At 35.2% G+C, this 115058-nt stretch overlaps 15 protein-coding genes across 15 annotated transcripts in view; 9 read left to right on the top strand and 6 right to left on the bottom strand.

The window, feature by feature from the left end:
* Positions 1-2575: 2575 nt before the first annotated feature.
* Positions 2576-3670, top strand: LOC136824199 (uncharacterized). Its single transcript, XM_067080375.1, has one exon. The coding sequence runs from the start codon at positions 2576-2578 to the stop codon at positions 3668-3670; it is 1095 nt and encodes a 364-aa protein (XP_066936476.1).
* An 8071-nt stretch (positions 3671-11741) lies between these two features.
* On the top strand, positions 11742-14032 carry LOC136824170 (uncharacterized). Its single transcript, XM_067080345.1, has 5 exons — positions 11742-11797; positions 12371-12517; positions 12741-12996; positions 13198-13347; positions 13655-14032. Exons 2-5 carry the CDS (start codon positions 12401-12403, stop codon positions 13921-13923), a joined length of 792 nt encoding a protein of 263 aa, XP_066936446.1. The 5' UTR covers positions 11742-11797; positions 12371-12400; the 3' UTR covers positions 13924-14032.
* A 15716-nt stretch (positions 14033-29748) lies between these two features.
* On the bottom strand, positions 29749-30479 carry LOC136824184 (uncharacterized). Its single transcript, XM_067080361.1, has 2 exons — positions 30417-30479; positions 29749-30268 (listed from the first exon to the last, which is right to left on the bottom strand). The coding sequence occupies exons 1-2, from the start codon at positions 30448-30450 to the stop codon at positions 29781-29783; spliced, it is 522 nt and encodes a 173-aa protein (XP_066936462.1). The 5' UTR covers positions 30451-30479; the 3' UTR covers positions 29749-29780.
* A 4420-nt stretch (positions 30480-34899) lies between these two features.
* Positions 34900-35608, bottom strand: LOC136824219 (uncharacterized). Its single transcript, XM_067080395.1, has 2 exons — positions 35546-35608; positions 34900-35381 (listed from the first exon to the last, which is right to left on the bottom strand). Exons 1-2 carry the CDS (start codon positions 35577-35579, stop codon positions 34936-34938), a joined length of 480 nt encoding a protein of 159 aa, XP_066936496.1. The 5' UTR covers positions 35580-35608; the 3' UTR covers positions 34900-34935.
* A 2320-nt stretch (positions 35609-37928) lies between these two features.
* Positions 37929-38870, top strand: LOC136824181 (uncharacterized). The gene is made up of 2 exons (XM_067080357.1): positions 37929-37996; positions 38196-38870. The coding sequence occupies exons 1-2, from the start codon at positions 37963-37965 to the stop codon at positions 38681-38683; spliced, it is 522 nt and encodes a 173-aa protein (XP_066936458.1). The 5' UTR covers positions 37929-37962; the 3' UTR covers positions 38684-38870.
* Positions 38871-41183: 2313 nt separating this feature from the next.
* On the bottom strand, positions 41184-42114 carry LOC136824175 (uncharacterized). Its single transcript, XM_067080350.1, has 2 exons — positions 42037-42114; positions 41184-41859 (listed from the first exon to the last, which is right to left on the bottom strand). The coding sequence occupies exons 1-2, from the start codon at positions 42068-42070 to the stop codon at positions 41372-41374; spliced, it is 522 nt and encodes a 173-aa protein (XP_066936451.1). The 5' UTR covers positions 42071-42114; the 3' UTR covers positions 41184-41371.
* A 3443-nt stretch (positions 42115-45557) lies between these two features.
* On the top strand, positions 45558-46317 carry LOC136824190 (uncharacterized). The gene is made up of 2 exons (XM_067080367.1): positions 45558-45614; positions 45792-46317. Exons 1-2 carry the CDS (start codon positions 45581-45583, stop codon positions 46277-46279), a joined length of 522 nt encoding a protein of 173 aa, XP_066936468.1. The 5' UTR covers positions 45558-45580; the 3' UTR covers positions 46280-46317.
* Positions 46318-50448: 4131 nt separating this feature from the next.
* On the bottom strand, positions 50449-51303 carry LOC136824178 (uncharacterized). Its single transcript, XM_067080354.1, has 2 exons — positions 51226-51303; positions 50449-51049 (listed from the first exon to the last, which is right to left on the bottom strand). Exons 1-2 carry the CDS (start codon positions 51257-51259, stop codon positions 50562-50564), a joined length of 522 nt encoding a protein of 173 aa, XP_066936455.1. The 5' UTR covers positions 51260-51303; the 3' UTR covers positions 50449-50561.
* A 2576-nt stretch (positions 51304-53879) lies between these two features.
* On the top strand, positions 53880-54674 carry LOC136824180 (uncharacterized). Its single transcript, XM_067080356.1, has 2 exons — positions 53880-53951; positions 54100-54674. The coding sequence occupies exons 1-2, from the start codon at positions 53918-53920 to the stop codon at positions 54585-54587; spliced, it is 522 nt and encodes a 173-aa protein (XP_066936457.1). The 5' UTR covers positions 53880-53917; the 3' UTR covers positions 54588-54674.
* A 1779-nt stretch (positions 54675-56453) lies between these two features.
* On the top strand, positions 56454-62935 carry LOC136824179 (glutamate receptor ionotropic, NMDA 3A-like). Its single transcript, XM_067080355.1, has 4 exons — positions 56454-56832; positions 58969-60384; positions 61351-61514; positions 62238-62935. The coding sequence occupies exons 1-4, from the start codon at positions 56620-56622 to the stop codon at positions 62854-62856; spliced, it is 2412 nt and encodes an 803-aa protein (XP_066936456.1). The 5' UTR covers positions 56454-56619; the 3' UTR covers positions 62857-62935.
* A 395-nt stretch (positions 62936-63330) lies between these two features.
* On the top strand, positions 63331-72626 carry LOC136824198 (rho GTPase-activating protein gacU-like). Its single transcript, XM_067080374.1, has 8 exons — positions 63331-63461; positions 64578-64633; positions 65660-65810; positions 66753-66939; positions 67458-67624; positions 68684-68916; positions 70164-70398; positions 71160-72626. The coding sequence occupies exons 1-8, from the start codon at positions 63444-63446 to the stop codon at positions 72624-72626; spliced, it is 2514 nt and encodes an 837-aa protein (XP_066936475.1). The 5' UTR covers positions 63331-63443.
* Positions 72627-74720: 2094 nt separating this feature from the next.
* Positions 74721-76753, top strand: LOC136824197 (uncharacterized). Its single transcript, XM_067080373.1, has 3 exons — positions 74721-75132; positions 75729-76296; positions 76609-76753. Exons 1-3 carry the CDS (start codon positions 74742-74744, stop codon positions 76751-76753), a joined length of 1104 nt encoding a protein of 367 aa, XP_066936474.1. The 5' UTR covers positions 74721-74741.
* A 2092-nt stretch (positions 76754-78845) lies between these two features.
* On the bottom strand, positions 78846-83610 carry LOC136824167 (uncharacterized). Its single transcript, XM_067080340.1, has 9 exons — positions 83547-83610; positions 82165-83226; positions 81240-81871; positions 80802-81020; positions 80476-80634; positions 80137-80337; positions 79885-80017; positions 79517-79618; positions 78846-79324 (listed from the first exon to the last, which is right to left on the bottom strand). The coding sequence occupies exons 2-9, from the start codon at positions 83081-83083 to the stop codon at positions 79065-79067; spliced, it is 2625 nt and encodes an 874-aa protein (XP_066936441.1). The 5' UTR covers positions 83084-83226; positions 83547-83610; the 3' UTR covers positions 78846-79064.
* Positions 83611-94145: 10535 nt separating this feature from the next.
* On the top strand, positions 94146-108640 carry LOC136824149 (zinc metalloproteinase nas-15-like). The gene is made up of 15 exons (XM_067080315.1): positions 94146-94232; positions 94887-94961; positions 96358-96402; positions 97466-97549; positions 98099-98131; positions 98592-98714; positions 99881-100016; positions 101281-101378; positions 101996-102100; positions 102903-102958; positions 103382-103533; positions 104542-104681; positions 106365-106427; positions 106872-107170; positions 108266-108640. The coding sequence occupies exons 1-15, from the start codon at positions 94154-94156 to the stop codon at positions 108359-108361; spliced, it is 1584 nt and encodes a 527-aa protein (XP_066936416.1). The 5' UTR covers positions 94146-94153; the 3' UTR covers positions 108362-108640.
* A 2088-nt stretch (positions 108641-110728) lies between these two features.
* Positions 110729-115058, bottom strand: part of LOC136824195 (zinc metalloproteinase nas-14-like) — a 10740-nt gene continuing 6410 nt past the window's right edge. The window contains exons 12-16 of the mRNA XM_067080372.1: positions 113555-113610; positions 112547-112707; positions 112006-112412; positions 111567-111638; positions 110729-111108 (exon numbers count right to left, since the gene is read on the bottom strand). Coding sequence (XP_066936473.1) covers positions 110729-111108; positions 111567-111638; positions 112006-112412; positions 112547-112707; positions 113555-113610 — 1076 coding nt within the window. The remainder of the gene's footprint in view (positions 111109-111566; positions 111639-112005; positions 112413-112546; positions 112708-113554; positions 113611-115058) is intronic.

The raw sequence follows: 115058 nt of genomic DNA, 5'->3' as shown, positions 1-115058 counted from the left end.
ATATGTAAAGATTAGATAAACGTTGAACGTTGAAACGACGTTGTGTGCCAGAGCTGGGAAAAAACGCTTCGGGAAGGGCTCATGAATAGAGCCCAGTATGAGCTCTGTATGGTAGCAATTAATAACCAAGTTAAATAGGGGGAGACATTATATTGTTTCCTGATTTTCAATTAGTTTTCTAAAAAAATATTGGAAAAAAAATAATTTTCTTGACCCTGGACCGGATAAGCCCCATGTAATTAACTGTGTATAAAAAATCCATGGGAAATATGTAAAAAAAAAATTGAAATATAGAAATTGTTTTAAAGTTTCAAAAAATGTACAAAATGGGCTTGGTTTAAAAATCGTATATATATAAAGATATGTATAAATGTTCAATATCAGATCAAAAATGAGTGGGGGTTTGCAAGTGAATGAAAGAATTTGAAAAAGGAAGGAGTCTTTCAAATTAAAAATCAATCGAAAAAAAAATCTAAATCTCACAGCTTCTTGAGATTAGGGGTAAAAAAAACAGTTTTTTCCCTTTTTTTCATTGTTAAGAAGTTATTTTTGATGTACTTTTCTTTTAAATGAATGAAGTATGTGATAAGTCATTCAAAGTTCAAAGGACTCTGTGGTTTGGTCATGGTAACTTTAACACAAAGTTAAATATAGGTGGTTATTCTTGATGTTTGAGGATAGAAAAAATACTTTTGCGGAACCGCAAATTGAAAAACCTGTCTCGCTATTGTTATAAGATATTCGCCGAAGATTTTGACCGAAAAAAAAACATCCTAAATCAAGATTCAGTTTTCAATCGATCGCTCATGGATCAAGTGTTAATTGACTTTATCTCTTTTTCGATTCACATCATTTTGGATGTGTACCCTATTGGGTTGTTAAATATTTCTGGGGACCGCAATTTATATTCTCTCTTTTCTTGTATTTAACGTATCAATTATCAGTTCTTTTTTGAACTATTTTTTTCAGCACAAAAGTACAATACAGGGTTGTCCCTTTGTTCAATAAGGTTTTTGCTTACCCGCTGTGTTATGAGACATATTCAAAAAGGGAGAGAATGTAGATGATTGGAAAACGAGTAAAATTTCTTCTAGTTTTATGTAAAGTACTTTTGATTAATTTTGCATTTCTATGGCCTTCCTTTTTTCGTCTGGATTTGCTTTAATTGGAACAATATGAAAAGTTCAAAAAGTGTTAGTTTTAATCCTGTTCATGGGGCAGATAGATTTTTCTTTTCTGTTGTTATTTGTAATGTATATAGAGAAGATTCCATGTAGAGATAATTCGGCTGGACTTACTAGGGTTTAAAGGTCCTGGTTTTATATCCTTGTTTGCATGAAGCATTTTGATCTAGGTCCCGTCACGCTCAAATCGATTTGTAACGTTTGCCAGGTTTGATAGTGCTCCTCGTTGTAGTTTAAAGTTGTTTTATTCCACAACGGGACATGACGTTGTTTCAACGTTAATCTAATGTTCACAGAGTCCATTATTACGTCAGATGAACATGAAGATGACGAAGACCTCAAAGAGAATGATATACACGCTTTATTTTTATAAGAATGGTGTAAATCCATTTCATCATGGATATTCTTAACTTTTTTGGGAAAATCATCCTAAAATATTCTTACAGCATATTCTTAGGTTAGGGTCCTAATTCAGACTAGATTTAACATTGAGTACATACGTCTCAAACATAAGATGGCATTTTAGTGAAAGGAGTGAGCCTTACTTGGGGGTAATTGACAATTTATAATTGAAAATGCTCTAAAAATGGCATTCTTAGCTTGAGAAACAAAATTCTATGATGGTGATATTCTTGACATCTTCTAATTTTTTGGCCATTTTCATCATGGACATTCTTATAAAGTGTATTCTTATTAAAAAAAAAGCTTGTATCGCAACAGAGTTGGTTTTACTTTTTGTCGGTATTTTGCAACTTATTTCTTTTGGTTTATCTATCGTTAAATGAATGTTGAAACAACCCTGGTTTTTATCCCTACTTGCACGGAAACATTGCTTATCTAGGTCTCATCGCGCTCATAACGTTTCGTAACGGTTGCCCGCTTTGATAGTGCGTTATTTACAGACATTTATAGAGCTGGTATAATTGAGGTTAATATGAGGATATTTCGTCTCCGTCGTTGGTAACTCGGTTGATAGTAAGGCAATAAGGAATCTCCTTAACTCGAATAAGTTTATGGTTCATTCACATCTTTGAGGTAAGCCCAACATGTGGTACTCACTGTACAGTTTGCGACACACCCCTGTGTCACAGACCCACTCGAACCCCAGCCCCACTGGAAAATTTGGCAAAACTTCCATTCCCGGTGGGAGAATACCCTGAAATTTCAGCCCCACGCATCCCCACTTGAAATTCAATATCTAAAATTTGCACTCCAAAACCACAACGTCACTGATTTTTTAACCTTTGAATTGCTATCCGCATTGGAATTTATATAGGGATTTTTATCCCCACTGAGGAAAAAAGTTCCAATGGGGTTGTGAGACAGGGATGTCTTGTTTGACCTGAAGTTTTACCAATGTTATTTTGCATTTCTTTTTGACAGAACTAAACATGAATTTAACATCAATGGATTTACACAACAAATCAGTTTCATCAATGTTATCATTTTCTCCACAAATGAAGACAATGAAGACCTCGTGGAATTCATCTACCACATCCATGACACTCACAACTTTCCAACCAATCAACAACAATGAATGCTATCGTATATTCAACGAAGATAGTTTCAATAATTTGAATAGAAAACTGTTACTATCATTCTTGATTTTTGCATTTTGTTTTATAAACGCATCGAATATTATGCTGATTCATGGTTTAAGACGGACTAACCGGACATTCAGCACGACAACAAAATTGTTCATCTTCTTATCCAGCAGTGATTTAGTAACAGGGCTTATTACTTGTCCAATGCAAGTTATAATGCTTTCTTTAGGTGTACAATCAACATGTCTCCAAGTTGGTATCCAAGCTTTCTTTAACGCCTTCACACCACTACTATCAATGTTCACTTTATTAACAATGTCTATACTAAGATGTATTTCAATGCAGAGACCATTAAAACGAACTAAAGAGCAACATGTCTGGATGTGGCTAATGTGTCAAGTTGTTATTGCATTGATTTTAACAATATGGTATGTGGATATCTCACAAAAGTCAAACACTACTCAAAGTCTTGGTATATTTCTAATAGTGGTAACAGCTTTATGTGTCTTGGTGAATGGAGCTTCAGTAGTCATCAATACATTCTTACACTTCAGTCTTTCAAAGAATAAACCGATACGCAAGAACTCGACAGTAACCAGAGCTAAACAACAAAAAGGTGCAACAAATACTCTATTGATATTGTCTATTATTTTGGTGTTATGTTATTTCCCTAACGGTGTAGCGTTTGGGGTAATAGGTTATCACATTCTTGGCCGTAACACTGTAAAGACTGTTTATCGGGATTACGTACCTTGGGCCCATATTCCAATGGTATTAAACGCTGGCATCAACTCCTTTGTTTACATTATAAGGAATAGAAGAATAAAACAGTATTATAAAGATGTGTTTCTTTGTCGACTTCAAACGAGTAGATATCGACGAGAATCGATGTTCTCGATGCAATCGCTGAACAACAATAATAATAACAACAATGACATTTGATGAGCTGGACACCCCCTTCTCACAGACCCACTGGAAATCCTTCCCACTGGAAAGTTTAGCCAAAAATATCGTCCCCAGTGGAAAATTATCCTCCAATATCCTCGATATTTTTCCCATTCCCACTGGATTTTCTGTCTTGAAAACAAAATAATTTAAATCCCCGGTCATAAAGAATATGGGAATATGAACCTCCCCATCGAGTTTCGGTCCGTTATTTTTACCCGCACTGGTTGAAAAGATCCTACCTGTCTGTGAGAAGAGGATGAGTTGTTTTTTTCTATTTTTTCTCGCTGTTTGTTTTTATCCTAAATTAGTTGCTTTGAAAAAAGAATTTTAGATGATAATTGATTTTAAAAGAGTGCGATTTTTAGGGTGTTATAAGTGGTATTTAAGGACTGGATCTTTAGAGAGACAAATATGGTACTATAACAATCGATTTCTGATTGAGAATTTACTAAAATCTATCTGTATTTGAATTGCCACATATTCAGTAGTGCTAGTGTTCCCCTAGACATCGTCAAGGACGACTTTTCTTACAATCCAAAAGATGCGTGAAAAGTGCTAAGGGAAGGACGCGGTTAAGATATATCTTTTCGACCGTAACCACCAATTGCCGACCGGGCATTTCCCCCTAAATTCAATACAATCCTTTTTTGGCACCTTTTTCTATTGTCATATATGTGAAAAAAAGACTGGGATGGTTTTAGGGTGGTAAAACGGACAAAAAATGCCCACTTGGCAATTGGCGGCTATGCTCGCCGAAAAGGTGTATTTCAATTTTCACAAATTTCTAAATAAAAACATTGAATACTTATATCGTGGATAGTTTTAATGGTAAAATTTCAATAGGATCTAAATAATAGTAAAATTTTATTAGAAAAAAATATTAGTCATGGCTAATCATTTCCCCCTTATCCTTACAATAAACACAGAAGAAAGCTTTTTGACTCACAGGCAATTCCCAAGGGAAAGCTTCTATTATATCCTTTATCTATCAATGAATGATGCGTTTATAGAATCATAAAAGTATCAATTTTTCGATCACCGTCTGGGAAAAACCACAGGTAAATTTTTTAGGCAAAAGTGAAATTATGGCTTCAAGACGCTATACTTGAATGTGTTTTCGTTCATCCTGTAAGACAATACAAACGGCGAGGCGTCCCTTAGGGCGGTCCTCATCGAGCAAAGTGTTACCATGTCGAAAGGGAAGATAGTGGTCGATGTAAACAAAAGTGACCACACTACTTGCATGAGCTGATCAAACATTTATTGATCCCTCAAAGTATTACGTTCACACGCTATGATCAATTAAGAGCCATCGAGCCAATGCTTGCGAAAAGAATGATCACAAATTAATACACCTTTTCGACCGTAGCCGCCAATTACTGCACGGGCATTTTTCTGTCCGTTTTATCACCCTTAAACCGTCCCAGTCTTTTTTCGCACCTAAGGACAATAGAAATAAAGTGTAAAAAGGATTGGATCGAGTTTAGGGTGGTAAATTAAATAATACAGTCGCACGCGCCTAACCGCGCGACTATGGTCGAAAAGGTGTATTCCGTGAAGAGTTTTCATAACCCAACAAAACATAAATGATTTATGTTTGTAAAAATGTAAGAACCACTCAAAGGTTGGGCTATGAGGAATGCTATTGATTTCAATCCTTTATTGTTCTTTTCCAAGTTAATCAGGGTGAATTGATTTAGAAATGTTTCACGAAAATGTTTTAAATAAAACATTATACCCATGGAAAAAAATTGACGGCAGGTCAAAATCGCTAGCCAAAAATGAAAAACGCTGCAGAGAAGGCTGCACAAATTTACGGTTATTATTATATAGATAAGTACACTCCCTTCTTACAGACCCACTGGGACCCCTTCCCACTGGAAAATTTTTCCAAAACATCGTCCCCGGTGGAAAGTTATCCTCCAATTTTTGTCCTCACTAAAAATAATCAAATAAATCAATTTTCTTAAAGTCTAGATTTTTGGGTAAAAGATACCTCTTTTTATAATAATAATAATAATAATAATAATGTTTTACAGATTTCCAGGCCACCGTGCATGCACATGGGCCTCTATAAATCGCTCATACATTGGTTTGGTCATAGTATAAGAAAGCCGCGGCTGGAATATGTACCGCATTGTCTTTTCAGTTAATTGCTGTTCCATCTCTGTCTCCGAGCTTTATAAGAACATCAAGATGCTCAGTTTTTTATTGGTAGATAGTTTTTGAAATTTTTCTCTTATTTTCCTTCACAAAAAATTTTTTTGTTGCTAGATATCTTTGAATCTGTACCCAATAGAACACTTGAACTAATTTTGGACATATTTTAGGGGTATTTTGTAGAAACAATAGTTTTTCGCCAAAATTGAAATTATAAGAACTATATTCAAGATGACAACTTTCCTGTCAGTTTAAATGATAAATTTTGAAGGTGATGGCTTTAAATTTTCACAGTATTATCTTGATTTACTTTTTCATTGATTTCTAAAAAGATTTCACTAAAATATTGTGAAGGCATTTCGAGGCACCTCATTAATTTTTGAGTTCTTTCAGCCCAGTCATTTTGTGCTTGTTTAAATTTCTTAGTGTTGATTTTTACTTTACAATGATTTTATAATACAAGTGTATTATCAAGAGGCATATCATTAATGTCTAAAACGCACTGAAAAGTAAGTATTAACGAAAAACTAATAAAATTTACCATTAAAGATGCTACATTACTGTTCTTGATCAACAAATAGTCATCAAATACGACAGAGATAGAACAACAGAAATTCAGATGTTATCATTCCAGCCGCGGCTTTCTTATACTTTGGTTTGGTTTATTACAAAGGTTACTAAACCGATCTTGTTTTACAAAATATCTTTTTTAAATACAATCCTCCTTGAGGACTTCCTCGCACTCTCCATTTGTAATCGCTCTGCGGCATTGCTCGATTTCTCTCGTTTGCTTTACTTCTCCATTCTTTTACTTGGTCTCTTTCCATTATTGTTAAATCGTCTGTGATGCTCATGTTGGCGTACTTGTCGTACTGCTTCAATTCCCTTAAGTTTCTCATAAATTTGTATTTTACATGCCCGCCATTAAATACAACTTTGATTGGTCGTGTACGATTTGATTCTTTACCGATACGGGAGACGTAAGTTGGCTCTGTGTTTATTTTAACGTCGTTTAGGAGTTCGTTTACGAAATCATTTTCATCTCTATTGCCATTCTCTTCCACTCCATGGATGATGATGTTAGCTTCCCTTGATTGCTTCCTCTGTTCTTCCATTTGTTCTTCGACCTTTTCGCTGCGAAGTATTTGTTTCATGCTGGATATATTTAACTCGTCATTGGTTTTCGTGATTTCGGCAAAACTTTTCTTTGAATTTGTTTTCGTTTTGTTATCTGTAGGTTTCGCATTCATTGTATCTTCGATTTTAGTGGTAAGTTTAGTTTCCAGCGCTAAAAATCGAGCTTGAATTGTATCGGCAACATGGTTCCTTTCTTTAACGTATCCCTGACATCTAGCTTGTAATTCTTTAACCGCAACATTCAACTTCCTTTCATTCTCGTTTTTCACCATTATAATATTTTCACACGCTTCAATTTCTTTACGGCTATGTGTGCAGCTTTTGATTTTCTCTGATTGGTCCAAGATTTTTCGGTGTAGCTCTTGATCGGGCTCTTGATCGATGGAACAGCAGTCCTGTGCATGCATAATGCAGTGTTCGTTGACATTTATGACATTCTAATCTCATTTTGTCGTCATCTTTTATGCAATTTTGTTCTGTACATCGATTTGCAACATTTTCGATTTCATCTCTTGTTGAAATTCTGCTAGGCGATACCGTTTTTTGTTGAAATTTGGTCGTTTTTTTCATGTTTTTGTTTATGGGAACGAGTTGAGCTGTTCATCGGATTTATCTTTCTGAGAAAAGATTGACCATTAGATACTTGTTGAATCAATCAAACAAAGAATAGGAATAGTAAATTGAATGAATATTTTACTGAATAGATAAACCAATCAATCGTTTTTAAGATATTTACTAAAATCTTTAACTCTATGAAGAGAAATTGTTACATAAATCTTAAATTTTGTAAAGATAATTTTGGTTACACTTATAAACTTTTTTTATAGAGTGGAATTTTTGCTTAGGCAGAACGTAAAACAGTCTGCCAGTTCTAAGTACTTTTGGGGGTATGGGATAATCTTTTATTTAGAATAGGCTATTGGAATCTGTTTTTCACCTTAGTGTAATTTTCGACTCCAAGTAGCTTTTTCGTCATTTGAATATTTTGTGTTTTTCTTTTAAAACGGTGAACTCGCCAAGTGTTCAAAGTCTACATCATTGGACATATAAAAAAATCAGAAAACAAAGTCAGAAGTAGACTCTATTGACTATATGTCTTCACCCTTATACGGTTCATACGTAGTAGAGATACGTAGTCACTCTTACACACCCTTCTCACAGACCAGGTGTGATTTTTTCAGCGAGTGGGGATAGAAATATCGGACTGAAACTCGATGGTGATTGATATTCCGATATTTTTTATGCCTGGGGATTTTAAGCCATATTGTTTAAAAGTCAAAAAAATCAATTGGGGTGGAAAAAATAGCATAATATTTTGCAGTGAGGATCGGTTTATTTGATCATTTCTATTGGTGACAAAAATTAGTGGATAATTTTCCACTGGGGACGATATTTTGGACATTTATTCCAGTGGGAAGGGGTCCCAGTGGGTCTGTGAGAAGGGAATGTGCTCTTTAATTCGAACGTTTGCAGATTACAGAAAGCTGCTCGAGTTATGAAGAGCAAATAAGGAATATCCTACGAAATAGGCTAATAGAATTCCGTCATATTTCAAACCCATTTTAACCCCCCCTCCCTTAGAACAGAGAAGGGCCTCCACGAACAGGGATGTACCATTTTTCTATCTGGAAAAGCCCAATCGTTGCTTGATTGAACTTTATCACATTTTCCCTATAAATATTGCCAACGAGGGTTTTTACTGATAAGGTATTGAATATTATCGGGTATTCGGAGAGTTAAGTATTCGGAGGGCATTTTTTTACCGTTTTACTCGGTTTTACCACCCTAAAACCGTAACAGTCTTTTTTCGCACCTATAGATAATAGAAAAAGGTATAAAAAAGGATTGGATCGGGGAATAATTAAATAATAAAGTGGCACGCACCTGACCGCGTGACTACGGTCGAAAAGGTGTATACTGTAAACACATAAAAACATTCAAAAATTGGAAATCAATTAAATTCCATTTATTTTCTGTTGGGTACTACTTTTCTTGGAAAAATTAGATTTTAAGCAGTATTTCAGTTTTGAACATTCAAAAACAACATAAGATAACGTGTTGAAAAGTTATGTTGATAAAATCAAGAAAAGCTCTTGTTAAATTTCTCTCCTTTGATTAGTCTACCATCTTGGACCTTTATCTTTCTGGCGCCTTTATGAAGTCCCATTAAATGTTGATGACTCTTTATGGTTGCAAGCTGACGGGTTTGTACTACCCGATCCTTAGTGGGAAAAATAGAGAAAAAGGTTTAAATTTTTTCTATGTTTCTCACCCTTTGTTAGTCCTTTGTTAGACTGAGAATTGATTTTCTAAATTTTCCAACCTTTAGGGAAACCAAGGTTCCTAGTCGAGGAGAAATTTTTTACTTTTTTCATAAGAATTTACTCTATGAAAACATTCATGATGAAATTGACAAAAGAAATTGAGAAATTGATACGAATCACCGTCATAGAATTTTGCAACTAACTAAAACTTCCTTTGTTAGGGACTACCTTTAAATTGCCATTAATCTCCAACAATGCTCAAGGCTTCCATATATTTGGTTTTGGACACTAACCTAGGAATGTTGAATTTCTGAAAAAGTCGAGAATATCCATGATGAAAATGTATGTTTTATTCTTTCAGGGGACGAAGATTGGAAAGGGTGGTTCTTACTGTTCCTCTAGGTGTGTGTAACCTATCACACTGCTACTTATCTGGTCTTTATTATAGCAGGAATTCAATAATATATACATGTTAAAAATGCTAAAATGGAGGATATCCATGCAACAACGACAACAACTACATCAATCTGTTACCGGTTATTTGACCAAACAACTTTCCAGCATTGGCCACAGCTGATGCTTTTTCTCAGCATGATCATTGCCTTCTTCTTCATCAATATAACCAGTATCCTCCTCATAATTGCACTTCTAAAAACAAACAAAACATTCAACATAGCTACTAAACTATTCATCTATCTACCTTGTTGTGATTTGATAACCGGATTCTTAACTGTACCCTTACAAATTACAATGTTAATGCATGGCCAGAGCTCTTCTTGTTTGTTGATTGGAATCAACTCATTTTTTAATTGCTTCCCACCGACGCTGTCTATGTCAACAATCTCCACAATGTCCATGGTAAGATACATTGCTATTAAGAAACCGCTGATGAAAATCAGTAATAAGACTGTCTACTTAATATTGTGCATACACGGAGGAATTGCAATCGCTATTGCAGTTTGGTATGTTGAAATATCTCTTGTTGGTCGACTTGATGAAGGACTTGGCATTTTTCTTTTCTTTACAACTGCATATATATCAATAGTTATCGGCAGTGCTGTTGTGATCAATGTCTTTTTATTTACAACAATACGAGGGAGTCGAAAAAGCAGCGCCAAAAGAGGCATCGTCTGCAAACAGCAAAGACATCGCGAAGCGATCGGGACTTTACTGTTGCTAACCGTTATCTTAGTCATCTGTTATATTCCTGAAGGAGTTGCATTTTCAATCATTGGGTATAATATTTTCAAAGCCGACGACAGTGGGTCACGTGACCTAAGCTATAGACGATATTCACCTTGGGCTCATTACGTAATGCTTTTGAATTCCGGATTTAATTCATTAGCCTATATATTGAGAACGAGAAAGATCCGAAAGTATTTGACTAATTTATTGAAAAATGGGGTAGCTCAAGATACTTCATATTTCAGACACCATCAAAGTTGTAGTGGATCTGTAAGAAGTAACATTGGCGAAGAGAAATTACCAATGGAAAATAATCCTTGTCAATTAGTGAAATTTCTCAACCTTGATTAAGAACATATGAAGATATCTGAATAAAGAATTTTACTTTAAATAAATCAAATAGTACAAAAAATCATTTGTTTGTTTTGTACGATACACGAGCCCCCCCCCCAAAGCGGTAACTCTGATCACAATATCACGCAATTTTTTGTCTTCAATCACGATCACGCAAATCAGCAAAAAATGGACAATTACGCTTCCCTTTGAGAAAGTCCAAATCACGCATCACGGCTCAAAAATCTTTCAAATCACGATCATATTTTAACCTCTCATCACGCAATCACGAAGAAAATATTTCCAAATTACATAATCACGAGAACCGCTTGGGGGGTCTCATAAAGCACCATCCCATTAACTGTTAGTAGTACCCCTTTGTTGCGCAGTCACAAAATCGTCTTCTAGAGATAGATGCTAGAGATAAAACTTGAGACAGTGATTTCAAAGCCTCTTTTTTTATGTGCTAGATACGAAATTCCTGGATGTGAAGTGAAGCCACTTATTTCCCATTTTTAAACAAGAGACGCGTGTGGTTTTCACATAAAATTCTATATGTGGGGCAAATAGGTCAAATCTTTCACTTCTTCTTGGTTGAGAAAGGTTGAAGATTCGTCTCTAGCCCCTTCAGGCTTTCAAACATAATGCCTTAAGACGGTCACACCTTTTGTTTTGTTTGCAGCCCTACCCTACGGAAAATTTGGCAATTCTTAATAGCGTTTTTAAAGTACTTTTTCTTTTTCTTTTTTGTCTCCTAAACATTTTATCTTTGATATGGGAATAAGAGAAAACAATTGTGTACAAAAACTGCGCTAAACAAAAAAAAAAGACTATCAAAACAATTCCTTTGCAGCCAATTATTATATTTATCAAATGCCACAATTCCCATAGTGGGTTCTTTAGTGCAAGGTTATTCAATTGATTCCAAATGCCCCTGGGAAATTAAATTTTAAGATCATCAGTCTATAAATACGCCAAAATTCAATCGAAGGTCAGAACATTTACATTTCACAACATCAGTAGACGATCGCAAAGACATAAGGTAAAGCTCAATTTCTTATATTTCCATGCCGCGTATGAAATTAACTTAAATGGTCGCTTTCTTTACTCAAACTAGTATTTTCCATTTACCATCACGAATAATGTATATTTTAACCTTCTATAAACTAACCTGATAACAGCTGTTCATAATTTTCTTACGGGCACAGTATACCTCTGAAGGCCCTTGAAAATTAATCATCTGAGGAAAATAGTTCTCCTGTGGAAAATTCTACTGTACAACAAGAATCTTGTTGTGCGCTGGAAAGTCAAAAACTAAATTTTCCTGATACATCGCCCTATTTTTAAACACAATTTAAGCAGTTTTGTTGTCATTCCTAGTCCTTTAAGACTAGTGTGGTCCTTACGATTCTGAGATTAGCATATTCGTCAGGTTTTCACCCATCCTTTTAGAGCTTTAGCGTGGTGGGCAGAAAACAATCACGATCTGATCTCAGGTTACTGTAAACAAATTCAAGGCAATTGGCGTCAAATTTATTCAAAACAGTATCTCGTTTAACCAGGAATGATTTTGTAGTAAAAGTTTCATTTACACCTTCTCCTTAATTTCACACAGGCTAACAATTAATTGAAAACCTGGTACAATATGGGAGGCTATTTATCTTTCGAACAAGACAAAACTACTGCTTCTGTTGAAGAAGTTAAGAAATATTGCGAATCTGTTGTGTTTGTACGTTTCAATGGTCAAACTAACAAATTCAAGGTGAGTTTTTAAAAACTAAAGGTACACGTTTTTTTACAAGAACAAACTATATAAGAACATAAGGCTTCGATAGGCTATTTTAGCCATATTTTCCAGTGGTTAGGGGTTTCCATCGGGCCTGTGTGTAACTATCAATCAGATATTTGACACTATTCTGTAAGGAAATTATGTCTTTGAAACCTCTTACGATGATTTTGTAAACTTTTTTCCACATCTTTTTCAGTGCACTGATCATGAAGCAGCAGATGGCCCTGGTCAGCCCGAATCAGAACTTGGTCACATCCTTCACCAACTAGATCAAATCATCCGTATGGCACCCACAGTGACTGAATTCGAAATTACAGAACCAATCAAGAAAATTTTGAAAATGATAGCTGAAATAAGAGTCTGTACTGAGGATTGTGAGAGCGTAGATAAATGTTATGAACGACTTTTGGAAGATGCTGAGAAATTTGCAAAAATCTACCAAGAAAGAGGGTGTAAGTATATTGCAAATTTTTGGATTAGAAACACAGTGTCTGCGATATTGTCATTTCCATCACGTTACCAAATACTCCTCTAGTTATTAATTAAAAAATTTATGTCTTAAACAATTAAAGGGAACGGAAAATTTTATAGACCGTTTTTACGAATTTATTACATGATATTAAAGTTGAAGATGTTTCATAAATGTTTTACAGGTAAATCAGAAGTTTTGGAAAATGACCATTCATTTTACTGGGGAACTCGTCAACAAATGTTATTCGGTAAAGTCATTTGTGATTGGCTAGCTGAACACAAAAATGCACCAATGGATCCAATCTTTGGAACGCTCTTGAACCCAACTGGAGGTTAGTAACTTGTTAATTTCTCAAAGGAAGAGAATCTTATCAATGATTTTAATTATTTCTGGGGAAGTTTTTTAGTCGAGTTCGGAATTTTTGAAATATTGATAGATTATGAAAGCGTTGGATAGCCTAGTCTTCTCCATTCTTGTGTACTTATGAAGTTCTTTATTTCTATAGTGTATTGAATATTTTGTGGGATATCTTGATATATAAATTGACGCACCAAATATTTCTGCTACCGCTTAAAGAAATGCCTTTTGAAAAAACTCAAAACTTAAGACTATACGTAATGACTAATTTCTTTATTCAGGAAGAGTTGGTCCTGGTGATACTGGCTTTTTCCACGACTCCTTGTTTGACAACATGGGACCTTTTGCTTATCACTCTGCAGTCCATGATGGTTTTGGTTATTTGAAAACCAACCACAAGACTGGACCAGGGTACAACTACCTCAATAAGGGTATCTTTGGTGATTGGAGTCCATTGGGAGGACAATACAGTGGATTAGAGTTTTGGAATGAAACATGCGAGAAATTGGAGCCAGAAAAAGCTGACGAAAGTGTTTTTGTTATGAAATGATATTTGTGTTTTCAATTTAAGTTTTATTTATTGTATTTTAAATGTAAATTCTAAAAATTGTAAAAAATAATTAATTTGAAAACAAACTGCAATGAGAAAGATAAACGAATCTTTGGTTATCATACCGTATCAGTCCATATTGCTGATTTAAAAACCCTCAACCACTGATCAGAAGTCTTACTTACTCACCGTGCTATCTTCATTCTAACACAGTCATTATAATAGCTATGATTTTGACTCTCGCCGATAGACGTCGTAGATTCTTTTAGATCAGCCACTTTTTTTGTGTTAACTCAACACAAAGTATTTTGAAATACTCGATTCCAATCTTACGTAAGACTTATTATAACTTATACATACAAAATACAGTTGACTCTCTCTAATTCAATCTTCAACGGATCGAGAATTTTCTTCTAATCAGAGAAAAATTCGAATTACCATGAAGGTAATAAAGATAGATGGAGAGTCAATGCCTTTTGTTCTATTCTGATCTATCATCGGAAGCAAACAGCTGTTTGGTTGCTTTGGGAATAAGATGATTAATTTTTTTTTTTTTTTTTTTTTTTTTCTTTATTGAAACAAAAACACGTGTACACTACGAACATATATTACAAAACATTACTTAAACATAAAATATAGTCCCTCCCCCCGCTAGGAACTAACGTTATATCGCCAGAGGTACTAGACTATGTAAAAAATAAATAAGTAAATAAAGGAAAAAAAAAAATCTTGGAGAAGGAAGCTACAGTTGTTAGGTAAAAGCCTAAAATAAAGCACCGCTAAACCTTCCAGTTTCGTTAAGAAATTCAACAACAGAACAAAGAATAGATTTATTTAGATTTGAACTCAAACTTTCATCCCCATATAATAAAAGCCGACAGAAAAAAGGAGGGTTAAGCGGCGGATGAAAAATAATGCCTAGGGTCTGAAGTTTGTCGAACAAAGATTGTCTTGCATGGGAATATATAGAGCAGTGCAGAAGAAAGTGCTGAGTGTTTTCAACAGAGTTAGTTCGGCAACCACAGAAAGGGTCTAAAGTGTCGCGGAAGCCATGTCTAAATTTATGCTCGTTGAGATGGCTGAAACCGACCCGAAGTCGATTAAGAAAAATCACTCCTTGAATGTCAGGAACATCAAAAACATGAGATTGCTTGGGTCTCAAAAATTCATAGATTGCTTTTTTGAAAGTTTTAATTGAAGGTAGATCTCGTATATTACCTCCCAGAACATTCCACTGAGATATGCAGTACGGAAAAAAAGTGTTACGGAAACGCTCAGTTCGTATATTAAGAGGATAAATAGGATTTCTTGTTCTAAGGCCACCTGGTGCTGTAAGTCTTACCGGCAGGTAGTTACGTAAATACGAAGGGGCTAAATTATTAATAATTCCATAGAAGAATGTCATTCTTCTAGCAAAGCGCCTGTCAGCAAGACTTTCAAGACCAAGTTCTGAATATAGTTTTTCTTGAGACGTTCCACGAAAACAGCCTGTTATAGCTAAGCAGGCATTATATTGAATAGATTCAAGCTTCTGCACAAAGGTAGCATTTCCTGGGCGGTCATATACGATATCACCATAATCAAGATGAGGCCTAATGAAAGATTTATAAATGGTTAGTAGAGATCTCCTAGGCACATGCTTGCGAAGTCGATTAATAAGACCAATTCCTTTATTGGCCTTTTTTATCTTCTCGTCTAGATGGCGATCAAAAGAAAGTTTTGAATCTAAGATTAGACCAAGATGTTTCTGGTACTCACTGGTCGCGATATTAGAATTATTAAAGGAGATTGCTGGAACATTAGGAGGAGTGAGTCTACAGGTAAAATAGACTTCAATGGCTTGCTTAGATGGGTCAGGGTTAAAAGACATCTTCCATTGATGAGCCCAGTCAGTTATCCTGGAGAGATCTCTGTTAATTTTGGGTAAACTCGTGTGAATATTTAAGATGAATGAAAAGACATTCCATATTTAACAAGTATATTGAAATATAATAGCCTTATCATGAAAAATTGAAAAAAACTTCACACAATAAGCACAAAACTCTAAACTTCTAGGGTTGTCTGTTACGAAACTAGTTTTTATGTCGGACGGACAAATCGATACTTTGCCAACCTATTAAAAGTGAACTCAAAGGACCTAGGACCTGTAACTAAGGCCAAAGTTTTGCCTTGTGCTATATTTTATGAAAGTAAAAAGAAAACAGAAATATCAGCACATGAATATTTTTTTTTTGCAAAAATGTTTTTCATGTCGGACGGACACGATAGAAACACTGATTTTCTACTTTTTGATGAAATCTTGCATTGCTGTCTCAAAAATAGATGCACCGACTCAATTTTTGGGATTTATCAAGATTCGTATATTGTTTAGAGGATTGAAGAAATTAGGTTATTATCGCCATGGATTAATCAAAGTTATTGGATTGGACAGGCAAGTCATTTTTTTATGTCGGACGGACATGTCGGACGGACATTTTGCTACAAAAAAATCGATGTTCTTAAAATATTGCCTTTAGAGTTTTTAACCAATCTTCCTAATATTCGAAAACTGTCTTCAAAATTCCAAATTGTGAAAGTGAACAGACCTTTTTTAAATTCAAATCAAAGAATAATGTCCGTCCGACATAAAAACTATCAGTATCAGAGAAGTTGGTGTTATTCTCACTAAATATTTTTGCAGGCTAAACAAAACACACCGGAACTTTGAGACATGAATTGAAACTATTTGCTTGTGTTTTTTTATATTATGAACTACCCAAATTCTATATGAAACGAATTACAAAATGTCTGTCCGGCATAAAAATTAAAAGCTATTTTCATAATCATAGAAATACAGAAAGAACTCTAAATGAATGTCAAATAAGGTATTTAAGAGGACAGAAAGCATCCTTCGTGGTACCACTGGTTACAACTTGGGCATCTCAACCAGCCGTCACCATTTTCCCCCATGATGCATTTGGCGCACGTGGTTTCGATCTCCTCTTGATCAACGGTATCGAAATGGCCACAAGGAGTGGTACCATCCTCTCGTTCATACCATTGAACATAAAAGGGTTCCTTGTCTGACGCGATCCGATAAAGCTTCATACAATGGAACTCAGCCCATGTAATCTGCAATTTCGCCATATGCACTTTGAGAATTTGCATGTCCGCCGTGTACAGTGCTCTTTCGATGTTTTCAGGTTCTGCCATAACCTCTTCGATTGGCATGTACACGCAGTTGACATTTTTTGACAGCTTTTGAGCGCAGTTTGCGAATTCTTCTGGGGTTTTGATGATTTCTTTTCCAGTCATCACTGCTCGGTAGACGAGGTTCTTGATGCATCCGCCAAGGCCATCCATTGGTCCTTTGCCATGGTGCCTTTCGTTATAATATCTGGTTACGTTAAAACGCTTGGGAAACAGTGAGGTGAGTGCAAAGACAAATTTTGAGCGGAATTGGCTGCTGCACCCGTCACTCCATATATGGAGGTCGATTGAATCGTAATGATTAAAATGAGGGTGTTTCGCTATCACGACATCGACAACTTTGACAATACAGCTATGGGCAGCAATTCTGGAATGATCATTTGCTTCTAAAATAACAACAACATTTTCGTGGATCAACTCATTGTTTCGCCTTATGTACAAGACGGCTGTGAAAATGCTGAAAGTAGTGTGTCCGAAATAAGCCGATTGGCACTCGTCTTGTTGTTTGTTTTCGTAACTCTCAGCATAATCCACATGCACGAGAATTGCATTCCCAGGCATATTCTCCTTTAGTTTGCTATAAACAATGTATTGTTCATTTCGGATGTGAATATGAAGCTTCAGTTCTTCAATTCTGGAGACCATGACTTCTCTGATTTCGTCAAAAGTGACGAACTTCTGTGTTTTGGCAGCTTTTCCATCTACGTTCAGCCACTGATAAAACGTGATATCATCATCTTCCTCCGTCTCACTGTCTGAGTTGTCGTCATTGGTTGATTTTGCCGATGCGGAGTCTTGATCCAAGAAATCTTCTCCGTTGATTTTGACTGTTGGACAGTCTTCACAAAGACTTTTCATGCAATTTTCACCGGCGTTTTGGCATGTGAATTCAGCTATCAGGTCGTTTACGGTTGATGGTAATCATGCGTCGATGTTTTTCATTTTCCTATTAACAGCCGTTACGAGGAGGCGAATGTTTTCACAAATTTCACACGTACAGGATTCGTGAGGAGTTTGATTCGAAAACTTGTACTGTTTGCGCTTTTTCAGGAAATCGTACAGCTGTCTAAATGTCAAATCCCTTTGGAAATCTTCCTGAAACGTCGGGCTTCCTTCAACTTCGCTATTCCCATTCACGATGTCAAGTAGCTCCCTTATTGTCCACTGAAGGTATCTTTTTTGCGCATACTCCCTTTTACCATTAACCTTCCCAATGTAAACATTGTCCTTTCGGCCTGGCGTTTGGCGGGAGATGTCCGGACGGTCCAAGAAGGTTAATAGCCACTCCTCTTCAGCCTTCAGCAATGTTTGTTTCATGCGACCTCCTTTTTTGTTAAACTTGATTTTCAAATGCTTTGAGGCCATCAGCTGTACAATCTCGTTTCTTTTTCGTGGGCTATGCGGCAGGCTCTTTTCAGCTTGTGATAAAGAACGATATTTTGTGCTACGGTGCTTAAATGCCGAATTAATGGAAGAAGATGAGGTCGATGGCTGGTTGGCTGGAGTTTCAGGGTCTACTGTATTATTGTTGGTGGATGGCGGCGGTGAAGATGGCGGTGGCGGTGGTTGAGTCGTGTGTCGGTTGTGTCGTTGACGTTGCTGGCACTTGATTGTTCTAAATGTACAAGATAGTTAAGTTTATTTTGTATCCGAGATGGAAAAAAAGATTCTTGCTTCCTGAGGAATCTTCATTTTCAATTTTGATTTCGAATTGGTTTTTGCTAGCCTGGTATCCAAGGGGGAGACTCTTATTGCATTCAGTTATTTACTTAAAAAAGATAAAACAAAGAATTTGAGAATAAAGAAAGAATTTACCGTTTTGTTCAAGTAATAATTTTTTTTGTAGTCTTCTCTCCCTTTTGGCTGCAGCTTCTTTTTTAAGCGTCGCCTTACGTTTTTCAAGATCTTGTTTTGCTCTCAGCCTTGCCAATCTTTTCCTCAATGCATCGTTCGCTCTGGAAGCTTCTAGATCTTTTCCTCAATGCATCGTTCAGCATTTGTTGTCGGATTAGCTTTTCTTGGACGCCCCATTTTTGTGACCGATTTCCGTTGCAGTTTGTCTTCAAATGATCATGTATGCTATCATTCTTGCGAATAAATCACTCGAAAAGTTTATTCGCATTGTATCTGATTTGATAAGTAGCATACATACAAAAGAGGTTTTTATGTCGGACGGACACAGAAATTTTTTGTTGAATTTAAGGGCAGGATTAGTTTAAAGAGTTACGCGGGCCTACACTTATACATATTTTTTAACATAAGGATTTACAAAAGTGCGACATACTAATATCAAAAGTAATACTTGCAGCACCAGAAGTAAATTTCAGTGTGTAATTATTCTTTTTTCAGTGTCGGACAGACACTTTTACACAGAGGAAAAGCTGATAAAATCTTTACTAAGGACGAAATGAAGTAAAAAGGGTTAAGGGTTAATACTCGATATGAATAAAAGAGCTTAAGTGATACCTGAATCGAGCTATTGACCGTCAGAGGACTAACATACATGGCATTTTGATATTTATGTCGGACAGACATTATAAATTTAATCGAAAATAGCATTGATTTGAGTTTCCTTTAGAAAAATTGATGTTTGAAGACGTATTTTAAGCCCTATTAGTTGATAGCTCAGAGTAGTGGTAAGACATGCACATGTTTATTTCGTTCTATAAAAAATATTGTAGGTGTCTTTTATTATGTCGGACGGACATTGTAATAAGAAGCAGCAGCAGCATTTCGGCGAAATCTTGATTGCGACAGAAGTAACCATTGAACAATTCGAAACTGTTAGTGATGTTAACTTATGATCTAATGCAGTTACAGGTATTTGAAGTTTCCATCAGAACCCATCTATGATTTACCAAATGTCCGTCCGACATAAAAACTTTCCAGAGCACACCATAAGAATTGAAAATTTTAAAAAAATTTTCAACTATTTGGATTATTGTAGTGGAAAATAGTTTTCCAAAAGGTAATGAAAGCAGGAGAAAAAAAAAATTTGTGGAAATTAAGAAGAAATAAAATTTGTGAAAATGCACCACGTTTTGTAATACACCCGGGAAGCTGCCATAAGGCTTATCGATAGATTTAAAAAAGAATCTAAATTACGTGTTACGATTAGGAAACTATTTCGAGTTTTCTCGCAAAATTAAGTTCTTCAATATATAAAAACATAAGGCTCCGTTGGCCAAAATGTTAGGAAAAAGTTACGAACATTTTAACTTTTAGGCTCTAAGATGGCCAATTTCTAAAGAAAATTGACAAAAATGCTCACAAAATGGTGAAAATAAGAACTTGTTAAGAACATTATCAGGCTTAAAACTCAAAAAGTTAGGAACATCCCATGGCTTCAAAATTTTTGGATGTTCTTCATTTTCCTTTGAAAATACAAAGGTAACATTTTTTTTTTCTTTACGAAAATACAAAGAATGAACTAAATTATAAGGGCTTTTGATTGCTGATAATAAATTCATGATTGATGTTTATGTTGATTTAAAGAGGTCTTAAGTTGTCTCTATGACAACGAATATCATAATTCAATCAAAACAAACACGTTTCATATTTCTCATCTTAAGTTTATGAGGGGAATTCCAACCTAACTTTGAACAAACCACAAGCTACAAAAATACTAAAATGTTTTAGCCTATACGTTATGGAACACTAGTCATCAAATGTGTGGTCCGTTGAGGGTTGGTTATTCAGAATTTCTCCCGTAGAACGCGTACGGCCTTCGGTTACACGTTTTTTTTTTTATTAGAACCCAGTTAATAAGAACATTTAGGCTGAAATTAGTCGAAAAATTAAGAACATCGTAAGAACATGCCCAGCCTCAGTTTGGAAAAAAATGACAAGAAACTACAATTTTTCTTCTTTTCAAGCAGTTTTAACCCAACTTAGGCATGGATTTTCTAAAAATCGATAGTCAAATATTGTCCAAATTGTACTAATTTTATATGCTCTTTATTTTGCATGATATTGTCGATTTAGAGTAAAAATTATTAGGAAAATTAAGAACGCATTTAAGAACATTTAAGGCTGAAAATTGCTAAAAAAATAAGCACATCCAGGCTCAGCCAAATTTTAAGTGTTCTAATAAAAAAAAAAACGTGTAGTCGTACAGGGTTCGGTGTGACCCAAATACACTGTCCGACTCTAAGCTTTCATAGGATTGACCATACACCTTTCTTTTCCACTCATCTTTTCATGTGAAGCCGTCTTTTAGCACTTTTAACTCGTTCCATCTGATTTTGTTGATTTTGAATTTGTTTCCTTTTTTGATTTTGCTTCAAATTCAAAGGCTTTAATAATATTAAAATCAAAGCCTTCTCGATGCGCAGAGCTTTCGTGGCGCAATTGGTTAGCGCGTTGCTCTGAAGCTGGGGCATGATCGACGACCTGGCCGGGGGAAAAGAGAAAATAGGAAAAAGGAGGGAAAAGTGGGAAAGGAGAAATAAAATGTCCACGTGTACGTCAGCACGTGATCACGCTTCATCAGAAACGTGGTGTAAACCATGTGATATTACCGTACAACCGAGAGATTTATTTCTTTTAAGTGACGGAAATTAAGCAGTCAATGGTCGCAGAATTTAATTTATTACACTCATTGAAATAAATAGAAAGGTAGAAATTTCGTGCATACAAATCTTCAGTGTTGAAGAAGCCAAATTCCTTACGATTTCAGGAGAAAAAAGGATGAGCAGAATTTATTGAAATAAAAGTCCTCAGTTTAAGAGACTTTTATGATGATGTAATATCTCGATTTTCCGATTGAAATACCGATAAAATTTCCATTCGGATTGAAAATCGTGAAACTATCGCTGAAAAATGAAAGTTCTGAATAATTTGAGAAAGGAACCAGACTGGCTGTGCAGATGTAATTTAAAATTAATGTTTTACATGGAAACATCCAAGTTTTTGCCACGAGTGACAATTTAAGCATTTTTGCTACTACCGGCAAAAACCGGTGTGTTTAAAATCTTTTCCCTACGAATATGGACAAGACCAAAGTCTATCCCCCACTAAATGAGAATTTTTAGATATTTTCAAAACGGGAAAATTTAGTTTCGACAAAAGCGGTTTGCTCAAAATTTTATTTACGTAGAACAGAACATAACCACAAATTTATCATCTCGAGAGTAGTATCACCGTCATAGAATAAATGTGATGTCTGGAAAGAATGGAACCAAAGAAATGAAACTTAGTTCTTTTGTTTAAAATAGTACAGCATGTTTTAAAAATATTATTCCTACAAAAATAAAATACAATCGGAAAGATATCACGTTTTACCTCCAAAATATATAACGGGGTATAAACAGCTCTGTTAACCGAAAGGTTGGTGGTTCAAGCCCACCCGGGAATGATGCCAACTTTTAATGTATGAATTATGTATGGAAGTGTAACATTATAACCATCATTTTTTGGTGATGAAAAAGACAACAACAACAAAAAGGAAGGTCTGATAACGATAACGCGATAATTACAGAATTTACACAAGGTGAGCAAAAAGGGTGACGACAAGAATTTTTTACTGGAAAAACGGCATGGCCCGAACATGTTTGGGCATGTTCGGGCCATGTTCGGACCACAAAAAAATAAAACCACATCGGCCCAAACATGTTACACATAGGATCGTCAGTCAGGCAAATTCTTGTATTTGCACGGGGTCCGCTACGTTGCATTTCCAACGGTCGAAATCGAAGATAGCGTGAAAACGTGGTGCAAATACACTGGGTTTTTGGAACTCTGTGCCTAATGCACAGGGGTGAAAAATTAGAAAATTTAAGATTTTTCAATGGTTTTACAATCAATTAACACCATTCTTTTTGTTTAGAATCAATATTAAGAAGATGAATCAAATTCAGTAAGATATACCAGGTAATCCTTTTTTATTATTTTTGTATTTTGATTTGGAAAACAAGAATCGTTTTTCTTATGCTGGGATGTAGCAGCCGTAAGGCTGTGACGAAGGAATTTATCCGCGCGGCCATACTTTCGATTTTCGGATGCGGAACATACGAAACTTAGAATACGGGCATTGTGAGATAACGGTGTTTCAGAATTTCTGTTCTCCAGCGGTCTAGATTGGATGAATTACAACAATCCTTCTCGCTATTTCTTCGTTTTCTTTTTCATTTCAGTTTTCATTTTTTATGGGAACACAATTGTGATCATATCCAGGTGAGACGTATATTTTTCACATTTTCCACCGTCGTAATATCATAATGATACACATTCATTGGCGAGGGCAAGAATCTGGAAACCCTCTGGAGAATATACCCTCGTGTCAGAGATTCGGTGGAGCCCCCCCCCCTGTCCCACTGGGAAACTTGGCCAAAAAATTGTCTGACGGTGGAAAAAATAACCACTTTAAACCACTTTAAAAGAACCAAATGACTTGATACCCTCAGTATGTTGGAAAGATTGCACTGCAAACCATTCTCACTGTAAGCCTCGAGCTGGAATATAGATTTTCTATCCCAATCAGGACACTACAATTAGATAGAAATTTTCATCCACACTGAAGGAAAAAACTCCACCGGGGGGCGGCACTGAAAAGGTGGTGTGTGTGAGTGAGAAAATGACAACGCCCAGAATTAAAAGAAAGACCAACGAAGTCACATTCTATACTCTATTTATTTGATTGCAATGATCAATGGCCTCATTTTTGTTTTTGGCCACTTTTTTTAATGTATGTATTCATATATATATATATATATGTATAACGTATATTACCTTATCGGGGAAAAAAATGTCGGAGTTTATTTCGTCGGGGTTTTTTTTCGTCGGGGAAAAATTTCGTCACCCCCTCAAAGTTTTCGTCATTTTCCCCCGACATTTTTTTCCCTGATAAGGTATTCTGTAAATTGTTAAATTTAATACAAAAGGTGGTTCCTATTTTCTTCTTTACGACTCTCGAGCAACACGCTCTCCCCGAACAGCTCATAATGGTAACAATCGGTAACATTGGTGGTGGCACACTAAATAAAGAATGAAAATTAAAGCTATTATCATACCTTATCGGGGAAAAAAATGTCGGGGGAAAGTGACGAAAACTTTGAGGGGGTGACGAAATTTCCCCCGACGAATTTTTTCCCCGATATTTTATCACCCGACCAAAACTTTTACCCGATTTTTTTATCCCCGACCAAAACTTTTACCCGATTTTTCACACCCCAACCAAAATTAAAATCCAAATCTTTTAGACCTTTATTAACCGAAATTGGTGCTTTAAACGTCGAGTTACAAGATCTTTTAAGGAAACCATTTCATTAGGACAATTTAGTTGGGTGAAAGTGACTAAATTGTAAATTTCGTCGGGGAAAAATGACGAATTTGAAATTTTGGTCGGGGAAAAGTGACGAAAATGCCTCTAGGTGACAAAATTTTTCCCTGACGAAAAAAAACCCCCACCAAATAAAACTCCCTTCCCGATAAGGTATGCGACTTCTCAAGCGATTTAAAGTACCTGAAAATCAGACCAGTTATAGTCCGGTATTACGAGTGGTCTAGTAGGGTGTCCGGACAATTCCCCCCTGGTGAATTCCCCCCCGGTGAATTCCCCCCAGTAAATTCCCCCCTGGTGAATTCCCTCCCCGGAAAATTCCCACCCGGTGAATTCCCCCCTGGTGAATTCCCACCCACATATTTTCATACAGTTGACGCTCTCTAATTCGACGTTCTACTATTCGATAGGCTCCCTTATTCGATGAAATTTAAAGTCCCCGTCAACAAGAAACTCTCATAAACGACGTCCCCTTATTCGATAAGCTACCTTATTCGATGAAAATCCAATCCCCCTTGAAGATCGAATTAGAGAGCGTCAACTGTATGTGTTTTTAAGTTTCGAAATCATGGACTGTAACCCCGGAGGGTACTAGGGTTGGCGAATGAGAGGTATGTGCGGACGGGACCTCCGAAAACCGACCCTTAGAGAGACTTTTTGAATTTTTTTTTTCGATTTTTGAAAGAAGTCATACCCTTAGAGAGACTTTATTACAATTTTTTCTCTGGAAATCAAAAAATTTCCTAAAAATCCTGGATTTTCCGACCCTTAGAGAGACTAATTTAAAACTTTCAATCGAAACAAACCTCCAATTTTAGGGTCAAGGATTTTTACATGATAGTCTACAAAGTTTTAAGAATCACAACGCCCATTTTTTTTAATTCTGAGAAAAGAACTGAAAGATTTTTATATGATAGTCGTCTACACAGATAGAAGATAAATAGTAAAATCGCTTATTTCAAATTACATGATTTTTTAGTTCACCAGGGTGGAATTCACCGGGGGGGAATTCACCAGGGGGGGATTATCCGGGAATCGTCTAGTAGCGGTCATATTTTTATTTTAATAATTTAAATCGGCCTCTAGACCTTCTAGAAATGGTTAGAGAACGGTCTTGGCCGCTTCTAGACGCTCGTGGCCGCTCGTTAGACAGGTAGGTCCTGACTCTGCTTGTTAGTGATTTTTAGAACCGGTTACATCAAAAAAATTTTGTAAAAGGATGTCGATCGGGCGATTGGGGCTGTCTAGGACCGGACGCTTCGCAGCAGGAACTAAATTAACTAGACTCGTAGCGGTCAAAAGACCATCTAAATACCAGTCCCATTTTCAGGTACTTTAAATTGCTTGGGGAGTCACATATGACTGTAGAAGATCCGTGGTACGGTAGATTTTGTTAAGCTTGAAACTAGACAAATTGACCGTCGCTCAAAGGTCGGTAGATAAATTGCCGAAGTTACAGTGACAAGTAAGGCACACTAATGGGAAGCACAAAAATCGATTTAGATTTCAACATAGATGAGGTAATTGCTTCATAAATATAACAATGTAACATACGTCTCTGGCGCTTCTTGAGTTTTAGTGAAAGCAGTCCGTAATGATTGTGATATTGACAAATCGTCTCCGCTTCGGTTGATCCATTTTTCCTGAATAAAAAGAAAGTAAAAACGATATTTGAACTTGAGCTTTCAAAGTATTGAAATCATCGGATCAGTCGTTTTTGTTAGCAGTGAAGCTAAAAAGTCTAATCTTTGGGAAGATAATAAGGATATTAATTTGATGCAGGGGTGTATCTAGGATTATCAGGTATCGCTGAATTAGTATTCTATAATAGACCTAACGCAAATAGGAAAATCGCATTTTAACGATCCTAAGGCTGTTCGCATAAAGAAAGCGGTAGTAAGGGCGGGTTCCGTATGCAAATTTATCGAGTAGTGAAATCGCGCGATCTAGACGCGGGCGTTTAGAAATACTCAAATTTATCAAAAATATTTTGCTTGATTAGAAAAGATTGAATGGGTGGAATTTTTTTCTATGGACACAATCCTTTATTAACGAATGAAGAACATCGTAAAGAAAAAATGAAAGCCCCGTTCATCTTCATTTTCCCACTTTTTCACTTTAAAGTTGAAATTGGCGTATTTGCCTGACGAGAACACTTAAAAACATTTACTTAATAGGTGGAACCGCATGCGGCCCTCGAGGAGTGTCTTAGGTAACCCGAAATGTATCGGCATTTATCATCAACATGAAAAATATGAGCAATCTTATTGGCTAAAAACGCGTACATAAATGTAGACTATGCTATAGTCTAAGACGAATCACTATCTAAGAAAAAAGCCCAAAGCCGAATAAAATTCTATTCGCAAACGGGTTTTTTGCCCTCGAAACTCTCCCGCTGATTTTTTCCCGTATACCGCCATAACGCCATACCACCATATTTTCCCGCCTTTCCCGAAACTTTCAGAGTGTCAAAAATTTTTTTCAGTGAGCTATTAGCAAAAGAGTGCCAGCCTGGTGGAAAACACCCCCCCTGATAAAAATAGGGCTAACACTTTAATTGCCACGGTCACATTTTTCTAAGTTTTTTAAAGAAAATCGCTAGTTCAAACTTTAAAGGCTTATATCTCCGGATCTAGAAGGAGTTAGAAGCTTGTTCATAGCTCGTTGAATAGCTTAGAGTCTCCTCTTTCTTTTAGGCGCCTTCGGTGCCGCCCAAATGACCTGCCTGAATGATAGAAAGGTGCCCAGTAGTAAAACTCCAAACTAATTTGCTGGAAGACAGAATCAAGTAAAGCAGGGCTAAATTTGGAGGTTCTTGGATCACTCGTTGACCAAAAATGGTGAAAAAACGGTGAAAATCTTAAAAAAGTGGATTTTTGTCAAATTTTTGCATTTTTTTTTTGACTTTTTTGCTTAAAATTCCGCTAGAAAGACTCACTTCTGCAATTCCTACGAGTTAGACCAAAAATGACGATTTCTAACTCAAAGTGGGCATTACAGGAGGGCTTTGCTCTGTGTGGCCGGGTAGCTCAGTCGGTAGAGCATTCGCCTTACAATCTAAGGTTTGTGGGTTCGATCCCCGGTCACCGCCAATTCAGCGAATGAGTAGCTTAAATTGGGTAATCTGATCTAGGCGGTAAGGTACTGGGAGCTGAGAGTAGGTGTGGCGCACCACCTCAGCATTCGATCTCCCAGGTCTAGCGCAAATAGAAAAGGGGATAGACTCCCTCACTCCCGGCTCCGCCGACAGCCACCAGATGAATATACTTACTTTTACTTTTAATTCGCTCTGATATATACGACATTGGCACTTAAAGGGTTAATACTTATTTTTTTCTAAATCATAGAGAGAAGACTAGAATAATCATCCCAACCAACAGAAGTAAGTGAGCAGAGAGTCAAAGGATTTTCATCATGTCAATGTCAGATGTCATTGTGACTTCGCCTGAAGCTGAAGGTAAAAAATTAATCCTACAATTGACTTATTTGATTTCTGTCAAATGTTGAATACACCCCTGTCTCAGTTGTCTGTACACAGACCCAGTATCTACGGCTAATTTCAGAATCCATTGCCCGGTCTGTTGTCATTGTCTTTTCTCATATTTGAGATTTTTAAACCGAATGTTGCGATGGAGTGTTGGTGAGAGAGGGGATACGATGAGAGGAAGTGTTGCTATTTATGAATCATACTTCATCGAAGAGGTCTCCGTACGGGAATTTTTTTATCAACAGACAATATGCGCACAGAGTTTTTTTTTATCGTCTCTTTTATCACCAAACATTATGGTATATAATAATAAAATAGTATTTACATTTAAAAAAATAATAAAGAGCCCTAATATATATAAGACTAAGTTTTCGTTTTTCAAATATATACAAGTGGAGTGACCGGTATATATCACAGGGACAAAAGCGGTCACTAGGGGGAAACAACACTCATCTGTTACGGGGCCTATCCGCAGGTGAGGATAGCTTCTCCCTAGATTACGCTCGGTCCGGACTGTGGGAATCTGTACTACGAAGCGATAAACGTGAGATACACTCTGGTACAGAGTACCGTCTCTGTGATCCGGTGACGTTTTAATACAAAAATCAGTGACCCATCAGTGAACACCACCAATTTTAGCCTCCCTGATTTTCTAAAACTAGTATTTTTTCAAGGTTTTGAAGCTGTATTCTACTTAATTAGTAAATTCCTGCATTGTTCTGAGAAATAATGGATTGGCTAAGACCCCCCTCGCTATCCTGATGGAGGGTCCATTTGAAGGTTTTGAGGGGTTGTTTGCTATATGAATATGAATTATTTTCAATTGTTTTTGTTTTTAGGAAGAGTTTAGGAGCAGTAGACAAAAAAATTGAGCTAGACTTCACTTGACTCACGATAACAAATAAAAAATTTTGGGCTGGGTCGATGTGAAAAAATGACCAAGATAGGACCATAAAGTTCTAAAATTTGCTAACTTTAATATATGTACAGTCTCTGAAAGGTTTTCGAATTGGTTTTCGAATTAGTTTTTGCTTTAATCTCATGTAAATTTGCACGAAATAAATCAAGTAAACAAAACAGAAAGTGGCCGGACAACAAGTAACTCTAGCACATTTTCCAATTTTGACATACACGATGGGTCATTGTAACAACCAAAAACTTTAAAATTGTAGGTATTTCCGCTTGTTACTTGTTTTATCTACTTGATATTTTTTCACGTGTGAGATTTAATTCGAAACCCGTGTATTATATGTATGTGGGTGCAGTGCCGTAGGAGGCATTTAAATATTGGGGGGATGAAGTTTAGTAACACCGCGAGGGCCAATCATGGTTTGGCCCGAAGGCGGGAATTTTAAAAATTTGAGCTCTACATTGCTTGAAAATGCACTCAAAACAAAATGCTTGACAATTATGACAAATTAAAATAGAAAAACTTTGCATTTTGAAAATAACCATTTTTGAAAAAATTATTGCCCTCCACCCCAGTTGCTACGGCACTGGGGTGGAAAATTTCATTTAGTTTTCACCAGGTTCTGATGGCCTGATGAGATTTTTATAAATTACCCGTAAAAGCTTGAATACAAGTAAAATCAGAGATGACATTGTATACACAGCCCGATACCTTCGGAAATTTCAAAATACATTGCCAATTCTAAGACTACAACTTTGAAGAAAAACAACAAAAATACAAATAATGGCGAGTTTTTTATGTGTAAGTATTATGTAAAATTTATTTCGTAAAATATAAATATAGTTCCATAATTTATACAAATTACAAAATTTAGACATAAAGAAAGTAAAAAGTTTAGGAAAAGTGTTTAGAAATTAGACGTGAGGATAAAAGGATGGAAAAAAGACAAAGACAAAGATTTTCGCTTTTCATGAAAAAAAAAATGAAATAATTTAGTGTTTTGGTGGGGATTCTGGTTCTGTCTTGTATTTTCCTTGGTACAAACAGGCGTTCCATTTCTCATTGAATTGTAATCCTTTTGGGCAAGCGATGCATCCGACAGTTTGTCCGTGGAAGCAAGCGACGTATTGGTGTGGGTTGTGATCGTCTTCAATGTTTCCGCTGAAGTGTGGTCCACGAGCTGGGCATTTGTCTGGGCATTCGAAGGTAGTTGCTGGTTCCCAGGGTTGTGTGGTGACACATTCGTCTTTTCGGTTGTACAAACATTGGTTGCATGGTTCGCTGAATTCCAAGGACAATGGCCAGCAAGCTTGACAGTAAGCTAATCCGTTGGAGCATTGGAGGAAGTAGTGCGGGTTGTATCGGCTGTAGTAGTAGTATTCGTAGTTTCCATCAGCTCTTCCTTTGCAGAGAGAGTCTGGGCATGGGACAGCTGGTGGTGTGGTACCAGTTTGGGTTCCAACCTCAAGGGCGGCGGCAACTGAAAGATGAAGATTATTGCAATGAATTTAAACCTTCAAAATTCAGTGATCTGCGAAATTAGTTAATAAATTCAGTAATGGTTGCTCTTAAAAATCAATACTTTTATACAACGACATTATTTTCTTAAAGTTGTTTGAAGTACTTACCAGCCAAGAAAGCGGTGAAAATGATGACCTTCATGTTTGTTTGTTCTTCTGAGATTACTTGAGATCTGAGATGATGATTTTTACCACCTTTTCACGTCTATTTATACGAAAGAAAATCTTTGAAAAGTGTTATGAAATATTCAATTTCCTTTATCAATAAACAAATCTCGAGTAATTTGTTTGTAAACCAATTATCTGGCGTTTTATGGGAAGAACTCTAATTGCAATTGGTTTTGTTTATTAATTGAAATTAGCTTTATGTAACTGCCTGAGGAATTTCTTTACTTCCTGATCAGGAATATACATCAAAACAGTTTATAAAAAAAACATGAAGATTTTTAGATAATGCAAAATCAAGAACAAAGGCTTCATAGAAGACAAAAACAATTCAAATATATACGAGGCTCAATTTTGGGTTGTCTTCAAAAAGATTCAGCTCAAAGGGTCATCAAAAACTCAAACTTGAACCTTCGGGTCGAACGCATTTCCATCAAACAAAACCTCATACTTCGACCATGTTTGTATTTGAAACAGCGAAATAAATACACGTCTTTTATTAGAACAAACTGTATCAGAATATAAAGCTTCGATGGCCGAAATGTTATAAGAACAAGAGCTAAGAACATTCTAAGGCTTAAAACCTAAAAAGTGAAGAACATCCGAAGGCTTCAAAAATTTTGGATGTTCTTATAAAAAAACCTCGTGTAGCACTACCACTATGTAGCATTGTCCTCATTGACAGCGGTCATGATTACAACTTAGCCTATTGTTATCACACGGTATCGAAAGTAGTCTCTTGGTAGCATTTAAGCTGATGATGCCATCACACCTAAAACATTTCTAATCACGCCATCATGCCCAAAATAATTCTTTAGCACGCTTTTTGAAATCTTAAATCACGCCAACACGCCAAAGAAATCCCCAATCACGCCATCATGCAAACCGCTAGGGTCCTGATTTCTCATTTTTGATTTTAGTCACAATATTGATGAGGTATATGATTTCTCGTTGGGTTTATCTTTTTACAAAGTGATGTATAAGCTAGCCTGGATATCCAGACTGTAAACTATTTCACAGTCTAGTTTTTGATATTTTATGTTCTGGTTTACAGCCTGGTCTCCTTTGAGCAATTTGCCTTCTCAGATCAGAATGCAGTCCACTTGCTTGCGCTAACTTATTCGCTAAAGTCGTAAGGGTCGATCTACATGGCGTGGAGAAATTCTGCTACAAAAATTGGGTAACCCACTATTTGCCAGTGAACATACAGCTTTCTGTTACATGAAAACACGAAAAAGAAGAAACAGAGGCGAGTTCATTTTTCAAGAAAACATGGTTGGTCATATGGTGATACATGCAAACTTGTTTATGGACTTTGGTGTAATCTTTGGATGTTTTTAATGGCTTTAGATCTTGTAAGGCTCCTTGTTATTAATTTCTATTGTGCTGCCCTGGGTTAGCTAGGAAAGTTTTGGAAAACATGGGTTTGCACTTTAATTCTCTAGGGAGATCAAGCTCTGTAATTTTAGAACTTTGCATGTTGAGGTAAATTTTTTTTAATTTTGAGCTTGGATATTCTCATAGCGTTAAAGAAGTGAACAATTAACCATATTAAAAAATACGAATCTTGCTGTTAATAAAAATTCATACAGGGACTGACAATTAAAAACAATACACGTTTTTTATAAGAAAAAGTTAAAGATTATGATCAAAATATATATACGGCTAAAGACATATTTAGCTGGCGAGTGTCTACAAATATAACATTACGTAATGTTTAAATTTTCTATGAGGAACCAAATCAATCAAAGATTGGAAAATATATTTGGATTTCGAAAAAAAGTAGGCAGAAGGAAGTTTGCTTGTTTTCTTCCTCCTTTCTTGTTTAATGTGGAGATTTTGTAAAAGATGAGAAATTAGATTTATTGAATTTAAGTGCCCTGATGTATCTTCTGTGTGCACCAACAAAATTTTGCTTCATAAAACTACATTTTGATGCTTGAATGTGGACTTGTATGAGTGTATAATGTTTCACCACACTGGATTCGTTGATCACTTTGGCTCCAGATAATTGTTTTGTCAGTTCTACAGATATGTTGCAAATTATTTCAAGGTATTCTAGTTATGTATTACATTTTCGGGGTCCTCATATTGAATATTTCTGACATTACTTCTTTATGATTCTACAAAAGGGAGTTTTGTTGTTCCTTCAATAAGGGCCTTTAAATGTTAAAACAAACAAACAAAGAACTTTTCTTCAGCTTTGGCACTTTCACTTTTTAATACTGTGTGGCCTTTGTATCTTTTCATTTTCAGGTACTTAGCTTCAATTCTTTGATAAGATTGGAGTGTTTCTGGTTGTTTTCTTTCACTTTTGTGTTCATATTTGTATTTTTTGAGCTTCGACCAAAGAGCTGATGGAAAATTTTTGATAAATTTACCAGATATCTTATAAAAGCAAAAGTCAAAAATAAATCTACAGACTGTACGGGGACTGTACATAATGCGCGCATCAGATTATTTTTTATCTTTTTATTTTTTCGGGTCTGGGATTCGAATTTCGAATGTAAACATTCCATTGAATAAAACGTTCGAAACGATCGTTTTTGCGTACACATCAATGTCAATCAAATTATTAACTCGCCAAGATTTCCTTTGCGAACCGGAAAGCGGTTGGTAGATCATTAAGCAGACCTCTACTACCTGGGGTTTTGTAGAGGTCTGCGATTCAGACTAAATTCCTACGAGTTCTAACTCAATTACAGCTTCGCCCTCCTACATAGCCTATTTCGATATACACGACATTGGCACTTGAAAGGTTAAGAATACCCATGATGAAATGAAAAAAAAAAACACCATTTTTACAAAAGGAAAGCGTGCATTCGATTCCTCTCCTCTCAAAAGGTTGTTTCTTTTGTCGTTTTTTTACTACTTCATAGAGTCAACCAGCAATAGACTTTGTTTGATATCTTTTGATTGAATGAATATTTTTGAAAGATTTTTTGACAGTGATGATGATCTAAGATTGAAAAATCACTCCTGTGAAAATGGTAATTATACCACATTTATACAAGAAGTTGATTTTTTTCTTCTTCATTTTTCTTTTTCATTTTCCTTTTTTTTCCAAATTTTTGAATTGATAATATTCTACTCATGAATATCTTTTTAACGAGCACAAAATCGCAACTTGATTCGAATTCTATCAAGAGTTACAGCCATTTTTGTCTCCAGCTGCAAATTATTTTGAGACAGATTTCATTTTTATAAGAACATCCAAAATTTTTGAAACCTTCAGATGCTCTTAACATGAATCTTATTTTGTTTTCCCAAATTCGAATAAATCCCTGCATGGTCCCTTGAAGATCGGGATAAAGCAGGGATTGTATATGAAAATGTTGGTTTTTCTAAACGCCTTGGGATTGCTGTTTCTGAGAAGGACTTGGATCTTCCTAGTATCTATTAGACTTCAAAGAAACACAAAAATTCAACAGGAAAACATCTACTAAAATACTATCGACTAGACATTCGATCCGGTGCTGGGTATTTTAATAACATTTTTTCAATAGACTTTAGTATGGGAGCATCTTATAATTTCGTGATTTCATACATACCGAGTTAAAATCAAAGCTCAGTGTTTGGTGAAGCAAAAGCTGGGTGTCCACTGAAAAAAAAAAAGTTCGTCGCAAATACCTGTTGACAAAATTTAAATCCAGACATACGTCTGAATATAAACTTTTTCATTTTTATCCCTTATTTTTTCGGCTTATCGCAATAACAAAATTCGCGACGAACCTATTTTTTCCAGTGGACACGCAACTTTAAAATGCTCTAAGTGTTTACCATTTAAATTCTATATTTGAATTTTGTCTCAGCATTTTGAAAATGGTGATTTTTGACGAATTTTTCGTCCCACTTTTCTTACAAAATAGTCGTAACGTTTGATACACAAATTTGAAAAACTTTTTTCGAATAGATCAATTTTTTGTGGAAAACTAAAAAAAAAAACAATAAGGTCGATTCTAAATTAAAACTTTTTTATTGACGTCTTTTTAAAGTTCATAACGTCATTTTTGTAATTAATTTCTTAATTACCCTTAACAGATTTGATTTAAAAACTATTAGTGAAAAAAGTATTTTTTTAAAAGTGTCAAGGAACCCTTAATAACAGTTTCATTTTAAAATCCCAAAACCAATTTAACCACGATTTGTCGATTTTATGAAATATGTTACAGATCCTACTGGCTCTCTGTCTATCTGTTACCGAAAAAAATCAGAGACAAGCAATAATCAACCAAAACTACGGGTATATATTTCGTAAAATTAAAATAGTTCCAAAATTCTATAGATTACAATATTTAGACTTAAAGAAAGTAGGAAGATTAGGCGTAGGTAGAGTTAAAAAAGTCAAAGCTGATGATGAAAGAGTGGAAAAAAGACAAAGACAAAGATTTTCGCTTTCAATAAAAAAAATGAAAATAATTTAGTGTTTCGGTGGGGATTCTGGTTCGGTCTTGTATTTTCCTTAGTACAAACAGGCGTTCCAATTCTCGTTGAATTGTAATCCTTTTGGGCAAGCGATGCATCCGACAGTTTGTCCGTGGAAGCAAGCGACGTATTGATGTGGGTTGTGGTCATCTTCAATGTTTCCGCTGAAGTGTGGTCCACGGGCTGGGCATTTGTCTGGGCATTCGAAGGTGGTTGCTGGTTCCCATGGTTGTGTGGTGAAACATTCGTCTTTTCGGTTGTACAAACATTGGTTGCATGGTTCACTGAATTCCAAGAACAATGGCCAGCAAGCTTCACAGTAAGCTATTCCGTTGGAGCATTGGAGGAAGTAGTGTGGGTTGTATCGGCTGTAGTAATAGTATTCGTAGTTTCCGTCAGCTCTTCCTCTACAGAGAGAGCCTGGACATGGGACAGCTGGTGGTGTGGTACCAGTTTGGGTTCCAACCTTGAGGGTGGCGGCAACTAAAAAATTTAGATGAATTAAATATATAGATGAATTATACAATTCAATTTAGAAAATTTCAACCTTCAAAAATCAGTGATCTGCGAAATGAGTTAATCAATTCAGTAATGGCTACTTTTGAAAATCAATTACTTTTTACTTTAAAGTTGCTAGAGGTACTTACCAGCCAAGAAAGCGGTGAAAATGATGACCTTCATGTTTGTTTGTTCTTCTGAGATTACTTGAGATCTGAGATGATGATTTCCACCAGATTTTTCAAGTCTATTTATACGAAAATCTTTGAACTTGTTAAATCCTTTATCAATAAACAAATCCTCTATATAATGTTTGCCGATCAATTATCTTGTGTTACTTGGGGAGAGCTGCCATTTCATAAATTCGTTCTAATCAATGTTTAGATATTTTTATGGCAGAAGCATCCTTCTGAAGTATTTTCCTTCTTCCCCACTATATATTTTTTTCGTTTATAAAGTAAGGCGTAAAGTTGATTCGTTTTTTTGTTCCAACATAGCTACAACAAGTAATTATTTGATTCAAATTACAGATACAGAATAAAATCATCGAATCTATCACGAGTAAAGCTGGCAATTTAGTTTTTGTGTGGTTGTAACTATAACGAGAAATAACAAGAAATAACGAGAATTAACAAGAACTAACGAGAATTGACGACTAGGTAACAAGAAGTAACCAGCACCAAAACTGACAGAAACTAATTAGGTTAATATCAAGAAATTATTGTCAATATTGCCAAATTTGAAAGTAAAAACGAGATAAAGGTGCCCGAAAAGTAAATCTAGCAATGAAATCATAAACCTTAAAACAATTGACTGGTGACAAAATCAAAACAATGGAACATTAATTCCGCAACTGCAGTACTCGTTACTAAGGTCTAGAACTCGTCATTTCCATTAAAGCACTCGTTACTTCTCGTTACTCCTCGTTACTTCTTGTTACTTCTTGTTACTTCTTTTTCCTCTTAATTAGTAACAACCTTTTTGTACTTTTAAAGAAAATCAAATTCAAAATTAAACTTTAATTCGAGATGCTAATAAACGAGACCACCAAGTCAAAAATTGGATTATTTGATGAAGAAATCCAATATAATGCTATAAAAATAGCAATTAAAATAGCTAAAGATTCATTATTAAGCTGAAAAACGTTTTTAGGGGAATCTGCTTCAATGGCCTATATGATACACTCTATATCTTGCTAAAATGGGACTAAAGTCTATTCACGATAAGTGTGCACTCTTTTTTCTTTTACCTATAACTTTTGAAGGAATTCTTCAATCTTTATAAATTTGGTATCATCGGAAAGATATTAGTGAGTGGAACAATTTGAAATAAAAAAATATTTAAAAAAATTCTAAAAATGAAGATGAAAATAAAAAAGAAAAAAATGAAGATCTAGTAGAAAAGTGCTATAACTATCATTTTCATTATCACCAACTCAGCAAGACAAGGACAATAAACTCAACAAAAATGAAAAAGATACTTAGAGATTCATATAGTTTTTATTGAAGGGCAGTATGTTATTACCAAATTCTATCAACTCTGAAACGTGTAAGACATACTCAACCTGGTTAAAGTTACAGTTCTTTTCCTTCACTATATGCTCAGTGAGAACGCCTTTCCATAATTTGGGAAGGCTAGAACCTAGGTATAAAGAAGGAAAGGGCTTCTAATAGTGATTAAGGAGGTGTAATCATGGTTTGCAATATATTTTTTTACAAACACCCATGTCACGGACCCGGTGGGATCCACAATCAAATTGGACAAGTCGGTTAGGCGAGGCCAATTTAATTTGTTGTTTTAAGCTACCCAAAAAAGAAGGTCGGTCGGCGAAAAAATGAAAATAAAACTAGGATTTCACCTATAAAATCTCATAAATAGGCAGCGAAAACTACTACATCTTGACGAAAATGCGAAATAGAAAATAAAAAGACACAAAAAGGTCGAATTTATGAATGAAACGAAAAACAGAACATGAAATTCTCAAAAGCTTAGAAAAATATTAAAATTGCGAAAATTTAAATTCAGTAGTAGAAAATGGAGAAAACTGCATCGAGATGATTTTTGGATAGCCATTGAAGCTTTCTGGTTTAGTCGTACTTGTGCGATATGTTTATTTTGATGTGTCAATTTATGATTTCAAATTTATGAAATTTTTTTAAAAAACTACAATTTTTTTTGACGTTTTAATGTCAATTTTGAATCCGGTTGCATATCTTTAAGCGATTTGAAGATATGGACCAAAAAACATAATGTTGCATTTTTGTTTTTGGCCCACCCGGTTTTAAATAGACTCTATATCAAGATAATAAACATTTCCTGATCAGGAAGCAGGAATATTCCTCAGGCAGTTACATAATCCAATAAAAATGCAATTTAAATCAACAAACAAAAGCAAATTGAGTTCTTCCCATGTAGTAAGACAAGCAAATTACTCGAGATTTGTTTATTGATAAAGGAAATTGAATATTTCAAAACACTTTTCAAAGATTTTCGTATAAATAGTCGTGAAAAAGGTGGTGAAGATCATCATCTCAGATCTCAAGTAATCTCAGAAGAACAAACAAACATGAAGGTCATCATTTTCACCGCTTTCTTAGCTGGTAAGTACTCTTAAAATTTCAAGAAAATAATTTCGCCGTATAAAAACATAACATCGACGGATGAAAGTATTAACTTTGAAAAGGAACCAATTACTGAAGTTATTAATCTATTTCACAAATCACTGAATTTTGAAGGTTTAGTTTTTCAAAATTTTTATGGTATAATTCAACTAAATATTTAATTATCTAAATCTTTCAGTTGCCGCCGCCCTCGAGGTTGGAACCCAAACTGGTACCACACCACCAGCTGTCCCATGCCCAGACTCTCTCTGCAAAGGAAGAGCTGACGGAAACTACGAATACTACTACTACAGCCGATACAACCCACACTACTTCCTCCAATGCTCCAACGGATTAGCTTACTGTCAAGCTTGCTGGCCATTGTCCTTGGAATTCAGTGAACCATGCAATCAATGTTTGTACAACCGAAAAGACGAATGTGTCACCACACAGCCATGGGAACCAGCAACCACCTTCGAATGTCTAGACAAATGCCCAGCCCGTGGACCACACTTCAGCGGAAACATTGAAGACGATCACAACCCACACCAATACGTCGCTTGCTTCCACGGGCAAACTGTCGGATGCATCGCTTGCCCAAAAGGATTACAATTCAACGAGAAATGGAATGCCTGTCTGTACCAAGGAAAATACAAGACCGAACCAGAATCCCCACCAAAACACTAAATTATTTTCAGTTTTTTTTAACTAAAAGCGAAAATCTTTCTTTGTCTTTTTTCCATCCTTTCATCTACACTCACTATACTTTCAACACTTTTCCTAAACTTCCTATTTTCTTTACGTCTACATTTTGTAATTTATATCATTGATGAAATTATTTATACTTTACGAAATATCTTGAATACTACCTTAATTCGAGTATACTTGGTTATATAGGGGGGATATATTGTTTCCAGATTTTCAAAGAACTAAAACCATCTTCTCAATCGTACAAAGTAGAAAGATTGAGTTTTTTTGAGAGGGGCTTCCAGTCGGAACCGATGGAACTTCAGTACACCCTCCTCTCACAAACCCACTGAAGAAATTGGCCAAAACATCCTCCCCAGTGGAAAATTGTACTGCAATATTTTTTCCTCGTTGAAAATTGATAATTAAATATTGTGCTATTTTTCCATCGCCACGAAGTTTTAACCCTATTTTTATCAGGGGGGGGGGTGTTTTCCACCAGGCTGGCACTCTTTTGCTAATAGCTCACTGAAAAATTTTTTTAACACTCTGAAAGTTTTTGACTTTTAATATAATCCTATTAACAGCATGTATACCAAATTTTACAACTATACACCGACCAGATCAGGTTTTATGACTTTTTTGTGCAGGCATATCATAAAATCCAGCTAAAACCCTGTAAAATCCCAAAATCTTAAATTTAGCATAACTTTTGATCTAGCCATCCAACTGACTTCAAATTTTGACAGGTTATAGGTATTAATGATAAATTCTAAAAAATATTTAAAAAATTTTCAAAAACTGCTGACGTCATCAAAAATGACGTAATTGTTTTTTGAAAAAATTTACTCATTTTCTGCATGGATTCTAAACCTTGATTTTATTAGTATGGTAAAAACCGGCAAATATGTTAAAGATATTATTTTTGGCTTTTAGAAATTTAAAACAGAATTGAAAAATCTCCATTCGTTCAACTTTAATTGCTATTTTATTGAACAGTACTTTTTCATTGGTTAGCGATAATTGTTAAACTTTGTGATGACGTCATCACCTTTATGATGACGTCATCAACTCAAATTTTTTTCTATGAACTCCTTTTATGATAGAAAACATTTGTGCCAAATTTCAAGTCCATACCTTTTCTAGATCAAAAGTTATGCAAGGCTGGTGGAAAACACCCCCCCCCCCCTTGAGAATACAAAATCCGAAAAAGCCTGATAATAATAGGGTTAAAACTTGAAAACAATGGAATTCAAATCCCAGCAATAAAAAACATGGGTATATCATTCCTCATCGAGTTTTAGTTCGTTATTTTTACGAAACTTTTTGAAAACAGCCTACCAGGTCGGTGAGAAGTAGGTTCTTCAATCTTTGAATACAAACCACATAATTCAATATAAAATTCGATTGATTAGAAGTCAAAAACCACTCATTCCTGAAGCAATAGTTGCTATGATTGGAAATATACAGTAAATTCTTTATAACTCGAGCGCACACTGGGAACAGAAAACTTTTTCCTTCTTTGCAATACATTTCTTTCTTTCTAGATAATCCTTACAGAACCGGTAGATTTTTTTCAAAAAAATAACGAACTGAAACTCGATGGGGATTGATATTTCCATATTTTTGTATAACAGGAGATTTAAGTTCCATTGTTTATATGCCATTAAATTTTGTGGGGATTGGGAAAAACAGCATAATATTTTGCAGCGAGGATTGGTTTATTTGATTAAATACAGTGAAGAGGAAATTGGAGTATAATTTTCAGCTTATTAACTTATTCAACTTAATTAATGACAGGAAGTCTGTGGTCAACAAATTAGTACCTTGAAGACAGGTCTGCAAAATACACATTGATCATCATCCAGAGTTCAGCAAGTTTTAAAGTTCTTCTGTACCCAAAACGAAACTTATAGCACAAAAGGATTTTTTTTCTTGATCTTACAGCACTTTTTTGCTTAATTTTAGTCATTTTTAGTCATTTTTTATCCATTGAAGGTATTGAAAACCTGAACACATAATTGAAAAAAGAGTTTTGAAATCTTTTATGTAAATTATGCTTTTGATATGTAGTGTTTTATACGAGCCCTTGATAATTTATAATGGATTTCGACTTTTGAACAGTTGAATTCTTCATTGAAGACGTCACCCTTTGCCATACATTAAAGTTGTCTTAGGTCTAATTTGTTTGTGTACCACTCTACCAATTCTACAATCGAATTGAAAATAGGTTGTTGAGTTCATAAAAGATGTTGCAATACTTGTTGGCCCTACACAAGTATAACCGAAAAATCTAGAAACAAGCAAAAATCTATCAAAATTTAAATGTAATTTTCGACGGTGAATATTATAAAGAATTGAAAAATACAGTTTTTTACTTTCAAAATAACCACGGATGGCCACAAATTTTTCGAAAGATGCTGTAGATCAGTCCGACCTGGCCTAACAAAGGAGCTAAAAATCCGCAGCCAGACAACAAAAATAATCAGTCAAAATCGTATCGAGTTGGGATCACAGGTATTTCATAAGATATAAATAGTTCAACGATTTATATACATTACAAAATATATATATTAAGAAAATAGGAAGTTTAGGAAAAGTGTTGAAAATCTAGCGAGTGTAGATGAAAGGATGGAAAAAAGATGAAGAGAAAGAATTTCGCTTTTACTTAAAAAAACTGAAAATAATTTAGTGTTTTGGTGGGGATTCTGGTTCGGTCTTGTATTTTCCTTGGTACAAACAAGCGTTCCATTTCTCGTTGAATTGTAATCCTTTTGGGCAGGCGATACATCCGACAGTTTGTCCGTGGAAGCAAGCGACGTATTGGTGTGGGTTGTGGTCATCTTCAATGTTTCCGCTGAAGTGTGGTCCACGGGCTGGGCATTTGTCTGGGCATTCGAAGGTGGTTGCTGGTTCCCATGGTTGTGTGGTGACACATTCGTCTTTTCGGTTGTATAAACATTGGTTACATGGTTCGCTGAATTCCAAGGACAATGGCCAGCAAGCTTGACAGTAAGCTAATCCGTTGGAGCATTGGAGGAAGTAGTGTGGGTTGTATCGGCTGTAGTAGTAGTATTCGTAGTTTCCGTCAGCTCTTCCTTTGCAGAGGGAGTCTGGGCATGGGACAGCTGGTGGTGTGGTACCAGTTTGGGTTCCAACCTCGAGGGCGGCGGCAACTGAAAGATTTAGATGAATTAAATATTTAGATGAATTATACCATTAAATTTAGAAAATATCAACCTTGGAAATTCAGTTATGTGAGAAATTAATTAATAAATTAAGGATGGTTGCTCTTAAAAATCAATACTTCTATACAGCGAATTTCTTTTCTTGAAGTAGTTAGAAGTACTTACCAGCCAAGAAAGCGGTGAAAATGATGACCTTCATGTTTGTTTGTTCTTCTGAGATTACTTTAAGATCTGAGATGATGATTTTCACCACCTTTCTACGTCTATTTATTCGAAAATCTTTGAAAAGTGTTATGAAATATTCAATTTCCTTTATCAATAAACAAATATTAGGTTATTAGTTTTCAGCCGATTATCTGTCGTTACATGGGAAGAAGTCTAATCGCAACTGCCTTTGTTTGTTGATTAAAATTAGTTTTTTATTGGATTATGTAACTGCCTCAAAAATATTTCTGCTTCCTGATCAGGAAATGCCTCTTATCTTGATGTAGAAACTATTTTCATATACAGTCTGTCTCAAAATAATCAGCAACGGAAACATAAAGATGGTAACCGTTTTATGAATCGATAAGATAGTAAGGAGTACTAACTGTATTGTGTAAGGGTTGCAAAGAGATGTAGACTCCAACTTAAATCGCAAGTTGCTAGCAAAATAAGAGACACTCTGAAAAATCTCTAAGCTTAAGAGACAGTGTCGTAAGCCTTAATGCCCCAAACACACCACACAAACAACACAGGTGGCACAACACCTGCGCTCCGCTCTTTTCTTTCCTTCTAGTTCTTCTAGTGATAAAATAGTTGTCGAATGATCATTTTTATTCCAATCGTCTGCTCGAAATCAAAACATAACAAAATAAAAATCTTCAAAGATGACTTTTTGGTTCTTGGCCAGTTTTGATTTGTTTTCTTGACAAATTTGACAAATTTGATTACCTCCGTACGTCTTTATCATTGAACATGAAATTGGTTTTACAAGGTTAGTTTAGTTCACTAAAACAGCACTACTCTAACCCGTGCGACTTCCAAAAACTTCTCATTTATTGACCTTATTTGATACTTGATACTTACTTTTAAAAGTCAAGGAAGATGGAGACCTTTTCTGTCACCGGTCGAACTAAATTTCTTTTTGATTAACAACAAAATAAACATTAAAAACCGAAGAGCAACGGTTTAGATGCATACCTGCTCGGTAATTTGATCAATTTCTAGGTCCGTGTTTCGGCTTCCGGCAACTATTTTGCCGTTCACTCCTAGGGTACAATTTTAAAACGGCATTTTTTGCAGTCCTAGCTACCAGACTGAGAAAGATTTTGTGACTTCAAGCAAAACTATTCAAGGTCATTTCAACAAAATCGCCGTTTTGAAGATGTGATTTAGATAAAAAAAATTTCACTTTGGGATAGAAGTTAGAGGTAAATGCACACAATGTAGCAAAACTTCGCTCATAAATTCTCTTCGCAAAAATACTATCAAATAGAAAAGCTGCAATGCTGTCAGCTAAAAGATGAAATTTCGCTCAAAATCAAAATGTTTCAATTTAATATATTGTCAATACCTAACCCCCCCGACTATTTTAGTCAGCAACAGAGAATCATAACATGTCTATTATTTCGACTCCATTGAAGTAAACATTACCAAAATTAATAGTTTTGTCTAATTACTGTTATACATTTGGGAATCTATTAGAAGATTTCTTTTGAAGGGAACTCATTTCAATTACATCCGAAGGTTTCTTGGGAATTCGTCAGTAGCATTCTGGTGCGGTCTCCTAGACCTTAATACGGTAATATTTGCTCTTCATCTTTGATTCTTTCTACTTACAGTGATTAGATTGACACATGCACCATAAAATTTCTGTACTTGGTCGCGTCAGAGGTTTGTATACTCTTCGAAAACTCGGCCTATGATACTCAGGGTAGGGACGGGTGCTGTTGCGAATAAGCTCCAAAATTCAAGTGTCCTTTTCCAGTGAAAATGAGAATTCTGTGTAGCTAAGCTTATTTTCCAATTTGGCTGTGGATCCAATCGGGTCCATAAATAAATTATCAATTTTTCGAAAACAAAAGTGATTTTAACCAAACGAGAAGGGTATGAAAATGAGAATTTCCACCGTCGATGCAAACCATGGTTGCATCTTCTTAGTCACTATTCTGTGCCATTTTTTCTTTAAACCTAGGTTTTAGCCTCCTAAATTTATAGCTTTCTCACTGAGCAGACTCTGAAAAAACACACTTTAACATTAACCAGGTTGAGTAAGCCTTATGAACGTTTCAGAGTTGATAGAATTTGGTAATGACATACTGCCCCTCAATAAAACCCCTCTTTTCCAAAACTTCGCTACATCTCTGTCACACAGTGTAAGAATGAATTCATTAAACCAAACTAAACCACTAAATCAAAGGATACTGCAAACTGATGGAAAAAGTATTTAAGGTTTTTCTCACCCCAGTGAAAATTAACGTGCTCGGGTAAGTTATGGCATGTCTTAAAATTACCATAATTTTTAGATCGCATTAGTCGACAGAAAATGACCAAACAAATGACTGAACATGAAGGGTACTATGATCTAGTTTCTAACCTGATGTGTAACCTAATTGTTTTTTCGCTGATTTTCGCGAAGAAGCGCAAAAACTGATTATTACGTAATAATCGATGACGTCATCAAAACTAAAAATTGAATTTCCCAAGAATCGTTTATCCAATTGTTTTCAACCTTTCACCAAATATGTATCTTACTAAAGTCGATCATTTGAAGAAAAAATTTTTCGAAATTTTGATGACGTCAGCAGAAAATAGGATTTTTCGTTTTTCACTAATTTCTGCTGACGTCATCAAAATTTAGAAATTTTTTTTTTCAAATGATCGCCTTAGTAGTAAGTAATAGTACCCTTCATGTTCAGTCAATTGTTTAGTCATTTTCTGTCGACTAATAAGATCTAAAAATTATGATAATTTTCAGTTTTTGAGATATTCCATGTTCCATAACTTACCCGAATGATTATTACCACCCCACATAATGTTTTAAAGAATAATTTGCGCCCTATTGAATTTAGGATTTTTTTTAAATTCCCACTCCACTGGGTGCTCAATGCCCACCAGGGCATAAAAAGTATCTTGCGCCGTAGTGAATTTCAGATTTTTAAGCAGGTCCGGCGAAACCGGGGGGACTGGGGAGACTCCAGCCTCCCCACTTTTAAACAAACGAAGTTTTTTCAAATTCCTAGCGAATTTGATCAGTCAAGGTCCCACTCCACTGAATGCTCAAGACTGAGCACGGAGACAGGAATATTTTAAATTAGAGAAATTATAGTTATAGGGTAACATTTCGGAAAGTAGAAAAAAATGACGCAGCGCTTCAGAGAATGTATATCAGGTAGAGTTGCCTCAAAAAATAATAAAAATTATTCAACTTTACGCCTTACTTTGTAAACGAAAAAATTACAGCAGAGAGGAAGGAATATTCTTCAGGCGGATGCTTATGTCATAAGAGGTAATTCTAAACAACTATTAGAAGGAATTTATACATTTAGAATATTTCCAATTAACGCCAGATAATTGGTTGACAAACTAATTACTCGAGATTTGTTTAATTGATAAAGGAGATTGAATATTTCATAACACTTTTTAAAGATTTTCGTATAAATGGACGTGAAAAGGTGGTGAAAATCATCATCTCAGATCTTAAGTAATCTCCGAAGAACAAACAAACATGAAGGTCATCATTTTCACCGCTTTCTTAGCTGGTAAGTACTTCTTGCAGCCCTTTTTAAGAAAATAATGTCGTTGTGTAAAAGTATTGATTTTCAGAAGCATCCCTATACGAATAAATTTTTTCACAGCTTACTATTCAAGGTTTAATAATTTATCAAAATTTAATGGTATTAAATGTATCTAAACGTTCAATTATCTAAATCTTTCAGTTGCCGCAGCCCTCGAGGTTGGAACCCAAACTGGTACCACACCACCAGCTGTCCCATGCCCAGACTCCCTATGTAAAGGAAGAGCTGATGGAAACTACGAATACTACTACTACAGCCGATACAACCCACACTACTTCCTCCAATGCTCCAACGGATTAGCTTACTGTCAAGCTTGCTGGCCATTGTCCTTGGAATTCAGCGAACCATGCAACCAATGTTTGTACAACCGAAAAGACGAATGTGTCACCACACAGCCATGGGAACCAGCAACCACCTTCGAATGTCCAGACAAATGCCCAGCCCGTGGACCACACTTCAGTGGAAACATTAAAGACGACCACAACCCACATCAATACGTTGCTTGCTTCCACGGACAAACTGTTGGATGCATCGCTTGCCCAAAAGGATTACAATTCAACGAGAAATGGAACGCCTGTCTGTACCAAGGAAAATACAAGACCGAACCAGAATCCCCACCAAAACACTAAATTGTTTTCAGTTTTTTTAAGTAAAAGCGAAAATCCTTCTTTTTTTGTCTTTTTTCCATCCTTTTATCCACATTTCTAACTTCTGCAACAATTTTCCTAAACTTCTTACTTTCTTTATATGTCTAAATTTTGTAATTTTTATAAATTATTTATATTTTACGAAATAAATGCCTTTAATAATACATTAACTTGAATACGGCTGTTCATTTTCTGCTTCTAGATTTACATAGAACTAAAACCTTCTTTTTTTAATCGTAAGTACAAAAATTTAGTTTGTTTTTTTAGAGTTTAAACATTCGAGCTTCGAGTCGAACCCGATATAACTTTAATTTATAAAAATCGATCACATTATTCACTATAAGATTACTTTATGCTGCCCCTTGATTTAATTCGATCTAAATAATAAGTCTACTTGCTTTAGGTGTAGTGGAGTGGTGGTCATCGTTCTTGACATTCGTCTCGGAGGTTCGAGTTCGATTCCCACTGTAGGGCTACGCTAAACGTTCACTTGGCAAGTAAGCATACCTTCACCCGGGGGTCAACTCATACCATGTGAGGGAAATCGGGTAACACTTCTCCGATACAAGAGTATGGGTGATATTTCAGACATTGTGGTGTGTGGTGTCACTCATCCCGTTCTGCAGCTGTGTCGAGCTATATGCTCTTCCTCGTAATTCGAGTGTCGTCACTATGCCTTATGGTAATCTGTTTGTCACGTTCACAGAACAAGCAGTGTCTGGACAGTGCTAAGCGTTCCGACTTGAAAAAGGAGGAATTCCTACTTTGCAAGGAGTAGGACCTATTCCCCAATGGGGAGAGCTCATATCATCATATCACTTGCTTTAAGCGTAATGTTACTAATATTTGTTCACGATGCTCATCTCTCATATACAGTGAATTTTCTATAAGTCGAACACACATAGAGCACGCAAATTCAGTCAGGATTCAAAGGATTTGATGACTGAAGGAACCATATAACTTTCAGCTAAGAAGACATTTGAGTTATATAGGCTCAAAAGACTCATAAGACGCTGTAATTCCTTAAAAAGTATAATTTTCTCTATAAAGAAATTTTATAGGTCTTGGTGTCTTTGTTTCTGTTAACAGAAATCAGTGGTCTCCCCATAGCTATCTGGTACTTTGAAGAGTGGTATAGAATTTCCTGAACTTATGGAGCTTTCGACTTTTCACCAATGATTTAGATATTCACTATCTGAAACATAACCAGAGAGGTTCAAATATTCTAAAAAGATTATACACGCTTTTTTAAAAGGTGGTCGTTAACACTTCTGAGATAGGATCATCTTTTTCGGGTCGATTTTTTAATTTTTGGTTTAAATTAAAGTTTGAACCTTACTTAACAATATCCTGAAGTTTTATTTCATATAAAGAAGTAGACAGGAACCCGTCTGCGTATTTTTTTTAATCTGATGAATACTTGACGGGTCAGAGCTGTGGGTCCGATTTTGGCCTCAAAAAAGTTACAGTGGGAAATTCGAATTTAGCGCTGTCCTCGCTTACTAAAATAAAAATCAAATTTCGGAACTTGCGCTTTCTTTAAGAAAGTGTGACCAGTGAAACAATAACAGAATTTGATTGGCTGTGTTTTCAACCGTTATTAGGATATGGGAAATTCAAACTGTCAGCCCATACCATGCTATATATTTCGCCATCAGTATATAGAATAAGAAATCATAGCATGGATCTCCAGGCTAATAAAGAAGAGGAAAGTAGAAAACTTTAGGTCTTTAGACACGTACCTGAGCAGATCTTGCGGCCCGCCCCTAAACGCCCACCCCGCCGCCGATCACGAAAACCGGAATATTCGCTCTTCTGGTCTGGAGCGACTCCAAATTTTTACTGTCGCTACTTGGAGCCACAAAGAACATTTCCGGAAAGTTTTACACCGGTACTGTTAACAGTTCCGGATTTATGACGACCAAAACAAACCCGCCTGAATCTCGTCCAATTTCAAATGTGGTTTTTTGCTGGTTTTTGGTAAAGGGAATGACTGTTTCATGGCTTATTTTCTTGTAGTAAGTGATGGTTTATTGCTTCCATTTTATATAAAGAGCTTCTCAAAACTCCAAGGAACATTTTTACTTGATAATCTTTCAAATTTCCTTCCCATTGGGATCAAATTTCAGCGCCACAAATGTGTGACAGGTACGTGAAACGTTTCTTCTGTTTTCTCTCTCTTTTTAAGTTATTCAAATGATAATTTATTGTTATAAACGTCCATAACTTCTTCTTGGAACTATCCATATACCTTTAGTTGGGTTTTAATAGTGATATAGTTGATTTTGGTGCATTTCGGGGTTTTCTCAAAAGTGAAAGTGAAAGTGCTCTTTACTAGACTTAAGCGCAGCTTATATTTCAAGTAATGGGGATATAGAAATGTTCTTTTCTACAGTGAAATGGGTTACTTTAACCAATTAAAAGGTTAGGCAATACTATTTCATGAATTTTCACCAAATTTTAGCTTTTTCGCAGGCAAAAGTAAGGTTTACGCAACTTTTTTGTATGTTTGCGGTAATCTCAGGGTTCTATGCGAAGCCATGATTTTGCTGACACAAGCAAAAAAAATGGCTTTACTTTCTTTCTTAAATTGAAAATTGGATTAGTGCATCAAGTTCAACTGAAATCTGTCAAAAATCCCATATTTCCTCTTTTTACAGCAATAAATAGTTTTAAGGCCAGTTTACGCAAAACAGCAAAACCGGGGTTTTTTTATCTCTTGGCGGAAAAATCTCAGGATTGGATGGTTTGATTGACTTGAAATTTTCAACACAGCTTCCCCTCATAGAAAGGTGTGATCAAGGACACTTGTATAGCGTAGCTACGCTATACAAGTGTCCTTGGTGTGATCGGAATGAAACAGATTTTTGAAAAAATGTTTTGTTGATTTTTATAATTATAAAAAACAGTTTTTTTGGGTTTTTACCCCCTGATTTTATATTTTTCAAATTTTTTTTTCACTCAGATCACAGAAGGTCACTAGGGTAACATAACTGCCAAATATCAAAAGCTAACTCCTTCTGGTTGCTGAGATTTTTCTGCCAAGAGATTTTCGAATCTATTTTTAGAAGTGACGTCATGACCCCCGTCTTTGATATTTCAAATTATTTTTTCTATTTTTAGAACGACATAATAATGAAGTATCATCATGCTTACCATCAAGTTTCAACAATATATATCAAAAAGTTTTTGAGATATTCCATTTTGAAATTTTTTGGACTTTTTAAAAAAGTTTGTTAACGACCACCTTCTTAATCATAAGAACAATCAGATTTAGGCCCTCAGAACAATAGCTCTTTTGTTTGGAAGGATAAAATTTAATCTCGGCCAAAATTTACTGTAGAAATGAATCTTCTTAATTTTTCAATTTTTCTAAAATCTTATCATTTAGATTACGATCCCCGAAAATATCTTTCTAACGCAACGGTATACAACTTTTCAACATAGCATAACGTGGCTTTTGAGAAATGATTAGAGAAAGAAAAAAGCCCACATAATTTTTAGACAGACTGTATGACTATGAGTGTAAGATAATGTTACTGTATATATCGGGAGGTACAAAGAAGCTAAATATTTTTACTTTCGAATTATCTGATTCATGGTTGAGTTGAATTGATTGATTTGCATGGTTGAATTGCAAATCCTATTTGCTCGCCACAGTTATAGAACCGAAATATGAAAAACAAGCAAAAATCAATAAATATCATATTAAGGTAATGTTAATATTAACCCTTTGTGCGCTGTCTTTTTAAAAAAAGTTCTAATATTTCTTTTTGAAACTTAAAACTTTAAAGTGCCATAAAAGTTTGTAGCTTATGATTTAGAAGATGGTTTACTGGTAGGTACCATTGGAAAGGCTAATTTTATACTCTTTCTAAAAGCATTCGGTTTATGTCCATTTAAATCAAGTGGCCAGGAGCTATGGCCTAAGTCTGACACTCAGTATTTTGGCTTGTTTTGGACGCATATACGCGTCCCTTGTGATCTAAGGGTCAAGGTATAAGCTCCATCATTCATATAAGACCTACAGGCCAGGCTAACGAAAGAAATGTAAATCCAGAAACAATAATCAACCAAAATAAAGTTAAGAAGGTATTACTGGTATTTCGTAAAATATAAACAGTTTGATAATTTATATAAGTTACAAATTTAAAGAAAGTAAGGAGTTTAGGAAAAATGTTGAAGAAGTCAGAAGTGAGGATAAAAGGGTGGAAAAAAAGACAGAGAAAGATTTTCGCTTTTACTTAAAAAAACTGAAAATAATTTAGTGTTTTGGTGGGGATTCTGGTTCGGTCTTGTATTTTCCTTGGTACAAACAGGCGTTCCATTTCTCGTTGAATTGTAATCCTTTTGGGCAAGCGATACATCCAACAGTTTGTCCGTGGAAGCAAGCAACGTACTGGTGTGGGTTGTGGTCATCTTCAATGTTTCCGCTGAAGTGTGGTCCACGGGCTGGGCATTTGTCTGGGCACTCGAAGGTGGTTGCTGGTTCCCATGGTTGTGTGGTGACACATTCGTCTTTTCGGTTGTATAAACATTGGTTGCATGGTTCGCTGAATTCCAAGGACAATGGCCAGCAAGCTTGACAGTAAGCTAATCCGTTGGAGCATTGGAGGAAGTAGTGTGGGTTGTATCGGCTGTAGTAGTAGTATTCGTAGTTTCCGTCAGCTCTTCCTTTGCAGAGAGAGTCTGGGCATGGGACAGCTGGTGGTGTGGTACCAGTTTGGGTTCCAACCTCGAGGGCGGCGGCAACTGGAAATTAGATGTAAAAAATATTTAGATATACCAAGCTATTAGCCTTTTAAGTCAATGAAATCAATCGATTATTGATCAAAGGTCTTAATTTTTAAACTTGAGATTTATCTGTTAAAAATAATCTTTAAATTTAGTACTTGCTTTATTAAGAAAAGTTTAAACAAAGTACTTACCAGCCAAGAAAGCGGTGAAAATGATGACCTTCATGTTTGTTTGTTCTTCTGAGATTACTTAAGATCTGAGATGATGATTTTCACCACCTTTTCACGTCTATTTATACGAAAATCTTCGAAACTGTTATGAAATATTCAATTTCCTTTATCAATGAACAAATCTTAGATACTATGTTTGTCTTCCAATATCGTGGTGTTAAACGGAAGGTGTATAATTAAAATTCTTTTGTTTGTCAGTTTAAAGTAAATTTTATATCCATATTATATAACTGCCTGAGGAATAAACTTCTTGAACTTGCTACATATGTCTTGCATATCTAAACCGTCCATCAATAGGATTTAAAACACCCTTAGAGAGTTTTTTAAATGTGTAAAAAGGTACTCCTGCCACTCACACATACCCGGTCAGTACTTTTTTTTTCTAAGTGGCCGCCTACCCAACTGCTTGGAAATTTACATCCCTTTGAATTTCAACTGTCCATTAAAAAGTAAGTATTTTGTTTCAAAATTTGGACTTCAATCTCCAGATTTGCTAGGTTACATCAATTGTAAAATTACGGAAAAGGTATTGAGTGCCCTTTTGTTGCAAGCGCTCTGAAAATTCTTTCCATTACGACTGAATTCCATACCCAATGAAATAATTACTGAAACTTCTACCATTCTCGCTATATTCGAATATAATCCCGGTTCAAACTGGCGGCTCACTCCATTGTCATCTCATGCATTGAAAACTTGCAATGTGTTAAGATTATGTGTAAATATAGTTTCTGGCAACCTTCCATATTTCTCCTATTCAAAATCTGAATATGTTTATGGTTCTTTGAATGTATGAAGCCCATAAAGAATTGTTTTAGATTTTCGTTGCAAGTTGGTGTATTAAATTTGTATCTCAGCAAAATCATTCTTGAATTGCATTGAAATTGCGATCTTTACGATTGTTATTGGTCTTTTTGGGGTGTAGAAACAGGATTTTTGGTGATTGGCTGATGTAAGCGAGGTAAGGTGATGTGTTTCTTGAGGTTTTGACCACTAAACTACGGTAATGAGAATTCCCAGAAAGACTTTTTTTTTTCCCGCTCATGTCATAAAAATTTTCCCTGAGTCATTTAATGGTGCATTCAGCCGCTACGGTGCGCATCAAGCTTATAGGTTTAATTTTCGGCCGATTCGAAATTTCGTACTTAGCACTTAGTAGATATTTAGCAATAAAGTGTATTTGATTGATGAATTTAGTTTGCATCCAGGGTAAAACAGCGGTGCACTACCCTATCTTTGGGTAGATTGCAATAGCGAAGCCTTCAGATCACCTCCACCCGCAGTCACATGACGTACCTATTTTTTATGTTGGCTAAAGATTTTTACTTTTTTAAAGATTTTAATCCCGACCAAAGTAATCAAAATCCTTACTTAGAAAATTGGTGAACAGTCTATGTGATTTGATAACTTTGCAATTAGGAGAAATTGTATATAAACCACAGAATGATAATGAGGCTTATTAGAGTAATTGGGATGTAATACAGGATATTATACAAGAATTGGTTCACCTGTATTTTGTTACGAGAACAGTTAGATTATCCATAGATAGGAAGTATAATTAATGCGATTACTGTAAAGGGTGTGTCTAAATCGTATGATTTTTTAAACAGGATTTCGTTTATAATATTTAAAGGAGTAGGTGAAAAACCTCTTCCCGAATTAACAGCGAGTGCAGGACCCACGCCACCCGGACTTTTTTGCAAAGTAAAAATTTTGGTTGCGTCTAAGGACTAACTCTAAGGACTTAGACTCTATACATTGCCCCCCCCCCCCGCCGACTTTCAATTTCATGCCGTGGGTCCAGGAGTTTATGTGTTTTCTGTAACCAAGGTGGTTATTTTATTTTAATTTACATACCTTATATCGGCCAAAACTTAGTCGGCCTTAATTTTATTCGGCCTTAATTATTAGTCGGCCCCAATTTTAGTCACCTCGTCAAAATTTAGTCACTATGGGCCGACTAAAAGTTAAAACCGATTAAAGATTTGGGCCATTTCTAAATTTAAAAGCATGCAGATGGAAAATAGGAGAAAGCTTAAAATACTGGAAAACAAGGACAGATTAATTATAAACTTTAAATTTGGATCATATTTTTAGTTGGCCCTAATTTTTGGTCGGCCCTAATTTTAGTCACCAAGCCTAAGACTAAGACTAAGTTTTGGCCGATAAGTTAGTTTAAGCCAAACCAATGAACCAAGTTCATTAGCCTCCAAAGACAGGATGTGGCAGAATCAATATGATATTCACTTTACGCAAACGCAAATTTGCAAGAAAAACTGAAGCAAATACGTCTCTGTAAGATACAATTGTCACCAAGTTATTCTCTTAAGAATTCTAAAAAAATCTTCAAAGTGATACTAATCTGTTATAATTCAGATTTAAAAAATAGCTAAAAATAAAACTTTCTTGGGATAGTTATATAATATTCTTTCAATGTAATTTAATTTTGACAAAGGAAATGAATTTATACAATTAGAGTTCTTCCCATCTAGCGCCAAACAATTGGTTGACAAACAAACTACTCGAGATTTGTTAATTGATAAAGGAGATTGAATATTTCATAACACTTTTCAAAGATTTTCGTATAAATAGACGTGAAAAAGATGGTGAAAATCATCATCTCAGATCTTAAGTAATCTCAGAAGAACAAACAAACATGAAGGTCATCATTTTCACCGCTTTCTTGGCTGGTAAGTACTTCAAACAACTTTAAGAAAATAATGTCGTTGTATAAAAGTATTGATTTTTAAGAGCAAACATTACTGAATTTATTAACTCATTTCGCAGATCACTGAATTTTGAAGGTTTTAATTCATTGCAATAATCTTCATCTTTCAGTTACCGCCGCCCTCGAGGTTGGAACCCAAACTGGTACCACACCACCAGCTGTCCCATGCCCAGACTCCCTCTGCAAAGGAAGAGCTGACGGAAACTACGAATACTACTACTACAGCCGATACAACCCACACTACTTCCTCCAATGCTCCAACGGATTAGCTTACTGTCAAGCTTGCTGGCCATTGTCCTTGGAGTTCAGCGAACCATGCAACCAATGTTTGTACAACCGAAAAGACGAATGTGTCACAACACAACCATGGGAACCAGCAACCACCTTCGAATGCCCAGACAAATGCCCAGCCCGTGGACCACACTTCAGCGGAAATATTGAAGACGACCACAACCCACATCAATACGTCGCTTGCTTCCACGGACAAACTGTCGGATGTATTGCTTGCCCAAAAGGATTACAATTCAACGAGAAATGGAACGCCTGTTTGTACCAAGGAAAATACAAGACCGAACCAGAATCCCCACCAAAACACTAAATTAATTTTAGTTTTATAAAAATCAAAAACGAAAACTTTTTTTTTCAATCCTTTCCTCTTTCAACTCTTCTTTTTCACCACTTTACCTAAACTTCTTATTTTTCTTTGAAATTTTGTAATTGTATGAATGATGAAATTGTTTATATTTTACGAAATACCTTTAATAGAACTTTATTTATTCCCTGATCATTTAGTTTGAAAAGTTTTACTTATATAAGGCGGGTGACTTTTCAGGATTTGAAGTAGAGCTTGTATAGGTCCGTTAAAGGCCAACTCATTCCTGTAACTTTTCTGGCCCTTTCCCCCGGAGGAGGGGGAGGGGGTGCATAGGCAAAATTTGGTACGGGTACGTGCCGTTGGTCAGGGTCCCTTATTTAGATATCTGCAAGGGTCTCAAATTTACTAATTTTTAAGATATGTATCTGATAGGGTCGACTTTTGGTAATTTCTCAGGGGTTAGAAAAAGTTTCAACTTTTTGTCTACTTTTAGTCATTTTGGCCATTTTCAGGGTGAAAAAAAGGTCTAAAATTTGCCAAACATTCGTATCTGACAGGGTCCATTTTTCAAACTCCAGTGGTACGTCCCCGTTGGCTGTCAAGGTCCCCCCAGGCCCCTTTCACGTATCGTGGTTTCTGTAGTACATCTTTGATTTCCAAAAAGACTTGGAACTAAGAAAGACTAAATATAATATCGCGTGAGGTTTATTGGAACGACTAGAGGCCTATCTTATCTTATCCTATCTATCACTATAAAATTCATGTATTATGATTGATCATCAGTCCTCGAAAGTTCCGATGAATTTTTCGGTACAGCCTGACATGTTTGATCAGACCTCTATAAAAAAGAAAAGTGACGAAGTGCCCATCACTCGAACAGATCTGGGTAAAAAGCTTCCTGACAAATAACTCAAAATCCATCAGTTGCGCTTTTTAGTGGACTGCTAAACACCAATAAGATCGTTCCAGGAAGAAAATTACTCTATCTCATTGGAAATGATAAAATTCTTAAATTTAACTTTCATCAAATATTAAACGGTTTTAATAAAGAGGGTATTCTTTTTCTATTTTTCTGATTACACGTTTTTTTATAAGAACAAACTATGTAAGAACATAAGGTTTCGATGGTCAAAATGTTAAGAATATTTTAAGGCTTCACGGACTCTAAAACACTCAATTTCTCAAAAAAAGGGACAAAAATATTCAAAAAATGGTGAAAAATAAGAACATGTTAAGAACATTTCTAAGGCTTAAAACTCCAAAAGTTAAGAACATCCGAAGGCTTCAAAAATTTTGGATGTTCCTATAAAATATAAGTGTCTCCCAGTACCGTGTTTGCTTGCTCTGTCTGAAAAATGGTTTCCTTACTGCGAAGGAACTTGTATAAGTGGGATATATCCAATATTTCGCATATCCTTAACATATTTTTAGAATGAAAAAAAATATTCCAAAATTGAGGGGAAAATATATTATTTTCTATGCCGCATTATGAGAATTTTCCAGAAGGGTGAAAATTAGCCTGAGAGAGCCGTTTTATCTCCTAACAGAATAATCTGTAGAAGAAATTTTTTCGATGTTTCGCTGTCGCCATATTATTTTGACTATTTTGTTTCGTTAATATTGTTTTGGCTTTGACTTTTCCCACAAATTTGTCCCACGTTTTATAATAGGAAGAAAGCAAATTGAAGATTCGTAGTCTAATCATTTAATGGCAAACCAACCCACGAAGAAGTAAGAAGAACAGCTGATTTTCTTCTCAAGAGAAGCTCAATTATTTGTGTTCACAACTTATACGCCAATATAAAAAGTACATTAATTTAAATTCGTTTTTTTTTTCTAGGAGGACTGGTCGATTTATTAATGAACAGTACATATTTTTCTCTATGACTAGAAGACCCCTTCTTTTTTTCCTCAATTCAAAGGAAAAATAATATTGCATTTGAGAATGAGGAAGAATTTTCAATGAGGAATTTCTGAACCATCAAAATTTGAAAATAATTTTTTTCAAACGTCTGGTGAATTTTGGAGAGAAACAATGAAGAAGAAACTTTTACTGGTTTTTTTATTACTCCATAATATTGTGTTGGGAGAGTTACATGTCAGATCATTGAACGAACTAAATTACTGCTTGGCATGCCTTCAAAAATATCCACAATCAACCAAAGAAGTTTTAAGACATTCAAGAGGACAAACAGAAGCGGAGAACTTTTCTTCAAAATCATCAGAGTTGAGAACAATGGTTTATAAGGTAACACCAGCTGATTCACAACGTTGTTTCAACGTTCATTCAACGTTCTATGCTCGTTATGAAAATTAGATAAACTTTAAAATAACGCTGTGTGCCAACTGGGACTGCAATCAAAGTCGTAATATATTTGAGAAAAAAAGGAATTCCTACGAAATCTTATAGCCATACAAACAATTTTGAAGTGCAGTAACTTAGGTTCTAAGGGTAGAGTTTTAACTCTAACTGAATTTTAACGCGAGACTTAAGACCTTAGGAGTTGAGGATCTAAAAGTTTGAAAATGGTCAGAATATGACCTGGAAGTCTTTAAACCCCTCCCAAATTGAAATATTCGATTACATTTAACAAATAGCCCAAAAGGGAATAAATTTTTTGCCCGAACTTCAAATTTCGAAAATTACCCTATACCCTAAAATACCCTAAAATAACCAAAATCATCAATATATTTTGACGCAGATTGTGTTTTTTTGACATGATTGGGTGTCATAGACATCCTTGTGTCACAGACCTGGTGGGACCCCCTACCCACTGGGAAAAATACCCTATACCCTAAAATACCCTAAAGTTTAGCCCTACTGAGAAATTGGCTTTGATTTCATCCCCATTCGAAATTCAACTTAAAAAATTGCAATCTAAAAACCGATCCCTACTGAATTTTTTGAGCTTGGAGCAATATAATTTCTACCCTCGTTGAGATTTCGATGATAGAAACATTTGTCCCCACTGTGGGAAGAAGTTCCATCGGGGTTGTGAGACAGGAGTGCTCATAGCTGCTCCAGATTTCTTTTTTTGAGTGCGTTTTAAGCTTAATCCCATTTGAGTCCCTGGCTTTTTAAAACTTTAACAAAAAGTAATTCTGTGTTTCCCATTTGGACTTTGAAAGGAATTCACCAGGGAACCGCCGAGACAGGAGTATTCCTGTGAAATCTGAAATAATATTATTTTTACTACTAAGGGAGTGGTCAGAAAGTATCTACTAGGGGGGGGGTGGAGGTTTCTAGGGGGGGTTCCAAAATTTTTTCGAGGGTTTAGGGGGGGTTCAAATTTTTTTTGAGGGTTTAGGGGGAGGGTTCCAAATCTTTTGGGCAACTCAAGAGAAAATGTAGGAAGTCTAATTTCGTTTCAAGATTTCAAAAAATTGAAAAAGTACTTTTTAGAAAGAAATTTGTCAAAACAAAGTGTCTTTTAGCTAAAATGGTGGTGAAAAACATCGACATTTTCTCCCGTCGGCGCAAACCATGGTTGTGCCTCCTTAGTCTCTACTAATATCTTATAAATTATATACACAGAGCTTTGACAGACCCTGGAAAACCTGAAAATATAGGTTTATAGGGAAATTTCAAACTCAGAGAATTTTATTTTTCAGACTCCTTTTAACAACAGAATAGCTTGTATTTTAGGGTCTCGAGTACCTGATCTTCAAAATTTTCTCCCTTCGGGGCCAACCATGGTGGCCCCTCAGGATATTTTGAGTAATTGAGTAATGCCTCTGTAATGTAGGGAGATTATGTATCAGGGAAAATAAGCCGTAATTTTCTCCCAAAACTTTGGGAAACTCAGAGAAAATAACTCGTTGATTCTTATTTTAACCCTGGACTATTCCTATAGGAGATCTACCATTTCGATTGACGTTTACACCACGGGTTTTTTTCTTTTGTCTACTTCAGAGAAATTCATGGAAATCGACGGAAAAAATCCCGTGGTGTAAACGTCAATCAAAATGGTAGATCTCCTAAAGGACTATACTCAACTTTACAGGGCTAAACTATCTCCCTTACCTAATTTTGACATAAAAAACTGTCATACAAACAAATAATACTCTTTGTACCGCATCTGTATGAATTCTTTTTTTGCGTGAAAATTTTCTAGGGGGGGGGGGGTGCGAAAAAAATATTGGGCCTTATGAGGGGGGGTTCGAAATTTTTTTCCAGGCTAGGGGAGGGGGTGCGAAAGTATTTTGGGATTTTTCAAAATATCCTCCACTCCCCCCTAGTAGATACTTTCTGACCACTCCCTAATTTTGAGCTCTCAAAAGTGAGGGGTTTCTTTCATGAAAATTGGATTTGATTTCCCTAAACAGCTTTCCCTTAAAATTCGATCAAAAATTTAAATTCACTCTCCTTTTATTTATTTTTCAGGTCAGTCCTACAACTCAATATTTAATCAATAACATATGCATTTTAAAAGCATTGCGTCATTTATTCCATTGGAAAACCATAATTTTCTTGGACCAGTATACTGAAGAAAAAACAATCAAAAATATTCAACAACATTGTCCTGACCTTTTCGGTCAATTATCAATTAAAACTTTTAATACCACATCTACATCTATGAGTATTTTGCAGAACGATTTATTACAAGTAGCTCCAGTAGACACATTTATGGTGCTTGTAACTCTTCTATCGCTGGAGTTGACAAACTCAGTCCTGATAATGGCACAATCTTTGCAGCTAAATACTTTCCAATATACATGGGTTTTCACATCTGACGATATTATGAATGTTGGCTTAGATCTAGTCCCAAAGAAAAGCATATTTATAGTACCAACAGACAAAAAGTCGATTGAAAATAATATTATAAACTCTCAAATGCCGAATGATAACTGTTCATCGTTATGCCAACATGTTGAGCAGAACACATCAGTTGCTAGTTTATATGCGATAAATGCAAATTATAGATGGGAACTAATCGGAGATTTTAAAAGTTCTAATAATGGAATTGAAACTGGTAAAAACAATGAATATGTTTTAGAATCATCACAGACGTTCACAAAGTTATTTCCAATCTCTCAACGGGATATCAATTTGAAAGTAGTGACTATTATAGATCCACCTTTTACAATGATCGAATCAGAAAGTATAGACAATGAATGTGACATTGGTCATTTATGTGTTGTATATGAAAAACAAAATAATATTGAAGTTGAAGTTCAAAAATGTTGTATAGGATTCTGTATAGATTTGCTACAACAAGTAGAAGAAGATTTGAATTTGAAAGTTGATCTTTACATAGTGCGTGATTCAGTGTACGGTGACATGGTAAACGAAACGTGGGTCGGCATGGTCGGCGAGGTCGTTAATAATAACGCCGACTTAATTTTTGCTGCATTAACTATAAATGCTCAACGATCAAATGTGATTGATTATACTGGACCCTATATGGTTGGCGGAGTCGCAATTGCCACTATGGTTGAGAAATCACTTTTACCTTTCATTAATTTCGAAGCTTTCAAACCACTCTCAGAACGAATGTGGTTATTAACTTTTTTAACAATGATTATATCGAGTCTCCTTATCCTTGGTACCGAATATTGTATAGAATCGTGTCTTAAACTTCAAAGATATTCATTCCGACAATCTTTACTATATGTTGGTGGTTTACTCTTTCAAAGGAGTATTGGTGGTGAAGAACCTGCCTATTTAGGATCCAGATTCATCTCTTTAACAATAGCGTCCGCCATGTTGGTTATTATGACGTCATATACAGCAGTCATGACAGCCAATAAGGTGACTCATAAAACGTCTCTACCAATCACAGGATTCAATGACCCAAAAGTAAGTTTTTTTTTAATTTTTAAGGTGTGGTTTTATTACATTCCCCTTTAAACGCTGAATAAATTAAAAATTTACGTCAGTAAAACCAATAAATAAGTTAAAAGGGAATAATGAAAATAAAAACCAGAGTTTGTTTAAACCTCATAGGGATTATCCAAAAAGCAAACCAAAAAAAGCGTGACTTCTAAAAGAAATAAGGATTTTCCTAGAATCTAGAAGTGACCTTATTTATTAAATAAATCAATTCTTCCATACATCTTGAGTAAAAGATTTATTAACAGAAGCTGCTTCTGGTTCATTTGGAAATTTATTTTTCTAAACGTTTCGGCCTCAACCGAAGAGTACCATCATCATAGTAAAAAATTTGTTGTAATGAAAATTAGCTATCTGCAAAATGTACAACTTTAAAAGAAATTTGAAATAAAGACCTTTTGTATAATTTTTGTCTTTTAAATAAAAATCAACTCTAGCACCAGAGTATACCCTATCATTGACTAGTGCGAGCCCTTATTTTCAGAAAGGGACACACTGAATCATCGAAAGACAATTTTACAATCTTCCTTTTTCGAATAAGAAATTTGTGTGTTCAACAACATATAGAAATACCATAATAGTAGCATGATCTACCGAGCTGGAGACCTTGTGTCTTCCGGGGGGACAATTAAGGTAATTTATGGTAAGTGACTGCGGTTCTTCCCAAAATCCCTTTTTAAGTGTTGCGATGAGAGAAAGTGCACTGTAAGGGTATAAAAAGTGAGAAAAGCGAGATTTTGGGCAAAACTTGATCATTTATGTCTTAAACACGCTCAATTTGGCCAAATTGTATCTGCACTGGAAGGGTCCGATTTTGAAACCCAAATTCTTAAGTGCATATAGACAGTAGTTTTCAGATATATAGCCCTCACCCTCCGGGCCTTTGATGCCAAAGTTACGAAGCTCCTAAAATTGATAGAATGTTGATTTTAGATTGTTAATCCAACCAGCTCTTTCACTTACGGTACAATCGCCAACTCTGCTTTCACCAGGATGTTTCGTGAAAGTTCAGATCCTGAATGGAATCGAATGTATCATTTTATGAAGTCGTACAATTTCAAAGACACTAACCAAGCGATTGAAGACCTCAAATCAGGGTAAAATTTCATCAACCTTGCATATAAAAGTCACCCTAGTATTGCAGACAAGACATGTTATACCCAATTTCGGAATTCTTTTTTAATATAAAAATCAATGCCCTTAAATTTCACCCCTTTAAAAACTAATTTAGGCGTTCAAGCAAGAATTTAAAGCAACATCCGTTAAGAACACATTCCTGATACCCATTCAACCCCTTCATACATACAAGGCTTCTTTATTTTTTCTTCACAAGCTTAATAATTTGCCATTTGACCACAGATATCTTTTATAAAACACTTGATAGAGCTACTCTGTATTTTCCAAAACAACAGCAGTCGAAGCAAAATAATCTGCAATCTTAGCTAAAAGTAGACCATAGTTTGGCACCGGCAATTTGTTCAACCAGCCAAAAAAACCTGTATGGCGCAAAGCGACGAGGCATGATATTAAGACTTGATCGATCAAATTGCCGGCACCGTCTGCTAGAATCTACTTACTAAAGGTGTCGTATTATTATGCTTCAGCTAGGGTCGGATTAGCTCTACCTATTATTTTATATAAAATATCTCTGCATGTGACAGGGATATCTAAAGGGCTACTTAGACTACACAATATATTGAGGACAACTTTTCAATATATTGCCGCCGGTACTAAGCAATATATCGTCAATATATTGCCTCACAATATATTGTGCAGTGTATGTAGCTCTTAACATGTATCCTACTTTTCTTTTCTTGTAGACGATTGAATGCGGTGATTCATGACTACCCTGTCCTGTTCCATTTCCTATCAAAAGATCCTGGATGTAAGATACGTTTTGCTGGTGAACCAATTAAAGATGCTGGATATGGTTTAGCAGTCAAGAAAGGGAACCCTTTGAGGGATCGATTATCAGAGTTGATAATTCATTACCAGGATACTGGAACCATAACATTCCTCAAGAATCGTTGGATGAGCAGCAAATGTGAAGATTCGTTGAATATTCAAATGAGTGCTCAACAAATGGGTACCACGTTTTTCGGTGGATTGTTTTTATTTGTTGGAAGTGGGATTTGTTTATCTGTTTGTTTATTTCTGACTGAATGTATTTCAGCTGCTGGGAAACGATCAAGGGGTAAAGATACTCTTTCAGGACCTCGAACCATTATTAACCACAATATCATTAACCGAACATTAACCTCTATTCCTGAAGAGAGTTTTAAAGGGGATGAAGATGGTTTAGCACCGAGATCGCTAGCTTTGGATCATTTTCGGAAAGCTGTCAATAAGGAGATGAAATCTCGGCAAGAAGATGGACATTTGGTACTGGGAAACAGCTTGGCCGAGGGAAATATAAATCATAGTTTTATCATTGAATGAATGTTAAAAAAAATTGAAAGATTATATTTTGAAATATATATTTTCAAGATCAAATTTTTTTTTTAATATTTTATACCTGAAAAGTCTTTCTAAGTCCTTTTTTTTCTCTGTCTTAGCAACGTTGATTGTTTGGCTACAATATTTTAATGCATAATTTAATTGTTTTGGAATCTATTTTTTTTAAACCATTATTTTTAGCCTACTTAAATAAACTTTGTGGTCCTTAAAATTTCCTAAGGATTAATTTTGAAAGAATGCTGAATAAGATATCTTTTGATCCGCATGTTTTAAGTAATTGAATAAAAGCTATTCTTAGTTTTATTATTAATATTTCCTTATATGCATGCATGAATTATCATAAATTATTAACATAAACAAATCAACATGGTTTGTGTATTGTGTATACAAAAAAGTTTGATCATATTTTAAAATAAGATTATTCTTTTTTTGACATTTTTTGGGAATATTCAATTCATCAGTTGATTCAGGAAGGACATCAACATTTAGAAACGTGAAACAGTTTTTGTTGACGCGTTTTGTTTTCGCGTGAAATTTTCCTGTGTTTTGCATTTTGAGAACGTTACGCTATGGCATCATCAACACAGGTATGCTCCTTCTTATTTTCCCTCTATTATTATTTTCGTTAAATCTTACATTAAGTCTACTTTTGGCTGAACTTTGCTTTTTAATAATTTGATGACACCGAGTGTAGTGAAATAGACTAGGAGCGTTAGGCAAGGTCGCCTTTTTGAGAGAAAATGTTAAAAATCTAAATAACAATAAAACAACTTGGATTTGACGGATATAATCCAAAAATGAGAATAACAGATTGGCAATCTCTTTTTCTCGGATAAAAACATTGCTTCATAGGTCTTTATACTGTTTTTACCTTCCAAACACAACTAATATCTGAGCGAAAGCATACCATATACTACTGGACCACATAAAAGCGCCATCAATTCTATAAAAAAGCTTTAAGCGGACCCCGGGCTAATTATGTACCTACAGTTGACTCTCTTTAATTCAATGTTCAAAGGACAGAGAATATTCCTTGAATTATCCACGGAAAAAAGTCGCGTCCGCCGATCCGCCCGATTCTGAACGCGCGGAAATTTTCTAAATTGAAATTTGGATTTCTGATGTCAAAACTCATTATTCTTCATAATGTCAATCTGGCTTTTATTCTTAAACTGTAATTATTTACAGTATGCTGGTATACTGGTTTGAGACATGCGAAATAGCGTTTGCCGAATACTCTTTTTTATCTCGTGCTCCGAAAACAATTGAAATGCTAGATCCTATCCATCGGCACGAAATTTAAAAAAGTCAAATTTTTGCTTCACTTATTTTGCTGGAGAAAGCTTAAAGTTGCCTATTAATCACTAGAAGTCTTTTATACAAATGTTCAGCCTAAAGGACCAAAGTCTTAGTTCAAATTACAGAAAGATTCGAATTACAGAAAGATTCGAGTTAGAGACAGTTGACTGTATATCAAACCATGTGCAAATATTCTATGCGTAGAAAAGATTTCGTTGGAGGGTTAAATGATGTCAAATATCTCCGAAATCATTAGTATGAATTACTAAAATTGATAAATTGCTAAAAGAAACTCCAGGCAGTAATATAAGGCGCACGAATCCGTTAGTAGATGCCAACAGCCTAAGAAATCATTGTATTGATTCTCCCCCGTAGATTTAAAGTTTTTTAACGTGTCTTTTCAGGAGAATGTTGGTGGATTTGTCTTCATCCCTGGAAAAGAAGAAACTTTACTTGGAAGGTTTGTCTAACATATTATTCTCACCAACTTTCAGCCTTTAGGTCTCTGTGATTTTTTTTATAATGTTGTACAATCAATAGTTGTGCGCCCCTTGTTAGTATCATATCCAAATTTTTCTAGATCGCTTCTTCTACAAGTTCTTCTCTCTATGAACACAAACATGGTTGGTTCACCAAAAATCATTTCATGATATGCACCATTGCAATGTCTTTTAACATTACATCATGGACCCAACAGCTAATTGGTTGTAAGTGACGTATTGACTGATTTTACGTCACTTACAATCAATCAGCTGTTAGGTCCTACCGTGAAAAGCACAGGCAGAAATCATATATCGACCTATGCCGACCAATCCAGATTCTATTCAGCGCGCAATCAACGCAGAGAAAAGTAACCATGACGACAATCCAAGATCTTGGATTAAGTTCAAAGTTGATATTTTTTCGCGTCGTTGAAAACACAATTCAGAAATGTCATCAACGCTTTTTAAAAAGAGTCAGTGATAGAGAATCATAGCATAAAGATGTTTCTATTATTTTGATTCCATTGAAGTAACATTACCATAATTAATAGTTTAGTAATTATTGTTATACATTTGGGAATCATGTAAAAGATTTCTTTCGAAAGAAACTCATTTCAATTACATTTGAAGGGGAATTTGTGAATAGTAAACTGCATAATGATACAGTCTGCTATACAATAATGGTAGTATTTGCTCTTCATCTTTGATTCTTTCTACAGTGAATAGATTGACACATGCGCGGTAAAATTTCCATTATTGGTCTTCATAGGTTGATATATTCTTTGAAAACTCAACCTCTGACACTCAGGGTACATGGGTCCGTGGTGTAATGTCAAAGGCATTGTAATGAAGCATATCATGAATTTTTTGGCAATCCACAGGGAAAAATTTTCATTCACGCCCTTTTGTTCAAGGACTTTTCAAAATGCATTGCCGACGTGAAAAACACTCTGATACAATCAATTTTCAATTTTCTAATTATCAATCTCATACTCTTTATTTAGACTTCGTGTCCGATACAGTACTAAATCTGATTGTTATTTCTCTGGCACATGCGAAGATTTCACTAACCGGCCCAAAAGGATAGGGAATTCCATTACGGAACTTGCATATTCATATGATAATGTTGAAAGAGTCACCAGTGAAGATAACCAGGTATTCAGTTTGATGGTACCTTTAATAGTTTCACCATAGCCTCATCATACGCTGGTTGGAAAATTTTTATCCTATTTTGGCTACTTTTGATTGTAATATTTTCCCATTTAGATTGCCAACCAACAAACATTTTTAAAACTGTAAAACGATTTTAAAACTATCAGTAACACATTAAATGGCTTTTCTTTTTACTAAAATAATTTATAAAAATCATCAAATCGTGCTATAAATAAAAGGCGTGTTAAGTACTCAACGCCCTATAGCTAAAAGCTGGTTACCCTTTTACATATTTCAAATTCTCAAATAATGAAAAGAACACTAGAAATCCAGAAACATTAACACACCCCTGTGTCACAGACCCACTGGCCCCACTGGAAAATTTCGCCAGAATCTCGTCCCCGGTGGGAAGAATGCCCTACATTTTCATCCCCACTGGGGATTTGACTTTGATTACATCCCCATTCAAAATTCAATGCTTAAGAATTGCACTCCTAAACCATCCCCACTGGATTTTTTAACCTTGGAACAATAGAATTTTTATCCCCATTGGTTTTTTTCAACAGAAAACTTTATCCCCACTGTGGAAACAAGTTTCACCGGGGCTGTGAGACAGGGGTGTATTAACGTAGAAAAAAATATTATTTTCACTAAGTTGCAATATCTAAAATCAATCCAGGGAGAAAGAGTGGTGCCCTCCCCTACCTTACCTTTGGGTACTCTCGGGTACATAATAGCCGGGGACCGGCTAATTAATTTTTCGAAAATTTTCCACCCAGGACATTCTTATTCCAACACCCCCCGCCCCCGTTTATTAAGTTTTGAGATTTTTTCCAAACCCCCCGCTTATTCCAAACCCCCGGCTATTAGGTAACCGAGAGTAAATACCTTTTGGAAGAAGAACCTTTTGGTCGCAAACTTAATCACTTAAACATTTTCACACAGGTGTATATTGACAGGAAATCGAAAGAGATGAACGGTCGAATTTCTTGGCGTTTCAATTTTGCACCATCTGGATTAGTGTTGGACAAATTGACCCTGAAAATGTCTTACCAGGAAAACCATGGTGGTCAAGTTATTGTTAGTGTTACTGGAGATTCTGTTGGATCCAAGACAGCTCTCTACTGCAGTTGTAAGTAGCGATTACCCAGCTGGCACACAGCGTTCATATAACGTTATATGGACGTAATGAACGTCAGATAAACGGTTGAAACATCGTTGTGTGACAGCTTGGAATAGTAATTCTGAGAAAACATTATACTTCTTATTTTGAGAAGGTAATTTTTTCCATCCAAGGATGCCCTTGATAAACCTAGAAAATCTAGGGGATGTCATAGGAAGGTTTCTTTGGTTCTGAGTAGTTGGCAAGGGTTTTTTGGGAGCTGATTCTCCAATGATATTGGGTTTATACCTATATTTGGTTACCTTATCGACTTTTTTTACACCGGCCGTTATTTGCGTTACTTTTTGTCGCTGGCGTATTACGGGCCGGTGTAAGGAATCGGAATTAGATAAGGGCCGGGCTAAGAATAGAAAAAATTGAGCTTTGATGTAATAAAGGCCTCTGTAAAAGGGACCGGCACTAAATTAGGGTCGGCGTAAAAAGGGCCCATAAGGTATCATGTACATCATTTATTTTGTGATTTATAGCTGATGTATTTATGACAATCACACGATTGGAAGGATCATCTGCTTTAACCATAACTGTTAATTTGAACGGTGAGAACGAGAGAGAAATCACCAGGATCTTAAGTGAAGATGAAAACACAAACTATCATATGATTGAGTACCCCTTCGATTTTCAAATTAGGCTCAAGGTAAGATTTTGTTTAACTTCTTGAAAAAGCCTGATTCAACTTTTTACTAAAATTAATTCTTGATTTAAGTTTTGGATCCGTTGGTTTTCCAACAATTTGATAGCTTGTCAGAAAACAACTGTATTCGGTAGATTGTAATAGGAAAAAGGACATAACTCATCATCGTATTTATTTACTTCAAGATTTTGTTTAACTTCTTGAAAAATGAAGATCTAGCTGTTAAACTAATCTTAATAACCTGATAATTAAAACTTATAACTAAAACTTATAAGAACTAAAACTTATCAGTCTAATACTTAATTTGACAATCAAGGCCTCTCTACACTCCTAGTACTGGAGCACGCCCTTGTCATTCATTGATTAGATATCATGATTTAGCTATTATTCCAAAGCAGTTAATCAGGTCAAATTAGAGCTGATGGGTCTGTTACAAAAATGTTAACATTTTCACGAAAATATTTTTGCTTTCCTCAAGGTTTAAATGGTTTAAAATTCTAAAGTAAGAGTAATAGTGAATGGAAAAAAAATTAAACACCCAGAAATGGGCTTTTCCAGAAAAAAACCGTGCACCCCCTGTTGAGGAGGTCCAACCTATTGTGACCTACCCCCTTGGAATTCCAGGCAATTTTAGGATCATATCCCTCTGGAATCCCGAATTTTTACAAATTTTCAATCATTAACCCCTTGGAATTCCGTTTATTTTTGACGGGTTTTCGTCTAACCCTATGGAATTCCACTGCATTTCAAACCTTACCCCCTTGGAACGGAAATGGACCTCCTCAACAGGGGGTGCACGATTTTTTTCTGGAAAAGCCCAATAGCAAATTTGTTAGTCTTTTTCTCACCGGATCCGTTGGTTTTCCAACGCTTGATGGCAACTATTATATTCGATAGATTTTGTGATTTTTTTTTAATGTTGTAAAATGAAATTCGTTTTGAATTTTTTTTTTACTATACTTGTGATCATGGTGTAAAGAAGACACCGAAACGTCAAGAAATGAATAAAAACAAATTTCTAGTTTTCACTCTTTTTATCAAATGTATTGATTTACTTCTTAGCGCCCAGACTTTACGATTGGACGAAGTTTAATCTTCATCGGTCTGATGTATAGCCATAAAGAACCCCTTAATACCAACAACAAAGAACGAAAAAGATCACGTGATCGAAAAAAGGAGATTGGTAACCAAGGTTGCAATGTTAAAAAGAAAGGTTATTTGAATATATTGATCCACAAAGCTAAAAGATTACCTTGTCGAGAGAATGGAGCTTACGCTGAACCGAAAGTCAAATGGTAAGACCCTAATACACCTTTTCGACCGTAGCCGCCAATTGCCGCACGGGCGATGTTTTGTATGTTTTATCACCCTAAAACCGTCCCAGTCTTTTTTTCGCACCTAAAGACAATAAAAAAGAGTGTAAAATAAGGATTGGATCGAGTTTAGGGTGGTAAGTTAAATAATAAAGTGGTACGCACTGACCAGACTGCACGACTACGGTCGAAAAGGTGTATTTACGATAAAAAAGATAGAGTTGGGTTCTTTTTACGTTTTTTAGAAAAACAATTCCATGAGGAATAATATAAGTAAGTTAACGACCGCACTTATATGCGACTCAAAGGCTCTTTCCTCTAACTATCTATCCGAAGGTAGGCGAGGGCGCCACAGCTTTCCCTGCATTTCACCATTTACCCTTGATCTGTTTCTGTAATCGCTGAACATGAAGCTTGTACCATTTTGGGGATCTTTGCCTTTGGTAAAAAACGTCTGAGAATTGAAAAAACCTTGCGTGCCCTATAGCTGGATGCTTTAACTTCCCGCTCAGAAAAAATATTATAATGCCCAGGGCTTGGAAGGAACTGGTGCTAGAGAACTGATATCAGTCAAGAAAATTTCAAGCTTCAGCTCAAATTAAGCGTACAGAATGTATGATACTATTGGCATTATGCAATCTATTCAAGCGACTTCTCATCCTTTTCTTGACTCGTCTTAACCTTATTTTTTTTTAAAGGATAACCAAATGGTTTGAGATGTGTATTGCATGAGTAATCTTTATATTGTCCGGAACAAAATCTTAAAATATTTTAGCCTAAATATTTTCCAAAGTCGGGATATTTAAATAACAAGTTTCTGACTTTTAGTAAGAACACAAGGAAATTTCATCGTAAGAACCGTGCGAGAACTCAAATTGTAATATCTCGACTCTTGGAAAATAGTTACACAAAAATATATGAAGGTTTACCCAAGACCACAGAAGTTGTCTGTAGCCCAAATATCTCAAACCATCTGATAGTGGTAGTGTGAAGGTTTTGATCACAGACTTTCGCCGCAATGAACTGTGTTCGAATCCCAAGCTCTTCCAGGCAGGGTGTTAGAAAAATATGATGATAGACTCTCTACCTTCACTCACATGTCATTCTCTCTCAATCCGGCTGATAATCGAAGTATGGATTGACGTCAAAGGAGCTTAGTAAAGCTCAAATTGCAGATGTAGAACGATAAACTCGGTATACATCTGATTAACCCTTTAATTTTTCTTTAGCACACTTTTCGGTAAAGGATGTTCACAAAAAGTTAAAACTCGAGCTATCGGCAAAACACTCAATCCCACGTGGAACGAAAGACTGGTACTATCGAATGTCGAGCAAAGACAATTACCTTATTCACAGTTAGAATTACAAGTTGTTCATGCAAAATCCATGTTTAAAATCAAATCCAGTGAAACACTTGGATATATTGTGTTACAAAGACAAAACACTGTGGGAACCTGGAGAAAGGTTAGTGGTAATGTTTGTGGTAATGTCCATAACATTTAAACAAATGTCCTTATAAAAAAAAAACACTGGTCTGGAAGCTTATTACTGTTTTAACTTTTTGTTAGCTTTTTCTTTGTTAATATCAAAAGATGAAAATCGATTTGCTTAATTTTTGATCAGTTTACCAAGTACTCCTCTTATGATTGGTTTAAGATTTAATCACGTGATCGAAAAGTGAGCAAAACAAACTAATTTCTCAACACAAGCTCAATTAAGAAACAATGGAAAGAATGAAAAGGCTTTCAGACCGGGGTTTTTTATACGGACTATGCATCTAAACAAAGTCGATATACAGTTGATTCTATCAATTCGTTCTACAAAGGAGAAAATATGTTAGTTAAAAGTTTAAAGATTCGAATTGCAGAGAGAATTTAAATTAGTCAAAACTTTCCAGCTAGGGGGACAAATTTTTGAGTTCGAATTATAGAGGCTAGAGATACACAGGGAGTTGACAGTAATGTCAAAAACATCCAAATAACTTGTTTAAAACAACAAAATTACTATCCCAGCTGGCACACAACGTTGTTTCAACGTTCATCAAACGTTATATGGACGTTGTGAGCATTAGAATGGACGTCGAAACAACGTTGTGTACCAGCTGGGATAGCTGTATCTTTTTTTTTTGAGCTTTGGTCTACATAGCAAATACAAGAAAGAATGTTTGCAAGTTTTTTAATTTAGAACCTAATCATCTAAACTGCCTATATTAATTTCCCTTTCAGCCTGTGTGCCGAAACCATAGCGTGCGAAGACCCGAAATGCAACAGCAAAATACTCCAAATGCAACAGTCAACAAAAAAATTAGAACTTCATCTCATTTTACATCAACTGAAAATCTTTTGCTTGGAAGGAACAACATTGAAAAAGTTGTCGAAGAAGAAAATGTATACGAAATTAAAAATGAGGAAGAAGACAATAAGAAATTAGAAATCGATGAAGAATCAAAAACAAATACGTGGAATGAAAACTCAGAATCTCAAGAAAATGGAACGAATTTTGGCAGCAACGATATAAGCAATAATCATAGCAATAGTAAACTAGATATTTTCGATTTGCCTGATCTGAAAGAATCAATCGTAGATGACAACAATGGAAATGAGAATCACACTGAAGAAGTACCACCATCTTATAACCATGTTTGTGGTAAAACCAATGAAAACCATGTTTGTAGTAAAACTAATGAAAACAATGTTTGTGGTAACGTTAACGAAAACCATATTTGTGGTAACGTTAATGAATCATTCGATTCTGATATGGTTAATATCACATTCAGTGACGAAGATGTTAAAAAACTGATCCAACGGACACATTCGCTGAAAACCACTTCTAGTAATGAAGATGAAAGTTTTGAAATTTTACCGAATTTTCCCTCATCACATGAAAACCATAATGAAAGGATTTTGTATATAGGAAATACAATGGAAGAATCACACACCGATTTTAAAAGCCAAGAAAATTTTGCATCATTTCATCAAAATGCAATAACGAAAAAACTAGAAAATGCCACTTTCAATATACCAGAATCAACTGATATCGCTAGAAATTTAACTTTGAATTCATTTAAAAGATCAAGTTTGAACAAAATCAAAAGCAAATCTGAATCGGCAATAGACATTGAAGCTATCAGGGTCTCTTCCGAGGATCTGAATCAAAGTACGTTCACTGAAGACGTCGTCAATTCACAAGATGTCACCAAAACTTCGATAGATACAGAACAAAGGAAGACCTCAGTCAATAATATGACATCAGAAAGTATTGTTAGTGTAGCTGATCTTAGTACAGTAGAAGAAGCAGAGCTTGAAAATAAAAGACGTTGCGCAAGCGTTGATAACAGCCAACTGACGCCGTCAAGGAGTAGACGATTCAAAGTCAACCAAAATTCAAATTATAATAATAACCACACTACTAAGAAAACGAAAGTGAAACCAGAATTGCAAAGAGCTCATTCAATGAGTGACTTACTAGACATCAACAAAAAGCGTGAAAAGAAATTTAATAAACGGAAAGGTTTTTCATCGAAATTGTATAGGAGTGGTAGCATCTCGAATATATTAGATGATTTCTTTGAGGAGAAAGCGAAGAGAATGTCACATGATCACTGGACTACAGTTATCAGTACGCCAGATAAATGGTTTTATTGTTGGCACCCCTTGCTTGGTGTCAACAACTTGCTTAGTAATTGGCAATGAGCTTTCTATGAATACTTTAGGCGTACAATCTTTCGCGAGCAGAAACTTTCGCGAGGACGAAAAATCGCGAAATTGACGACATTTACTTTCGCGAATTTGACGAAAAAATCTTTTTCGCGAGCATAAACTTTCGCAAATCAAGATGTAAAATTGAGAATTTTCACATGAAAAAAATGGCTTAGAGGGACATATACTTCTTGGATTGACTTGAAACCTTTGTCCTTTGACTTATTAGTCTTTTAGCAGGCGAAAAAGTGCCATAAAAAGCACATGTTATTCAAAGTTTGAAGTTTTACAGATTGTCTATTTTGTCAAGAATTTTTCGCTAGCATAAACTTTCGCGAATGACCCTTCCTAGAATTTTTAAAGACATTTACTTTCACGAAAAGGGCGAAAAATCGCGAAAATCGTGAAGGTTTCTACTCGCAAAAGTTTGTACGCCTTCAAAGATGGATTATTTCATCATCATTTTGAGCCAAAAAGATTCAATATTTCACTGATTATTCTTTTATTTTATTTTTTTAGTCAGTTTGTATCAAATTACAGCTTAAACTTTAAAAGATCTAAAAAATAAGCGCTGAATTGAAATTGAAATTGAAAGAATTCCATAATTTCAGAAATTTTCCTATAATGACACATTTCGACGGCATTTCGATTTCAATCAATCTGATTTTTTAAAGACTTTTTCAACCAAAAGATATTTTATGTTCCTCAGTATTGCTATTGTATAATTTTGTCATTGACATTGCATTTTTTAGAGTCTGCAAACCCTCAATGTTCTTAGAATGTTCTTAAATGTTTTGGCTTTGAAGTCCTATGTTCTAATATACTCTCTTTTATCTGTTCTTGTATAAAAAAACATGTATTTAATGTTGCGGTTAAACTAATCCAATATTATTTTAATTCCTGTTACTTTGAATCAAATCTCTTACTTACATATGTATAACAAGTACCATATAAACATATAGAAATACCTTATCTTTGTAAGTCGGTTAACCCAGAGGAATGTAAAGAGATGGAAAAACAGTTTCTTGAAAACAATGGAAAAACGGCTCGCCATATACCAGGTCCCTTGCCCTTAAGGGAGTTTATATGTATAGTTAATAAGTTTCTCTTGTTGTTGCTATAAAAATTCTGCATAATTTGCGTATTGTGACAAAATTCTTTTGTTTCAGGTCTGATTATGCGCAAACTTTTAGCGCTTATACCGGGTGCGCCACAAAAAAGTTTCTCTCTTTACAACTAATTTTCTCGAAATCTAAAAGTTTTAAAAGAACCATTCCTATTTCATTGGAAAGAAGAAAGATAAACTTAAATTTTGATGGGTCATTTATTGAACTCGATTCATTAGATCAAAAGTTATACTCAATTGAATAAAAAAGTTACTTTCGGAAAGTGCTCAAAAACGTTAAAAATCGACCTATCAAATTAAACATAAGCATGATTTCATGATATATCAGTATTTTCGTTACAGTCATTAAAAATGATAATTAGCTGTCTAAATGACCTTTTCTTATTTAAAGGAAGGTTGAATTTCAAAGAAAGGAAGAAAATCCGTCGAAAAAGGCCAAATAATCTTGTAAAATTCATAAAAATACATCAAATATGGGTTTCGAGGTAGATCCAGCCTTACATAGACTTTACCCAGTCTAGAACCAAAATTCTGAGGAAAATTTCGGTAAAACTAAATTAAATTGATGAAGATTTTAAACCCTTTCGACCCTTCAGTTTCAAAATTTATGTGTTTTGTTACTGAAAAATGCTCTTAATCATGTAAAGGCTAATGCAATTGCCAAATCTAAAGTTAAAATTTGATAAACCTAAATAAATTTTCTAACCCAAATTTTGGAAAAATATACATCACGTGATCGATTCTGTCCAATAGAAGGTTGCAAATGAAGCAAGTTTTTATTCAGGGTTTGAGAAAAGAGGACGGAAAATGGCCTATTCATCTATTGGAACTAGGTTTGATGAGTATTGTTCTCGGGTTTTCCATTAGTTTTTATTGTTTATCAACCAATCAGTGCACGGGAACATTTGTTTATGTTTTTTAGCGATATGTGCACAAGAGTTCAAGACAAGCGGGAGAAATTATTCAACCAGCAGGACAACAAAATGGCGTCTACAAGTGATGAGATTATGGACGACTTTGTTTTGAATTTTGATACAGAGTTGCCAGAGGAGCTGTTATCAATTGAAAATTTAGAATTAGATGATATGAATCTCGATGAAGATGAAGAAATACAATTTGACATTGAACCAATCATAGTGGATGAGGACATTATCCAGGAGGCAGATGAACTTGAGCTGGACATTGAGTCCGAATCCACCAATTCAGAAATCTCAATCATTTTTACAAGTGACACTGATGTAGCCATTGTAAAATCATATGATGAACTGGTTGAAGATAAGAAAGAGACCAAGGATAAACCTATTTTGCACTGCAAACATTGCAACAAGCAGTATGTCATCCCTAAATACTTGAAAGATCACGAAGAATCATGTGGTGAGTTTTACTTGATAATTATATATGTATATGTATATGTCTCAGTTTTTCTGTTCTGCTTTAATTCAATTGCCTGCTCATGCAGTTATGATATGATCGCTTAGTCTGAAGACCGTAGTCTTTGTAATGCAACGTCCCCTAGCATCTCGAGAAAAAAAAGAGGATTTTCCTTACCTACTACTACTACTATACTGTGGCTATGTAGCCAAAACTTTGTTTACATTCTTCAATCAAAACTACTCAATAAACTGTACCAGTTTGTTGGATGATACCGTCAACAGCTCTAACTTGGGACAGTCTGACAAAACATGGGACAGCAATTTGGCCATCATTTTACTGAACCTCCAAAGTCATCAAATTAACATAGTCGCAAAATCATAGAAAACAAACTTGTTGTCAACAGAGATTTAACAGTAAGTGAAAATATAGACCAGAAAGTCAACCATACCATGATATGACCACCCATCCCAAGTAAGAGCTGTTGACGGTATTACACAAAATCCTTCCTTTCTTTGTTATTTTTTGGATCAAAATATGATATATTATGTCCCCATATGATGGCATGTTGAATAATCATGATTTTATTTTTATTTCAGTATCCAAATCAAGCAAGAACCTCACAGAATGGAGGAGAAATATACAACAACAAACATTCAAATTTTTGGAGAATGCTGTTGAAGTTGCTTCAAAAGACAGAATATTCAACCTGAAAAAGGAATCAATTATCCATCAGCTCATCAAATATTTGAAATCCAAATTGGAAGAAAAGGACAACACGACAACAATCAATTCTTTCAAACAATTTACTGTATGTATGCTTCAGTGCATACCGGATCACCCTTCTAAAATCGAAAGTTGTACATTCAAATTAGAGGAAGTTTTCAGCAACAAAACCATATGGACATTATGGAGAACATTATTCAAGGACTTTCCAGAGACGAAAGAGCTTAGAATTTTACTCCATTACATACTTCAAAAACTCCATAAAGAGATATGGAATTATCGAAATAATCTTGAGGAAAACAGGCCTGAAACAAAAAAACTTGAGTTAAAACTGACACTTCAGGAAGAAAATATTTTACGGTATGTCGCAGGTTACATTCCATACGTACTCCTGAAAAAGCTTGAAGACAGGAAAGAATCAGACTCGAAAACGGCTTTGTTGTTAGTGCTCCATAGCTGGAGCCAAGAACAAGGTGGCAAGGCAAGGTCATCCCTTTTCTAGAATACACTCGTGCATGGACTGAAAGAATTAACAGAGGAGGAGCATATGTCATCAATGATGAATTTTACATTTTTATACGCCGTTTGGAGAATGTTATTCGGACAGTTCTCAAACAGAAATTTGATGGTGCACTATGCTGGGGAGGATTTGAGACCTTTGATTTATGAGAAAATGGACAAGAGTAGTCTTGTGAGAATGTCATGGGACTCCCTGACGAAAGATTTAAATGATTCTCTCTCCAACTATTTAAGGAAGGCTGTCTTCAAAATATGGACCAATGTTCGTGCTAACGCATTCATCAAGGCTTGGGTTACTATTATTAAACTTAAAAAGAACAGTAAAACAAATATTGACGATAAGGGAAAACCAGCACAGAGAAAACAGCTTTCAGGATAGAATTGGGTTGATAGTTTGTCAAGTTAATAAAAGCTTAAATTTCACCATGGATTATTGAAAGATTGTAGCTTTTTTTTCATTCAACCGTGAATTCACTGTGTAAAAAGTCATGATTTTTGTTTTGATTTTTCCATATCACTGTGGGCCCTTAACTTTGTTTTGAAAAAAACTTTAATTGCAGTGGATTTTCTTTGGTTAATGCACTCAGACAAAATTTTTCAGGTTCTATCCCGAACTGCTGTTTTCTTTTTTTTTTGTTTTTTTTTCTTCAAATTTAGTTTAGAGTAACCATTTTCACTATTAGCAGAGTGATTTTTTAATTTGTGACATTTACTGTTTTAACGTACACCTCTTGTGGTAAGGACATAAAAGTTTGTGGACCTTTTGAAATTTTGTGAGAAGTTTCAAATTCTTATGTTTGTTTTGTTGTTTGTTATACAAAACAACGAAGCTGTGTATTTAGTACTTTTTCTAAATTGCAAAAACCCCAATTATCAAAATTTCCAGACGAACATTTTGATGTTTTATAGCCCTGCAATACATTTGTCAATCATTTTTGAGAAAACTGATTGGATAATTGATGTCACGTGGCCAGTTAATATTTCCCCATAGTGACCAGTTATGAAATTGACATCTTTAGAATGTTAATTTTTACGATGTAGAACAATAGAATACACTTGTTAATTACTTTTATTGATTAATTTTTGCATGGCTATAAATGGATTATTAACCTCAGTAAGCCTGTCTCTCTGGAAAATATTGACCTCGGCACACGTGCCCTCGATTAATAATCCATAAAAACTGATTTTATATACTAGTACATTCAGTTTTTCATGATATCTCATATTTTGTAATATTTACATGTGTTTGTCAAATCTTTAATTTATTTACTTTATTGTCAAAAATAAAAAAAAGTGAAGACAACATCATTTATAGACAAGAGTAACAATATTTCTGTCTTTTTTATTTTTCATCTGGATCTTTCAACTTACAAATATACACATTCAAAATCATAATATACCCAGTGAATACTTCAAATTTTCGAAAAATTTTGATAAATTCTTGTTGCCAGTTGCTTTTTAATTATATTTTAGCTTAAAATTCAAATACTGGTGTTATTTCGAGACAATGAAGTATGAATATTGTGCACGTTTTTCATAAGCATTCTTTTGACAAGCTATTTGTAGGGACCCCTTTGTTTTTTGGGTAAAAGAAACCACCTATTTCCATTTATTTACATAATTGACATAATCACCCCCTCCTTGATAAGGAATGCAAAGGAAACATGCTGGGAACGAAATAGATTTGAAGTTAAAGTTTGCTAAAGCCACTTTGCAAGCACAGGAAATCATAACTAGTAACAGACAAATTTGATAATCATCTTCTCTACAACCTGTTTTGTTTTTGAAAATGTCAAACAGAACTGGTGGTTAATTTTGTTTCTAAAAATAAAAATAAAATCTGATAATCAGAATAAAATTAAAAACAAATTTTTTTCCAAAAAATAGACAAAAACACAGGACAATTATATGAAACAAATGTCCTGCATTCGTGTTCTATTTTTTGTTTATCTTACTCCCTAATGAAAATATACAATAAAAGCTATATTACAAAAAATACTTATTATCGGATGATCTCTGTATACACATTTTTTTTATAAGCAAGCAACTCCATTTTTAGGGTCAGGCCTGGAGTTGCTAAGGATTTTTTGAAATCCAGACCCAAAGTTGCTTGTAAGGTTGCTTAAAAATTTTCAAGCTTAAAATGGTTAGAAAGCACATTTTTGCATTTTACAACAATTTTTTCAATTTTGAATGGGCAGTAGAGGCAATTTTCGAAGATTTTCAAGTCTTTCTTTTAAAGTTGTGTCAAAGTCATTTTTTATTGCGGAGGAAAAAATATGCTAATTAGGATTTAAGGCCTCAGGGTTGCTAAGCAAGTTGCTTATTTTTTGGGCCATTTTGAGGCCTGAGCCCTTAGCAACTCGGTTGCTTATAAAAAATGTGTATTTTTTGTATGTGAAAGCAAAAAAATATCTTGATGGTGCTATTCATAGTTTGCTAGTCTCTTAATTAATGGTTCGAAATGTTCCTGAAAACACTGAAAATTCTTATACATATACAAGTCTAATGAAAAATAAAACCAAAATGGCTGACAAAGTACAAGAATTAAGGCAATGAAATAAGCATTAAAAGAGACTGAAACAAAAGATAGAAATGGCAAATTGCCCTAAAAGATCCATTATATATTGATTTTAAGCAAGAAAAATTATCATTTTAATTTTTTCCTTTGATTACGTGCAATTAAAAAGTCATTTTGCTAAATTTCCAAATAGACCATCATCATCGTCATCTTTTTTCTTCTTCCTTTGTTCGGTTTTTGGACGTTTTGGCAGAGGTGTCATGTCATGAATGTTAATCTGAGGTTTTTGTTTTACTTTATTCCTACCAGAACTGTTACCACGCATGACAAGAATGGCTTGATCCTTCGCAGTTATCAGTTTTCCTTCACTTGATCCATATTGACCTAGGCTAGGATTGTCACAACCACCAAGTCTTGCTCTTTGCTTACCTTCAAGAAAGTAGTATATCTTTCAATATTTTGAGATAATTATATGAGTGTAAGGGACTCAAAGTGTCAAAAATGAGAACAATCAATAACAGCCCTCGTTAGATTTGTTTCAAAGCAATTCCAGGTGTAGAAAAATAAGAGCGGTGAGTCTCAACAAAAGTTTACTGTTTTGAGGAGAATGTGTTTACTCACCAAAATGTTCTTCAATTGGATCTTGATTAAAGCGGTCGGTCAAAACGAATTCTATTCCCGGTTCTTTGAGAAGTATCGGAATCAATCTGATTGTAGAATGAACTAAACAAGTAGAGAAATTATGTTATCAGTAACGTAATTTCATGCAATAGATTGTTATTCAGGAAGGGGAATAAGATGAATCATTGTCCACCAGGAAAATCAGAGGGTTTCTTGAGTCTGCTTACGTTTTGTATTTCAACAAAAAGAACTCGTTTCGATTGACAAAAGTTTTAGAAAGCAGAACTATCGGATAATTCTCCATACTCTACTCATATGAAATGAAATTAAAATATTAATCATCTAATGATTGCAGAAAATATAAATACCAGTAATTCGTAATCCAGTTAGAGTTTGAGGGGAAAGGCACATTCTTAATTTTCTTTTATCGTCAACATCAGGAATTGCTTTTATTTCTGCTTGCCAATCGTTCAAGAATTTGAGAAAGTTTGTCTCCAACCACTGCAAAATAAAGAATAGAAATAATTATCAAAGGTGTGAAAAAGGTCTTGTTGATACTCTTTAGATACCGTATAACGAGCCCTTTATCTTACTATATTATCATATAAATATATTCTTACATCCAAACGTCCATCTGGTTTTAAAGGGTTAGGTTTTTTGAACGGCTTCAAGTTTTCTTTGTTCGTGTGAATTCCTGCCACTGTAGATTTGACGTTCATGATGTCAAAAAATTCGTCTATTTTAAGGAATAGTTTTCTGGTCGAGACAGTAACATCAGGGTTGTGCTGTTCCATGGCATCAGCAACTGATTTGCTTAAAACCTAAAACAAGAGACATGTTTAAGCTAGGGATCAATAGTAGAGACAGTTTAATTACAACTGAATATTAAAACGTTTTGTGTGAAAAGTTCTGTCTAAAATTCTGAAATCAAATTTTTATGGCTCCTCAAAAATACGTACTTGAGCCGCCAAGGCAACATTCATCCTGGCTCTTGGTGTCAAACGCACATGTTCAACAGTCAGTTTAGTTTGATGAAATCCAGGTGCATCACGATCTATACCAACGTCGTATTCCAAAAGTCCAATGACATGCTGCCAGCTAATCTCTTTCCCATCAAGCTTAAATGTAAAATAAAACAAAGTCATTCTCAATTTCAGCCTCATTGTATGNTAGTACCTTTCTTAATTTTGATCCAGTGATTATAAGGTATTTCGATTTAGACAACAAAACAGAGGGGGAAAACACTAATGAGTTTTTATTGAAACATACTAAATGATATTCTTACAAAGAGTTCTCTGGTATTTTGATGAGCATGTGAATTTGCTACACAATTTCGTGTAGTTTTGATTAAGTGAGGAACGTCACAAATAAAATAAATTCGACGAGTTGGGTCGAACTTATTGATCGTCGAGTAAACAACCCCATCAATAATGTTTTCCTTTCTTTTGTGGTAGTTGTAAAACTTCCTGTTTGGTGAAGCCCCATCACTGACAACAAACCACACCTAGAAATATGAAAAGTCTCCACATTTACAAACCAATTCTACTAAAAAGACACCAAAAAGGTTTCATCAGATAATGATTGTCAAATCAAAAAAAATTCCATTCAATTTAATTCAATTGATGACATTATAAAAGTAATAAGCAAGCAGGAAAGGTAAAACTTAAAACGAATTTACCAAAAGACTTGAAATAATATAAACAGTATACAAGCAGTATGATACCTTGAAGTCAAGGAATTCTAAAATTCGGATGGCTTCCCAAATGATATGATACAGTTCATATCCCTTGACACCAGCTCCTGCAAAATAGGCGACAGGGTAATTGAGATGAAAGTTAATGGCACGGACCATTAGAGTGAGTACGTGAGTAGCAATAGGAGGATGCTCGTCTTGGTTAGTTACACGGCGATCAAAACAGGTTATCTCATTATTGATATCTCCGAGATCACAAAATCCAACAATCTTGCCAGAATTCTTACTGTAGACAATACCAGATTTTATCTTCATTTCGTCATGCACAAGACCAACATGCAAATGTTGCTGGTTCTCTGTTAATCGAAGTAGATTCTCTAATACATCAGGGTTGAATCCAGTGTTATGGGTAGTGAAGTTGACGTATTTATCCAAGGTTTTTTTGGATGGCAGGACCAAAAAACCAGAATTTCGTAGATGCTCATATGTTCCAGAAGATTTAAGGTAAATGGATATGCACCATCGAAGCATCACAGGGTGCCATCTCATAGTCCGTTTGTTTTCCAATGACACCTGCTTTTTCTGTTGTTCCCAAAGCAAGTGGATAGGACTGTCCTCATCAAAAGGTGAATCATTTGTTGAAACTACGTTGTTGCATATTTCTGTATAAAGACAGAAAGCATTAAATATCATGATATGTCGACAATTAGAATGTCTAAATGAGGAATCTTGTTGTGAAAATATTGTTCATGTTAGAGAAAGTGTAACCCAAAATACCCCGCATTTAGTAAAGACTTCGTTTTGTGAAATAATTCAGTTAGATGCTAAACTTACTAACCTATTTGACAAGGTTAGTCAAAAGTTGAATATTTTTGGGTAAAAGCAAAGAAAATTGAAACTTTTATTAATAAACTTTTTTTTAAACATAAAAACCAAGAATTCCTTTTCAACAAACCTTTCAATAGATTGTTCTCTACAGCACATCCTTCACTTTCAACCAATTGACTAACAAAGGTTCTCATGGACTCAAGGCTACGCTTCAATGATTTGATCTTTTTTTGTTGATTAGTTGCCTTTATCATCAAAAAATCTTTAGTTAGATGTTTGTTTGCAGTGAATTTGGATGGTACTTCTGGACTCATTGAGCGCCGATAAACAGTATTATGCAAATACTGGCGGTATTTTATGCATGGCTGGCACCTCATAGCATCATTCCTCACCATCAACTCACAATCTTTGACACGGATCGTTGTGAGGTCATCCACACCTGATAAGTTATCATTTTCAATTCTAGCCCTAATATTGCCTTGCTTGTCCTTAAAAGAACTTTCTTTAGGATCAACTTTTTCATTAATAAGTTTCTCAAAGTCATCATTTCCCTGACAAAGTTTGCACTTACTTAGCGTTTCAAAAATCAACAAGGCATTTTCCAAATCAATTACCTCAGGTAGACATTTTAAAATGTTATGATCCTTTTTAATCAAGTACTTTCCATGGTATAAATTCCATCTGCCATCGATCTCCACTTCCACTCTGAACCCGATCACAAAACCGGTATCAATGAAAGCAAAAGTGTAAGTAGGATCCCCAAACTTGCTCAGATCCACTAAATTGCATTGTTTTGCGGCTTCAGCTAGCGAAGAAATATTTGTGTTAGAAGGATTTCCGATCACTTTTGATTCTTTCGTAATTTTTGTTATTTTGAATCCCTTATGTATGGCGCACTGTTGGCAAATTACAAATATTACATGCAGTATCTGAGTGAGCTTGGAAAATTGGTAGAGAGTCAGAAGTAGAATGCTTGGACTTTGTCGCATTATCCAATTTCTTCCGACAGGTGTCGCATAAATTAGGTGGGTGGATTCCCGATACATCTTCCTTTATGTTACAATCAAAAAGTTGTTGAATTGTTGTTTCATATACTAATGCTGATTTTGGCTTGTAGGGCTTGTCACGCTTGATGACAATCTTGTTTCCACAGGTTCGACATATTTCATCTAACTTGGAAAGGTGTTTCCTAAAAGAAACATAACTTTAATGATTTGACTATAATATTTCAAAGAACAAAGACTTTATACAACACAATGCAGGCCCAATGCATTTCAAATGTTTACAAAATATTGAGCAAATCCGTGGCGCACCTGCCCATTGGGGGCACCTAGCAGCACTTATAGTTACCCTGGGGTAAAAAAAGATTCTTGAGTTGATGAATGATGGCACCTAACCCAGAGCAAATTATTAAGGGCACCTAATTCAATTCATTGGGGGCACCTAAAAAGTGGGCTGAAACCATGAATCATATACATTATTCGTATATTCTATAACGTTCATACTTACACAGATGCCTCCATTTTTGAAATTCAATTAAACTTTGTTTATTTTATACATTTTGAGAAATTCTAAAATAAAACATGGTCAGATCTGATATATTATTGGAGTAAACCTTGTCACTACAGCCATCTTGGATTAGTGAACAAAATCCTCTCATTCAAAGTTTAATGGATCTTATCAGTAATAACATTTCTAAGACTAATATCAGAGATGAGTGAATAACGATAAAATTTGCTTTTCTGCAATTGATCTTCAATTGACCCCCCTTGTGGTACTATAAGTTGAGAATCAGAAAATGTTGCGGCTTATAGAGTTGACAAAAGTTACTCCGCACTAATGATGATTTATGAAAAGTACAACTAATTGGGGTCAACCAATGTCAACCACAACCCTTTGCTGGTATATACCAATTAAAATTTATAAAATTCATTAATAAATGAATGAATCATACCCGAAGGGTGGGGTACTAACCTTTAGCCGCCAACTGACGGGAGAACGTTTCACTGAGATTCAAAAACTGACCCTATGTGGGACTAAATAAAATTTATAAAAAAAGTGACCCTATAGGACTGAAATTCCAAAATTTCCCCAAACTTTTTCCCGAAACTTTATAAAATAGAAAACCTACAAGGAGTGTTTTTGCAAACAGTACCTGGGACTTTTAGGAGGTGAAAAAATGAACCTTAACCAGCGCAGCGACACATCCCCATGTAACCCATTTTGCCTAAGTATTCAGGAAAATATACTTAAAAATCATACTCCCCACAAAAATACTACATTGTTAACTTTTATTGTTTTTAGGATATGGTGTTGTTGTTATACTATAATATATCACACACAACCGTAGCTAGCTCCCTTGAGCTAGAAAAAAATTAATTATTGTGTATAGAAAAAAAATGACAATTTCTCTAAAAATTATTTTGTTCTATTGTCTGTTCTCACTATGCTCAACAGCTACTCTGGACTATAACTCTCTATAAGGTGGTTCCTCCCCCCATTGTATACCATAGTTATGTTTTTTTTATGAATAGAATGTGAATGTGGTGGTCAGTGGTGCATGCGAAAACGCCTAATAATACCATGTTTAAACCGATTTCAACTTTCCAAGACATTGTAAGGTAAAAAATTTAACACAAAGTGATGGTGCTCTTAATTTTTACAAAATAATTTGCAGTCTCGACTTCTGCAACATTGACATTTACATCCTCCTGGAGGGGACAAAAAGTAGTAAATTGCTTGTTTGAAGGCAGTAAAACTGGCAATTTTCAAGAGCTGTGCGAGTTGAAAATGGCCTATCCGAGTTTACAAACATATATTTCTGGATAGCACAATGTTTAAGGATTCCAAAAAACTTTGACTTGAATGCTAGATACTTATCTTTCGTGTGAAATGGACATCCTCCCAGACACCAGTTTTGAATTGTAAAAATTGCACTACTTGTCTGCAATATTGAATATCTTTTGCACAAGGCAAGGTTTTCCTCTGATTTCTTTTGCAAGGGAAACCCAAATGCATGAACAAACCAATCAAACAAGAGTTCTCTCTATAATTGAGAGGAAAACCCTCAAAAAAAGAGGATAAAGTTGACTGAACATGAACAGCACTGTACATAATCGCCATCGCGATTTTATTTCCCATCTACCAAAATCCGCCATTTTAATAACATATCCCGGAACCATCAAAGGGTGCCGCTTTGAATAGAAAAACAATAAAACCCGAAATCATTTTCCATCCTCTTTTCTCAAACCCTGTTTTATTTAATTGCACTTTTTACGATGCAAAATGTCATCAATATTTTTACAACCATAACACGGATGTTTTTTGAGAATCAAGGCAAGTTGGTTATCTATTATTTTTACATCGTTGGACAGATCAAACAATGAAAAGCATGGAATTTCTCAAAAACTGCAGCCATTAAGACTGAAACTTTTTGCCGTAGGGCTAGGCTATGGCAAATCTTGCAAATTTTACAATCTATAGAAAGAACTGAATAAAAAACGTGCAAATACTTTAAAAAATCAAAAATGTCATTTTTTCTCTTTGTTTTGGTTCCTTTGTTTGATTTGAAATGCCAGAAAAGGGGATTCCTTTGCTCAAAATGGCATTTCAAATGCCAACGAAATGCCAACACGCTGGCATCATTAGGCATTTGACAAACCGAACAATTGCGCGGAACAATAGAATTCAAAAGAATACTGCAAGCAATTACAAATGCCAGCCATTGCTGTTGACACATATATTTATTTCGCTTGATAACACAAGTGCATCAAACGGGCGTTTGCATTAATGCCTTAATTGGATTTTTCTGTAACTGCAAGTAGGCGTTCAATGAAAAGTAAATTGAGTGTTATGTGAATCGAATTAAATCGCTTGAACGTGGGAAATCACTTATTAGCACTTAAATGTGTGAGTAGTCGATGATTGACAGCATACAATGCGCAGCAGAAAGCTCTTGTACTCCCGTGTCAAAAACACGACAACCTAACTGCGACAACCGATAAAACAACAAAGCCTTTTAAAGAATATGGACGTTAAAATGGGCAATTCAGTTTTATATACATACGACGGTGGACGAACATTTCAAGAGGGTTATCCAAGAAAAGTTTCCATGGGGTGTTTTTTCATTTTTCAAAGGGGGTAAAAAGGGGCTAAGATTTCTAGAGTATTAAACTGACCCGATTAGTTGCCAAACTTCCGTCGATTGCCTAAACTGGGTATTTATGGCATTCATTCCGCTCCATAATTGCATGCCTCTAGTATGTAGATATTGATAAACAACTAGTCGTGAGTTATTATATTCTTGAGTGTTGATGTGTCACTGCAGTGTGTTTTTGTGTGCTCAAATCTTTATACAGAGCTCAGATGTATCAAGGAGCTCGTCTCGTGGAAACGAATTTACTACAAGTTCTTTTAATAGGAACGTTGAATTATTTGAGTTATAAGCTTTATTAAAAAGCTTTAGCATTTTGTGAGTATCTTGGTCTTATTTTTTTAACAAATTGTATTGAATGCTCTTTTAATGTTCTTAAATTTTAGGCCTCGAAACCTTATCTTTGTAAGTCGGTTAACCCCTTGATACAAAACATATTTGAGAAGGTTGACACATATTTTCTATTTCGCTTGATAAAAACCGCATCTAACGGGCGTTTGCATTAATGCCTTAATTGGATTTTTCTGTAACTGCAAGTAGGCGGTAAATTTTGTGCTATGTATGAATCGAATTAATTTACGTGAACGTGAGAATATGCATTTTGAATACGTGAATACGTGGGTGTTTTCTTTTCGATGATTGACGCATCATACATTGTGCAGTGCACAACTCTTTTACTTACTTGTATTTGAAAACTCACAACCTTCGAAAGAATGTGGACGTGAAATCTGAAATATCCGTGAATTGCTACCATTGTGACCCACTGGGACCCGATCCCTACTGGAAAATTTGGTAAAAATTTGGTCCCGGGAAAATACCCTAGAATTTCAGTCCCACTGGGAATTAACTTTGATTTCATCCCACTCGAAAATCAATATCTAAAAATTGCACTCCAAAACCATATCCCACTGGATTTTCTAACCTTGAAACAATCAAATTTCTATCCCCATTGAGATTTCGATATGGATTTTTATCCCCACTGAAGAAAGAAGTTCCACCGGGACTGTGGGACAGGGATGTCTTATTGTCAGGATATTCAATTGAGTGGTATTCATCCTATAATCAAGCATCATGAGGATTAAATCCAGGTCTATATTTTCCAACAGAGTTTAAAAACCACCATGTCGTGACATACCTCTGGTGGATATAGATTTAGATATTTATAAACAAATAGTCTTGATTTATGATTCTTTGAGTTATGCTGTGTCACATACCGTGAAAAGCACAGGTCGAAATCATATATCGACGCTGTGCCGACGAATAGAGATTCTATTCAGCGCGCAATCAACGAAGACAAAATTAACCATGACGATCATCCAAGATCTTGGATGAAGTTCAAAGTTGATATTTTTATTCCCATCGTTGAAAACACAACTAAAAAATATCCTCAATGCATTTTAAAAAGAGTCAGTGATAGAGAATCATAACATAAAGTCTGTCTATTATTTCGATTAAATTAAAGTGACATTTCCATAATTAATAGTTTAGTAATTACTGTTATATACATTTGGGGATCATGTAAAAGATTTCTTTTTCAATTACACTTGGAGGTTTCTGGGGAATTCGTAAATAGTAAACTACATACTGATACAGTCTGCTAAACATTAAAAAGGTAATATTTGCTCTTCATCTTTGATTCTTTCTACAGTGATTGGATTGACACATGCGCGATAAAATTTATATTATTGGTCTTCAGAGGTTAATATATTCTTAAACCTCTGATACTCAGGGTATGTGTCACAATGTGTGTTTTTGTGTGTCCAAATCTTTATACAGAGCTAAAATACATCAAGGAGTTTGTCTCGCGATAGGCAACCTATACTACTCGTTTTTATTGTAACAACGTCAAATTATTTGAGTTTTATGCTCAGTATTTTGTGAGTATCTTGGTTTGAATGTTCTTTGAATGTTCTTAAATTTTAGGCCTCGAAACCCTAATTGGGCGGGGAGGTTGTAAGGGTTCGAAATACTGTTTTACTGTCAAAATTTTGGCTGGATTCCGGAATCCCGGAAATAAAAAAAAAGTAAAAAATAACACCGTCGCACCCGTTTTTAAAGATTAAAATACCGGAAAACAGACCAAAAATAAGGTCAACCACAGTGACAGGAATTTAAAATACCATTCTTCCGTCTCTTTTTTCGTCAAATCTCGTAATACTGTACTTAAAAAGAGCCAATCCCGTCATTAGTATATGTAATCACATGATAACGAGTGCAATTCGAATATAATTGCACGAGTGATTTTTTTGTTATTAATTTTCCGAGTCCGAAAGGACGAGGAAAATTTGAAACAAAAAAATCACGAGTGCAATTTTCGAATTGTACGAGTTATTATGTGATTACGAGCTAATCGCACAATGGCTTTCACTACTTTTTCCCAGTTCGGAAAGTAAATTACAGAAATTACACTGAGAGTTTTATATTTTTCTCTTCTCTTTATGTCTTTCTTTTATTGTTGTTTATTGATTTTCTTTCTCACAAAATAAATTTCGAATGCAATCATATGCAATTAAAACGTTCGATGCAAAAAAAATGTAAGAAAAAACATTAAAATTAATTTTGTAAACATTGGCGCCGCATTGGAAAGTGTGATTAACGATTAATTGCTCTCTTTGAGGGCGTGCCAAATAAGAAAAAATAACCCATTGTGCGATTATGTAGAGTAATCCCACTTGATTATAATCTTATATTCTTTGTTCTTTATACAGGGTGTCCCTAATAAAAGTATCGAGTTTGAACATGCGATTGAGTAAAAAAGTTTGTGTGTGTTATCGCTAAAATATAAGAACGTTCTCCATCACATAGGCTCATTACAAAAGGTAGTTACAACGTATAAATTAATCAATAAAAAGAGGGAGAGCTTAAAATACAATTTTGTGAATACACACTTAAAACTTTCTACTCAATCGCATGTTCAAACTCGATACTTTTATCAGGGACACCCTGTATAAAAGAACGTGATGTAGGTCGTGAGGAAAAAGCAATACGATTAGATGAAGCGATCTCATACAAGACTGACCTTTTGTAAAAGGAACACTCCGCGGTCGGCACACAACGTCAAAACAACGTCCATTTGACATTCATAACGTCCAAATGATTTTATTTGAACGTTAAAACAACGTTGTATGTGTACCAACTGGGTCCAGCTATTATAAATGTTTATAATCAATCACGTATGGTATTCCACCCACATCTCTTCGTTTTCGACGATTTCAATGATTATGTGATGAAACTTGTGTAGTTGTATAGGCCTTATCAATCCATCAGATCTGATTTGTTTCGCAATTGTTTCGCAAAACAGCCTCAAAAATCAAACCAATTTGTTTAACGAAGCAAAGTTTTTTGAGTTTGGTTTCTTAGACGTCATTGAAAATTTATTTTTAAATTCACAAAAACCACACCCTAAAACCTTGCTACCTTGCAATTGTTTTTCGACTCTGACTCGCGTTACTTAATATAACAAGAACTTTTTCAGGTTTCAGTCTACAATCATAGTCATAATATTTGAGAAAAAAAGGGAAATTCCCACGAGACCTTACAACCACAAACGCTTTGGAAGTGCTCTAAACTAGGTTGGACGGGTAGTCCTAAAGCTAGACTTAAAACTAAGGGCTCTGGCCATAGTGAATTTTTCATAATTACCGTGTTTAAAATGTGTTTTCTGACTGATGTAACCAACAAAACTATGGCATTTTATACATTTTCTGTTAGACAAACTATTCCTGAATCTGAAAATTCAAAAATTGCATTGAAAAAATTTGATGAGGAAGAAAATGAAGACTTTTGCGAGGAAGAGTATTTCAACTTTGAAGGGCTTAGTTTCGGCGAAGAAAAAACATTTTGAAAAGTTTTTCGCAGTAGATGGTGTATCTTTCTTTTACCGAACAATAAAAATTTTTGCGGAAAATTTTTGTAAATGCTTCTTTGTCTCAAAATCTTCAAAATAGTGGTTTTTCATCAATTTTTCATCTGGATTTTGCTTAAAAAAACAGTCATAACTTTTGACACATCTTTTTAGAAAAATTTTCCGCAAAATTTAAAATAGTTTAATTCTTTGCGGACAGTGTAAAGAAATTTTGAAACAAAAAAGTTAATTACCCATTAAAACTAAGTACTTTTTGTACAATGCTGGACAAAAGGTTGTAGACAAATGAAATTTCAGTGAAAAATAACACTTTTGAAGTCGTTGCATTGCTTTTTAATTGCTTTTGAGGGAACCACAAGCAAAAAATCAGCGTTTTGATACTGGTGTAAGCCAGGTAATTAAGCCCTTGTGGTTCGCCCTTGCGGTTAGACTGATCAATATTGAAGTATATTGCAAATATTGCAGAAGTCTACAAACCTTTTGTCCAGCATAGTAAAAGAGGGTGATGCAACATATTATTAACATCTTTTTAAAGTTCATAATGTCATTTTTGCAATTAAATTCTTAAATACTCTTAAGGGATTCGATTAAAAAGCAATTTATAAAGGCAATACTTTGTTAAAAGTATTAAGGAACCTGAAATATAACTTTTATGTTCAAATACCAAAATCAATTTTTGGACTATGGTCAGAGCCCTTAAGGAAGATCGGAGGAACTAAAAGTCCAAGAATGCAAGAATGGTCCATTAGGGTGCAGAATATAGCCTGAAAGTCTATAAACCCCTCCCGAATTGAAATATACGAATAAATTTATCAATTTGCCCAAAAGTTACTTTTTCACCTGAACTTTAAGTTGCTGAAAACGAGGAATTAACCAAAACTCCCAATTTATTTTGACCAAGATTGTAGTGTAATTTAAACTATTTTAGAACTTTGCAATTGTCTGCGACAGTTTAGGAAATTTTGGGGGCTTCATCCCCAATAATTGTTTAAAGATTGTTTCTTAAAGACGACAGAAAATATACATTTTTGCTTGAATCGTTGATTTTTGGAATGAATTTTGGTTGTATTTTTTTTGTAATGCTTTCAGCAATGTAGAGGCCCGACAAATATCAAAATACTTCACACGGCAATGGTCCTAGGTCATGGATATCCATAAAATATTTGCAGCGACGAAAGCTATAATTGAAAAATCTCAGACAGGCTTAAAATTATATAATCTTTTATTTATAAAGGCATAGTTAACTCGTTTTTCTGCTGACAAAGTCACTTGTGTAGGATGTTGTCTCCAAATGTATACAAACTCACCCCTGCATTTCTTTTAGCTTGACCAATGATGACACACAGCAGGTCAGCTGAGTTTCATAAGATACATTGAAATCAGCCTTGCATTGTAATTTACTAAAATATAACAGATTTTAATTAGATTTAGTGTCGCGTGCAAAAATATTTTGTCATGACGTAATGTAGATGGAGTTATTCGTTTTTGAAGGAGAGTAGTTATTTCCATATAAGGTATATGAATACAAGATGGAACTCCTCCCTTGTTAAATATTCTTCTACATATCCATGATGTGGATGTCATCTGTCAAAATCTAGACTGGAGTCGTTTATAATGCGTGTAATACAGTATTATAGGCGTTGTATTATAATACGATTGTTGTTACGGGATTTAGTTCGGCCATTCCCTCCATCATTTCATTCTTGTAATATGGATTTGAAAAGGTTAGCGTGTGCAGCGACATGCCCTATGACACGAAATATTAGGAGACGTGTAATTAACACAATTGGAAAATTTTTCATGTTAATAAAAAACCCGATAGTTAAAACCAGCCGCTGTTACCTTGAAAAACAGAAAAATTTGTGTTAATTTGATGTCGTGTTAATTTCAAGGCCGTTAAATACTTCCATACACTTATATTCATGTAATAAGGTATCCCCAAAAAGTCTTTTTATCTCAACTTTGGTCTAAGTACGCAAAAAAATGCCACGGTGACATTTTTGAATTTAACTTCGAAAATCATTAAAAAGTTCAGCAAGAAAGACTATACATATATATTATAATCTAAATATCACTTGAATTTAAATTGACTGGCAAATTTTTCGAGCTAAAAACTCAAAATTATTGCCACCATGGTGACATTTTAGTCATGTTTTCCTAGAACAAAGATTCGAATTTAGGAATGATTTTTTTCTATGCAGAAAGTTAATTTTGAGTTTTTAGCTCGAAAAATTTGCCGGTCAATTTAAATTCAAGTGATATTTAGACTATAGTATAGTCTTTCTGGCTGAACCTTTCGATGATTTTCGATGACGTTGAGTGCAGTGAAGTAGAGAAGGAGCACTTGGTTAGGTCACCATTTTGAAAGAAAACATGAACAATAACAAAAAACTACTTGGTGCTGAAAATATAATGAAAAATGAGAAACGGATATAAAAATCAGATTTGAAATTCCTTATTCTCCAAATAAAAATCATTTGCTTCATCCTATTTTCATCTTCCAAACAGCCAAACGCAACTAAAAACCGGCGGACCGTTTTACTGTATATATTCATAACACCAGACCACTCAATCGCGCCATCCATTTAATCAAAAAAATTTAAGTGTACCCCTGGCTAGGATATTTTGCTCTTGGAAAAAATTGGTCAGTTGTTCTTGGCTTTTTTCCCGATAAGGTATAAGATACACGTTTTTTATAAGAATATCCAAAATTTTTGGAGCCTTTGGATGTACTTAACTTTTTGAGTTTTAAGCCATAAAAATGTTCAAAATATGTTCTTATTTTCACCATATGTGAGTAATTTTGTCAATTTCCTAAGAAATCAAGTGTTTTAGAGTCCAAAAAGCCTTAAAATGTTTTTAACTTATCCTTAAGATTTTGGCCAAAAATGTATATCACTTTTTAAATAAAAATCCGATGTAAAATCGGTGTCATTTTTGATCCCGGGGGGGGGGGGGTTACTATGGCAAAATGGTATCCGCTGGTCAGGGTACCTTTTTAAACCTCCACGGTCCCAGGTAGGGTAATAAATATGTAGGGTGCCTATTTTTGATAATTTAAAAAAAAATGTAAAATTCGGTGTCCATCGGTACAAGGGTTCGGGTTTTTGATATTGTCGTGTGATTTTCCTCATTAAGTATTATCTCCTTATCTCCTACACAAAACCATTATTAATCTTTGGAGTGAATCTTTACAATGGACGTGGTACAATGAAGTTGAAGTATTCCTCTGTGAATACCCACACACGGCCAACAATGAGAATGAAAAAAGCAGAAAAAAGCTTTTTTATAGCATGACTGATACATTCTATTGTTGAATGTTTTATAAAAGTTCATATTGAGATAAATTTGGATAGTTGGAAATCAAAAACATTCACATTTGGAAAATCGTTGTGGTGAGAGGAGAAGGTATGCAGTTTGTTGAAATTTTTTTAGATTTTTGTTTAGATTTCAAATTTTTTTTAATCTTCTCATGAAAATTCACATAAAATAGCATAAAATTGTAAATCTTGCTTACTTTCGCGGGTAGAAACTTTCGCGTTTTTCGCGTTTTTGGCATTTTTTCGTGAAAGTTTCTGCCACGTAAGAAATTAAACAAGAAATTCGCGAAAGTTAATTTCGCGAAGAATGGAATTTTCCTAAAAACCGCGAAAGTCTTTTCCAAGTTTTAAAAGCCGAGGAGAGTCGATATTATCGCAGTGACAAGGATTCGGAATGAGAGCAAGATGTGCAAATAGTTTATCTTTTATTTATTAGCATATCACTCTTTCGACTGAAGAAAGAAATGAGATTTGAAATGATTTTTTGTTCACTTTCCCTAGCCACTCGCGAAAGTTATTGCTACTAAAATTGAACATTTACAAAAAACCGCAAAAGTTTCTTCCGTTAATTTTCTTCAAAAAGTAAAAATCGCGCAACTTAAATCCGCGAAATTTCGCGACTTTTCGCTGCCCTTAAAGTATATATTTATTTACCATACCTTTGGTTTATTGAAAGCTTTCCATTTACTGTATGGAACTGAAGAATAAATAAGTTAGACGAATAAAATTCTTATGGGAAATAACCTTTCAAATTTTCATTAATTTTAGAAATAAAGTCATGAGGGGTCAAGTGTTGCTATTATTTACGTTATGCTGTTTGTCAGCTGTCATCCAAGCTAAACATCTCAGTCAAAGAGGTAATTTTTTTGTTAGTTGCTTTTAATTCAACAAATGCTGTAGATTTTCGAAATCTTCTCATCACCTTGATTGTGGTAATCTCGATAGCCAGAGTGTTGGGCGTGGTGTCTAGAACCTCCGTTCAACGAGTTTTCACAACACTTTTACAAACGCCTGATTGCAAACAACTCTCTTTGCGGCTCGTTTTATTGTATCAAATCAGATTCTACTATTTTCTCTTGCAATCAAAACGATAATTTGTCGTTTCTGATTATTTTGATAAAACCATCATGGTTCTAAACAAGATAAAAAAAGTCTGTCATTTTTAATTGCTCTTGGGGATAACGTAGATGTTAACTTTGGACAGTTTTTGGTAGTTTTTACCATACTAAAGCTTTTTCACATGCACGTAAAATTTTACTTTAGACCTTACGGAAAAAGGCTGTCTTTTGGGAATTTCAAAATTTTTTGAACGTAAGCAAACTCTACATAAGGCCTTAAAACACTGCGTAAGCTCAGGGAAATTCCCCACCCTTCAAGGTCTTAAGTAAAATTTTACGTACATGTCAAAAAAGCTTAAATAAATTATTTTTTTAAATATGTAAAGTTCAGTAAAAAAAATTTGGGTTCCCTCCGGTTGCCACAGCTGAACTGGAACAATTTTATTTTGATAGGTATATTGAAGGACCTTCAAAAAGAGGTTGTCGAACTAAAAGAAATGGTTCGAGATATGGAATCAAAAAGAGATGGTATAATTTATTTTATTTATTCTTAGTTTTTCATACAAGCAGGGAAGCTCAAAATTGCCAAACAATAAGAACTTAAGATTAAGAATTTAAAAGCAATTCAGAGTTTGGATGAATATTTAGCAAATTAGTAAGAATATTAAGTCTAAAAATACATTCATTTTGGTTAAGTGCCAAGAAAGTTAAAGCCGAGCCTCAGCAAAAATTTGAGATGCCTTGGAGTTTTTACAAGATACTTCACTAATTGGTCATTTAAAGTGATAGAGATGACGCGTTCTTTAGAAAAAGTAATAAGATCCTTTTATTACATCTTAACGACCAACCAAATCAAATAAGAGCTTGTAAAAACTCCCAAAAATTTACTTGTTCTACTTTTTATGGAACCCACCCGGTTTCTGGAAGTAGCTGCAAATTTAAGCTAAAGAAAAATCGCTTAAAATTTCTCACAGCTGGAAAAATGGGGTGTCATTAAATTGTAGAAAAAAATTACGTAATGAATATCATGAATAAGAGCATTTCAGTATTTTGATCAAGTACGTTTCCCTAGCACCTGTGCACTTTTTTCACTCAGGCGGCACGAAAGCAAAGCACAAACCTGGTGAAACTGATATAGACTCATTTACAGGTACCACGCCCTAATCATTGATTTTCTATCGGGTTTTTTAGCCCTTGAATACACCTTTTCTATCGTAGCCGCCAATTGCCGCGCGGGCGCTTTTTTGTCCGCTTTATCCCACTAAAACCGCCCCAGTCCTTTTTTTTGCATCTATACACAATAGAAAAATGTGTCAAAAAAGGATTGGATCGAGTTTAAGGGTATAATTAAATAATTAAGTGGCACGCGCCTGACCGCGCGAAAACGGTCGAAAAGGTGTATTGCCAAAGAATATGTCTAAAGGGTATGTCTCATTCCGATGTCTCAAAGTTGTTGTGCGATTTAGTTTGGCAAGTTGCATAATTCCACAGCGCTGCAACATTCCACAATGTTGAATACTTGCCACTACGCAAGGCTCCCGATTGAAGTTCTGATTTCAATTCTAAACGCCGACTAATTTTCTCGAAAACACAAAGCAAAGTAAGCAAAATGTTGCTATTTTAAATAAAGTAGCCTTACTTACTTACTAAGACTGATTGTGAAAAGTCCGTATGTAGGAAATTAAAGTTCTAGGATGAAAGTTCACAAAATGCATGATTTTGAGATCCCGTTCGTCACTAGACGACCCAGTTCTGATTTCCCAAGCGTTGTCAAAGTTAACAGCAGAAAAGCTGCGAAATTTGACATTGTTGCAGAGCTTGAAAGCGCTAAAGTTGCGGAATTTCACAGTGCTGTGAATCTATGAGATTTCTCGAACTGGATTAATTACCCTGGAATAAATCATAATTACGATTTTTATCTTAGGTATCGACGAAATCGCACAAGATGCAAAACCAAAGTCCAAAAAACGTAAGAGTGTTCATGCTACCTTAACCTGGATTCCACGCTACATCTTTATCTTTGATGTTTTTAGTCTACGTTGTCCTCCTAAAGCGATTTGCATTCCAAATACATGTTTTTTATAAGCATTACACTTGTAAGCATATCTAGGCTCAGATATGGGGAAAAATAAATCATATGCTAAGTATTACCTCGACCCTATGAAAAAAATATATGCTACTTTTTAGTATGGATATAAGCAGTATTATAGTAGTATAGCAGTATATAAGCAGTATTAAGTACTAGGATATAAGCATCCCTCGAGCATTTTTTCAGGCTTATTAAGCTTTCGACCCAAGCATCTCTGAGCCTGTTTTCAAATTTTCATATGCTTATAAAAAAACATGTATCGGTAAGTGCATGTGTACACGCTTTTTTTATAAGAATTCACTTTATAAGAATGTCCATGATGAAAATGGCCAAAAAATTAAGAATATGCTTAAGAATATCACCATCATAGAATTTTGCTACTCAAGCTAAGAATGCCATTTTTAGACCATTTTAAATTACAAATTGTCAATTAAGATCCTAACCTAAGAATGTTGTAAGAATAATTTAGGATGATTTTCCCCAAAAAGTTAAGAATATCCATGATGAGATGGATTTGCACCATTCTTATAAAAAAAAGCGTGTACTTTAAAAAAATAAAGATTCCTATATTTGCTTAAAGTAAACCCTTAGCAAACTTTGTGAGATTTCCCCTTGGCAAACATTAACAGATTTCTTTACACACCCCTGTCTCACATCCCTAGTGAGACTTTTTCTCAAAGTTTGGATAAAGGTTCTATCGAAATACCAAACGGGGTAAGAAAATCTATTGTTTCAAGCTCAAAAGTGATGGTTCTAGAGTGCAATTTCAGTCAGTTTTCAAAGGGGATAAAATTGCAGGGAAATTTCCAGGTAGGGTTGAAATTTATCATACTCTTTACACCAGAGACGATTTTGCCAGGTGCATAGGCTCCAACGGGACTGTGATGCAGGAGTGTGTGTGTCTTTAAAGTTTATGAACGCGATTTTTAAATTCAACATATAGCCCACGTTCCAGACGAGACTGACATTGATCAAAAGGCAGGAAAATTCCAAGAAATTCATTTTATCGGCGATAAATCTAAACGTTGTAAGTGGTTTTTTTATCAACTTAGGGTGTCTATATAGATTGATGATGAAAAGAAAAATTTCGCTTTTTTTATAAGCATTGCACTTAAAGATATTGCAAAAATTTAAGCATCTTCTAAGATCATATAAGCCAACATTTTCTGATTTTGGCTGGGATTTTATGGATTTTAGGGATTTTGCCTCAAACTTTCCTCAGGATATGTGAATCCTTCAAGCATTTTCTCTCGACCTAAGCATCTCCGAGCCATCTTTTGGTATTTTGTATGATTATAAAAAACATGCAGATTAAAAATCTTTGTACTTGTACGAGGCCCCCAGCGGTTGGCGTGATGGCGTGAATTTGGGTCCGCTGGGGGGGGGGGGGGGGCTCATGTACATAAGTGAAATCAAAATCCCACTGAATTTGTTTCATGTGTCTGGAATTTAGCTATTACATCAATATTTTGCTTCAACTATAATTTAGTCGAATCTAGTACCCATTCTTCTTCCGTATCATGAATCTTTTGTTATATGCGTCTAAATTTAAACATAAACTTATTTTGTTTTATAGCCATGACTGAAGATGAAATCAATGCCGAACTAGGTATATAACTTCAACCCTTGATTACTTTTCTGTCAAATGCCTAAAAATTAAAAATACAAGATTGGTGCTGATGTAACATTGTTTGATATCCACTACTCAAACTTTTATTACTCGAATGTCTATTCAACTCGAACAAGTTTACTGGTCTATCCAGATATAAAGGCCTTATAAACAAGTAGGTGTTCGAGTTATGGAGATTCCACTGTGATATATAGTTCTATCTTAGCGTGCCTTGGACGAAATGGACTAGACATCTGATTCGTGCACAATGTGTCCCAGAAAAAGCGGGCTAATTTTTATGCGAAATCTCATTATACCTAATCAATCATAATGGGAATTTAATATATGTTGATTGAACAGTTATAATGATGAGTTTTTAGGATTCAACTTTATATGAAAATTTGTCCACTTTTTTAGTCGGAGAAACACTGTATAATCTATTTTATTCACTTCATTTCAGGTTATGAGGGAGACGAGATGATTCTTTCGGAGGAACAGCGAAAGAGAGGTGTCGGCCTTAACATACGTTTATGGAGAAACTCACAAGGGATTATTCATATTCCATACGAAATCGACAGTTCTAGTAAGTGATTATCATCAGACACACGTTCCTTTTTTTGAGAGAGAAATTCTATAAAAGACGGAGGTCATCTACGTTGTACGTACGCGAAAAGTTTTCAGATTTTTGCCACCCCTTTTTTGGTAAGCAGAAAACAATAGAAATGACGTCATTTAAACAATAGACGTACGCTTTGCTGAATTCTCCTCTCGCTCCTCCCTTTTCACTGTGCACGTACAATGGATGGCCCCACCCTTTACTTAGGAAATGATTTAAATGTTTTCCTCAATACCATTGAAAGGAAGTCTTAAGAAAAATATAAAAAAAAACACTTCTGATTAGTACTAATAGGTGGGGGGCGTACGGTATTTCGGAATTGCGGAAATCGACCCTTTTTTTTTCGGAAATCAGACAAAATTCCGTCGGTATTTCGGTATCGTGAAATTGTTTCGGTATCGGAAATCCATGAATTTTTGCTTCAAAATTTCGGTATTATAAAGTTTTTATCCCCCTTTTTCGGAATTCATAGATGAAAAGTCTAATTTGATGAAAAATTAGTCAAAACGAGGAATAATACCCAAAAAATCGATATCGGAAGTGCAAGTATTTTTTCCGGAATTTCGGAAATTTTGGCAAAATTATTCGGTATTTTGGAAATCGCAAACCCCATACGCCTCCCTAATAGATACCTATTGAGTAATCTTCAGCTATGATTAAATTAAGTTGCATGAAGGTTGCTCTAACTAGGGGTACTAGGTTTACAGGATGATGACGGGGTGATTTTGAACCTCGGACCTTTTGCAGGAACCGTACAAAACTTTGTAATTTTTGTGACCCTTATTGGGACTGATTTGACCAAAATTCGATGTTCTTTAGGAGCAGAGATTGAAACTTTCCTATTTTCCGACCCTTAATGTGACTGAGATATAATTTTCAACCTTACTAAGACTGCCAGAATGTAGTATTTTCTTATTTTCGAGTTTTATTTTTTGCAAAAAAGGCCCAAACACATTATTCAATATTGTAATGAATTCTTTGCAAGAAACTCATAACGTTTTTAAAATAAAAAAGATTCGGGTCTGCTTTTTATTTATTTTTTCAAATACCATACCCCTGGAGCAAAGGGTAACTTCTCCACCACTAATAAGCTTGGTGTAATATGCTTTTAATTTTTCATTATTTTCTTGTAGTTACTAATGCGAACAATCGGGCCAAGATTGAGCGTCACATCCGTGAGATGAACGCCGCCATTAAATGTAATGCAAATGCATGGAAACCAAGGACAAACGCTGATCAACATTTTGTTCGATTTAGAGATGGCAGTGGGTAATATAAATCGAACAAAATCTTTCCATTATCTTGTCTCACGCACTGACCTTTATATATCCCTGAACCAAGCTATATCCGCTATCTTTGATCGAAGTTTTTTTTGAAGTGGTATCCGTAAAGAAGCCATTGTAGTGTTAAAGATTAACGTCTAACGGCGCTACATCATCAAAAGTTTTTGGTGGAAAATAGATCTAGAGCTCTCGATACATTTACACCGCTATTGAGTAGTGCCACCACTTTAAAAAAAAACTCCGATCAAAGATTATGCTTGGCTGGGATTGAGAAATTTGATCCAGGGTATATAAAGGTCAGTAGTCTCGCGCAGTTTAATTTGTTCTTACAACTAACTGGGTGACTCAAAAAATTGAAAAGAAATGGGCACACGTCTTTTCTCGTATTGTGTTACGTGCGCTAAACTTAGCTGGTGCGTAACCTGCGAAATACTTTCTACAGCTTTTAAGCGTTTAGCTGTGTTTTTTTTCTCAAACTATTCGGAAATTTTCACTTTCAGTGCAAATGTTTTATATTTTTCAACTTGAACGTTGAGTGTTTAGGAAAGAGACCCATAAGTACGGTACCGGTATATATGAGAACTACACGTTTTTTTTTATAAGAACGTCAAAAATTTTCGAAGCCTTCGGATGTTCTTAGTTTTTTAGATTTTAAGCCTAAAAATGTTCTTAAAATGTTCTTATTTTTCAGCATCTTTTGAGCATTTTGATGTAATTTCTTTAGAAAATGCATGTTTTTAAGTCCCCAAAGCCTTAGTATGTTCTTAGAATGTTCTTAAATTTTTGGGCCTCGAAGCCTTATGTTCTTATATAGTTTGTTCTATAAAAAAAAAACGTGTATACAGATATCTAACTCGCTGATTTCTGTGATGCCCAAAGGTCTAGATGGAGTGCTTTAAGCTTTTCGAAGCAAACAAAATAAATTGATTATCGCAAAGAATATTGTTGCTATCGTATTGTTTTCGAAAATCCGCAAAGCTTTTGATTTGTCAAGCGCTTAAATATTAATGTAATGTTACGGGACCTCGGTAGGATTTTCTATAGAAATATGGCACACTTTTTAGCCTAAGCACGCTATCTAGCCTTTTCGGACTTTATCAATCTATGACCAACTCCGAAGATTATTTTATTCAATTCGAGAAAATAAATCAAATAAATATGTCATTTAAAGTATGAAACATCAGGATTCATATAAATTCTGCTCAGGTGTGTAATGAAATATCTCAATGAAGAGCATTTTCTTCTTCCAGATGCTCAAGTTATCTTGGTATTGCGAAGGTATTCGCAGAAGGCGGAAAAACCTACCAACCAATCACCCTAGCTTCTGGATGCATCGCATTTAATCAAGGTATGACTTTTTGGGCGTTGGCCATGGCCCTTTCATCTTTTTGCAGACGATACTTACGGGCTTTGAACAGACCAAATCAAATCATAAAAACTGTTTTTTCCCCAATTAGATAAAGTTTTAGGGTGTTTTCAGGGTGTTTTCAGGGTGAAAAAAGTTTTCTTCCTCGCCCAACCATGGTTGGCGAAATTTTTGCCAAAATATTGACAAGTGGCTTGCCGGGGCCCATGTAACGATAGATTTGAATCTCGTCTTTCTTATCGGCGAAAAAATCTGTCGGTAAACCATTTTATCACTTGCAAAAGCCATTACCATTTTTCACACCGATGAATTTTTACCTTAAATCTTATTCGTTATATGAGTAAATAAACGGTCACAACGCTTAAAATAGAAAAATCAGTCCCTCGTAGGGCCTATTTTTGAAAAATTTGGGAAAAAAGTAGAAAATTTGAGAACATTTTGGAATTTCAGTCCAATTCAGGGTCACTTTTTCACAAATTTCGAGTCCCACGTAGGGTCCATTTTTCGAACCTCAGTGGAGCACCCCCGTCGGTCGACAAGGGTAATACCCCCCCACCAGCCAAGTACTGTCAATTCAACGTCTTCTTCTTTCATTTCAGGAACAGTTTTGCACGAAATGTTACATTGTATGGGCTTCAGTCATGAACAATCTAGAAGTGACCGAGATAAATATGTTACCATCAATACTGAGAATATTAACCCACGTAAGTCTTGCTGTTTTGTAGTGACCGAAAAAAAAATAAATAAGGAATTACAATTTGTTTTAGAAACTGAGAAATAAACTCATCAAAGATTACTTTGAAGGTGGTCTTTTAGAGCAACAAACGAAACTTAATTCAGTGTCAATTATTAAATATGTGAAAAAATTCAAAGAATTTCGGTTCAACTTTCTTCTTTCAGTAGATTTGGGTGGCAGAGCAGCAGATGCATTTCGGCCTTATTGAGACTCGTCAGTACTGCATACTGAAAATCTTTAAATAATTCTTTCTATAAACCGTGCAGTCAAGAAATATGAGCTGCAAACATAATTCCCCATATCAGATTAAATTCCCTGATTGCATTGCATTTTGATTGAAAGCGAAAGCGACTGGGTTCTAATATTCATGTTTATGATTTGCTTTTGATTTTGGTGCGATCGTTTTGCTTTAACAAAACAGCGTGCTCTAAAATATAGAAACCGGCCAGTTTTTAGGTAGACAGGAGACCTGTCCTGTATTTTCGTAATCTGATACATACAGGACGGGTACGAGCTGCGAGGCAGATTTCTGCCGCAAAAAATTTACAGTGGAAAATTCGAATATTTAGCGCTGTCCTCACTTACTAAGATAAAAACCAAATTTTGGAACTTGCGTTTTCTCTAACAAAGTGTGACCAGTGCAAGAATAACAGAATATGATTGGCTGTGTTTTCAACAGTGTTTTGGAAACTTCTTTTCTAATATAATTAACCATTGTTATTCTTTTTGATTGCTTATTATTATTCTTTCTCTTTTGTTTTTCAATTTAGGAGCTATTAGAAATTTCAACAAATTATCAAATATGGTTCAAGCAAGTTTAAACACAGTAAGGATATAGTACCCAGCTTTCACACATCGTTTTAACGTTTATTTATTATTCACAATGCCCATTAGCGTAACAACCCGATACATTCTCGATGTCATGATAGACCATTTTAGCTTCACTAGAAATTATCAAATACAATACCCTCGCTTATTCGAACTTCTTTTATTTGAAACTTTCAATGCTCACATAAATTCTCCGTTCTTATTAGGACCCCTCCCGTTTATTTACTTTTGAAAATTAGATCTTTCCAAAATAAAAATATTTAATGGCGACAGAACAAAAGAATTTTGATTGATTTAAAGTCTACTACCCTTTTTTCGACACACTATATAATACTCGCTAACCCAACACGACAAAGTCCTAAAAAACTTATCTGATGATAAAATTCAACTACGGTACACCATTTCACTTAATTTTTTTTAGCAATATGATTATGGTAGCGTTATGCATTACCACAGCACAGCCTTCTCCATTAATAGGCAACCAACCATTGTTGCTAAAGAACCGAATGTCGAATTTGGTCAACGAAATGGAATGTCTCCGACCGATATCAAAGAAATGAACGATGTTTACCAGTAAGTAGAGACGAACATAAGGTTCCAAACCCAGCCCTCGGGTCTAACTTTTCGAATAGTTTTCTACCCCTTAAAGATTTTTTCTCTTAAAAACTAAAAAATTCTACCTGAAAATCGTGAGTTTTCGACCCTTAATAAGGCTCCTTTGAAATTTTCTGAAATTTGTAACCACTTAGAGAGTCTTTGGAAGTTGAAAAAACCGACCTTCATCATTCGCACATACCCAAAAAGCAAAATCTTTGATCAGAGTTTTTTGAAAAGTGGTACCCTAATGGCGGCACTACTTAATAGCGGTGTAAATGCATCGAGAGCGTTAGATCATCTACTTTCCTTGAAAACTTTTGATATAGCAACGTTAGATGTTAATATTTTACATTGCAATGGTTTCTTTACTGGTATCAATTAAAAAAAAACTTCCATCAAAGATGGCTGATATAGCTTGGTCCATGGTTGTATAAAGGCCAGTGGATGGGATGTGATCCCATATAATTGGCTTTTCCAGAAAAAAAACCGTGCACCCCCTGTTGAGGAGGTCAAACCTTTTGTGTCCTACCCCCTTGGAATCCCAGGCAATTTTAGGATCATACCCCTCTGGAATTCCGAATTTTTACAAATTTTCAATCATTACCCCCTTGGAATTCCGCTTATTTGTGACGGATTTTCGTCTACCCATTTACGTCTGGAATTGCACTGCATTTCAAACCTTACGCCCTTGGAACGGAAATGGACCTCCTCAACAGGAGGTGCACGATTTTTTTCTGGAAAAGCCCAATGTAAGTGGCAAATAAGGTTGACTACAGACTGATCCAACCATAGGCTTTGGAGGTGAAAATCATATACACAATTATATCAAACTTTTGATATACTCTACTATGAAGCAATTGGAGAGGGTTGATGCCAATAGCAGGTTTCCGCCCCATTGAATATAGATTTTCAAACTACCCAAAGGAAAGTTAAAGGAAAACAGTATTAGAATATAATACAATGTAATTGAACTTAACTCTTTAGATGTTCTAATACACCTGCTACAACCACTACTACCACCACCACCACTCGCAAACCAACCACCACAACAACTCGCAAACCAGCCACCACCACAACTCAAGGACCAGTTACTCAAGGGCCACCAGCATCTAAAGAGGTTTTCAGTGAGTCAAATTTTTCAAGCTTAAAATATTTTAGTTTTTACCAATTTTAAGAGCTGTTTTATTTTTACATATATTTTTTTGAAAAATTTGTATCAAAAGACTGACTACATCAGAAGAATATTTTTTCTGAATTTTGACAATTTTTTAAGGCTCCGAGACAGAAAATTAATTAGTTTTTAATCTAAGAAAATTTTAAGGCCTTGAAGTTTCTTAAGCATGTAATTCGTTAGGAAATTAAACCAAAATACTCAAAATAATATTTCTCAGGCAAATTAAGGCCTGTCCAGATTTTTCAAACTTAGCTTAATTTTTTATCACCGTTTCTACTTGTCATAGCATATCACTTCGTTCATACATCGAAAGAAGCGTATATTTGAGTGTAGATCACTGGAATTACTGTGCCATAATTAATTTTCTCACCCAAAAAAAGATATTAGGCAAAAACCAAAAAATGCTGACGTCAGCAAAACTTGTTTTTTGAGTAACTCTAGTTTGGCTTATGGTAAAAACATGAAATTTGGACCAAAGTTGCACACCATTAAAAGGATCATTTAAAAAAAAAAATTTATTTGAAGTTTTGCTGACGTCAGCACTTTATTGCAAAATTTCGTAATTTGCTGATTTCTGCTGACGTCAGCAAAATTTGCAAAAAAAAATTATGCAAAAATGTTACTATTATTGATATACAACTTTTGTCCAAATTTCATGTTTATACGCCAAACTGGAGTTATTCAAAAAACAAGTTTTGCTGACGTCAGCATTTTTTGGCTTTTGTCTAATATCTTTTTTTGGGTGAAAAAATTAATTATGGCACAGCTATTCCAGTGATCTACACTCCAATAGGCTTCTTTCGATGTATGAAGTGATATGCTATAACAAGTGCATAGGTTCAGCCCCCCCCTTACTTTTGGGGGGGGGCTAAGAAATATTTTGGCCTTTAAAGAGCCTGGGGGCTAAAATTACCAAAATATTTGGGGGGACCTAGATTGTTGGGGGGGCCTAGATGATCTGACTGAGACTCTGGGGACTGTTCAGCTAAATTCAAAAGATATCTTATCTTACTATTAAATCAAATACAAAAAGCAAAAGACTTGTAAACATAAATATTAAAACAAGTAAAATTTAGTTTTCATTTATCAGTACTCTACTTGCATATATTTTTTATTGACTTCTCTCTATTTTCTATCTCTTTGAGAGATACGGGGGCAGGAGAACAATGTTTTTGATTTTGTTTATCTTGGGACCTGAAGTGTTAGGGGACCTAGCACAAGGCAATTTTTTGGGGGGAGCTAAATTGTTGAGGGGGACCTTACTTTGTTGGGGGGAGCTAGAAACCTGGCTGAAACTATGAAGTGGAAACGGTGATAAAAAATTATGGTAAATTTGGACGTGCCTTAATTTGCCTGAGTTAAATTAAGAATACTCCAAGAACTTTTTCCAGACTTCAAACCAAAAAGGTTTTACAAAGCCAGCTGGCACACAATGTTGTTTAAACGTTAATCTAACATTATATGGACGTTATGAACGTTAGATAAAACGTTGAAAGAACGTTATTTGCCAGCTGGGAAGGCTTCAAAACTTCTCGACGTTCTTCTTAGAATATTATATCTGAATTTTGGATTTTTATTTCTATACTTTTGATTGGTTGTGTTTGATAAAGTCGTATACTCTTCATCATTTTAGGTTGTTTACAAGATTGTCCCAGCAGTGTTAAAATGTTTCCCCACAGAATGGTGAAAGGAGAAGGTACGATATTGTTTTTTCGAGTTGTATAGCATTTTTATAATCCTTCGTAAATTAATTGTCAATGTCAAATTATGTCACTTCTTAATTAAGTTAAATAAAGGGCACGAAAGTTTTTTGGGTGGCTTTTCTGCATTTGTGCATTTTCTTCTCAAATGAAAAGTGCAACTATTTACACATACACGTTTTTTATAAGAACAAACTATATAAGAACATAAGGCTTCAATGGCCAAAATACTAAGAACAAGTTAAGAACATTTTAAGGCTTTGCAGACTCTAAAAAATCCGATTTCTTAGGAAAATGAATAAAAATACTCAAAAAACGGTGTAAATAAGAACATGTTAAGAATATTTTTAAGCTTAAAACTCAAGAATATCTGAAGTCTTATCAAAAATTTTGGACTTTCTTTAAAAAGAACGTGTACTGAAACTGCTTTTTATTTGTAGGAGTTTATAGTGTAACACATAAACCTGAACAACAATTCAAATGGGGACGTCTTCGAGTGAAAATGTGGGCAGACTCAATGAAATCAATCTGTTCAGCCACTCAACAAGGGCCCGTTGCAGTTTGTATGAGAATCGAATTCAATCGGGACAACCAATCTGCACCTAAGCTGATCATTAAATCTCAAAGTTTCCAGAATGCCAATAATAAAAGAAAATTTGTAGCACCAAAACAACTTGGTGAACAAGAATATAGTTTCGAAACTAATTTGAAATGCTTGACTGGAAAACAAAAGAATAAGGTTTGTTAAGTAGCTTATAACTTATGGGCCCCCATCATACCGGCCTTAATTTCGCACCGACCCCTTTTAGAGGCCCCCAGGGGTTTTCGTGATGGGGTGATTGGCGTTTTTTCAATTTCGTGATTTTTTTATTTACGAGTTTAACGATTGCGTAATTGGAAGAACCCAGCTGGCACGCAGCGTTGTTCTAACGTTCGTCTAATGTTATATGGACGGTGTGAACGTTAGATAAACGTCGAGAAAGCGTTGTGTGCCAGCTGGGAAGGAACGTGATCAACGTGATCGTGATAGAAAGTTTAACTTGTGATAACGTGATTTGGAAATACTTTTTGCGTGATTTGAAAGGTGACTGGGGGGCTCCTTTTACGCCTTATTACATCAAATTTTTCCATTTTTAGCCCCAATTTTTATTTAATTTCGACTCCTTAAGCCGGTCCTATAATAACGCCAATAAGGGTCGGCGCAAAAAAGGGCCGATAAGATATTTTGAAAGATCTGAAACAGTTTTTATACATAAATTGACACACTGTGATAACTTAACTCACGTCACATGGGTTAAGAATGAAATTTCGTTTGTGTTGAAATTCGATAGCCACTGATTTCCAAAATCCACGCAAAATTATTCGAATAAGTGATGATTTTTTCTCGAAATTAAATCCAGCAGAGAATTTTTTAATTTATTTTTAAGTTTTTCAAATTTTACGAAAATCAAATAGACTAAAAGTTGGTACAGAAGAGTATTTTAAGCTCAAACACTACACGGGGAATTGAAATTTGTTCGAGTTTTGGAGTAAGGCCATACAATCCATCTTTAACTGAAGGGACCAGATAACTTGTTCAAGTTAAGTCGATATTCGGTTCACAGAGGTTCGAATGATGGAGTTGTTTCAATTAATTTGTATCAATAAAATAGACGATATCGGATTTAGATAAATGCAATGCATTCTGGTTTCTAGGGACTCTCAAAGGAATTATAATAGATCAATTATAATAGATTATAATTCCTTTGAGAGTCCCTAGAAACCAGAATGAATTGCGTTTATCTAAATCCGATATCGTCTATTACCTTGAAAAATTCTTTATTTTTATTTTCAGATCAACATCTTTGGCTTCCGCAATAAGAAAACTGTAACTGAAGAAGGAACATTGAGCATCAGGAACGTTGAAATGATTTCTGGTTCCTGCAACTAAATCGTTTATAAATTCATCAAACTTATTTTTATTTTAATCCACCAAATCCAGTAGATTTGTTTATATAATTTCTGTTTAATGCTGTATTGTATTTGATAGCGATTCAGTTTCTATCATATTCACCAGACGAGATAGGAGTTTTTATAAGGTACATTAATAATTGGTCATTTGAAGTGATACACCTTTTCGACCGTAGTCGCGCGGGCATTTTTTTGTCCGCTTTATCCCACTCAAACCGTCCCAATCCTTTTTTGACGCATTTTTTCTATTGTCTATTGATGCGAAAAAAGGACTGGGACGGTTTTAGTGGGATAAAGTGGGCAAAAAAATACCCGCGCGACTACGTTCGTAAAGGTGTATAAAAATGATATGTTCTTTAGGAAAAAGTAACAAGATTTTTTTATTACTGGTTAACGACCAACTAAATCCAATAAGAGCTTGTAAAAACTCCATCTCGTCCCATATTCACGGGTCATATATTTATTGTACTTAATTTTGTATTTTATTTTATTCATTTTGTAAGATATATTTTCCGATAATAAACGAGCACAATATTTTAGAATGACATAACCTTTAATTTTAATTGACCCCTCATATTTTTTAATACCAATCTACATATAATTCTCCTCGAAATTATACTTCCAACGGTGAAAAAATTCAAGCTTGTGCTACTGACAAAATATTGAATGAAAATAACCAGAAGATATCCAAAATTCCACTAGTCGTTCAAGTATTAGCTATGTGGGAATTCTAAAAAATTTGAAAATGAGGAAGAGTCTGGAAAAAACTTATCTTTTAGCAGGTTGCCAGGGCTTATTGAGGAGGGGAAGAAAGGTCCTATTCTGAAGAGTATACAATTTCCCCCAGAAAGCCTCTGCTACACTTTACAGATCATCTAAATAATGACGCAATGTTTCGAGCTCCAACCCTGACCCTAATTGATAAGATCGAAATGATCAAAAATCGAAAATATGGAAAAGGTCAAAGAGGAAGAATAAAAAATTCCACTTTTGGCCATCCACAACCCCGACCGAAAAGTGACTGAACCACCCCTACCGATTCATTCCTAATTGTTTATCACAGGAATTAACTAGATGTGTTCTTAAAGAACGACAAATCACGCATGCGTGTTAATGTAGTAGTCTATTTTTTAACTCTTCGAAATGGGACCTTTCTCTGACTGGGAGACGAAGCAAAAAGATCGTTACTGCAAATTGTGCAAGTATGTGACGCAAGCTAAGAGCCGAAGCCCAAAGCTTCTAGCCCTTAGGGCATTTACTTCATTACCTTGAGTGCGCCCCTCCCCTGAGGGCTATATAAATAGAACACAATAAAGCTAATAAATGTTATTAGAAAAACTGCATTTTCCAATCATTATCACAAAAAATGTACATGCACTCAAATTACCTTATTTACATATCTATCTCTTTAAAAATATTGCCCAAAGGACTAGAAGCGAATCTCTTAACAAATCCTACCAAAGTTAGGCGGCCTAGCACGGCACGCCTGGTTTTTACACAAATGCGAGATTGAAACCAAAATTTACCGCTAAAATTCGAAAAAAAAATATCACTCGAAAACAAAGGAATCTCTAGATTCAATCCGTCGTCGAAAATACGGGGCATATTTTAAGGTTTCACTTTTTCTTGCCGCCTGAGAACGGTTAGAGATTCGCTTCTAGCCCTTTTGGGCTTATACTTCATTGTATAATCGAAGAAAAACTAGCCCTATATTAGAAATTAACACACTTTAAAAAAAAGGATTATCAATCATTCAGCTCATCTGGCTGCTTTGCTGCTCGTAATCAAATTTGAATCAGCATTTTCCCTCACGTAATGAGATATTGTTTATTTGAAGTGTACCCCTGGAATACCAAATCCTCCTTCGTGCGAATAAGGCAAGCTAAAAAGAGAAAAAAAAGAACAAAAAATTGGAAAATCTGATGATACAACTGGCTTTTACAGCAGGATAACTTTTCTCATTGCCGGCAAAAATTCCCTGTTATTTTATTGCCATATTTCAACAGAAAAAAGACCAAAACTTTGGGTAGGCTTACAAGTAATTTCAACGTGGTACGCGGCCATTTCAAAAGCCGCAAGGTGTTGTATACGCATTTTCACACAGCAAAAAAAACTTTTTGTCAGTATGTTCTGAAAAAATAGAGAAAAGACCTCGGAAATGCGTCTGGAATATTTTTGTGTTTAGTGTTTTCATGTTTGAGAAATTCGGGAAATCAGGAAAACTTTGAATATTAATATAACGCTTCATGAAACGGGTAATTTTTCGTCCACAGAAGTGTACAATTTGTGGTTGAAAGGACAAAATTCTTGACGTTACGTTAGGTTACAAAACTGTGTGTATTTGCGTTTAAAAACAGGACCAGATCTCCAACATGAACTCGCTATTTTGTGTGTTGTCAATGGTAATATTTCGAGAAAAACTACTTGACTTTAAACTAAAAGGGCTTACCCAATTACTACTTTTGCATTTCATATTAATGTCAAGTTTATAAGTTCCATTGGTACGCCTAGGTGCGTAGTTCACATGTCGCATATTGACGAAGGCTCTTGAATAGACTACTAGTCTAGGTGACCACCACCATTTGGTACGCTTGTGATCAATACTCAAGCAAAGTTTCTTGGTTTGTAGATTGTAAAAATCATCATCAGAACAGATTTTCTTCATCAAGCAATCTTTAAAACGGAATGCAATAAAACCACTGCGCCAGGCGTTGGTCGATTGGTAACCTGGTGGAAAAAAGACGATTTTAAATATCTATAAAACGCTACAGTCAACTCTCTCTCTCATTCGAAACTCTATTATTCGAATCTTTTTGTAATTCGAACTATTGGTCCCCTTGTTAGTTGGGGAGTGAATTACCTTCGATTACCCTCCGTAATTCGAACTATTTTTGATACACCTGTCTCACAGCCCCGGTGGAACTTCTTTCAACAGTTGGGATGAAATCTCCTCTTGAATCTTGGAGGAAAGCTTAAAGTCTTGGGAATTGGATAACTGCTCCATGATGAGGAGCTGCAATAAAAATACTACGAAAAATCATTTAATGGTGGAAGGAGGATGAACAATAATGTCATTACTGCGCACAAGGCTTTTACATGAAAAATTGGCAAAAATCAGTCCGTTGTTTCTCCAGTGTCTGTAATAATTCCTTGTTCTCATTTTTTTTCTTCAATTTTTTTTTTACCTTTTGAGTTCGCTGTCAATCTTCTTGAGCTTATCTGGTAACACTGGTTCGCTTGACAAACACCAGAACACCCTGAAGAAAAATGACATACAAAATTGAATCAAGAAATTATCAAAATTTTTCGGAAATTACTCTAAACTTCCAGGGATTGAAGTTATGAGTCAGGATAAAATTTTGTGCGTGATAGGATAGGAGGAGGGGGCGGAGAAAAAGCAGCATGGATAACATCAAAAGTTAAAATATTCCAAAATAGTGTACGATAGGTTGAAAGATATTTTGAAATTTTTCGGGGTTTATTTAGATTTTTTGTGAGATTTTTGGAAAAGTGTTCGAATTTTTTGGATAATTTACCCCTTGAATAACATTAAGAAATTAAATTAAACTTAGGTGAGGATATAAATATTTTCATAGCATGATTGAGGTTTAGTGTTTTACTCACGGAACAGTGATTGTAATTTTGGTTTAGGTGATGTGGACGTTGTTGTCGTAGCAGGCACAGTCGTTGTTGTGCTTGGGGTTGTGGTCGTAGTCGTTGTCGTTGTAGGGGTGGTCGTTGTTGTTGTTGTGGTAGGGGTGGTCGTTGTTGTTGTTGTGGTAGGGATTGTCGTAGTGGTAGTTGGGGTGGTCGTAGTCGTTGTTGTTGTAGGGGTGGTCGTAGTCGTTTTAGGGGTGGTCGTAGTCGTTTTAGGGGTTGTCGTCGTCATTGTTGTTGTAGGGGTGGTCGTAGTCGTTGTCGTTGTAGGGGTAGTCGTTGTTGTGGTAGAGATGGTTGTCGTTGTAGTTAGAGGGGTGGTCATTTTGGCAGGTGTTGTTTCGGCAGATGTTGTTTCTGGTGCTTCCGGGCAGCTATGAAAGAAAAATTGAGATTCATGTTTTGATGGACACACTGATTAAAAGTAAGAAAGATAAAAAGGCAGAGACAAGCGTGTTATCAAATTTGTTGGGAATTCTTTCCCGTGTTTTCATGGTACATGACTTACTAGATAAGATTTAATTCTTCGATATCCAGCTTTGACATTCCATTTCTTTGTCCAATCGCAGCGTTACTATCTTTGGGAGTGATTGTTTCTTGTTTGACTCCATTTACAGTTTTTCCAAACGAATTTCGACCGTAATGGAGTACTGAACCATAATCGTAATCCTAAATAAAATACAAAAGAAAAGTTGAATAGGATAATATTTAATGGGTTTGGTATGTAAACGGGCGTATTATGTAGCACCCAGATGGTGAGATTTTCATCCGAAACGCTAAAGCTCTAAAGATCGGGAAAATTTTCAACATCTGGAAGGCTTAGATTACGGAATTTTGCAAGGCCGCGTCAAGGGTTTTGCAGCGGGAGGTCTGGTAACCCAGCCCTTGTTTTCGGGGATTGGCGGGTCCAACAGAAATTTTTACCTTTACGCGCAAGGGTAGTTGAACCCGACTGGGGATGTGGCACATCAAAGACCGACTATCATTCCTCTCCGGGAAATTGGCCCGCTCCTTAAGAGCTTTAGCATGGGTGGCCGCCAATCCGTCATCGGAATATCAGATAAGCGGACGTAAGTCTTGGTTTTTACCTTCCCAACTCTCTCTAATAAGGGTTACAAAAATAACAAATAAGGTCCCCTTTTGGCTTCTTTTAAGGGTACAAGCCATGAAAAGTCAAAATATTATTAATTTAAGGATAATACTTCACTAATTTGATATACACCTTTTCAACCGTAGCTACCAATTGCCGCGCGGGCATGTCTGCTTGTCTGCTTTATCCCACTAAAGCTGTTCCAGTCCTTTTTTCACACCAATAGACAATAGAAAAACACGTCAAAAAAGGATTGGGATGGTTTTAGTGGGATAAAGGTTAGGGTCTACTTGACTATTTGGTAAGAAGCCAAATGTCATAATTACACCCTTATCTAAATTCTGAGTTCAATTCCCTGAACATCACAATACATTATCTACAATTTAAATGTTTTGCTTTGACCAAATTTTGAATTCAAATGCTTACTGTTTCTTTGCTTCCATCCATCATGTTTGAGACCTTTTGGAAATTACGTTCTCTATCTAAAACAAATTGAAGATTAATAGAAGTGAAAGTTCATAGGATTTCAATCCAATCTCGTTCCCACAGCCACTTGACCACCTTTTTGATTTTATTGGTGGACGTAGTGTAATCGCTACCAGTTTGATTATAATCAATACTTTTGTTTGAATCTGGGGGGCACTAGGGTTGCAAGCTGACAGGGGGGGTGCCACCCGACTTTCGAACTCTGGGCCCTGACCGGGACTAAGGAGAAAACAAAGAAAAATTTTGAGAATTTTACCTTAGCGGGACAAATTTGACCAAATTTTGATCTTTCAGGGGGTAAAAAGACCCTTAGTGGGACTGAAATTTGATTTTCTGATTTTTCTGACCTTTAGCGGGACTTTGGAAATCCAAAAAAGGTACCCTTAAGGGCGGCACATACCGTAACCCTCCATTTGCCTAAGTACGCCCCCCCCGGGTGTTTGAAAGAACTCTTTCCTTTCTAAGTTTTTGTTAAAGTGACATATAAAACGTTTTGAGCCCCCAAATACGTTTCACTAAAAGCCCTCGAAAAAGTAGTAAAGGTCCAACAATGTAGCCAAGTAGCCAAGGTCCACAATCAAGGTCATAATAATTGAGAAAAAAGGGAAATTCACAGGGAAGTTTTGAAACCACAATCGATTTGTAAGTGCTCTAAAGTAGGTTGGAAAGGTAGAATTTTAACTCTGAGTTTAACGCTAGACTTAACATTTACGAACTTAGGATCTGAGGATCCAAAAGTTCGAAAATAGTCCAATAAGGCTCAGAATATAGACTGGAAGTCTGCCAACCCCTCCAAAATTGAAATATTCGATTAAATTAAAGAGATAGCCCAAACCAAAATCGACTTTCTCGTCGGAACTTTAAATCTTGAAAAACGTTAAAATAACCGAAATTCTCAATATATTTCAACCATGACTGTAGTATAGGCTAACGGACACTGGTTGTAAACTTTGTTGGAACTCTAATATAATAATGACCGGTTAGTGAGGGCTGTACTGAGAAATATTGCCCGAGGTCAAGTAACGACCGAGCTTGCGAGGTTGTTGCGTTGACTGAGGGCAATATTTTCAGTACAGCCCGAAAAAAAACGGTCATTATTGTATCTGTTAACCGTTTCCTTCAGCTTCGATTGATTTTTAGCGCTTTATCCAGGAAAAATAGTAAAATAAAGCAGAAAAAACAAGCGAAAAGAGATAAAAAATTGCTATAATTTCTGACGTCAGCAATAAAAAATGAGAGAAATGATGTCAACGCATTGTTCATTTTCCTTTGAAAAAGTGACGTCACAATGAATTTTCCTGACGACGGGCAACTCTGGACAATGTAGGCCCGTCGTCATGCGAAAAAGAACCAATTGTATTGCGCAAAAAGTCGTGTAGCCCACTTCGAAAATGTAACCGGTTAACAATAATACAATAATGACCGGTTAGTGAGGGCTGTACTG

Source organism: Clytia hemisphaerica, unplaced genomic scaffold, assembly GCF_902728285.1.
Source record: "Clytia hemisphaerica strain Z4C2 unplaced genomic scaffold, Clytia hemisphaerica genome assembly, whole genome shotgun sequence".
In the NCBI taxonomy this organism is placed as follows: Eukaryota; Metazoa; Cnidaria; class Hydrozoa; order Leptothecata; family Clytiidae; genus Clytia; species Clytia hemisphaerica.
The sequence above is the reverse complement of the archived record's forward strand: the minus strand, read 5'-3'. Positions and strand labels throughout refer to the sequence as shown.

What these genes read in the sequence shown, in the direction of transcription:
- LOC136824199 (XM_067080375.1), top strand. Translation starts at nt 2,576, where the DNA reads ATGAATTTAACATCAATGGATTTACACAACAAATCAGTTTCATCAATG.
- LOC136824170 (XM_067080345.1), top strand. Translation starts at nt 12,401, where the DNA reads ATGGGAGGCTATTTATCTTTCGAACAAGACAAAACTACTGCTTCTGTT. An exon ending in AATCTACCAAGAAAGAGGGT is followed by an intron (nt 12,997 to 13,197) that starts GTAAGTATATTG and finishes AATGTTTTACAG; the next exon opens with GTAAATCAGAAGTTTTGGAA. An exon ending in GCTCTTGAACCCAACTGGAG is followed by an intron (nt 13,348 to 13,654) that starts GTTAGTAACTTG and finishes TTCTTTATTCAG; the next exon opens with GAAGAGTTGGTCCTGGTGAT.
- LOC136824184 (XM_067080361.1), bottom strand. Translation starts at nt 30,450, where the DNA reads ATGAAGGTCATCATTTTCACCGCTTTCTTGGCTG. An exon ending in TTTCACCGCTTTCTTGGCTG is followed by an intron (nt 30,269 to 30,416) that starts GTAAGTACTTCA and finishes TTCATCTTTCAG; the next exon opens with TTGCCGCCGCCCTTGAGGTT.
- LOC136824219 (XM_067080395.1), bottom strand. Translation starts at nt 35,579, where the DNA reads ATGAAGGTCATCATTTTCACCGCTTTCTTGGCTG. An exon ending in TTTCACCGCTTTCTTGGCTG is followed by an intron (nt 35,382 to 35,545) that starts GTAAGTACCTCT and finishes TAAATTTTTTAG; the next exon opens with TTGCCGCCACCCTCAAGGTT.
- LOC136824181 (XM_067080357.1), top strand. Translation starts at nt 37,963, where the DNA reads ATGAAGGTCATCATTTTCACCGCTTTCTTAGCTG. An exon ending in TTTCACCGCTTTCTTAGCTG is followed by an intron (nt 37,997 to 38,195) that starts GTAAGTACTCTT and finishes TAAATCTTTCAG; the next exon opens with TTGCCGCCGCCCTCGAGGTT.
- LOC136824175 (XM_067080350.1), bottom strand. Translation starts at nt 42,070, where the DNA reads ATGAAGGTCATCATTTTCACCGCTTTCTTGGCTG. An exon ending in TTTCACCGCTTTCTTGGCTG is followed by an intron (nt 41,860 to 42,036) that starts GTAAGTACTTCT and finishes TAAATCTTTCAG; the next exon opens with TTGCCGCCGCCCTCGAGGTT.
- LOC136824190 (XM_067080367.1), top strand. Translation starts at nt 45,581, where the DNA reads ATGAAGGTCATCATTTTCACCGCTTTCTTAGCTG. An exon ending in TTTCACCGCTTTCTTAGCTG is followed by an intron (nt 45,615 to 45,791) that starts GTAAGTACTTCT and finishes TAAATCTTTCAG; the next exon opens with TTGCCGCAGCCCTCGAGGTT.
- LOC136824178 (XM_067080354.1), bottom strand. Translation starts at nt 51,259, where the DNA reads ATGAAGGTCATCATTTTCACCGCTTTCTTGGCTG. An exon ending in TTTCACCGCTTTCTTGGCTG is followed by an intron (nt 51,050 to 51,225) that starts GTAAGTACTTTG and finishes TCTAATTTCCAG; the next exon opens with TTGCCGCCGCCCTCGAGGTT.
- LOC136824180 (XM_067080356.1), top strand. Translation starts at nt 53,918, where the DNA reads ATGAAGGTCATCATTTTCACCGCTTTCTTGGCTG. An exon ending in TTTCACCGCTTTCTTGGCTG is followed by an intron (nt 53,952 to 54,099) that starts GTAAGTACTTCA and finishes TTCATCTTTCAG; the next exon opens with TTACCGCCGCCCTCGAGGTT.
- LOC136824179 (XM_067080355.1), top strand. Translation starts at nt 56,620, where the DNA reads ATGAAGAAGAAACTTTTACTGGTTTTTTTATTACTCCATAATATTGTG. An exon ending in TGAGAACAATGGTTTATAAG is followed by an intron (nt 56,833 to 58,968) that starts GTAACACCAGCT and finishes TTTATTTTTCAG; the next exon opens with GTCAGTCCTACAACTCAATA. An exon ending in ATTGAAGACCTCAAATCAGG is followed by an intron (nt 61,515 to 62,237) that starts GTAAAATTTCAT and finishes CTTTTCTTGTAG; the next exon opens with ACGATTGAATGCGGTGATTC.
- LOC136824198 (XM_067080374.1), top strand. An exon ending in TCACCAGTGAAGATAACCAG is followed by an intron (nt 65,811 to 66,752) that starts GTATTCAGTTTG and finishes ATTTTCACACAG; the next exon opens with GTGTATATTGACAGGAAATC. An exon ending in GCTGAACCGAAAGTCAAATG is followed by an intron (nt 68,917 to 70,163) that starts GTAAGACCCTAA and finishes ATTTTTCTTTAG; the next exon opens with CACACTTTTCGGTAAAGGAT.
- LOC136824197 (XM_067080373.1), top strand. Translation starts at nt 74,742, where the DNA reads ATGGCGTCTACAAGTGATGAGATTATGGACGACTTTGTTTTGAATTTT. An exon ending in AGATCACGAAGAATCATGTG is followed by an intron (nt 75,133 to 75,728) that starts GTGAGTTTTACT and finishes TTTTTATTTCAG; the next exon opens with TATCCAAATCAAGCAAGAAC. An exon ending in GACTCGAAAACGGCTTTGTT is followed by an intron (nt 76,297 to 76,608) that starts GTTAGTGCTCCA and finishes CAACTATTTAAG; the next exon opens with GAAGGCTGTCTTCAAAATAT.
- LOC136824167 (XM_067080340.1), bottom strand. Translation starts at nt 83,083, where the DNA reads ATGTATCGGGAATCCACCCACCTAATTTATGCGACACCTGTCGGAAGA. An exon ending in TAGAATTCCTTGACTTCAAG is followed by an intron (nt 81,021 to 81,239) that starts GTATCATACTGC and finishes TCATATTTCTAG; the next exon opens with GTGTGGTTTGTTGTCAGTGA. An exon ending in TCCAATTGAAGAACATTTTG is followed by an intron (nt 79,325 to 79,516) that starts GTGAGTAAACAC and finishes ACTTTCTTGAAG; the next exon opens with GTAAGCAAAGAGCAAGACTT.
- LOC136824149 (XM_067080315.1), top strand. Translation starts at nt 94,154, where the DNA reads ATGAGGGGTCAAGTGTTGCTATTATTTACGTTATGCTGTTTGTCAGCT. An exon ending in TGAAATCAATGCCGAACTAG is followed by an intron (nt 98,132 to 98,591) that starts GTATATAACTTC and finishes ACTTCATTTCAG; the next exon opens with GTTATGAGGGAGACGAGATG. An exon ending in AGCATCTAAAGAGGTTTTCA is followed by an intron (nt 104,682 to 106,364) that starts GTGAGTCAAATT and finishes TCATCATTTTAG; the next exon opens with GTTGTTTACAAGATTGTCCC.